At 44.0% G+C, this 119,245-nt stretch overlaps 3 protein-coding genes and 1 long non-coding RNA gene across 7 annotated transcripts; 3 read left to right on the forward strand and 1 right to left on the reverse strand.

Annotated features, from left to right (window-relative positions):
* The first annotated feature begins 4,567 nt into the window (after window positions 1-4,567).
* SERTM1 (serine rich and transmembrane domain containing 1) lies at window positions 4,568-19,759 on the forward strand. Of its 2 annotated transcripts, XM_081860879.1 has the most exons (3): window positions 4,568-4,696; window positions 17,042-17,173; window positions 17,577-19,759. In XM_081860879.1, exon 3 carries the CDS (start codon window positions 17,728-17,730, stop codon window positions 18,049-18,051), a length of 324 nt encoding a protein of 107 aa, XP_081717005.1. In that variant the 5' UTR covers window positions 4,568-4,696; window positions 17,042-17,173; window positions 17,577-17,727; the 3' UTR covers window positions 18,052-19,759. The 2 variants fall into 2 exon arrangements, with proteins under 2 accessions (XP_081717005.1, XP_081717004.1); XM_081860878.1 differs by lacking the exon at window positions 17,042-17,173 and having other exon boundaries at window positions 4,574-4,696.
* Window positions 19,760-33,988: 14,229 nt separating this feature from the next.
* RFXAP (regulatory factor X associated protein) lies at window positions 33,989-41,085 on the forward strand. Its single transcript, XM_081860865.1, has 3 exons — window positions 33,989-34,751; window positions 37,206-37,313; window positions 37,689-41,085. The coding sequence occupies exons 1-3, from the start codon at window positions 34,212-34,214 to the stop codon at window positions 37,797-37,799; spliced, it is 759 nt and encodes a 252-aa protein (XP_081716991.1). The 5' UTR covers window positions 33,989-34,211; the 3' UTR covers window positions 37,800-41,085.
* A 1,883-nt stretch (window positions 41,086-42,968) lies between these two features.
* LOC309341346 lies at window positions 42,969-53,484 on the forward strand. The gene is made up of 2 exons (XR_014156243.1): window positions 42,969-44,146; window positions 53,218-53,484. It is a non-coding gene; the product is annotated as an uncharacterized lncRNA (long non-coding RNA).
* A 3,277-nt stretch (window positions 53,485-56,761) lies between these two features.
* Window positions 56,762-90,596, reverse strand: SMAD9 (SMAD family member 9). 3 transcript variants are annotated; one of them, XM_081860521.1, is made up of 7 exons: window positions 90,470-90,596; window positions 70,666-71,265; window positions 64,010-64,264; window positions 63,093-63,230; window positions 60,946-61,167; window positions 59,669-59,925; window positions 56,762-57,463 (listed from the first exon to the last, which is right to left on the reverse strand). In XM_081860521.1, exons 2-7 carry the CDS (start codon window positions 71,075-71,077, stop codon window positions 57,320-57,322), a joined length of 1,428 nt encoding a protein of 475 aa, XP_081716647.1. In that variant the 5' UTR covers window positions 71,078-71,265; window positions 90,470-90,596; the 3' UTR covers window positions 56,762-57,319. The 3 variants fall into 3 exon arrangements, with proteins under 3 accessions (XP_081716647.1, XP_081716649.1, XP_081716648.1); XM_081860523.1 differs by having other exon boundaries at window positions 63,120-63,230; window positions 90,470-90,595; XM_081860522.1 differs by lacking the exon at window positions 90,470-90,596 and adding an exon at window positions 90,332-90,444.
* Between the last annotated feature and the right edge of the window lie 28,649 nt (window positions 90,597-119,245).

Consider the following 119,245-nt stretch of genomic DNA (forward strand, 5'->3'; position numbering starts at 1 on the left):
ATTTAAGCTGCACTTTAACTTTTCATGGTCGGAATTTGGGGGGGAGTGTGGTTTATATTCGGGCCAATACGGTAGAACTTGAAAGGTCACACACCATTTTGTAACATTTTGGTTGGTATGAAAAGGTATTTATTTGATATGAATATCGATTTTATATTTTCCCCAATATCTTGAAATTGTTTGTCTAGCTGCCATGCGTTCTTTATCTCTGGCATTCTCTTGCTCATCTGTAAAAATGTTCAATAAAGCTATAATTGATTATGAAACTACCATTTCTTTCATGATTCTACTCATGTCTTTGAACACATTATTATTCCAAAAGATAGAAACTTTAAAACAGCTAAATGTTAAACGTTTTGATGTTTAGGTAAATGTTAAATTATAATTGACTGATCCAGTATATATTACAGCATTTAATATTTGATACAGATATATATGTGATGAGTGACGAGTCTTGCCTTTTTTATTGACTCTATGAATTTGTGAGTACAATACAAATGACATTTAGGATGATGAATTGTCTGGTATTCTGGAGGGCCCTTGTTAAAAATGTTGTAACTCCAGAGGTTACTCTAGCAGAGAAATATCTTCAGGGAATTAATAGGAAGTATGGATGGACTGAATGAACTCTGAAATGTCTAGTCCCAAGAATTACTACAGCTTAACACAACATAATTGGAAGGTTGGATATAGTTATTATTAAGAAACCTGTGAGTTCCGAGTAAATGTCATTTAGAACAGCTTAACAGGTCTGGTTTCTGGGCAAAATTAGGAAGACTGAAAGTCAGCAACTTATCTTCCCTTTACCTACTACAGTGGTACCTCAGGTTACATACGCTTCAGGTTACATACGCTTCAGGTTACAGACTCCGCTAACCCAGAAATATTACTTCGGGTTAAGAACTTTGCTTCAGGATCAGAACAGAAATTGCGCGGTGGTGGCACAGCAGCAGCGGGAGGCCCCATTAGCTAAAGTGGTGCTTCAGGTTAAGAACAGTTTCAGGTTAAGTACGGACCTCCAGAATGAATTAAGTTCTTAACCTGAGGTACCACTGTATAGTAAATGAGTTAATAAATACCATTTACTATTTTTGTTTAAGATGTTGCAGTATGCATGCATGCAACATTCTCATTGTTAAAACCGTGTTTATGGAAGACAATCTTACTTGGCTACGCCAAAGAAGAAGAAGAAAGAAGAAGCATGCACATTGAATTTCAGTTTACAAAATGACAAGCTTCCTCCACTATATCCACAAAGCCAACAAAGCAATGTTGAAATGTCTTGCTATCCTTTTGTTGTGAAACTCTCAGGGGTCAGAATCTGTATTGTACAGTATGGGTGGAGAATGAAGTGGTGCTCAGATGTTGTTGGACTACAACTTCCACCATCTCTGGCCATTGGCTAGCAAGGCTAGGGCTGAAGGGAGCTGGAGTCAAGGCTAACCAAAGGCAACCAAAATGATCCAAGGGATGGAACAACTCCCCTATGAGGAACGGTTGAAACATTGGAAGCGGGGGATTGGATTAGAGAAAAGGCAAGTAAGAGGAGACATGTTAGAGGTGCATAACATTTATACATCCTATGGAGAAAGTGGATAGAGAGAGGTTTTTCTTCACTTCTCATAACGCTAGAACTCAGGAACATCCAATGAAGTTGTTTATTCAGGACAAACAAATGGAAGTAATTCTTCACACTGTGCAGATTTAAACTGTGGAACTCACTTCCACAGGAGACAGTGATGGTCATTAACTTGGATGGCTTTAAAAGAGGATTAGACAAATTCATGGAGGTTACTTCCACTGTCAGCGGCAGTATGCTTCTGAATACCTGTTGCAGAGTGCTGTTGTGTTCAGGTCCTTCCCACAGGCATCTGTTTGGCCACTAGAACAGGATGCTCAACTAGGCCTCATCCAGTAGGATATTCCTATGTTCTTCTGAGTCGAACAACATCTGGAGGGCTACAGGTTTCCCACCACTGCATTTGCTAAAATCAAGTCAGGTTTATACCTGTCTAATACCTCAAGCAAGTGACAGGAAGTTCTAGGAGCTACTGAATCCTGGGTCTGCTTCCTTGTGAAGAGAGAACACTGAAGGCATGGTGCTTTTGTAATATCTGTTTATCTACAAATGTACAATCTGAGCATGGAGGAAAAGCAAACATCCAGACAGACAATTCCAATTCCTCCAAAAGCAAACAGCATACCACTCCCAGGCAGAGAGAAAAACTCTGTCTCTTTCATAGGTCGCATTCCAGTTGCAAATTCTTTTTCTCCAGCCGCCAGCTAAGCAAATGGAGTGTGCTAAAGATAGGAGCCACCATATGTGAAAAGCTATTAGGCTAGCACCTTTAGCTAGTTCGAAAGACATGAAGTAGTTATCACTGTCCTTTATCAACCAATCAAGCAATGGTCTTCTCTTCACTTAACATGACACACCAAAAAATCTGCCATAGCATCCTTTGACATTGGTTTTTGTGGATTTTGTGTGGACAAAATATGAGAGATAATAATGCTAATCATCATCATCATCATCATCATCATCCAAACCTGAAATATACCAGTTTTGCCTGCAATTGATGGAAATAATAGATTTTCAAACGTTGTGGTGCAACTGATTACAGTGCATGCTCGGCTTGCAAACGTGATCCAAGCAGGATGCACATCCACAACCTGCAGCAGTGCATCTGCGCACACGCAGGTTGTGAACTCGGCACTTCTGTGCATGCACAAAGCGCAATTTAGCACTTTTGCGCATGTGCAACCACCAAAACCCGGAAGTAACCCGTTCCAGTACTTCCAGGTTTCGGCGGTCCGCAACCTGACAAAACACAACCTGAAGCATCTGTAACCTGAGGTATAACTGTACAGAACACCAGGCTGATCCTGGCTTTCGATTTCACAGCAAAATACTCCTTCTGCTGTGGCTGTACAAACCAATACGGGAGAGACATGTTTTGCTTGTTGTAGCTGAGATGAAGCCATCTGGTTGTGCTGCTGCTGTACTGAGCACCTCTCCAGTGGCGACTGGTGCCCATTGCGCAGTAAGGAGGACTAACAGTAGGTGGAGCCGGAGGCTATGACAGGCTGAGCCACTTTTGTCTTCCTCCTCCTCCTTGTTGCGTTCCACACACCATTAACCTTAAACACAAGAACCCAAATAATTATGGGAACTGCAGTTTAGTCAGGGTGCTGGAGACTGCTGCTCTGTGAGGGGGTAAACTACAATCCTCATGATTCTTTGGGGGAAATGCATGGTTTGCAGCACCCTGAGGAGGAGGAGGAAGTTGCCTCAGGTAGTTCTGGCCCCCGCTCCCTGATTGGTTGAAAGAAGAAGACAGGCAGGTAGGCAAGGGGCAGATTGATGGCAGGCTGAGGCTGGTGAAGCTGTACCTCTTTAGCCCTAATGGAGCAGCCTTCGCTTTCCCAGAAAACATCCCAAAGTTCTGTGGATCCTGCTGCATGAAATCTTTGTTGGATTGCAGAAGGGTACCTGTTCTCAATGGCAGCCTGTCCCATTTCGCTGCCTGAGGTGAAGCAGGAAGGAGCCACCCTGCGCCCCTGCCAAAGCCTGGCTTACCTGAGTTGTGTGGCGGCGACTTCCGGGTTCCAGCGAGATCCCTGCAAGTTCTCTTGGGGCTCTCACAAGAACCTGGAAGCGGGGGTAGATTTTGGTAATATGCTGCCTTGGTCAAGGCCAAAAATGGGATCTTCTCAGTTATGGACCTTCTCAATTTTGCATCCCTTCAGCTCAGCATCCTGTGCACGGGAACCTCTAAAGGTAAAGATAAAGGTCCATTAGGTCCAGTCATGACCGACTCTGGGGCTGTGCGCTCATCTCACTCTATAAGCCAAGGGAGCTGGCGTTTGTCCGCAGACAGCTTCCAGGTCATGTGGCCAGCATGACTAAGCTGCTTCTGGCAAACCAGAGGAGCACACGGAAACACCGTTTACCTTCCCGCTGGAGCGGTACCTATTTATCTACTTGCACTTTGACGTGCTTTCGAACTGCTAGGTTGGCAGGAGCAGGGACCGAGCAACGGGAGCTCGCCCCGTCGCGGGGATTCGAACCGCCAACCTTCTGATCAGCAAGTCTTAGGCTCTGTGGTTTAACCCACAGCGCCACCTGGGAACCTCTAGCACTGCCCTAAATCCTGCACTGCTGCCAAAGCTTCTCCCTTCAGTAGGGGCACCCATGGCAGCTGCCCTTGGATTCTGGCTGCCTGAGGCGGCTGCTCTAGTCTGCCTCATAGCCTGGACGGCCCTGCCTGTTCTCAGCAGGCCAGGTGAATTATGTATCTGCTAAACGGGAAAGTGGGGAGGGGTCTTTTTTTAAAAAAAGTGTCTGGAAGGAAATGGAAAGCAGAGCCTTCGCATCTCACATATCTATGCGGAGGGAGCCTCCACCCCACCCGCTCCAGAAAGATGCGAAGGGAAGCGACTGCGGCCAAAGGTGAAGGAATTCGATGGGGAGTCTTTATTCTAAATAGGGCGAGAGCCGGCTGCTGATTGGGCAGCGGGGGCGGGCCAGCGGCAGCCACGCCCCTCAGGCTCTTGCCGGCTGCTTCTTCGGCGGAGCGCAGTGCTGGCCGGGTGGCTTGTAGAGCGAGGCGGGCGGTGATTCGGTGTCGCTCCGGCTGCCCGGCGCTTCGCAGCCTCGTTCCTCCGGGGAAAGCCAGACGGGATCCCGCCCGCGCAGGTCAGTGAGCCGGCGTCCCCTCCGCGGTCTCCCTTTTTGGATTGCACGCGCGCCCTCCCTAACCCTCCTGGGCTCCAGATTTCCCCCACCTTCTGCTCAGAGAGGCTTTTGAATGGTGTCGTTTAAAGTCCTGCCATCGGAGCAGCCTTCCCGTCCCGGAGATCTCCCGGGACAGCCTGGCATTTCCGCAGCGTCCCTCCGCCGAACGCAAAAGGACGAGGCGATCCCCCCTGATCCGAAGCAGATTTGCCTGAGAGAGAAGCCTCGCTAGAACTTGCGTGTTTCCAAGGAAGTAGTAGTCCAGGATTGCAGCCGAGCAACCCGGTTCTGGGTCGGTTTGCTTGGAAAGCCTTCCACGTGGCTTACTCCCGAGTAAACATACAAAAGAACGCAGCGTTTAGGTACAGGAACCGGCCTTTTAGTTTGCTTCAAAAAAAGGGGACGTGGGGGAGGAGCGAAGGAATTAGATTAGTTTCTTTCTCGCTTTTTTTTTTTTAAGGGAGGGTTTTCTTGCCTGGTGGAACGGTTTGGATCTCTTTAAGTTTTGCAGGGCAACCCGAGGCATGCCTACTCAGAAGTAAGTGCCACTGAGTTCGGCAGGACTCGCTCTCAAGAAAGCGTGTCTAGGATTGCAGCCTCAGTGACTCCCTTAACTGCCTGCCCTCCAAAACACCCGCCATCCCCATTCATTATTGACCCAGGTTGCAGGAACATCACCTGTCGGTGGAGAACCAACCTGTGCTACAGAGGAGCAAAGCTCTTCAGTGTTACATACAATTTGCCCTCTGGCTGGTGTCTAGAGGGCAAAGAGTTTCCAGCAGGTATTTTTGTGCCCATTCTACATCTCCAGATTAGAAAATGCTCTTCTCTCCCCCTCACACCTGCACACTGTTGCAGACACACACAAAGCGGGTGATAGGAAGAGGGAAATATCTGATTTGCACAGCGTGAATAGCCTCCTGCAAAACGAATTATCTACCACACTGGAGAAAAAGATTGGGCAGTGCATCTAAATATATCTATTTCAAAATGCAATCTGGAGATTTAGAAGAGGTTCTCTTCCATTCAGATTAACCCAGGGATGGTTTTCCGAAGGTACAGTATTTCCATTGAGGGAGTGGGAGAAGAAGCAATGCTGTCTTTAAATAGTAAAGGGATCTGTTGCTGATCAGTTTACAGCAGAATTTAACAGATGCTTACTTGGAGGTAAGGCCCACTGTGATCTGTGTGACCTTATTCTCCAGTACTGTAAATGTTTCTAGAATTAAGGACCCTTAAGGGCTGCAGAACAGATGGATGTGCATAATCTAGTGACTTGCAGCCAGATGTGTGAATTGCCTCCATATTTGAAGAAGTGTGACCTGTGAAGGTTGTCTCGCTCACATGCATGTCACATGCGCTACAACTTGACACTGCAGTCATCAAGTCTTGGACATGGATGTGTGAACTCCTTCTCAGGCTGGCTTCATTGCTAATATTTTATGAGGTGACAGAGAAGGTTTCATATGGATGGAAGCAGAATAGAATATGGGGTTGGGGGAGATAATAACCATTGGCTTTTATTTGCAGTTGTCCTCTAATCATAATAAATGGCTGGATAAGACTTCTGAAGCAGAATATTTGACAGGCTTTAAAATAAGGGTTTTTTAAGGTGTTTGTTCACTTGGTCATCCTAAATAAATATGCCTGGTCAGCATTTGTGTAACTGAGGAAAGTGAGATGTGAAAACATCTTTGGCTACCTGAAGTGGTCGATTTTGTTTTATTTAAATTTTCCCAATTGCTCTTTTGAAAGCCAATGTCATGCTTTGCTTAATATGAAAAGTTTTTTGTGTTCTGCTGGCCATTACACTCAGTTTTGCTTTTTCTGAATGATTTAGAAAAAGTCAATTTAGAGATTGGCACCTATCCCTTATTTAAATAACATTATCAAGCAACATTTACAACTACAGTTTACTCAAAATTATTTATTAGGTTTTCCACACTCTGCCATTAACAATATCCCTCATTTATGCTCAAATTGCTATTGATATATATTAGTGTGTACATAGGGCCATGGGGTGTGGGGGACACTAATTAAATTTTGCAAGTTGTAATGAACTTTGAGAAAGTTTGACTTCAGTCCTAGAGAATGAAATCGTCTCTGCTATTCCCACCACACTGAAAAAACCCTATTTTCTTCTATTGTAGTAAATAGGATCCAAATTAGCCATTTCCTTAAAACCTGCTCAGTTAAAATCCTCCATTCTGGCAAACCTAAGCCAATAATTAATGCGCAGCCTGTGGATTTTACATCTGAAACAAGTTATTCTTGTTTCCAGCCTCAAAATGTAGGCTTGAGAAAGAGCTGGAACTGACAAAAGCAAACTTTTAAAAGTTGATCAAAATACTCTTTCCATTTCAGAAATATAGCCAGTACCTTAGTCCACTACTGAAGTTGCAAAATTGTTTTCAGTATTTTTTAAAAAAAAAGTCCTGCTGCAATTTCAAAACAGCCTTTGGTCTTCTTGACCACTGAGCACTGGAAATTGCAACTTCCCCTGAAAGAAAGAAAGAGAGATCTGCAGGTATTTTTTAAAAGTCTAGCATGTTTGAATGGAATTCCACCCAGAGGCCACGTTTTAGACAGCAGTATGAAGAGAGCACTGATTTAATTTTCTGATGTTCAGTTTTTAGCTAATCCCAAGAACAAAGAGAAGAGAATTTGTGAAGCAGATGTCACAGTGCTATTTGCATTTGTGATCATAAGGATTGTGTCCTAGTGATAAAGCAATAAAACTGCCAGCACATTTGCAAAGCTAAGCAGGCCCTGGTACGGGTTCAAATTTGGATGGGAGACCGCATGTTGAGATTCCAGCATTGCAGGGGGTTGGACCTTGATCCAATAGAAATGCCTGTAAAAAAATTAATTAAAAGAAGCACCAGGTGTCCCACACTCTGTCACATAGATGTGTGTTCATGGGCAACAGCCCTTCTCCCATTCCAGCTGCAGACCCCGCTACCCAAGAGATTTGGATAAACTGTACACTGTCGCCCTGGGGGCTCCACATTCTCACTGAGAAGTATCACCACTGGCCCCCACAAACAGTAGCAATGTAAAACAACAAAGGTGATGGTATCCTTGAATAGATCTGTGGGCCAGGTGCCTAGCAGATTTGCAGCAAGACACACCCCATCACTCTTCTGAGTTGTAGCGGAACCCAACAGTTCTGCTACAACTCAGCAATAGCCAGCCTAGTAGACCTGCCAGAGAACTGGGTAGAGAGATGGAATCAGTGACCTCTGCCCTTTCTTTGTTCTCATAGTGCCTGGTTTGACCATCAGTCAACATCCTCTCCATCTCATGCTCTATCAGCATCTCATGCTCCAGCTGCTCACTCTCGGCCGGGAACTGCTGGACAAGAGCCATTATGCTCTCATCCTTCAGCTTGTACTAAAGGCTCGATTGGTTACGTTTCCACTTCTGCAAGCTCTTGCTGAAATGTGGTTGTTGCATGTCACAGATGATGGGAGCTGCAGACCAACAACATCTGGAGGACCACAGGGTCCCCATTTCTGTTGTACCGTAAGCCGAATATGGTTTTTGTATACATCTAAAATAAAAAAAGTAGGGTTGTATCCAGCGAAGCCCATTCTGTTCTTGCAGGGACTTCTGCTTGTCCAATGGGACTGCCTTTCTTGATGCCCCCCAGAAACTGTTCCTAGAGTTCCCCTTACCCTTTGGAGCAGATTTCAGGTGGCGCAGGAATGTGTAGAGAAAATGAGAGGAAGTCCCATTGCACAGGTGAAATTCTTTGTGCTAATAGGACAGCCTTGTCACATTTGCACTGAATGGGTTGTATTCCGCATACAGCACTTCTTCAAACAATTTAGGTTATTGGGGGGGGGGCTGTGATTAGCTGCAGTTCTCTGCTGAGGGTATAAGGAGAGAAACATGGGCTGCCTCTGTATAATGCCCTGATCTAGTAGCTGCTCGTAGTGAAATTCTGGAAGCATGCTATATCCGACGCTCTTCAACTGGAATAAATTAACAGTTTTATGCCGAGTGATGCTGTTACTTTTTTCCTTTTGCTCCCTCACTTCCTCCCCGACTTTTATTTGCATTCCAGGGCCAGTGTGCTTTTTTCGCTGGAGGATTCTGTAGGCATTGTTGTCTCAGCTGTGATTGAGGACCGCTGCATGGCATGCAATTTTGGGAAGGAATAATCAAATGCTGTGCAGCATGTGAAAAGTGTTTGTTAAAGAAGCTCCTAGGGCAATGGGAGAGGATTGGAACAGAAGTGGAATCATTTATATTTGTCTCATTTGAAGACAATGCCGCACATTCAGCCTCTCCAGGGATTTTGTTTTCATAGACAGAAGTAGGATCGATGGAGAGCACGTGGAGAGGAGGGGATGGTTGTCCTCTGGCATCTGGGACGAAGATTGTGTGAGAGCTTCAAAGCTCACATGCATGTGTACAACTTTCCATTGTATGACAACTGGTTTCCGTGATTAAATTTTAATATGTCATCAACTTAGAATGATAAAAGACAGGGTGTGGCTGGCTTCCGTTATCTTGTTTTGGCACCAAATACCAGTGTGATAAATATAATTATCAATACATTCTGGTATTAATGGTGTACTGTATTCTGCAGTAGTTTTGTTGCATTCAATAGCTTTCTTTATTACATTCTGGCTGATTTCAAGGATGAGTGGTTCAGAGTTAGAATAAGAAAAAAGCAACATAATAAGAGATTCAAATCCAGCCCTGGAGAATTGTTTATCTACTCAATCAAAGTATGCTTAAAAGATGGGAAATAGAAACATCCAGAGATTCTGCCAGATTTTTGTCTTTGTCACGGAAAGAATCTTTCTGAAAGCAGATCTACTTCTTGCTTTATGTATCCAGAACGGGCCTTATCTGTGGTGGCTCCCCATTTGTGGAATGCTCTCCCCAAGGAGGTGCAGCTGGCTTCTTCATTGTACACCTTTAGGCACCCAGTGAAAACATTCCTCTTCAACCAGGCCTTTGGCTGATTAACATTCAAAACCCTTTTAAACGTGTTTGTGGGGGGGGGGGATGGTTGGTTGGTTTGTTCTTGTTTTTTATTATGTACCTTGTGGTTTTTATGCTGTATTTTTATGTTGTGAACCACCTCGGGATCTGCGGATGAAGGGCAGTATACAAATTTAATCAATAATAATAAATAAATCAACAAATAAATTATTTTGTGTGTGTGTGTGTGTCTAGAACAGTGTTTCCCAACCGGTGTTCCGCGGCACACTACTGTGCCGCGAGACGTTGCCTAGTATGCCGTGGGAGGGAGGCGGGCGAGTCGCACGGCGTCTCGGCGTCGGGCGGCAGCGAGCCCAGGAAGCGGCCCAGCCGGCCGGGGTCGCCCGCCTGCAGCAGCGCCTCGCACCCGCACGAGACCTGCTCCGCCGAGAAGCGGGTGAGCGCGGAGGATCGGTCGCGGCGGAGGCCAGCCCCGCGCTTGGAGAGGACGCAGCAGCCGTCGCCAAACCCGATCCTCCTCCTCCTGCTCCGCCGCCGTCCTCTGGCTCTCGGCCGGGAGGAGCCTGCGGCGACGGGGCGGGCGCCGAAGTTGGCAGAAGTTGGCGCGCCTCCTCGGCAGCGCCTTCGTCCTCCTCCTCCTGCCTCTGCTCTCCTCCGGCGGCGGGGGCGCGCCGCCCTCCCCGGCCGGGGGGCTCGGCGGGGCCCGCGGGGAAGGAGGCCATGTTCGCGGCGCGCGGGATCGCGGCCCCCCTCACCCGCCTCCGGCCCGCTCCCCTCCCCCTGCGCGCTGCCCTAGCCGTGCGGGTCTCCTCCCCCGCGCCGCCGTCCCCTTTCCACATCCTAGGAGCCGCGGTCCGCCTACCGCCCCCGGGCCGCGGCGCGGCTCCCAGCCCGGGCTGGCCTCCGCCTCCTGGGACGCGCGCCCACCCCCGCGGCGCCCCAAACTTCGGAGCAACTCTCCAGACGCTTCTCCCCCGCCTCGGTCTCCCTCCTTTCCACTTCTCTTCCCCCCTTCCTTCCCTCTTTCTTTCTCTTTCTCTCCCACCCGCCTTTCCTTCTATTAACTTTCCTTTCCCCTCCCTTCGTCCTTCCTACTTTTACTCCTGGGCTCCTCCCCCCTTTGCGCAGCCACAAATCAATCTCTCTCTCTTTTTTCCCCTCTCTCTCTTCTTTGCTCAGACGCAAAAAAGCGCCGCTTTTTGGAAATCCGGACTGCTGTCCCCGCTGAAACGATACTTTAAAAAAGGTAGAACCCACTGGCTCTTATTTCTGTTTAAAGCAGTAGATCCCGAACTCTTTTGGCCCACTGCCCCCTTGGTTCCACATCCCCCAGTGTCCCCTATGCTTACTCTATAGAAAGCATTACAGGGGTTAACGCGGCTCGCTAAGGAAGATATTAATAGAATTCTGCATTTGGGGGGAGACCCTAACAGTCATCTACCATTACCTTCTATGCTGTTACTATTTTTTTATTTTTTTTTACATAAGTAAAAAGTGACCTTTCCCCATCTGGCATGGTGGTGTGCCTCGAGATTTTTTTCATGACACAAGTGTGCCTTTGCCCAAAAAAGGTTGGGAAACACTGGTCTAGAAGACCATATTACTATTACAGTTAATGTTACTAATCACATTCTAAACCAATGTTTAGACACAAATACATTTAAAGCAATATTTGAAGTGGATACTTGTGGGGCCTGTCAAAACAAAATCATCATCAACTGTTTCTGAAACATGCAGATAGTGAGTGCCTGCTGTATGTATCTCAACAGAAATGTTATTCCACAGAACAAGGGAAGAAACACTAATAGCCCTGTTCTGAGATGCTGCAGGCTTCTGAGATCTTTGGAACTTGCAAGAGTAGCTCTCCCACAGAGCTCAGGCATCTACTGGGCATATATGGGATAAGGTGACCTCTAAAGTAACCTTGTCTCAAGCTGTACAGGACTTAAATGTTAGTAGCAACACCTTGAACTTCGTCCAGTAGCAAATTGGAAGCCGGTTCAAATCATGCAAGCAAAGTGTTACGTGCCGGCAATGGTTTTCCCCACAAGCAACCAATCTGCCTTGTTTGGTACTGGCCACAGCCTCCAGATCAACTCCGAGAGTAGCCCCACAGATAGCGCATTGCCGTGACACAGCTGTGAGGTGTGGTCTAGTTGTCCCAATCCAAGAATGGCTGTAGGTGACATACCTGGCGAAAGGCCAGGAGTGCCTTTGAGGACACCTGTTCCACCCATGATAGAGGAAACTGCTATGAGTCAAAGGTCTGCCTTGCTCTGCAGGTCATTCCATATAATATCACGGCAAAATAAAACGGGTTGTCTATCTGCCAATCATATCACCAAAACAGGGAGAGACCCAAAGTTGGGCCCCCAAGGAACTTGCACTTTCGCCGCAAGTAGCCAAGGGACAAGCAGAACCTTCACTTCTGTTCTATAATAAATCTAGCACAACTGGTTAATTTGTCAGATGTCTACTGAATCTCTTGATTTTCACTGCAGCGTCTTTCCCAAATTCCCAAACTCAGTCACTGAAGATATCATGCCTAGTTTTAATTAGCTGGCACTTGATGTAAACATTTTATTCATGCCTGAGAAAGTTGACTTTGTGGTTAGATTTGTGCCATTAGTTGCACCAGACCTCAAAAGTGAATCGTTTGGCAAGAGTGTGGCTGCTGTGGCTGTAGTTCAGACACCTTCCTGTTCAGCCAGGGCCATCTGGCACTCTTTGTGCGCATAGAGAGTGCACAGATTTCCAGCAACAGTAGACCGTCTGCTCCCGGTTATAGTACCCCAGCAATTTAAGAAAGAAACATTAAGCTAGTGCGTGAAGCCGGCCTACCCAGATTGTGAGCCTTGCATCCATGAATTGTGATTTTGCTGTGTATTGATGGGTTTTTTGGTTGCTCCAATTTGCTGCTCTTTTATTGGGTCTGTTCTGTGGTTATTGTATGGCTTGCTTTATCTGCAAAACATTCTTCTGATTTTTTGTTCTGCATGTTCTGCTCTTCAAACTTTGTAAGTTTATTGGAGAATACTTAGGCAGTGAGTGCCTGATAAATGGAATTAATATAATTAATTGCCTTCCGCCGCCACTGTGTGGCTGAGGGCCAAACAAGATAAGACACCATTCGTGCAATTAGCATGAATGATTGTATTGTGTGGCTGGCTGTTAAAAAACCATCAAAGTCTAGATCAGAAATGGGAGGGAGTAGTAGTCTTAAATCTTTTGCCTTCCGTAGGGGTCCTAATCTCTCTCTGCCCCCTATGCTTCTTTGTACTGGAAGACAAGTTCCACTAGCATAAATAGGATACTTTCTCTCAATGCAAATACATTCGTACCTTGGAATTTGAACGGAATCCGTTCCAGAAGTCCGTTCAACTTCCAAAATTTTCAGAAACCAAGCCTGCAGGAGCCACGGAAGTCGGGTCGGACATTTGGGTTCCAAGGAACGTTCGCAAACCAGAACACTCACTTGTGGCGTTCAGGAGCCAAAACGTTTCAACTCACAAGGCATTCATGATCCAAGCTACAACTGTAGCAGGTGTGGGGAGTGGTGTGGATCAGAGCAGAGGAAAAGAGTTAAAAGTGCACACCATCAGTGTCCTGATGTATACTAGACTCCCCATGCCTGCTCTTAATTTTTTTTTAAGCCATTAGCACAATTACTAATTGCAATGGTCCCTGCCTTATTTTGCCCCAGATTCTCAACTTAAACCACGTCTGGCAGGTTTGTGAGCACAGTTTCAAAAGACAGCTAAAGAGTTGTCCTGCTAAAAACTCACATTGGATTTGGTTCTTGGAACTAAGCCATCTGAGTTGTTGTATTAGCAGCTAGCAAGCACCAACTGAGCAGCTTTATAACCATCCTTATTGCCCTAGTCCTTCCTCAAGGGAGAGAAACTTTGAGCTGCCAGATGTCCACTGACCCTTCTGGTCTGGGCCTTGACCTGAAACCAATGCCACCTCTGTTACTGAGGATGATGTGGGAAGTCTTTAAAGCTGATTGATGGGACCACTTGGGATGAACTGGGGTCCCCAAATCTGCAGGGGTGATAATGGGGTCTTCCTCATCTGAGGTCTCAATTCTGGTGCACTGTAGCACATCTGTTGCATGAAAAAGTTGTCTGGAATGGTCCCAAATTGTTGTTGTTTTGTTAGCAACAAGAATTATGCCTTTATCTGAGTTGGACCATTGGTCCAATCAGCTCAGTGCTGTCTACCCTACCTGGGTGATATTGAGCTCAGGTTTACTCAGACTAGACACACTGAAATTAATGAAACATAACTTAGGGCCAGTAATTTCCATAGGTCAACTAAGTTTTGCTCAGAATAGAATACCATCTACTGGGTATTGAACCTAGGGCATTCTTCACAGAAAGCTCATGCTCCATCACTGAGTTACAGCCCTTCCACTAAAAGATTTTGTTTTAAAAATATCTGTCCCATCATTTATCATTGCTGATCTTAGGGCTGTTTACATCATAAAAAAGACTAGAGCAACTAAAAGTAATTAAAAATTCAAAGGATACTGCAAAAGATTGTGTAGGCTTGTTTCACATAAAAGCCTGGGGGAACATATACATTTTAAGTTGGCACCACAATGAATATACTGTTGATGCTGACTTTTATGTCCAAAGAGAAGGTATTCCACAGCTGGAGGGACACCACTAAGAAGGCCCGTTTGTGCATTCCTGCTAACCATACCATTTCTGGTAGCAGAACATTTAGAAGGACCCCTTCTGAAGATCTTAATACCCAACAAGTTGATGTCAGGATGGTGCTCCTTCAAGTCTGTGGGTCCCAAGTTCTTTGCTTCTCTGCCTTTGGTCTAATCTGTCAAGCCCCAGAACTGCAAATGAAGCCTCTGCAGCTGCATTTTCATGGAGGTTGGCAGAATAAAATAGACTAATAGAATCAAGATTTACACAGAGAAGAACCACAGGCAATAAAAATGTAAGGGAATTTATAACACTGTGCAACCAAGGTTATCTGAAAGAACACTCAATTTACTGCAGTATGTAGAGCTGAAATTGATGTGATCCTATCAGTAGCTTACATCAGAACTCTTCTGAGACTGACTCTTAAATGCCGTTCACCCTCTCCAGTTCTGCTAAGAATGGACTCATCTGCATTGTTTTGAAGCCATTTGCTCCACTCTTCTTTAATAAATAGACAGGTGTTCAGGGAATGATTTTAATGATTTACTATAAAGTGGATATATAATGAGCTGTGAAGGTTTTTACTCAAAAGACAAAAGAGGAGACAAATTAAAAAGGAGAAGGAAAGTAGGAATTGGATACCGTAGCAGGGCCATTCCCATGCTAAATGGCTCCCCAAGTGAGGAGCATCTTTGGTGAACATGCATGCACACACATCTTTCATCAGTTCAACTCTCATATTGTTTTTGTTATATCGCCATGCATGATTTATCCCGTTAATACAGTACACAATTAATTTGCTTCCAAGGATCTGATCACAGTCATCTTGCCATTTGTTGATTGGACACTGGTGTTGTACATATTTTTTTTAATCAATGCAAGCCACACAGATCATTGTACCAATTGTATGACTATTTATACTATTTGTTTCAGCAGTTGAGTGGATAATTACAAAACCAGTAACAGGCCTGGGGTCTAGCTTGCTTAGAGGCAAGATAACAATCACATGAACCAAAGGCAGGAGGCACTCTAATGTCCTGGCTGGAGCCAACAGCGCCAACCAGAGGCCTGTGGGAAACCAGCAAGCGGGCCCCAAGCATAAGAGAACTCCTCTGCCTTGTGGTTTTCACCAACTGGTATTCAAAAACATTATTGTCTCTGGTTCTGGAGACAGAACATAGCCATCATAAAGGTAAAGGTACCCCTGACCGTTAGGTCCAGTCGCAGACAATTCTGGGGTTGCGCACTCATCTCGCTCTATGGGCTGAGGGAGCTGACATTAGTCCACAGACAGCTTCTGGGTCATGTGGCCAGCATGACTAAGCCACTTCTGGCAAACCAGAACAGCAGATGGAAACGCCATTTACCTTCCCACTGGAGTGGTACCTATTTATCTACTAGCACTTGACGTGCTTTCGAACTGCTAGATTGGCAGGAGAAGGGACCGAACAACGGGAGCTCACCCCGTCACGGAGATTCGAACTGCTGACCTTCCTATTGGCAAGCCCTAGGCTCAGTGGTTTAGACCACAGCGCTACCCACATCCCTATAACCATCATAGCTAGTAGCTTTTAGTAGACTTCTCCATGAATTTGTCCAATTCTATTTTAAAGCCATCCATCCAAGTTGGTGGCCACCACTGCTTCTTGTGGGAGCAAGTTCCATAGTTCAACTATGCTCTGTGTGGGAAAAATGACTTTCTTTTATCCGTCCTGAATCTTTTCACATTCAGCTTTATGGGAGGTCAATGACTTCTAGAGTTACGGCTCGTCACATGGGGCAGTGGTCAGCAGTTTCTGACAGCACATAAGCTGGCTTTCACATCCAAACCAACTCACACTCCTTTGCTTTAATGAGATGCACATTCAAATATATAGTCCGACACACAGTCTAAGGCAATTCATTGTGTGCAATGTGCAGCTAGACCTGGATTTGGGCATTTACATTCATTAAAACCATACTATTAAGCTTAGGATAATATGTCTACCATACAAATGAGAAATTTGATGCCATTGCTTCCTTTTCTGCTAAACTAGGCATTTATAAGGCGAATAGACAAGTCGACAGAGAAATAAAATCACGGTCTACAAATTGGGTATAAATTATTTACCGTAGCTGAAGTTTTAAAGATGTCTGAAGCTATTTATAGTATTGTCAAGACCCTTACCTTTAGATTACTATTTCAATATAGCGGTTATTTTATGCACACTCTTGCAGAGATCTAGTGGCAAATTCTTTCGCTCTCTTAGAAATTGTCTGCTGAGGCATCTTTTAATCCGTCAGAAGAGAAATGTGCTTGGAGAGACTTGTTTGCATGTCTTGAAGATCATTCATCTCTTCTGGCTTTTCCCACAGACAGAAGAGCTGCTGGCATCTTGAAGAAGCTTCTTAATTAGGTCAGAGCAGTGGCAGCTAACCTGTGGCCCTCTGGCTCCTTCTGGGCTCCAGCACCCATGAGCCACAGCCAGCATGACCCATAGTCTGGAATGGCAGGAGTTCTAGTCCAAGAACAGCTGGAGGGCCAAAGGTTAGCCACCCCTGCGTTAGAGGAACCAACAAGAAATAAAGAGTGATAAATGAGAATATCAAAGTAGAGTATTATCGGTAGCAATGTTGGCACATATTTATGGAATCACCAGATTGTTTTAACCTCATTTCATTTTATCCCACCCTCCATGTTTTTCAGGGTCAGTTTCTGAGGCTCCAAAATTGGAGTGGATTCCAAACAGACTTCTGCTAGCGCAATGGGGCTTCGTCTCCTCCTCCACCCCCTTGCAGTTCCACATATGCCCCCGAAATATGCTTCAGAAAGACCCTGGTAAAAATCCCACTGTGCAATCAGAAGTTCTTTCCACTCACACATGGACAGTGTTGGATACAATGATATAGTTATGGAAGACCTAACTACACAAAAAAACCTAAACTTGTGCAAAACAGTTCTGAGTTCGGCAAAAGGCTAGTTGATGGGTTGGTTTCAAGAGATACCAAAGTCTGCAATGCCCAGATTTCTGTACTTGGGAGATTACTAGCAGCACTTAAGTAGAAAGTATCCATTTAAAATCTTACATGCCAAGCTTTCTGTTACCACTTGCCTCTAAGAAGAATCAAAACGTGAAGTTGAAGTTATTCACTTGCTCAACATTCTAGCATTGCATCAAATAAGAAATGAACTTTTAAGTACTGTAGTCTAATTTTTCCTCTCCCCCTTTTCTTTCTTACAGCAACAAAGGATAACACCATCCGGATTTATTCTGACCTAAGAAGTGAAGGATAACAGCCATCACTGGGTAGCTCAATATGCCAGCTTTCTTCTGGAAGGTTGCCTTTGAATGTTAGGTCTCCTCCATTTATTTTACAACACGCACAAATAAAATGTCGGAACTCCACCCTACCTCTGGATTAATATCAAATATGGAAAATGGGACTTTTCTGGAGCTGTATCCCACCTCTCTCTCGACATCCATGGATTCATCTTCCGGACACATGTCTAATGTCTATGTCTATGTTTCGATATTCCTCAGCCTCTTGGCATTTCTTCTTTTGCTATTAATCATTGCACTTCAGAGGCTGAAGAACATAATCTCTTCCAGTTCTTCCTACCCAGAATACACCAGTGATGCTGGGAGTTCCTTCACTAACCTAGAAGTCTGTAGTATTTCTTCCCAGCGGTCTGCTTTTTCAAATCTTTCCTCCTGAGAAGGAATGAAAGAGAATACATTGGGGGATGGAACAACTTTGTCTAACTCTTGGGGGGAAGTTATGCATGCAGTATTTTCTTTGGAGGACTAATAGTCATAAAAGAGGTGACTTTTAATTTTCACTTTGGTTTTTCTTTCCCTTTTTAGTCTGCATTTCCCCTCTTTATTAATGACATTTTTCATCTCTGAGCAGTGAAATTGATGATGGTCTCCTGCCTGATCATGGCCTCCTGCCTGTAATAGTGTTGTAGCATTTCCCCAGCCCATTTAAACTGGGTCTTCAAACTTAACAATGGGAAGATTCTGCTTCCTGGGCTTTGTCACCTATGGTTTCATTGACTCAAAGCTTCAGGACTTTAACTTCTTCAGAAACACCATGATATCATACAGGATATCATTAGATCTCTGAAAGTTATTTATCTCACCACTGAAAGAATCTGTTGTGCCGTAGTTCTAGAATTTAGAGCAACTTTAAGACAACAAAGCTTAATTTAATTTAACAATTTAATTCAAAATTTTGTCGCTGAGGTCTCTTGTATGTTTTCCTGTATACAGTCGCCGTGTTGTCTGATGTGCTTGTTTTATTTTAGCCAAATGATTATAATAAATATGTGGGCTCATTCCATTTCACACTAAAACTGCATTTGGTAGACTTGCAGATTTGCATGAGTTTGCTTTGAGTTGGAAGAATTGGGCTGTGTCCAAAGTAGATCTAAGTAAGAACTGTGCAAGTGGGAACCAGGCAGTGGCGATTTTCCACCCACAGGTTGCTTAAATGGAGTACGCCATGCCCCCTGGCCAACCAGATTGGTCAGCCTAGGGTGTGATGTGCCAGGGACTCCCTATGACGCAGGGGCTAGCCACACCCCCACACAAGGGGCAGGTTTGCATCCAGCCCGCAACTCCATTTCCCTGGGAAAGGGAATTGGCTTTATCAGCACAAGGATTTCCACTTGTGCTATGAGACTTGCCCACTTCACCTCACCCATGCACCCCCTAAATCTGTTCTGGGGGATCTCCCAAGCCTCCAGCGCAGATTTGGGTAGAGTGCAGGGCACAGACAGAGGGACCAACCTGTGCTTTGAAGGCCTCGGTGAGCTCAACACCTTTGAGGTCATTGGTTCCATTGTTCAACTGCTGTTATCATTAAAAAGTGTCTTCAAATGCCCAATCTAAATCTACCCTCTTTTAACTTAAGCCTGTTAGCTCCAACCTTGCTATGTGGCAGCCCTTCAGAGAAATAAAAAGTGCTATCATGTCTCCGTTCCTTTAAATGTTCCTCATTGGACTTGTTTTCCATATCTCTGACCATCTTCATTACCTTTCTCTGAACTTCTTTCCAGTTTGTCTGTGTGCTTCTCAAAGTGTGGTGCCCAAAAGTGGGCATTTCAGCTGAAGATGGCCTAGCACAGAATAAAGTGGAACTATTACTTACTGTGACAAACTATTCTAAGAGTTCCCTGGGAAGAGGAGTTGATTGTTAAGGCACTTTGGAAACAGGGAGAAGAACAGGGGTCTCCTAACAATTCTCAGAACCCTTAACAAACTACAGCTTCCTGAATCCTTTGGGGGAAGCCACAACTGTTTAAAGCACTATGGTGTGACTGTGGCTTCTAGTAACCTAAGATGTAATTCATCTGATAATGAAGACTCAGACTCATTTAAAATAGTTAGATATTTCCTTATCTAGTGCCTCCAAGCAGCCTTCCCCTTTCCCACAAACCTCCAGATTGGCACTGCTGCTGAAATCATTTAACCTAAGATACCAGGTTCGTCAAGGTCTCTCTTCTGTTGCTGAGGATAGCCTGAAGATTATGTTGCCCAAAAGTGGAACTGTTTAAATGAGATTGGCTTACTCCATTAGAACTCTGCTATTTGTCCTCTAAAGTTAGAGTGGGGAACTTGTGACCCATCTGACTCCCATCAGCTCCAGCCAACATGGCCAATGATCAACAATGGCGGGTATTGTAGTCCTGCAAAAATGTGTGAGGGGGTGGCAACTGTTCTTCACCTTGCCCTAGATCATGGTGGAATTGGCTGGTGTTAGAGACAAGGGAAACTGTTGTTCTGACAGCCTCAGCATCCCCACTAGCAGTAGGAAAGTCCAAATTTGGGTTTTGCGTTCTTTCACATCTTTCTTACACCCTGTAATAATAAGTAAACAACATGTTGATGAAATTTGCTATTTCTGTTGACTTGTTATGAACTGAAAATACTTTTCTAACCACAACAACAACAACAACAAAAGATTAAGGATTATTTCCGATTAAAAAGATGCTGGATAGAAATAAGATGCAAGAAAAGGCAACGGGCAGTGCCTGGAGATATGGATCAAACCCATCAAACTATCTCTTCCTTGCTGTGAGAGAGAATCATGCGTAGCAGCTGCAGTTAAAAGACTGAAAAATATGAGACAATAGGCAGAAAGCTACAATCATATTTGTGTGTGATGGTGGCTTCAGGAAACACCATCATTCCATATACATGTTAAATAGCACTAGGGAGAGGACAGTATCCAGTGGAACCCTGTAGCACAAATGCCAAGGGGCTGAGTAGCACTCATCTTGTGTTACTCTCTGAACATGGCCCTGTAGGTAAGAATGGAACCAGCCTAATACATTGCCTTCAGTACTCATCCCATGAAGCCAGTCTAGGATGATACCATGGTATCAAAAGCCACAGCAATCAAGCAGAAGTAGCAGGTTACACTTCTCCTGTGTCTCTCACAATGAAGGTCACCCATCAGGGTGAACAAGGCCGATTCAATTCCAAAACTGAATTCTAAATTCAGATTGTAGTTTATCCATGCCATCCAGGAATACCTCCCATTGCACATATTCTCAAAAGTGCCAATGATGGCAACATCACGGTGTCCTAAGAATTTGCACCAGCTCAGAGTATACCCTAGTCCAAAATCATTGCACCATTCACAAGACCGCTGCATATGAATAAACATTCATGTTTCCCTGCCACCATTTCAGCTGTGTGGGCTGAGACTGATACCCACCCAAGATAACTTCACAGAAGGGAGATACCAATGATGTGTAAGCTTTAGTGAGGGTTCAAGGATTTGGCTTTCTGTGTATATCCATGTGTCAGTAAACACTGCTGTTCACAGAACACTTAATTTTCAATGGTGACTGTAGGGCCTTGGAACCAGTAGGGTGAAAAGCAGAAAAGTCCACAGCAGATGGAGATGGAGCCAGGGACAGGAAGAGCCAACCTATGCCCCCATTCTCCTCTGTGGTGTATTCTACACCGTGGTGCAGTGGTTAAGAGCGGTAGTCTCGTAATCTGGTGAACCGGGTTCACGACTCCGCTCCTCCACACGCAGCTGCTGGGTGACCTTGGGCTAGTCACACTTCTCACTCACCTCACAGAGTGTTTGTTGTGGGGGAGGAAGGGAAAGGACAATGTTAGCTGCTTTGAGACTCCTTTGGGTAGTGATAAAGCGGAATATCAAATCCAAACTCTTCTTCTTCTTCCCATTGAGTTCTACAAGGACAACACAGAGGGCTCATCTACACTTAACCTCTGCTCCACATTTCTAGGGACAGGTCAGGGCTTTCCAGGCCAGTGACTGAGTGGTGTTTTCTGCTGAATTGGAGCAAATGGCAATCAGGTTTTCTGCAGAGTGCCATTTGCTCTGATTCACTGGTAAAATGCAGATTTTCCTGGGGAAAGTACTAGGACAGGAAGGGAGTGGGAAGCCTGGTACAGGAAAAATAAGCCTGCTCAGACACAGACCTGGAAAGTCCAGACTTGTGCCTGGAAAGCATAGAGCAAGGGTGAGTGTGGATAAGCCCTGAGACTAAAGAGTAGGAAGCCAACAGGCAGTGCCATCCCCACCTCCACACCCGGGACTTCTTGTATGTAAGTAAAAAGACAGGCTGGGAGGGGCTGGCCCTATTTGTCCCAGTGGATCAGCTGCCACTGCTTACTTTCCAATGCAACGAAAGTGAAATCCTAAGCGTAGCTGCAGATAGACATGAGCACGTCTCACACAGACTGGAATTTCACTGCTTGCAACCTTTTCAGCATTTCTCACTCAAGCACCAGATGGTTATATAACTAGGTCCCTAGATCCATGCCCCTTCCTGTTGGTTCTGGGACACTTGGCAAAGGTGACCCTCTTCCTGGCAGGTGTTTGCGGTGGCCTGACTGTCACCTTCTGACTGCACACTGCTGCTTGCTGCTTTGTCATCGTGCTCCCCATGTGCTGTTCTTGTGTTTAACAATTACGTTCTTGCTTGTTTCAAAATCCCGTAAGACTGGTTGTGCATGAAAGCACCCAAAGCATATGTATTCAGGGGAGGCCACGTGGTGAATATTCTACCAGGACCTCCAGACTTTGAGTAGAAGGTAAACAGAATGCGAACATTTTCATTTCTGTTACAAACACCATGATTTCCCACATGCATTGCTTCTCATTGATATTCAGCAGAACTGAGATATCACTCAGCTGTACAAAGCCAAACAAGGCTGCATCAAGAAACCAAATACTGAAACATGGCAGTGCTCCCTGCTGTGAAAAGCTGCTGAGAGGTTGGGGTTGCAGAACTGGCTGCAGCACCCTACTGACAGGGACTTGGCCTTCCAGAAAGTGGCTTCCTTGGGGAAGCATCAGAGGGCCCAACCCACTGTGCTGCCATTTCCAACCATCAAAGGAAATGAAAGCCGTGTGTGTGTGTGGCTGCAACTGTGGTACTTCATTTTGGGGAGCTGGGAAGTAAACTGCAGTTTGAACAGGACGAAGCATAAGCACAGCAGGTCTGGCTTACCACATTGGGAAGTAATTGAAATAATCCACAATCTGATTTAAAAAAAGGTAAAATCCTTTGGTCCAGAGTCTAAAGTTACCTAAATGCAAACATACCTCTGTTTGTGAAAGGAATGCAGGGGGGGGGGGCTGAGACTGAGTGCTACAGTCGAACCGATTCATAAAATTCAGTCCACAGTAATATCTGGCACGTTAATACTTAAGCAATCTACAGCCATGAGGCACTGCACCAGTTTCCCTGCCATCTGCTGAGAACAGAGCTAACAAAAAACATGTCAGTGGTTTCTGTAAAAATATCTACTTCTGTAATCTGATGGTAAAGTTCTGCATAATTCCAGTCTTGAGACTAAACTCCTGGAAGAACTGCTAAGCAATCACTTCAGATGCAATTTTTGCTTAGCTGAAGCTAAAGCCCATGAATTTTAATGGAGAGCATACAAAAAAAAGGATAACTATAAAGATGTGGGGACCCCTACCCCTCTGGCATTGTCATTTTCCTGTCCTAGAATGAAGTCATCTTGGTGTGAACAACTGCAAAGTGATCTGGAATAAGCTTTGTAGTTTAAGTGAATGCTTAGAGGTGATGGGCATTATCTTGCATAAACAGTATAGTAATGACATATATGCTCCTTTTATTAAACCTGTGTTTTTATCCAGTAGTGACGTAGGCACCACAATGAGTGCACTGAGGTTTTATTATTAGATCTAGACTTTGCCCTATTCTAGCAGTGCGATCAGCTAATGTTTAGATTATGGAATGAATAGTCTTGCAGGGAATATGCAATATGCATTACTTCACTTTCTCTGAAATGTGGTAAGTCAGTCCTGATGTATGCATGAGTGTTTTTAAAATGCCACACATCCCTGACTCACTCAGGTCCATGGTGTAGCAGCGTTTGTACTGCAGACTTCAGAAAGCACAGCCGTCTGTCTGTCTGTCTGTCTGTCTGTGGTGAGAGGAAGAATCAGGGATCAGAAAAGTGCTTGAGAAGGGGGAGCTGTGAAGGCGCAGCATGACCTGACTGACAGCCATCAGATCATGACTTCTCAGACAGAGCAGATTGTCCTGTAACTTCAAGAATCTCCAGAATGCAGCAGCTAGACTGGTGACTGGGAGCGGCCACCGAGACCACATAACACCGGTCTTGAAAGATCTACATTGGCTCCCAGTACGTTTCCAAGCACAATTCAAAGTGTTGGTGCTGACCTTTAAAGCCCTAAATGGCCTCAGTCCAGTATGTCTGAAGGAGCATCTCCACCCCCATCATTCTACCCAGACACTGAGGCCCAGTGCCGAGGGCCTTCTGGCGGTTCCCTCAGTGCGAGAAGCCAAGTTACAGGGAACCAGGCAGAGGGCCTTCTCGGTAGTGGCACCCACCCTGTGGAACGCCCTCCCACCAGATCTCAAAGAGAACAACAACTACCAGACTTTTAGAAGACATCTGAAGACAGCCCTGTTTAGGGAAGCTTTTAACATCTGATGCATTACTGTATTTTAATATTTTGTTGGAAGTCACCCAGAGTGGTAGTAATAGTTGTTGTTGTTGTTGTTGTTGTTGTTGTTGTTGTTGTTGTTGTTGTTGTTGTTGTTGTTGTTTGTTATTCAACTGCTCCAAGCTATCCTTTCTCTGACAGGAGAGTCAATTTCTAAGAAGAGTCTGCTGGATCATGCCAATGGCCCATCTAGTCCAGCAACTTGTTCTCCCAGTGCCCAAGCAGATACCTGTGGGAAACCAGCAAGCAGGATTCAAGCACAAGAGTACTCTCCCCTCTTGTGGTTTCCAGCAATTCCTGAATGACAAAGTGGTCATGTGTCCTACTTTACAGCAGACAATCCTCCATTTGGAGCATTGTCAGAGGGCAGTCCCCTACTCGAAGGGCTGTCTGGTCCAAGTCCAGCTTAAAGATAGAGAAACGTAACAGTGGTCTTTAAATTGGCCATTAACAGTGGCCCACCTGGACAGCAGACAGGTTCCCCACTGCAGGGAGATGAATTATAGTTCTGTTTGCCATTATTATGTCTAGATTTGCATATAAAATAGCATATAAAACAGCATGTGCAAATTTTATGGCATTTGTATGGCAAGTGTTATGCAGATCTCTGTCCTCTTTTTAAGTGATGCATTTCTTCTTTCTATGTGGCTGCCCTACTAAAGGACAAGGTAGGTGCCTGCCAGCATTTGCTAGAAGCCAGAGGCCACGTTCACAGCCGGATGGCTCTTTAATGTCGATCTCTAAGATGGTATGGCTTGGGTGTGTCACAGAAGGAGGATGGCAAAGCCATAAAAAGCTGTAGTTGGTTTTATCTGTTTATTAAAGTATTCCTTTACCGCCATATCAAGATGGGTGGTGTACAACAACAACAACACAAAGCAAAAGCCCATCATTAAAAGCAATATAAGCATTCCTCAGTGACTTCTGAAAGTCAGAAGTGAGACTGCCTTTGTGTCCTTGTTAAAGCTATTTTATTGGTGTGTGCTGACCAGCATCCCCAAAGTAGAAAACGTTGCTGCATTTATTTCCTCGCCCTTTCCAAATACACATACAATTTAACTTTTTATTCAAGTCATATATCTTTCCCCCTTTCCACCTTCATCTTTAAAGCTGACGGGGTTTTCTGCTGAGTAATTTAACAGATGAGCCTGCGGAGCTATAAACCTTTTCAGCCCGCCGCCCTCCATAATACTGAACTTCATGCATCCCATTCAGAAGGCCTACTTCATGAAGATGAAACTGTTCTGAACCCTCTAGTCTTCTTCCCATTAGGACTTCCGCTGTTCCATATTCTGCGGAGGCCTTTGATATGATAATGAGGTTGGGGTGAGGGATCTCCTGCCTTAAAAAAAAATGTGGTAAAATTCATATTTTAACTCTAAAGGCAGCTGGACATGTTCCAAAAAAAGTGTCTGTGGGAAATGAACATTTGTGACAGAAAAGTGGAAATTCGTGGAGTTTAGCTGATGAATTGCACAATGAGTTGATTTCAGCAATGTGCTCATTTCAGAATACGGTACAGTCTTGTCATGAACTACTGCCGGGATCTTCTTTCAGGAGAAAAGGTTCCTCCTTGCAGATGTAAAGTATTTATTTATTCCTACACACACAAACAAGGGATGCGGGTGGCGCTGTGGGTTAAACCACAGAGCCTATGACTTGCCGATCAGAAGGTTGGCGGTTCGAATCCCCGCGATGGGGTTAGCTTCCGTTGCTCAGTCCCTGCTCTTGCCAACCCAGGAGTTCGAAAGCACCTCAAAGTGCAAGTAGATAAATAGGTACCGCTCCAGCGGGAAGGTAAACGGCATTTCCGTGCGCTGCTCTGGTTCGCCAGAAGCGGCTTAGTCATGCTGGCCACATGACCCGGAAGCTGTATGCCGGCTCCCTCGGCCAATAAAGTGAGATGAGCGCCGCAACCCCAGAGTCGGCCACAACTGGACCTAATGGTCAGGGGTCCCTTTACCTTTACCTTACACATACACACACAAACACACACACATATATTTTATTCACTTATATTTTTCAATAACAGCATAAGTCTCAGGGCCTACATATTTGTTTGTTTGTTTGTTTGTTTGTTTGTTTCCCACCCAATATGGGCCTTGGGCCCATCTGCTACCTCTTCATCAGTAGCTGATTCTGCTTTCAGCTGTGACATTTGCTCAAAATCCCTGATCAGATGATGGCAGTGGAACAGAGCACATTTGCTAATGAAGTGTTTTATTCAGAGATGGCGTCCTGGAAAAACGAAATCCTCTGGGGATGGGTATTTCATTGGCTCAGATGTATTTTCCTACCCATGAAAGTGTGAGAGACCACGATCTGTGAGTGAGCTGAATTTGAAAGTGGATGGCTTTAATTTGCCATGGCTATTATGCAAAATCTCAGCAGGAACATATTCAAAAGCATGGAAGTTCCCCAAAGGGAAAAATGATCAGTGGTTATAATCGACCACCACACACCAGGAATCACTGCAATATTCAAAAGAGCAGCACCCTTCCATGATAGCTGCATTTTAGGATTTCTTGCTTCTAATAACTTAGCATCACAAAACACCATTTGTGCAACTTTTTCTGATCAGATCCCAGCCTTGCAAAGCAACACAGGGCTGGTTCGGGGAGGGCAGCATGAATGCCCCCCTCCAAATATGCCTGGGGCAATCACCCCAGCAGCGCCCCCTGCCCCGGCTACACCTCTGGAAATACCTTATTTTGGACAAGCTTTGATCCAAACTGAGAAAATTCTAGCAGTGTTTCAAGGCAGCAATGTCTACACAGCCTATTATCTTAAGCACTCCCCCCACCCCATTTCTACCTATAGATCTTGAAACAGGAAAAGTTCCATAGATTCAAATGGGCTTTTGCTTAGGTACTGATAGGGCTGCGAGAATCACAGTATCTGCTTCCGTGCAATTATTCCATCCACTCTCCCCCACCACTGCTAAAAGAAAAAAGAAAAAAAGGAAAGCATATTATTGCATTATTTTGTTGAAATACCAAATTTATATTTAGAGCCAGAATGAGCAGATGGAAGCAATTTTAACTAACAATTGTACATCTTTGATGTGTGCTACAACAAATCCCGCAAACGCTACCAATTAGTTTCTTCCTCTCTGCTTCCCTCCCACCCCACCCCACCCCACCCCACCCCACCCCACCCCCCGATCTAATTGTGTAATTTATGATGTTCTAAAGGGCAGGTGTCTTGGATGGGACTGAGCCATCCAATTCTCTAGCAATGCTGATCTGTAAAAGTGGGAAGTGGAACAATTGAGGCATTGCTAAGTTCACAGCTGATCATTAGTTCAAGTCTCTAAAGGGCAGCTTCCACACCAGACCCATCTATATAAGGAACTGAGCTGCTCATGTTAGATATTGAGAGGCTTATATTTTTAAAGTTCGAACTATAAGAGCAGGATAGGATTGTTTTTTGACAGCAGCTCAGTGGTAAAGCCTACGCTTTCCTTGTGGTATGACCCAAGTCCAGTCTTTGGCATCTCTAGTTCAATCAGGGATAGAGAGCCTGCGGTTTTCCAGATGTTGGACTCTCAACATCTGCAGGGCCACAGCTTCCCCATCCCTGAGTTAAGAGAAATAGGTGACTGGTGATGTGAAGGAACTTCTGCCTGGGATGCTAGAGAACTGCTGCCAATCAGGATAGACAATCGTTGAAGGTATTCTACTGGTGCAATGCAAGTTGCTGCCAAGCTCGGAGAGTCCTCCCCTCACTTCAGTAACTTCACAGATAAGAACGAGCAACTGATGGATTTATAGTCCTTTTTATCACAGCTTCATGTTGCGAGCGCAGATACACAGCTCTCCGCAAGGAGGGCAGTTGCCTACTCTAAACCCTCCTTCCAACTTCCTTCTGCAGCAAGACGGACGCCAAGGTTAAGTTCCTCCCTCCCTATGCCTCCTTTGTTCTCTGATATGTTCAGACCTCCGAGTCCGTGGTGAGGAGAGGGGGTCCCCCACACTCTCGATTGATGTCTTTCCTAGCTGTCCCCTCCCTTCTGGTTCCCTTGTCACTATCTCGTAGCTGGGTAACGCCTTTCTAAGCTGTTCAGCTTCTGTGTCTGTGTCTGGCTCTCTCTCTGCTTCTGAAAACACTGGAGGCAGCCGGAGGGAGGAATATTCCCCCTCCTCTTCTGAGAGAAGCTGATCTGCCCGCGACTGCATTCCCCAATCTTCATATCCAGACTATTCCCTGACAGTTGCTATATTAAGAACATAAGAAGAACCACCAATGGCCCATCTGGTCCAGCACCCTGTCCTCACAATGGCCAAACAGATGCCCATGGGAAGCCTGTAAACATAGCCTGAGCATAACAGCAGTGTCGCCATTGCGAGTCCCAGAAACTGGGATCCAGATGCCAACTGTGTCCAGCACTGGAGGCAGAACATGATGTTATATTTCTATCTAATAAAACTACCTGTAATTATTGAGACAGGGTCCTCTCTGTGGCAGTTCCCCACCTGTGGAATGCCCTCCATGATGCACTTTGCGTCTCGTCTCTCTCATTATTGCTTTTCAGGAGAAATTTCAAAACATTCCTGTTTACTCAGGTATTTGTTGGCTGAAAGATAACTGGCAACGTCAGAATTACCAACTGTGAGGCTATGTGATTGCTTTTAAAAGTTTTCAAATGTTCTAAATATTTTGAAATATTTAAACTCAGGGTCATGGTATTCAAGCCCCATGTTGGGCAAAAAGATTCCTGCATTGCAGGGGGTTGATGACCCTCGTAGACCTATTCCAACTCTACAATTCTATGATTTTGCTTTAACTTCATGGTGTGTTTGCTATCCTGAGCTCTGTTGGGATAGAAATTGTAAGTAATAATAACGTCCTCAAGATGCTTCACATGCTTTATTGCAGAAATCCTTACAACAGTGCTGTAAGATAAGCCATGTGAAGCGATCTTATACTGAGTTAGACCATAGGTCTGCACAGCTCATAATGGACTACTGCTTTTGGAAGCAGCTTTGTAGGGTGTCAGGGATGTGTTTCTCCCGGTAGTGCTGCACAATATTTTAATTATTGGTGATGCTCAACACTTAATAAACCAGGGATTTCTGTTTGCAAAGCAGGTATTCAACCACTGCACAATGGCAGAATGATTTAGGCACACTCATATTTCTCTTTTCCAAGAACTGTAACTGCACGGTACACAATGTGCTGCTGTTGTGATTGCAGGAAACAAAAGAAATATGTATTCCATCAAACTACTTCAAAGAAAAACTTCAGTGCATGACGTTGTGCCAGTCAAGTGTTATGCTAAGTTGCCTTCTGACATTTTAAAGGCCATTATTTGAAGGCCATTTCTTAATTTAATGAATCAGAAGGATATCTAGTTCTCTACAGTTCTTAGCTGGAAAAGACTCCTTAAAGAGCTTTAATTACCTGGCACAAAAGCTAAGACACAATCTGGGACCACTTGCTGGCTTTTATTGTTAGCTTCTGGTTTGGAAGAATCCTCCCTTCAGCAGTAACAGTTTCTTGTTTGGAATAAAATTCTTTCATGAGACAGCTAAGTGGTGGTTTCATTAGAAAGATCAAGCATGATGTCACTAACATTCATGAAGGCCTTTCAAATACTAAAATTATTCTGATTGTTGTTTTCCATACAGATCTGAATAAAACATGACACAACCAGGATAGATTATGATCACTGGGTGAAAATAAAAATCCAGAATGGCAAATGATACTGTTTTGATATGCAATCAGGGGGCATAGTTGTGTTTTACACATATTACAGTGATTTTTTTTAAGCAGGAAGAGCAAATGCAATTCAGCTGTCTGGGGTAACAGCACAGTGGGAGCACTTGGGAACCAAATGCCGTAGCAGAAATTAGATTCCTTCTGCAAGATACTGAGGTTTTAGATTTGATATGCTTAGCAGTCATGAAATAAGAGGCGAGGTGCTGGTGAACTGGTGAACTTCAGTAACTGGTTAAATATCAGAAAGCAGGACTAAACGGACTGTTCTCTCAATGGAGGGATGTGGAAGGTAGAATTCCCTGAGAATTGGCGCTGGAAAGCTGCTGGAAAATATTGTTAAAACAGAATAACTATAGAATTGTAGATTTGGAAGGGATCCTGAAGGTCATCCAGGTTAACCCTCTGTAATGCAAGAATCACAGCTAAAGAATCCCTGGCAGATGGGCATCCAGCTTCTGCTTTAAAACCACCAATGAAGGAGTCCACCGCCTTCTGAGATCATCTGTTCCATGGCTGAACAGGTGTCAGAAAGTTATTCCTGCATACAGAAGCAGGTAGAACAATTCTTCCTGAAGTGGGACCGTCATGACTTCTGCAAGAGTACTGTAAGTCCTGTCTCACTAACCTATTAGAATTGTTTGAGAGTATCAACAAGCATAGAAGTGATCTGATTGACACAGTGCATTTTCAAAAAGCTTTTGACAACATACCTCTCCAAAGATTCCTGAGTAAGCATAGCAGGCATGAAAGAAGAGGTGAGGTCCTTGTGTGGATCAGGAACGGGCTAAGTGACAGGAAGCAGAGAGTAGCAATAAGTGGACTGTTTTCCGGATGGAGAGATGTAGAAAGTGGAATCCCCCAACGATTAGTATTGGGACCTGTGCTTTTTAACTAGTTCATAAACTGTCTAGACTTAATAACAATGATGAAAGATTTTTTTAAAAAATATTGAAAGATGTTCCAGTTGCACCTTAAAGACCAACTAAATATAAGCTTTCTAGATATGAGCTTTCATGTGTATACACACTTCTTCAGATACTCTAGACTTAGTGAGCAGTGAAGGGTCCATGTTTGCTGATGATATGAAGTTGTTCAGGGTCTTTAAAACAAAAAAGGACCTCTCTGAACTGAGTGAATGGGCAGTAAAGTGGCAAATGCAACTCAACATAAGCAAGCATAAAGTGATGAACATTAGGGCAAAAGATTGCAATTTGACATATGCTACCCAAGGTGCTGGGTAGCCCTGCTCATCTGTCAAAATGGCCCATATTGGCTGGGGGGAGGGAGGGATACAACCCACTATTCAGATCAAATTTCCTACCCCAGCATAATCAGCTTCATGTGATAACTTCACATAATAAAGCAAAAAGTTGTATTTGACTCTGCGTATATCTTGCTTGTAAGCTAAACAAAGGTTTGTATTAGATTTATGGCTCTTATTTGCCTCTAGAAGCAGTAGAATTAAAAGCCTTTCGAAATCCTTTGTGAAATGTAATTTTAACAGCCCAATCCTATGCAAAGTTAGGCACCAATAAATGAGTTTATTAGGTGTGCCTTGACTCTGCAATGGATTGTGATGTAGAACTGTTCTAAATGCTCCTCACATTGTATATGATCACATCTTCACATATCTTTCAAAGCAGCATTTTAAAATCCCATATTGTCATCTTTGGTGGTTTTTTTTTTTTTAGCATTTTATAATAGTACAACAACTGTAAGGTAATTTGCATTTAGATGGTTTTTTTCTGTAAGGTTAGCATGCCATTAGATGCACACATTTCTTAGTCTTGCTTTACAATGACGTTTCTAAAGCTACATCTGATAGAACACCCACCCACTCACCCCCAATAAAAATATATATAATAAGATAAAAAGCACAAAAGTCCATTTACAGATAATTTTAAAATAATAAATTATGGCTAGGGAATTTGCCACTTATGAATCTGCTCTATACTCAGACAGGCAAATTGGCTCCTCTTGCTGGGTATTGTCAGTCTACATTGACTTGCAGTTTCTCTCCCTGATCTCAAGTAGGGATCTTTAACTAGAGATGCTAAGAGTGAACCTAAGTTATTCTATCCACAAAGCTCTACTATTGTGCTAAGACAGGCACCCCCAAACTCAGCCCTCCAGATGTTTTGGGACTACAATTCCCATCATCCCTGACCACTGGTCCTGTTAGCTAGGGATGATGGGAGTTGTAGTCCCAAAACATCTGGAGGGCCGAGTTTGGAGGTGCCTGTGCTAAGACCTCTCTCTACTTGACTAGCTCATATGATAAAATAAGTTTGTTTGTTTGTTTCTTAAAACTGTGGCCAGATTTCAGTAGAATAACTTTCAGTAGCAGGAAAGCTTTATCCCAGCTTTGGCAGTTACGTCAACTTCACCCCTATCTGGAGAGGGCTGACCTTGCCACAGTGGCCGATGCTCTCATCATGTGCAGACTACACCACTGCAACACAGTCTCTTTGGGGTTGCCTTGAAAGAAGATCTAGAAAGGTTAGCTGGTTCACAATACGGTTCACAATATAAATCCTAATGGATTTATATATTAGCTGCACTACTTACCAGTGCCTTTCTAGGCCCAACTGGTTTTGACCCTTAAAACTGGGGTGGAGAACCTCTCGCCCACTTTAAGATGCATAAGCCGTAAAGCAAATCATGAGCTCTCTAAATAAAATAATGCATCTAGCGTTTGCTGTTAGACAAGATGACACGTGATCGTTTCCAAGTAGTGTACTGACTGAGGTGTGATCCACTCAATTTTATATTCATTGTTTGATAAAGCTGTTATATAATAGAATTATGCAACTATATCTCTATACACTCACACACATATAGCATGCCTATTCTCTTCTGTGGTGTGATGCAACAAGATACATATTCTGCCCAGGAGTGAACCAACAGTTTAGGAAACATTATGACACAAACCTGCTGCTCTATATTGTTACAAAGATGAGCGCTGCACCCCATAGTTGCCTTTGACTGGATTAAACCATGCAGGGGTCCTTAACCCTTTACAAAGGTTGGACGACGCCCCCAATCTCTGCCAATGTGTCAACATTTCAGGAGGCTTCAGAACTTCTTATATTTTTTACAGACGTTTTGTGCATTCTCCACTGCAGTCAGCTTGGACAGACCCCTCTAGTCCCATTTTCACTTTTGCTTCTCCTGGTGGATAAACTTTGCATCTGTTTAAGAAACCGTATGTTCTGAGAGTCCTGGAAGACTGCTCCCTGCCTTGCAGGCCTTTCCTCACCAGGTTTGAAAGGGCAAGTCCCTGACGGACTCAAGCTACAAAAGCTAAAGCTGCTGAACAGGCTCTTGGGCTGGGGCGTTGTTTGGGTTGTGTTTTCTTTTTCTTTTTTTGTGTGTGCAGCTGTTGCTGTTGCTGCAATTAATGTTTAGTATCTTTATTCTGGATTTTACCATTTATGAGGAAATTGTTCAATTTGGTCATGTTTTGTTTATGACTTCTTTTGTTATATTTGCAGTTATGTCAAGTTATATATACAGTTATGTTTTTCTGTTGTAATCCGCCTTGAGAATGGTTCGAACTATGGAAAGGCGGCATACAAATAAAATGATTGATTAGAACTGTTACATTGTAACCGGGAAGTAAAACACACTAAAGTTGGTGGAACTTACTTCCGAGTAACCGATTTCCCCCGACCCGCTATTAGAAGCCAAGTCGCCTCCCACCCGCCCATCGCACAGGCTGCCAACGCGACGGCGCATGCGCGCGACGAATCCTCCCGCTAACTTCAATATCATAAAGGAGATGGCTTACCCTAGCGGCCTTTTTTGAACATGCGCGACGTCTGGCTTGCAACGCGCACGCGCAAGTGGGAAGGATGGCGGGGGGGGGAACCCCGCCGTCGCCGCCTCTGCGCTTGCGCGCTTAAGTCAGCTTCCGGGGAAAGGAGGCGGAGATCGCGTGCGCGCCGCCTTCCCCGCGCGTGCGTAGTAGCCGGCAACCTGTCAGCGCCCGGCCCGTGGCGCCCGTTTGCCGTTGCTGTGGCAGCCGAGGGGCCCTGCGGGAGGCCCTGGCTGCGAGGCCTGCCGGAGGGACGGAGCCTTCCGGGAACAGGAGCGGCAGCTCGGCCGCTTTCTCCTCGTCCTCGCCTTCCCCCTCCCCGCCGCAGCCGCTCACGCTGCTGGTGATGCAGCCCTGCGGCGGGGACGGGGAGGCGGTGGGCGCCTTGCTGCAGCCCCAGGTGGTGCGGCAGCCGCAGCAGCCGCCGTCGCGGGGGGCCTCGGAGGCGCCCTCGGGCCTCATGGTCTTCTACGAGCTGGGCCCGGCGGCGGCGGCGGCGGGGGGCGAGGCGGACGGCGACGGGGGCGGAGGCGACAGCGCCGGCAGCCCCGGCGGAGGCCTGGAGGATCTGGACGACGACGAGGAGGGCGGCGCCCAGTCGGGGGGAGGAGGAGGAGGCGGCGGCGGCTGCAAGAGCTGCACCTACAAAGGCTGCAGCGAGACCACCACGCAAGTGGCCAAGCAGCGGAAGCCCTGGATGTGCAAGAGGCACCGCAACAAGATGTACAAGGACAAGTACAAGCGCAAGAAGAGCGACCAGGCCTTGGGGGGCGCTGGAAGTGGCGGAGGCGGAGCAGGAGGAGGCGCCCCTTGCTCTGCCACAGCCGCCGCCGCCGCCGCGCAGGCTGGAGCTGGGATCTCTCCCGGAGGCAGCGCGAGAATTGAGGTGAGGAGAGGAGCACTGGAAACCGCTGCAAAGAGCTTATTTCTGGAGCTGGGATGCTGGGAATCAGAGAATCGTAGAGTAGGAAGGGACCCCCAAAGGTCCTCTAGTCCAACCCCCTTCAAGGCAGGACTTCCAGCTCAAGTATCCATCTGACCTCCGCTTAAAAGCCTCCAAGGAAGGAGAGCCCGCAGCCTCCCGAGGGAGACAGTTCCGCTCTCGAACAACTCTTCACTGTCAGAAAGTTTCCCCTGATGTTTAGTCAGAATCTCCTTTCCTGTAACTTGAAGCCATTGGTTTGAGTGCTCCAGAGCAAGGACAAAACAAGCTTGTTCCCTCTTCCTCGTCGCACCTACACGCAGGCTGTTTTCTGTCGTGAGGTGTGTAAAGCAGGAAAATGAGTTCTTTCCCTTTTTGCACAGCAGTGTAGCTGTAGTATCACCACTGGCCCTTGAACATGGGCAACCAACTCAGGGATGGGAACCTGTGGCCTTCTAGATGTGGCAGGACCGTGGCTAGCATGATCATTCCTGACCCCAGCTGGCTGGCTGCCTGTGATGGCAGGGGGAGGCCATGCTGAAATAACTTCAGAATGCCTTTTTTGTGGTTGCATTTTTAATATATATACCATCTCTGTGACAACATTGATGCACTGGTGCAATACCCCCCGATTAGCTTGCACATAGTTTTGTTTGTTTATTTGTTTAAACATTTATGCATCACTTAATACCACGTATCAGAGTAGCTTAAAAAAAACATACTACATATTTAAAACATAAATTAAAACATCAGAGTTCATCGCTCAGGTGTTGTTGTTGTTATTGTTGTCGTTATATATTTTGTCTTTTATACTACAATCCGTCCTGTGATCTTTGGATGTAGGGCAGTATAGAAGTTTAATTAACAACAACAACAATATTAATGGTGCAAAGACCTCCTGAACAACGACAACATTATTAATGGTGCAAAGTCCCCCTGAAATAAAACAGTTGCTAACTTGGACCCTGAAATTTAGCAGGGGCAGTGCCTCCCTGATTTATAATGGGAATGAGTTCCATTGTTTTGGGCCTATTATAACACTGAAAACATGACTCCTCATTGACAAGTGTCCTGATTTTTTAGTTTTTCAGAGTCCGACCTACACATTACAGCCTGCTTGGAACTGGTGTGAAACCAATCTGTCATGCCTTCCATGAAACAAAGTGAGGAATTTTTAAAGGCTGCTACAACATTTTTGTCACAGATCTCTGTTAGAGCTCTTTACCTTTGTCACAGAATTCATTATTTGGCAGCCAACATGATTAAAAACAAATTTTAGCTGATTTAAATGTATAATGCATGGGTCAGCAAACTTTCTCATCAGCTGGCCGGTCCACTATCTCTTAGACCTTGTGGAGGGCTGGACTATATTTTGAAAAATATAAATACCCTGCAAGCTGGTCGCACAGCTGCCTCCAGACCTGGAGGAGGAACGCACTCTGCACGCACTCAGGAGTGTGTCTTGGCGCCACCCACTCACTGGCGTTGTTGATGAGCAGCAGCCACTCCATCAGCCCATCCCCGTGGAGCTCCCAGGCGGCGTGCACCACGTGCTGTGGCCCATTGTCCAAGGCCACGCACGCAGAGCACTGGGCAGGCGGCATGCAGCTCGCCCTCCAGCTGCTCCAGAGCAGCTGCCGAGCGCGCCACCAGCAGCAGTGCCAGGCACAGGGCCAGGAGGCACGCCAAGTTCTTGCTGAAGCCCTGCAATGCACCCGTCATGATGCCCATGGCGTGGCCCAGACCCGCTGGCCACCCACCGGCCTCTCTGGGTTTACCTCAACACATGGACAGCGAGGCTTTGGATAGGCTGCAGGAACTTCCTGCAGCCACTCTGAAGCCACGCCAGCATCGCTGCCTGCCCAGAGCCGTCCGCAGCTTTGGACTGGCTGCAGGAGCTTCGCAGCCAATCTGAAGCTGCGCCAGCATCACTGCCCACCCAGAAGCCATGCCAGCGTCGCGGAAGTCAGTCCCCCTGCGGCGAGGCGTCCACAATGCACGGGGACTGACTGAGTGGGAAGCAGGGTCCGCGGGCCGGATTTACAAGCCTGGGGGGCCACGTCCAGCCCCCAGACTGTAGTTTGCCAACCCCTGGTATAATGTAAATCTGTCTTTAGTTACTCTTGCCAAGAAACATTATTAATCATCTGCTTTACAATAATTGTGTCAGTGTCATAATAATAGCTGAGAGTCGTATCCTATTGCCATTCAGTTGTTTCTATCAATAGGATAGGGAGGGAAGCAATTTTTAGCTATTCCTACTTCCCCAGTAGTCAGCACTCAATTGCACTGTGTTCATAATTTTTCAGGAAAAGTCATTGAGAAGTCTTGTATGGAACTTCCCATTAGTGCTTTCTAGTGAGAATAAGTACATTTCCCCCCCTCTGTTTTTTTGTTTGTTTGTTTGTTTGTGGTCAGGATTGCACTGAAAGTTCAGTTTCCATATCAAAGCAAAGAACAGGAAACATTGGTGATCGGCCAGCAAAACCTACACTTTTGGAACAAGTGTTGAACCACAAAAGACTGGTAAGTGCTTCTGGCCTTTGAAATAGAAAGTGTCCAGAGGATTCCTGCATCATGATGATGATATTAAAAAAGTCAGTTCATATGTTGAACATAAGTGATCATGTTTTCTCTTGGCACATCCTCTGTACCACTTTTTTAGGCCCTACATGCAGAACTTAAATCCAGCTCATGAGAATGCTGAATGCATCAAATGAAGAGCAGAGGGCCTTATCTTTTGGTGCCTGGTTAGGTGTGTTGCATGCTCACCACCTCTATTATGCTGGGAGGTGGGAGGTGTATTTTGGCTCTAAGAAATCCTTGCATACCTTGTACTCGGTGTGTGGAAGGGGAAGATTGCAGACATTGTCTAATTTGGTGTCTTTTGTCTCTTTTTAGTCACTTCTGAGAAGTCCAGAAGTTGTACATTTTCTCCAGAAACGACAGCAGCTACTAAGTCAACAAGCATTGGAGCAAAGGCAGCAACAGTTTCCAGGAGCACCAGTGTGAGGATAGGAATGTAGTTCAAATACCCTCAGCTCAGTTTCATGTTGGAATGGTGAATGAAGGAAAGAAGTTGACTAACAGAGGCCTACAAGCTGCTCTAGCTGTTTTATGCTGTGGTTTTACTTTCTATTGGACAAGTAAGAAAACCTATTTGGTTTTCCCCCCAGAATTTATTTATTTGTAATTGTTTTTGTTAGCTTTGATACATCTTCTCTCCGTCCACTGAATCCTTCTGTTAATATTTTGGAAGCCAAGTTTTAGTGTTCTGGGAGAGAGAAATTAATAGATCAAATAAAAACCAATTTAATTATTTTAATGTTTTACTATGTGAAAATTTTTAATATCTTGCATAAAGTTATTCTTCGATGACAGTCATTGAAAAAGCAATACTTACTTTCTATGGAAGTTTTAAATTGTAAACTTTGAGCCAATCTAGTAGCCTCTGTTGCTCAGGGATGTAGGAGAGGGGAATGCTGGGCTTACAGCTTTGTGAGGGAAGTTCAGCAAGATTTGGCCCACCATTCCAACACTGGTGTGACATTTGACACTCTGGCCAATCTAGTTGATCAGTTTCTATATTGCATTATAAAATAATGTATACTTGGTTGGTATTAATTTCATGAGCATTTTTGTAAACATGATTTAAGTATTAGTGTGAGTATTGCAGTATATTACTGACATGATTCATAAAGAGGCATCCATTTGAGCTTATTTATATTAATTTTATATTTTTAATGACTTGTTTACTAAAGAACACAAATTGTTCATACAAGGATACATTAAGGTATCAGTTTTGTATCTTTGTAATTTTCAGGCTATTTTTGAACGTGTTCAAGGATTTTTTGAAACTTTTTGAAAAATGTCATTTAAGTTAACTTTTGTACATCAGATTTTTAAAGCATTTTAAAACTGTACATATTGTATATAATTGGTGTCCTGTTCTTTCATAGCATTTTCCTGACTAGTTATTGATAAGCTGAAGTAAGTGTGTATGTTTTCTAGGCTACTGTTTTTAGAGAAAGAACTGTAAGTTGTGTTGAGAGATGCAAATTTAAAAGATACGTCGCTTGTCTGTTCTTTCATTTGCAAATTAAATGTTTTCACCTTGACTTGCAGTTTTCAGTTCTGCATGAAGGAAATTAACTGTTGTTTACAGTAACCTTCCTTGTCAGATTTATTTTATCATGGGGCACATAATTGAGTCTAGTGCAGTAAAATATGAATGAAATATTCCAGCATTTTGCTAAGAGTGCTAATCTTAGATCATCAAAAGTGGCATTATCTACCTTGCAATTGTATCGTACAAGATAAACAGCTCTTGTACTTCATATAACAGGCATAGGCAAACTCGGCCTTCCAGATGTTTTGGGACTACAACTCCCATCACCCCTAGCTAACAGGACCAGTGGTCAGCGATGATGGGAATTGTAGTCCCAAAACATCTGGAGGGCCGAGCTTGCCTATGCCTGATATAACCCATTGTACTGAGTGAGGATTTCTGTCCACATGCCCCTTGCAATCTCCTACAGTTAGTGCAAGGTGTCGTAATAGAAGCTACTTTGGAGCTAACAAAGCAAAGCTTTAGGAAAGACAACATTTATTAGGAGAATATCTGAGATCAGATGTGCACGTATAAAGGGTACTTGGTCTGGAAGCAATCAAATAGATAGAAATATATACCTCAGAGTTCAGTTGAAAATTGTAATATAGATGTGAGAGGATCATTATGCAATTATCATATTTGAAGTGGTGCTAGGTATACCAAGTTGACAATATTAAAATAAACCTTTCTTTTGACCATACAATTGAATACTTCTTACCTATAGTGTACAGTGATGTGCCCTGCCCTAGAGAAGTATATGCACTCCAAACATGCAATAGTTCATTTGTACAGACACACTTCTATTAACTGCAAAGATGGAAGCAAATGTCCTAAACATAAGAAATTGATGGGCAAACCCTTGTGTGCATGGAAGCTATGGGTACATTCAGTGCCTGCTAAAAACATTCTTGTTTAGACAAGCCCACCCAGATGCTTAGACAGTTGAGGTGATTGTGTTTTGTGTGTTAGCTTTTGTATGTTTTGTAGAAGGATTGTATTTTTTTCTTGATTTTCTTGTCTCAGTGCTAAAAATCATGCTGGAAGAGGCAATGGCTGTCAATGTAGCTAATCTATATGGATATAGAAGCAATGTAAATCTCACTACAAATTAGGTTTGTACAGATTTGTTTCCAATAATATGACTACTGCCAACCATCATTTTGGTAGTATGGAGAGCGAACTGGCCAGGTTTTTTTTTCCTGAATTGGTGCCATGTGCAGCTATTTTTCATTCATTTTTTTTAAGCCTGTTTAATGAATTCAGCCATAATGCAGTTCAAGTAGCTTTTGTTATATTCTTTTGAGAAGTCTGAGTTGTTGCAGCTTCATGTGTTGTACTTGCTTTTTGACATGTTCACCCTTAAGTGGCAGGTGCATATTTTTGGTTTGTATGTAGTAATGTTAATGGGAAACAAAAGAGCACATCACATTCAAGCTTGTAAAATGATTAGTAGGTATGAAAATGAATATGAATTCTAAAGGTATTTTGGTCATTTATGCTGGACACACAAGAATTGGGCTGTTTTTTATGTTTGTTGTTGGGTGCCACCTCATTGCCACTTCACTTGGAGCAGCTGTTTATCAGAATTTAAACAGATCATTTGAACTATCAAGAAACCTATTTACTCTTGTCATGTAAATTTGAAAATTAAGAGTTTGAATTTGTATACAAGTTTTGATGAGGCTCTTGAAGCACAGATATAGTAATGTCATTATAAAGGCTTCTTGCACCTCAGAATGAAATTTTAAAGCACTACAAACAAGATAAGGATTAAACCGATCTTTCACTAGGGCCTTTGAGTGGAAAAGTGTACTTTGTGTTTGGTATAAGGAAGAACTTACCTGTTACTATGCCTACATGAATGTCATAAATTGTGTTCTATACTGTCCTAGAGCAAAATTACTTTACATGTGGATTAAGCAAATTTGCAGATGGTGGTGTTCAGAGTTTGCAGCTCTGAAAGATGGAGAGGTCAGTTTGGCCTTAGCAACCCTCTGAACAACAGTGATAAGGTATAAGCAAATTGTCATTATAGTTCTTTGTATTTTCTCTTTAATGGCACCCTTCTGCTTCTGTAGGTACATTTTATTTTTGTTGTTCTGAGTTGCTCCTACTCTAATTCTGCTGTTGACCCATTTATTGGTATGTTACTGCTTTTCAAACGGAATAAACTTCTGTCTAAAAATTTGTCAACTCTAGACATGAAAATAAAGCTGCTGCACTTATTTATAGAGTAACTTTATTAACAGTAAAGACAAAATTTTATCACTGGTACAGCAGGGCAATTCTAGCCAACAAAATTAAGTTGTTCATGACAGCATGGCAAATTTATTCACTGGCCAGCCTTTAAACAAGAAGCTATAGGAAACAAACATCTGCTTTTTTACTCAACTAGTCTAACTGCCCACAGTGACAGTAGAACTTTTCAGTGCCTGTTTACAGATTTGAAAGTGGCTTTGAATTCTGGGGTTAAACAATGTTGGACTAACACTGCAATTGTGTAACACTCAACAGTAAGCCCTACTGAATTCCATAGGGTTTATCTCTAGGTAAGTGTAAAGGACTGTGTCTGGGTATAGCAGCTGCCATATCAGTTTCCCTGCCATTCTTCTGTGGGTAAGGCAGAAAGTAGGGACATTTTTTTCCTTCATCCTTTCCATTTTAGTCAAAGTGAGAGTGTACGTCCCTCCGTTTGTTTGTGAAACAAAGGAGCTTTGGGCGCATCTTTATGGCTGCCCCTAACATAACCTGTTTTACCCTACTCTATTGGCAGAACATTTTGTGCTGGTGGAATTTGCATTGGTATATTAAGGGACTTCTTCCAGCATTTCATTTTGCAGAGGTATCTCTGTTCCTGCTGGCGGAGCAGCACTTTCTCTGCTTCCCAAGGCCCCTAAGCCAGCTTTCAGAGAGGTTGGGATTACTTCCTTAAAACTCCTGAGGCAAAGTTACTAGGAGCACTATAGTCAACACTGTAGAACTGTCTGCTGCAACCTGTCTGCAAGAACTAGAACATTTCTTGTAGCAGCTTTTGATCTGGCTGTTATAGTGATGGGAGGACGCTGCAGAAAGAAACCAATCAGAGAGAACAATTTATATTGCATTGTTTTCCAGCTGCTATTTCACATTCAACTTGGCTATGACTATTGAGTGTCAAAAATGAAACCTTTGCAAAGTCACATGCATAGGTAGGTGAGTTTACGTCTGGGGTGTTAGTATGTTTTAATTTACCCCAAAAGTGAATTGTGGTTTCTTCCTCCTTCTCTAGATTAAATATCAGATGTAGTAGTATGTACTCAGACTCATAATTACCATGTATACTTGAGTACATCTACTTTTACCTTCCAAAATAGTTACAAATGCATAGGTCATATCCTGAATGAAGATAATCTCTCTGGCAATATCGATCAGTATATATCTGTTTACTAATCAAAGGATACTGCGGCAGGAATGAAATTCTGCTACAAGGAAGATGGATTTGTTACATATAGCTGTCATATGTAACTGATTAATTTATTTACACCTTATTTGTGATTGTTTTACTCTCAGTCAAGAGACAAAATCGGGGAAACAGTGAAATGTTCTGCACGTTAAAAGTATTCACAAATAACAGTCTAGATTCAAGTTATAGTAAGGGAAGCACCACCAAATCCACAAGACAGATTAGGTAATATCCAGCATTTTGTTTTTAAACCAATACTCCACAGGGTAATGTCTGAAGGAGAAATAATGGTCTCTTTATATTTGGGTCGCTATTAACATTACAAACCACAGCTGCAGCTGTACCTCATTGGGCCCATTAAACAGTGGCTGCTGCTGTTAGTGCTCTCACCCTATGCACTTGCTATATTTTAGGGTCACTAATAGGCAGAGAATGCCTGACTGGTCAGGAAGCTCACCTAGCCCTATTTCCAGAAGAGCGATGCAAGAATGTCCTTTCCCCTCCTTTAATGCTATGGGCATAAGCTACAGAAGTGTCTCTGTTTTATTGTGAGCCTGATACCATGCTTAGTGTCGAGAACCTAAGTTCTCCCCCCCCAAAAAAAAGGTTTGGGGGACCTTAGTATTTCCCCCCCTTAGTATTTTGGACAACTTAAGTCAAAGTCTTCAAGGATGAGAGAGATATTTGTTCTTTGGCTTGTGTTTGTACAGTGCCTCTTCAGGGCACTGAATTGACCAATTTAGTGCATCCAGGATTCTGGGTCACCTACTGGAGGCACCAGCCTTTTCTGGCTCCTCACCCATATGTATAGCATATGGAAAATGTGATCTGCATAACCCAGAGATGCATTTTAAATAAATGGACACATTCTATTCATGTAAAAACACGCTGATTCCTGGACCGTCCACGGGCCGGATTTAGAAGGCGATTGGGCTGGATCCGGCCCCCGGGCCTTAGTTTGCCTACCCATGGTGAAAAAGTATTGATTACTTAGAAAGATGCTTTCTGTGTTCAGATGCGTGGCTGTTTACACACTCAGCCACCCTAAGGAATCTCCCAGAAAAGTCAGGCACACACAGCATTTAATAAATTACAAAACAATAATTATACAAATACACATTATGAGCAACGTTTCTCAATTTCCTACATTCTCAAAGCAATTTTGCTTGCCATGTTAGATGTATGGGTTTAGTACTGAATAATTCAATATAGGATTTTAATGCCCATCGACCCAAACACTACTGTTATGCATATTTCACAATGTTTCAAATGAAGTCAATGAAAATTGTCAAATTGCATAAAATTACATATTCTTGAAAATTAGTGTTGCACAAGAAAAAAATAAAACCTCTATTCGGTAAGTTAGGAACATTTATGTAGTAACGTTTTCTACATGTCCACTTGGAAGCAAGTGCCATGTAGTTAACTGGGATTGCCTTCCAGATGTGTATAAAACTGCAGCCTTAATAAGCTTTTCTGATATTAATTACAACCTTGAATAAATCAGGAAGCTTTATTAGACTGAGCTTACTATGCTTAGTAAGTTCCATTCTTAAGACTGCAGCTTTATTTGTATATATCTGAGTAAGCACCACTAAATTTAGTGGGATTTAGTTCTGAGTATCCAAATATGGAATTTGACTGTAAAATTCACATAAACCAAAGGAAACAATCTATATAGTGTGATATTGCAGTCCAGTATGCATCTTTTAATGTCTACATTTGTGACTTTGGGAGGAAGACTTAAGAAGCATCTCAAGGTTTTCACTATGAGCTTGTTCCCACAAATGACTTGGACAAAATGAAGTACTATTTCCACAGATAGTTTTTTTTATTATTATTATTAAGGGTTTTCTTGTTTTACAGTGTAAGTGTAATGCCTCGTGTATTTTTTTCCCCCGTGTAACATTTTTACAAATCCATTTCATTTGTTGAGGCATTAGGGGGAGAAGAAAAAAGAAAAGAAAAAAAAAAGAAGAAAGGAGGGTGGAAGGAGGGGAGATGGATGGGGGTGGGGTGGGGTAGCGGTGTTTCTATTATGCTTAATGTATGTAGTTTGGTGTCAGCGTGCTTGTGTTGTTCACTTGTGTTCCTTTGGTGGTGAGAGAGGTTGGGGTTGGCCTAGGATGTGATTGTTTGTTTGTGATTGGCTGTGGTGATCTTTGTTTTCGTGTGTGAGTGAGGTGGGTGGGTGTTTTGGATCAAGTTAGCCATATTGATTTGTATGCTGTTGGTGGATTATTGTCATTGTCCTGTTGGGCTGTGTATGTGATAAAGGGGAGCCATACCGGGGTGAAGGTGTCTTCTTCTGTTTGTCCCCGTGTCAGTTTCAGTTTGTTAGTTAATTTTTCTAGTAGGGCTGTTTCCCATACTATTTGGTACCATTGGTCCATGCTTACTCCTGACAGGTCTCTCCAGTGTCTGGTTATGGTGTTTCTGGCTGCTGAAAGTAGGTGGGTTATGAGTTCTTTGTGGAGTAAATGGGCATTGTTGTCTTGGAAGATGTTTAGTAGGGCCAATTCTGGGGTGAAGTCTAATACTTGCTTTGTTATTTTACATATTTCTTGTATGGCTGTTGTCCAGAATAGTTGGATTTTGGGACACTCCCACCACATGTGGAGGTATGTGCCTATGGAGGTGCACCCTCTCCAGCATTTTGGTGAGGTTCCTGGGTGTATTAGCGCTAGTTTCCTTGGTGTTAGGTACCACCTGTAGGTGAGTTTCAGTGTGAGTTCTTTTCTTTTCGTTGATATGGATTTAAAGGGGGGTTTAGACCACATTCTGGTCCATTGAGTGGGGTTAATCTCATAGCCTATGTCATTCTCCCATTGTTTTTTGATTGCGTCTAGGGGATTTGCGGGATTTTGGAGTAGTATTTTGTATATTGCGGATACCGTCCCTTTACCATTTCCCTTTGTTGTTAGGAGGAGGTTTTCAAAGGTTGTCAGGGGCCTAGTTGCTGCTGATTTTACTGTTGGGTTGTTTAAGAGGGCATGTAGTTGGTGTTGTGTTAACCAGGGCATTTGGGTGTCTTCTAGTTTGTCTTGTATTTCTTGTGTTGACAAGGGTTTGTTATTTTTATAAAAGTCTATTAGGCGATATAAGCCTTTGGTTCGCCAGGCTTTTATCTGGAGGTTTTGTGCTGCATGGTGGAATAATGGGTGGTACGCCAGGGGGATTAGTGGGGATGGGGTTGGGGATAGTTTGCCTATTTGTGTTTTCCATGCTTTGAGCATGGTCTGTGTGTACCTGTTAAGTGTTGTGGGAATTTTCTTTAGTTTGTTTGGGAGGAGTGGGTATGTTGTGGTGCAGGTATTTTCAATTGTGTCCCTCTCTAGGTGTACCCATTGTTTTGTCTCATCTTCTAGTATGTATGGAATTACATGACATATTTGAGTGTATCTGAAGAAGTGTGCATGCACACGAAAGCTCATACCAAGAACTGACTTAGTTGGTCTTTAAGGTGCTACTGGAAGGAATTTGTTTTGTTTTGACTATGACATATTTGGTTGGCAATGTAATATGCTTCTATGTTGGGGATTCCCCATCCTCCTTCTGAGGTGGGGAGGTGCAGGTATTTGGGGCTTATTCTTGGTTTTTTATGTGAGAAGATGAAAGAGTGTAGTTTTCTCTGCCAACTGCGGAGTTGGGTTGAGGGGATCCAGATTGGGAGGGTTTGGAATAGGTAGGTTAGTTTTGGGAGTGTGATCATTTTGATCATGGCTATTTTGTCTGAGAGAGTGAAATTCGTGTTATTCCATCTCTTTAGGTCTTTGTTAATTTGCCGCCACAGGGGCTTGTAGTTGTGGAGGTACAATTTGTTGAGGTTTCTGGTTATTTGTACCCCTAGGTATCTGAACTTGGTGTGGCAGAGTTTTATTTTGGTGACCTTCGTGAGCTCTTTTTGGGTGTGAGGAGGGGTGTTGAAGCACATAGCTTCTGACTTTGTAAAATTTACCTGTAGGCCTGACACCGTTGCAAATTTGTTGAGTTCTCTGATTAGGGAGGTTGCTGTGCTTATGGGGTCTGGTGTTGTCACCATTAGGTCATCTGCAAAGAGCCCTAATTTATAGGTTCTGCCTTTTATTTCCACTCCCTTGATGTCTGTGGCTGCTCGGATGCGGATTGCTAAGGGTTCCAGAGCCAGGATAAATAAGAAGGGAGACAGTGGGCATCCTTGTTTCGTGCCTCTTTGGATAGCTATAGTATTAGAATCCATATTGTTAATTCTGCATTTTGCTGAGGCTTGGGAGTATATTTGTTTGAGGATTTGTAGGAAGTTGGGGCCAAATTTCATGTTAGTTAGTACTGCTAATATGTATTTCCACTCTAAGCAATCAAAGGCTTTGAGGATGTCTAGGGACATAATTGTCAATGGGAATTTCGTTGCCTTGCTGTGTTCGATCAGGTTCAGTAGTTTCCTGATGGGGTCTGTTATATTGCGGCCAGGGACAAAGCCAGTCTGGTCTGGGGCTATTAACTTGTGTAGGAAGATTTTTAGGCGGTTGGCCAAGATTGATGTGAATATCTTGTAGTCTTGGTTTATTAATGAGATTGGGCAGTATGATTCTACTTTGAGGCTGTCTTTTAGTGGTTTTGGGATGGAGACTATTTTGGAGTGGGTCCAGGTTTTGGGGATGGGGCCCCCTTTTATGATGTCGTTGAATAGGCGGTTCATGTAGGGCATCAAGGGTTCTTTGAATTTCCTATAGAATTCTGCTGTGAAGCCGTCTGGGCCTGGGGCTTTGTGTGGTTTCAGGTTTTTGAGGACCACATCTATTTCCTCTGGGGTGATAGGGCTGTCCATGAATTCCTGTTCCTCATCAGTTAGGGTAGGCATGGTCAGACCTGCTAGAAATGTTCTGATTTCCTTCTCTGGCGGGTTATGGGAGGTGTATAGGTTGGAGTAGAATTCTGCAAATTCTGAGGTTATTTCTTCAGGGGAGGATGTTATGCTGCCGTGTTTTTTGGTGATGCAGTGTATTCTTGTTTTGAGTGCTTTTTTCCTACATCTATTTGCTAGTAATCTGGAGTTTTTCCCTCCATATTCATAGAAACGTTGTTTAGAATATAGAATGCTGATCATTGTTTTGTTAATTTCTAGGGAGTCTAGTTCTCTCCTTTTTTGTTCTATAAGTTTGAGGAGTTTTTTAGATCCTGTTTGTTTGTAGCGTGTTGAGAGGGCTGTGATGTCTTGTTCTATTTTGCTAATTTTTGAGGAGGTTTGTTTTTTAAGGAATGTTTTCTCTTTTATGCAAGCTCCTCTGGTGACCGCTTTCATTGTGTCCCATAGGAGGGGGGTTGTTATATTGTCTACATCGTTTTCCTTGAAGTAGTTTTGGAGGGTTTTTGTGAGACTCTCTCTAATTTGTTTGTTTGTAGTTAGGATGGGACTGAAGGACCATGATGGGGTGGTTTGTGTTCCTTCTCCTATTTTAACGATGACTTCTACTGGGGCGTGATCTGTGATTTTAATGTTACCGATGTTTGTTGATTCCACTGAGGGGATCAGACCCTGTGTGAGTAGAATGCTGTCCAGTCTGGACACTGTATCATGACGTCCCGATTGGAATGTATGGCTGATGTCTCCCGGGTTTTGCTCACTCCAAATGTCGTAGAGACCCGTTTTTTAGCATTTTTAGTAACTTGTAAGAGTTCCTAGTTGTTGGGGGTTTCCTTCGGAGGAAGGTTGCCCATGGGGTTGTAGGGTGGATATCTTTCAGGGATATAGCTTTCATATTTAGATTGAGGTCCCCTCCTAGGATTGCTTCCCCTTCAGAGAAGGAGAGGAATTTGTTTAGTGTCTTCTGGAAGAATTCTAATTGTTTCGCGTTTGGGGCATATATGGAGCCAATTGTCAGTTTGATTTTACCATCTAGTGTCCCTTTAGCGAAAATGAATCTGCCTTTTTTGTCCCTGAGGACTGTTGTGGCAGTGAAGTTCAGGTCTCTACTGAGTATTATGGCTACACCGCGAGCTTTCCCTGAGCCTCGTGCGACCCACTGCTGACTGAAGCGGGGGTCGCTCAGGAGTTTGCTGCCTTTGGGTGGGTTGTGTATTTCTTGTAGGAAGGTGATGTGTGGTTTCATGGTGTTTATGTATGAGGTGATGCGTTTTCTTTTGATGGGGTTTCCCAGCCCCCTCACGTTTAATGTAATTGCTTTTAGGTTAGCCATCTTGCTTATCTGTTATGTGGGGCGATTCCCTGCCAACCCGTTCGGGTTGTCTTGTGTCTCTCTCTTCGTGTTGTTTAAAGAACCAGTGGGGTTGCGCTGACCTAGGGTGTGGTGGGTGGGGGGCTAATGGGATTAGAGTAAGATTTGGGTTAAAGAGTAGGGGGTAAGTTGTAGAGAGTTTCCTATATGTAGTCATATAGGTGTTTGTTTGGGGTATTTTGGGCCATCTGGCATTTAGCCGGTTGGTCCTAGGTCTCAGCTGGTGTGGAAGGCCGTGTTCAAGGACAGGCCATCCCCCCTGTTGTTTGCGAGAGGGGGAGATCAGTGAGACAGTGTGAAGTGACTTTGTAACGTCGCTGTCAAGTATAAGGTTCATGAGCAATGTTGCCAATGTTATGAGCAACATTGTTGGTGTGTTGGGGTGTGGGTGTGGGTGCTGGTACGCTCTGGTGCCACCATAGTGCTTGTTGGGTATCAGATTTTAGCCTGATTGTGGGTTGTGTTATTGAGGTTGGAGGAGTTGTTTTTCCTTAGTATGGAGTATGGGAATGTTGAAGGTGTGGGTGGTGGGGAATGTGGTTGAGGTCGTCTGGGCTGGTGTTGGGGTGGGGATTTCTGTGGGGGTGTGGGGCTGGGGGGATGTTGATGGTGTTAACTAAATCTATGTTTTTTGGGGGGGAGAGGGGGAAGGGGGGGGGAATCACCAGTCCTTCAGTTTGTGGCTTCATTCAGCTGCGGTTGTTGTTGTTGTAGGGTTGTCCATCTGCGATGAATTGGTTTGGTTAATCTTGGTCTGGTTTCTTGTGTCGTATGGCCGGCGGGGTGGTTCTGAGCATGATGCTTGTCTGTATTGGTTTGCGTTGTTGTGCCGCTTCTGTTGTTTCCTTTTCTTCTTCTCTACCGTCGTCCAGTTGTTTGCTGTTGTTTCCTCGTGGTTGGGGCTGTCACTTGGTGGGTTTGTCGGTTGCCATTCCGGTGGGAGGTCGAGTTCAAGGTTCTTTAGTAGTTGTAGGGCCTCAGATATGTTGGTGGCCGTGTGTTGTGTTGTATTAGTTGTTAAAATTAGGCGGAAGGGGAAGCCCCATCGGTATTTGATCCCGGCTTGTTGGAGACGCTGGGTGAATGGGCGCAGGCTTTTCCTCCGGTTTAGAGTATCCTGGAATAGGTCCTGTAGGGCCAGAATGGGGGTTTCTCCATATCGAAGGTTGGTTGAGTTTCTGAGGTTGTTCCATACCTCTTCCTTCTTTTTGTAGCGCGTGAAGCATACAATGATGTCTCTTGGGGGGGCGCTGGGTTTTGGCATGGGTTTTAGGGCTCTGTGAGCCCTCTCCAAGTCATCTGCCTCAAGTTTCAGGCCTGGGATTGTGTTTTTCAGCCAGCGTATAATTAGGTCTGCTGGGCTTTTCTCCTCTGTTTTTTCAGGAAAGTTGCGGAAGCGGATGTTACAGCGTCTATTGCGATCTTCAAGGTCGGCTTGCTTAATTTTCATCTCTCTGTGTTCTGCTTCCATTTGGTTTACCAGTTCGTCCAGTTTCTTGTTCACACGTGCGTTCTCCTCCCGGTATTGCTCTATTATTCTTTCTTGCATTTGGTTCTTGTTCTCTAGAGCTTCCACTTTGGAGGTTAGATTGTTGATTAGTGCCTGCATGGGAGCCATTGTGGCCTTCAGTGTTTCTTCTAATCGTGCTTCTAATCTTGCTTCCATTTCCCTCAGATCTCGTTTCGTTACTGGGTGGTCGTCATCTTGAAGGGGAGTTATGGTATTGGCATTGTTTGCCATCTCCCTGGTTGGTGTCATCTCAGTCTCCCTAATGGTTTTGGTTTGAGGTTGGCTTGGCATCCTCTTGGAGTAGGGCGTGTGGTGGTTAGGAGTTGTGGCAGTGGTGATTCCTGGGTATTGTTGGGTTGCTGGGCTGATCAGGCGTTGCCGGTGGCTTTTACAGAGCGTTTGGATTAGGTGGTCATTTGTGTCACTTCTAGCCTGTGTTTTAAGAACTTGTCTAGGGTTTCTGTGGTTGCCTCAGCGTTGCCGCCAAAGGGGGGGGGCAGGTAAGTAGAGATGGGTAGACTAACGGACAGACAGTTCATATAAGGGGGAGGGGTTAGCAGGTAGAGATGCAAGAGATTAGAGGGGTGGGGCCAGGGAAAATATGTGTTTAGGAGGGGGTTGTATATACCCAAAAAGGGTATTGGGGTCCGGTTAAGGTGGAGGTTGGGGTTGGGGGTGCGCTCAGAAACAGAGACAGACAAATAGGCTATATGTAAAGGGTGGAGGGAGAAAAAGGAAGAAGAAGAAAGAAAGAAGAAGGGGGGAGACGGGGGGGAGAGGGGAGATTGGAGTAAAAGAGAAGAGAGAGAGACAAAAAGAGAGTTGAAAGAGGAGAGATAGTACAGTAATATCGGCGGTATTAGATTGCCGCAGTAGTTTTAGCTATAGTATGAGGGGGGTAAAGTAGGATATGGTGATATGAATGTGTGTATGTGTTTCCTTTAGGGGAAGGGGGGGGATGGAGAGAGGGAGGAGGAAGAGAAAAGGAGAGGGGGAGGGGGAAGGGTGGGAAAAGGAGGGAGAAGAAAAGAGAGGGGGAGAGAAGGGAGGGGGAGGGAGGGTGAGCTGTGGCAATGGTATGGGAGGAAAGTCTTATTTTAAAAGAGGGGGTGGGGGGAAAGGGCTCCCCCCTCAAAAACAAGCTGACGAACAGGCTAAAAAGGGGGAGTTGATTTTAAAAGATAAAGGGGATAGAGAACAAAATTGGGGATGGAGAAAGGTGGGATAAAAGGAAAAAATAAAATAAAGGGGGTGAAGGGAGAGAGAGGAGAGAAAAAAGGGAGAGAAAAATAAACGGGGGGGGGGAGTATCAATAGCAATAGCAGTGATATGGAGGAAATTTTTGTTTAAAAAGAGAGTGGTGGTCGTGGATGGGGGTGAAAGATCCCCCCCTCAAGAACAAGCTAACAAATAGAATAGAAATAGAAATAGAATAGAGAGGGGGGGATTGTGTGTTTTTTTTTTAATATATATAAAAAAAGAAACCTATTTCCCCCTAATTATTATTATTATTTTCTGTTTGAAAAAAGTAAGGGTGGCTGCTGCAGCAGTGGCCCCTCTTTTAAAAAGAAAAATGATCAAAAGTAGGTATATGGGGGGGCGGGGAAATAAAAAAAAGGACTTTTTTTAAAACAAAAAAAAAGGGAGAGGGGGAGGAAGGGGTTAAAAAAGGATATATATATATATATATATATATATATATATATATATATATGTGCAGGTTTTGGTGTCCTCGGGTGTCTTCCCGTGTAAAAGTTGGGGTGTCTAGGCGACGTTTCGACGAGGTCTCACTCGTCATCTTCAGGCTGGTGCTTTCGGCTTCTTGTTACTGGAACAGAGCAGGATCTCAGTGTTTGAGTTCCTATAAATACTGTAGAGGGGGTGTGGTGTATAGCCTCCAATGTTCTGGGCAGAGAGGAAGTTCCCAGGCTAGTGTGCCTTTTCTTCTTTTGTTCCTTAATTACTTGAGAGATATCTTGAGTGATTTCTTGAGTGATATCCTGAGTACCACTTAGGTGGGTCATTAGGTGTGGATTAGTTGCTAAAGTCTTTGTGTCTTGACCTCTTGAACTTTGTGAAGAGTTTTCATGAGAAGATGGCTGTACTGTACTTAGTTGTGCTCTGGCTTGGCTTCGTGTATAGGGGCGAGCTGTGGTTTTGTGGCTTGTGTCAGCCAGATCTGTGTAGGGATTGCAGGGGGGTGCAGCATCCGGAGGTGCCACCATGGATTGGCTACTGGATGGTGTCTGTAATTCATCTGTGGAGAGGGTCTGGGTTTGGGTCTGGTGTGGTTGATTGGTGTTAATTAAGGAACAAAAGAAGAAAAGGCACACTAGCCTGGGAACTTCCTCTCTGCCCAGAACATTGGAGGCTATACACCACACCCCCTCTACAGTATTTATAGGAACTCAAACACTGAGATCCTGCTCTGTTCCAGTAACAAGAAGCCGAAAGCACCAGCCTGAAGATGACGAGTGAGACCTCGTCGAAACGTCGCCTAGACACCCCAACTTTTACACGGGAAGACACCCGAGGACACCAAAACCTGCATATATATATATATATATATATATATATATATATATATATATATATATATAGTGGGGGGAAGAGGGTAGTTTCTTCCTTTCTGCGATCTCCTTTGTCATGCGATCTCCTTTGTCATGCGGTTTTCCTCTGTTTTCCGGAGGGGTAGGCTCCCGTCGGCTCAGCCACGTGTTTTTTCGGAGCCTGTTTTTTCGGAGCCGTGCTCACCTACCTCTCCTCTTCTTTCCTGTCGGCAGAGATGGGGGGCAGCAGCGGTGAAGTTGGGGCTCTTTTTTCTTTCTTTCCTTTTCTCCTTCTTTCCCCCTTTTCTCTTCTTTTTCTCCCTCTCTGCGTTGGCTGCACTGTCCTCCTGGTTTTGGAGCTCCTCTTAGCTGTTGGGGGGGTGGTCGGGTGCCTTTCCGGGTGCCTTTCCGGCTCAATCTCAGTCCTGGGGGGGTGTTTTGGCTCCTTTGATAGACCCCTGGGCACCCCCAATTCCTCTCTGCTGGCAGTGCTGGCGGCAGCAGTCCTGGGAGTCCGGGAGTCGGCCAGACAGAGCCTTTTACTCTGGCTGGCTTCAGGAGCTCTTTTCTGCTGTTGCAGCCGCCATGCTGCCTCGCCGGAAGTCCTCATTTCCACAGATAGTTAACTTACAGCATTTGCTGCCACACCACGAGGAGATGGACTGTAGAAATGGCTTTTTAAAATGCTTTGGATAGGGTGATCAACAACTATTAGCCACGGGGCACTCAGCATAGGACTCTGAGCCAAAAGGCCAGAGCTCCATTCATCAAAATTAGCAGAAAGTGCAATACAAGGCTGGTTGACCACATTTTGAAGAGACCCTCTGGTAAGACCACTTTAAGTAAGTAACATGCATTGCTAGCTTTTTTTTTTTTTTTAAAAAAAAAGCCCACTCAAGGAGACCATTCCCCAGAGTCCCAAACTGCCAACTGTACTGTTGAAGCAGTATGGTTAAAGGCATTATGTCTCTGAACACCGACAAACGACAGAGGAAGACTGCCTTCATGTCCTTTGAGGATATCCTGGAAATATCTGCCAGATCACAGTTGGAAACAAGATACTGGACTAGAGTAGACTTTTGGCTCGATGCAACAGAACTCCTGGCAGTTAGTTGAAGAACCTGTCTTTAGTCATGGTAAATGAAAGATCTGCCCATGAAAACTGACATATGTTCATTGTTCCATACAACGTTTCAGATACAATTACCTCTTGGTTAAAAACTATGGTCTGGTAATCTCTGTCCAGGAATCCTTCATTATAGGCAGTGGGATGAGATGCTTCTGATCACAGCAGGTCATTATGTGGGAGTGTTCCCCAAAGGCTGTCGCTCAGCCCTTCACTTCTACAATGTACAGTGCCAGGTTTCAAACCTGGATGAAGGGCACATATTCTGACCCAATGATCCTCTTGCTGTGAATCCCAGCTGTGTGTGGCTAGCTGTGGTTACTGGTGGCGGCAGGTAAGCACTCTTTTCAAATGCAAAAAAGAAAAAAAAAGCCCTCTGCTTTATTACTCATAAAACAATGTTTATGCTTCACCACCACATGATCCAGCCAACATTATCCTGCGATATCATTAACATTTTACCTGCATCATTTATGCATGACAAGTTTAATTTTTTACTCCAGTAAAGCTAGTTCACTGAGCCATGCAGGCAACTTAAAACCTGAGAATAAAAGGCCTATTAGGCCGCCTTATATTCACTAGGAATATTTAATGAACACCAGTAAAATACTAGCAGCACTTCATTCACTACCTTCCTGTGAGAATTATTTTGCACGTAATTTCTTAATAGGAAAATGGCAGGCCTGAACACTAGGATACATTAAAAAATAATAATGACAGAGCACTCATAGCTCCACAATGATAAAAGATTTTCCACAAGAGGCTTCAATGTGCTTGGATTTGTTGACACATATAACTGCCTCAAAACATGTCTTTTCCTTAAACTGGCCATCGATAGATAGCTTTTCTAGTAAACGGCTTTTAAATCTTTCCGGCAGCACATCTCAACAGATGGCATATTTATGAGAACATTGAAAGGCTATAAATTTTATACTGGTTGATAACTTGGTACAAACAGTACTATTTAAAGGGGCCATTTCTATATGAAGAGCCGGAACTGAATACTGAAGGAAATGGTCTGGTCCCCGTTCTCTCCCCCCCCCCCCCCGGTGGCAGTAATTAGTTTATTTCTTTGTGCTGGGTTCAGTTACTTCTGCTCTTTGTGGCTGAACAGAGCCTATGACTTAGAAGCTAAGGATGATTTAATAGTCATTAACTGTCCATTATTAGAAACATTGAAAATTAAGGATGCTGGCAGTTCAGTGATATTTCAGAGTCTGTGCTCCTAATTACCACTGCTGTCATGTGCTACACAGCTTCTGGAAGGTGCAAAAAGAACACTCACTTGATTCTTAGCGCAGCAAGTGTAAGAAGATACCAAAAAAAAAACAAAAACAAGCCTGCACTAATTAGACTGTGAAACAAGTAACCTAGATACTGTTTGGTGAGAGAAAGAATCTTCCATGTTTGCATCAAATACAGGAAACTATGACGTTTCTGTTGTTTAAAGCAATATGCATCCTGCCATTTTCGAAACAACTTTATATAGGCACACTTTTTTTGAGGTAGAGACTAGCAATCCTAGGTATAACTAATCCTGTCTGAAGATGCTACTTCAATAAGGTGCACTCATATGACACCATTAAATGTTGTCCATACCTATTTTTCTACTTGTGTAGATTTTGATATCCTGTTTCGTTTCTCCTATTCACTCAAAATCCCAATAAGCAGCAGAATGCATATTTGTAGCAAGAGCAATAATCTGTCCATTTCAGAAAGATGGAGCTAACTGGCAATGAAATGCAAAAAAATAATAATAGACTGTGACAACTGAATATAGAGTAGGGGATAACCATACTTCAGAGTTGCCGGAGCTACTTTTTTTCTAAAACCCCATGATCTACTAGTCAGAGCCAGGTGCAAAAGACACAAGAGTTCCTGTCTGAACACATTTTGAGCCCAGGAATTTGTTTTAGGTACTAGAAATGAACTGAGCTCGCACTCCTTTCCCATAAAAGTCTACTCCTTGTTAGCTTTCTCCATGTCCCTTGTTGATCTACTGCCTATCGCCCCAAGATCTATTAGCAGATCCTAATCTACTTTCTTCCCACCCCTCAATTACAGCCTTTTAAATCTGTTCTTTTGCATTTCACTCTTATGTTAATTCTCCCTTTCACACACACAAAAATGCAGAATTGGACATTTTACGTGAAAAAAGTTAACTAGAGAATTCAAGGAAGGAGCTACATATTACAGTAAGCAAAAAGCAGTTGCCAAAAACATTTAGGGCAGCCTTTCTCAACCTGTAGGTCCCCAGATGTTGTTAAACTACAACTCCCATCACCCCTAGCTAGCAAGGCCAGAGCTCAGGGATGATGGGAGTTGTAGTCCAGCAACATCTGGGGACCCACAGGTTGAGAGCCACTGATTTAGGGCATTAAAGAAAATGCACAAACCCATTAACACCCAGTACTGAGTACTCATGTCCTGCTATCATGATGGTGCAGGTCCCACACCACACACATAAACAAAGAAGGTGTGAAGGAGGAGTTGCACAATTTCTTGATGCCACAACACAGGAACTTTGTCCTAGACAACACTGCAGGGGGAAGAACTAAAAACACTGGCTGTATTCAGCAGCGGCTGCATGTGTCTTGGATGATGTGGAGCAGCATGGGAAAATGCCCTGGGCCGAGCGTATTAGGACAATTGTTCTAGGGACATTACTGGTCACACTACTGTCTTCTTAACTAAACAGACATAATACATCACATGAAAAAAACAAACAAACAAACCCCGGCATGGAGGTGAGAATTAAATGTGTGAGCACCAGCCATCTGTTTAGTATAACACATAGTTCCAGCACTGGCCATCCTCCTTTTGAAAAGCAAATTTTAAAACGTGAGGCCTGAAATGATGTGGGCACAGCATGGTTGAAAACTCGGGTTTGTGTGCTGCGTTTGTGTGAAGAATCGGCACAACTTCTATGAGATCGGTGGGTGGGGTTTCCTTGCCAAGCATAGTTTTGCTCCCTTCCCATGACTGACAAAAGGTGCAATAAATGACCCCAAATAATGACAATTTAATGGAGGGCAGGCCTGCAAATGCTATTTATTTGTGATAAATAAATGGAACCTCTGCGATCAGATTCTGTGTTGAGTACTGCCTGCCTGGGGCAAAACAGAGGGTATTCAAAGCTGTCCACTCCTGAGCTTCCAGAGGCTATTGCAGAAAGCTGACTAATGGACCTTCATCTATTCTAGCAAGGTTTTTACAAGCCAACTTTTCTTGATTTGCAAAATGCATATGGGCCTGTAGAATTTAACTTTGCTTAGTGCATAATTTTATTAAATTATTTATTTATTTATTTATTAAGAATACAAATAACACTGGTCTTATTCCATTAACCACAAACTGGCCTGCTAAACCCAAACATCAATGCCTTTGTCAGCAAGCAGCAACACAACGGATCATACAACCATCTTATGAACTGAAAAAACACTGAACATAGCATGACAAAAATCCACCAACAATATACTATATACATAAACCTTCATATATTTACAGCTACATACAGAAATTTAGGTTGGCTGCAAGGTGAGAAAGTTCTGCATCCCATAGGTGGTTGGTAGAGGATTCTTAAGAAACGGAGGAGATTGGGTTATGAGGTGAACCCATTTGCGTCAGCACCTTATCTAGCCATTGCAATGGTCCATGCAGGTGGATCTCGATCCAGCACGGAGTACTCGTGACATCCTGGCGATGATACTCCGCTCCCCAGCCCTACAAAACAGAGGAACAAATGCCAAAGGATTTTTAAAAAAACACCAAACACTCACATTGTATTTGCCATCTTATTCTTCTTTCCATCAAGGCAGATCAAACTGTAGCAATAGAAGTTTGAGATGGCCAATGGCTGAACAATAAAGCATAAAATTAATTGCAGCAAGATAAATCCGTCCATTCAAGGAAACTGATCACAGACAAATCTGCAGTAAAGCAAAAAGCTCCATTGTGTTGTCTCAATTTTGAACAGATTTTTCACTCTCTTAGGTCATTATCTAGGATGCTAAAGGTCTGTAGCTCAAATGCACTTGCTTTGAGGATGGTTTCTGAACTTACAGAGGCACAATTCACACCTGAATGACTCGCAAATGAACATACGAACTGCATTCACTGAGCAGCTCTGTGCTTGGAGACGGTAAGATTGTGAGTTGCTGTTTCACACAGACGAACCATCACTCAGTGACAAATCATCACCCATCACAAAAGCAGACATTTTCTTTCATAAGGCATATATTATCAGAGGCAGAGAGCTAAGATTTGTGACCCACTTAAGTGAATATTTTTTTTACCTTGTTTTGGTGTAAGGCTCAAACCTTGAACATATTTATAGTTTTAAATGTGTACATTAATGCCAGGTAATCACTCCTATGTAAGTCACCCAAAATCTTTGTTTTAATGCTCTTCTATTTGTTACTAAGTTGCAACATGTCAATCACAAGCCGTAATAGGATACAGAGGTGGTGGAAGGAAGAAATCAGACTTTGTAGAGAGAGAAAGAGGCCATCTGTTATGCTGCATAATGCTCACGTCTAACTTTATATGAATGAAACCGTGTCTGACACAACCTGGCACCCATCAAATTCTTGGTTCATTAAGTGGTTCTTTAACCCCCTCTGCTGGTAGTTTAAAAACACTGACAAGTATATTAAAGGTGACTAAGCTCAACATTAAAAAAACTAAGATCATGGCTACTGGTCCCATCACCTCCTGGCTAATAGAAGGGGAAGAAATGGAGGCAGTGAGAGATTTTACTTTCTTGGGTTCCAGGATCACTGCAGATGGTGACAGCAGTCACAAAATTAAAAGACACCTGCTTCTTGGGAGAAAAGCAATGACAAACCTAGACAGCATCTTAAAAAGCAGAGACATCACCTTGCTGACAAAGGTCCGTATAGTTAAAGCTATGGTTTTCCCAGTAGCGATGTATGGAAGTGAAAGCTGGACCATAAAGAAGGCTGGTCGCCAAAAAAACTGATGCTTTTGAATTATGGTGCTGGAGGAGACTCTTGAGAGTCCCATAGACTGCAAGAAGATCAAACACATCCATTCTTAAGGAAATCAGCCCTGAGTGCTCACTGGAAGGACAGATCGTGAAGCTGAGGCTCCAATACTTTGGCCACCTCATGAGAAGAGAAGACTCTCTGGAAAAGACCCTGATGTTGGGAAAGATGGAGGGCACAAGAAGAAGGGGACGACAGAGGACGAAATGGTTGGACAGTGTTCTTGAAGCTATGAACATGAGTTTCACCAAGCTACGGGAGGCAGCGGAAGATAGGAGTGCCTGGTGTGCTCTGGTCCATGGGGTCATGAAGAGTCGGATATGACTAAACGACTAAACAACAACAACAAAAATGCCCAAGTCACAAAACGCACTGGTTTTGCTTCACTGGGCTCCACGGGCTACCCTTTATATACAAACCTGGTGTGCCACCAGCTTATATGATTAAGATACTAGAAGCCTTTCAAAGGATTCTAGGTAAATATCAGGAGTATCCGATTAGTACAGGCTGTTCACCCAAATAAGCAGACTGAATAACTAGATGTCCTTGTGTATAATTAGACCAGAAGATTGCCACAGAAGAGTGTGCAGATGTGGCTATTACGTGGGTGAACAAAAGCCACCCACGTTTCCTTGCCTGCCAATAACTATGGCCAGGAATAGGAGGGGCCACCTTGACAAATTACGGAGGCATGTGGCAATTTCCCCAGTCGCTCTGACTTGAATCCTACATGACGGTTGGGTAGAAAGGAACTAACATGCAGCGCCTCACGCAAGCAACACCTGCTCCCCCATGTCTGAGAATTGCAGAACTTGCTTTGCTGGCTGCTGTTCAGAAAAAGCTCCGCTAACAATTAATCGTGCCACATTGGCAGCTCACAACCGTAAGGTTGGGGGTAGAGAAGACAGGAAGGAGTCCTTACTTTGACGAAGCTCATTCGGATGGTGCACATCTTGGTCAGCTCATACACCACCTCGAAGCCGTGGTTCACGGACTGGGCCAGCAACTGGGCAAAGAGCTGGTTGTTGAAAATCTTCAGGCTGCAGCCGCTGGGGATCTTGCAGACGGTGGCAGGGTGGAAGCCGTGCTGGTAGTTGCAGTTGCGGCTCTGTACAAAGATGCTGCTGTCGCTCACACACTCTGCGTACACCTCTCCCCCCACGTAATACAGGTGGACACCTGAAAAGGGGGGTGGGGGAGAGGGGGGAAAACAGACAAGGTTTCAACATAGATAAAAGCAAATTTATTTATTCATTCACTGCCATTCATTCACTGCCACAGTGGTGCCTCGCAAGACGAAAAGAATCCGTTCTGCGAGTCTCTTTGTCTAGCGCTTTTTTTCGTCTTGTGAAGCAAGTCCATTAGCGGCTTAGCGGATTAGCGCTATTAGCGGCTTAGCGGATCAGCTGATAAGTGGCTTAGCAGATCAGCTGATAAGCGGCTTAGTGGCTTAGAAAAAGGGGGGGAAGGAAAAAAACCCCGCAGAAACTCGCAAGATATTTTCGTCTTGCGAAGCGAGCCCATAGGAAATTTGTTTTGCGAAGCACCTCCAAAACGGAAAACCCTTTCGTCTAGCGGGTTTTCCGTCTTGCGAGGCGTTCGTCTTGCAGGGCACCACTGTACCGCCTTTCTGCCAAGGCACCTAAGGCAGTTTACAATTTTGTAAGTACTGAGACAAAAGATGGAACACTATTACTATTATTATTATTTTCGTATACCCCACCCATCTGACTGGGTACATGTAAAATTGGAGGTGGGGGGGCATAGTCTGCCTGCAGTAGACCCTGATGTAGTCTCCTTCACCAATTAAATTTGCCAATTCAAAATAGTATACTATTTGCTTAACAGTGCATTATGTGATATACAGAATACAAAAAAGACACTTTTCTTTGAGAGAGAGAGAGACATTATAGTCTTAAAATATAGTACATTCTAAAAATCTGTGCATGGAGAAGGAGTTTGGCAGACATTCCTCACCTAAGTTTTGAAGGAGCCTACTTGCCGCAGGCTTCTCACTCTTTGGAAAGCAAAAAAGTGCTCCTGAGTGGCCTGCTCTTCAATACCTCCTTGTGTAGGACCCGTATCCAAGTGCACAACCCAACCTTTGGGTGCCTTGGAACGCAACCCCAGAGTAAATGGGGAGCTGCCTGCGGTCCTAAACATTATTTGCTATCACTGCAATAAGGGGCTTGCTCTCACCCTTTCCTATGTGCCTCCTGGTGTTTTCTATAGTGGAATTCCTGTTCACGTTAGACAGCAGCCCAAGGCAGAACCTGTTCTTATTGTTCGACGGATCTGTAAAGCCATCTATCAGTATGCTTCGCGAAGAGGCCTGGAAAGTCTCTCCGACTCGGTTGTTGAGTTCATAGTACGCTACCGAACACCAGTGCTGCGGCTCCTCATAGCAAACGGGCCGGAAGTCTGGAAGGAAAGTCAAGAATGAAGAAAAGAGGCAGGCCATCTCTTCCCTCACAACAATATGTCTAGTCACATATGCTGTCAGGAGTTGCCTCCATGGCAAGTTCCTTTTCTTCCTAATCTTCCAGCTACATCATTCCAAAATACTGTTAAGTGTATATTCAGACAGCTGGAAGGTACTGGTTCTGGCTGCAGTAAATGACAAAAGGGATACTGATCAAGGGGGTGGAGCAACTGACCTATGAGGAAAGTTTTTGATAGTGTTTGGGCACCTTGAGGTGAGCTTTTATGCCCCCACCATGTCATCTGATTCTACCCTGATTAACTTGGCATGATGTGTATTCAGCAAATTTGTCCTGAAGTGGATCTGATCCTTCTGTGCTCATAAAATGCAATATATTGCTTTTATTTTCTGATTGGTGACAGCCCCACCATTAAGTACGGTGCACTTCTGACACTGCTAAAGAGTGCCTGACAATTCATCAAATCCACCAGCCTCAAGTTGAAGGCTGCAAGTCACTATCACTCCTACCACATGGCAAAAACAAGGAGTAACTCATGTCCTGAAGCAGGTGGAATAATTCTGTTCTGATTTGAATTATAGCAACTTAGGAAAGGGGTCGAAGGGTTCACAAAGCACCCTGAAAATATCCACTTGCTGAGCTGTGGAATGGAAAGGGCAAACACGACTTGAGCAGCCTTTGGAAAAGGAACAGAGGCTAGAACAGAAAGCATTAGAGTGGCTTTGTACATTACAAGGTAAGATTTATGGCAGACGTAAGCAGGCACCAGCGCATTTGCTTTCCATTACACATTGTAAGTGTGATGTTCCAAGGAGAACTGGACCATTAGCACGTCCTCTTTTCAGATGTGACAATATGGTGATAAATGAAAAAGTGAGGTGTACTTTGGCACCTCCTGTCTCCTATGTGTTGAGGAAGGATGACTGCAACTTTACTCACCACTGAAACTCGAGACAGTAACAGGTGCCTTCGAACTTCAATATATCAAAAATTGTAAGCAGTACCGATAGTCTTATCTCAAAAACTATGTTATAGAGATGGTAAGTTCAGAAAAGGACAAATGCATTAATTAACCATCACTTTATCAAAAAATAAAAAGTGGACTTAGCTTACAAAACCGCATCTGTAATCAGGAACACGGAAAGCAAAGTGTTTTAGCTTACAGGGCAGGAGGTGGCACACACATTGATTTGGAAAGCAGCGGGTAGTGGAGTTATTCTTTGCTCTCTCAAAATGTAAGCTCTCACAGCTTTTGCAATAAAACTGATAGGCAGTAGGTTTAAGTCAAAGAAAAGTTATCCTGGAAAATTCACTGCCAAAGGATGCTGCACGGCTTTACTTCCTTACCTGCTGAAGTGGGATTTTGGATTATGTTTGCCTCATGCTGATGCATGGCAAACAGATTTAGAAAATATGGGGTGTCTCAACAGCAGCAAGCCTATAGGGGCTGTTTGGATAGGCCATCAGGCCTATCAGATACTAACCAATGGAATAGTGGGCTAATCTGCCTTAGTCTGTGGAGATTTTTTTTTTTTTTTTAAATGCTTTAAAGGAGTGCCTCATGCAGCCCTGGAGTTGGTGGGATCATTGGTTGTCACATACATAGAAAGCACTGAATATGGACTAGAATGTTTCTGCTTCCTTGGGCTTTCATTTATCAGTCGATTGGTTGTTATCTAGAGGTAGCCTTCAAACAACTAGCTAGTGTACCAATATTCCAGCCACATCAATTAGAACTGTTCCAATAATACTGTATTATAGTGGTTCAGCACTGGAAGCAATTTTGTTAAGCATCACTTTTAATCCTGGTTAAGGATTTGATTTCCCCCCCTGCTGTCAGAGGCCTATAAATCAGGCATAGCTCAAGTCATTTCCCCCTAGAAAACGATACAAGTATTTACATACTTTCAGGTTCTCCATCGGCAGATTTACCTCCATTGGGCAATGACAGGACTAACTGGTTCTCTGCGGTTGCATGTATAGAGCGTCCATGGTGGTTTCCTGGAGTTTCTCTCACGTTGTAAGGCGGAGGTGGTGTTTCGACTAGAGAGGGGGGATAGAAAAGGAGAAAGCTACTGGGCCTGCCATTTCATTAACTGGCTAGTTTACGTTCACTGGAGAAGGACCAAAACCTTCTGACGTAAACTGAATCCATGTCTCATCCAAATTAAAATGGATTTTCAAGGGTTTTTGTTTCAGATGAAGGATCAGACACGGCCCAAGATTCTCTTGCAAACACTTTGACAGTGCACATCACAGGAAATGAGGAAAGCAATACAACTGCCAGCGCCAAAATTGTATGGACTGCATGCTTTCGTATGAACCAAATACCACACGAAAGTTGATTTTCCAAGTCCCCAAAAAGGTAAACAGTAAAGGACCCCTGGACAGTTAAGTCCAGTCAAAGGGGACTGTGGCGTTGCAGCACTCATCTAACTTTCAGGCTGAGGGAGCCAGTGTTTATCCACAGACAGCTTTCTGGGTCATGTAGCCAACATGACTAAACCGCTTCTGGTGCAACGGAAACCAGAGCACACAGAAACGCCGTTTACCTTCCCGCCGCAGTGGTACCTATTTATCTACTTGCACTGGCGTGCTTTCGAACTGCTAGGTTGGCAGGAGCTGGGACACAGCAACGGGAGCTCACTCCATTGCGGGGGATTCAAACCGCCGACCTTCAGATTGGCAAGCCCAAGAGGCTCAGTGGTTTAGACCATAGTGCCACCCGCATCCCTCTTGTCCCCAAAAGAGAAGTCACTGTAGACCCATTCATCAGCACTGGAAACGTGTTCAGGGAGACTGCCGCTTATTTATTTTTTTACCTGTAAGTTGATAAGGACTTCCTGGTGTAGAGGAACTTCCGGGGGAGTCAGGGTAGCTCATGCTGCTGGGGGACTGAGAGAACATGTGGGGGGTCGCTGGGAGAGGGGGGCATGGAGGATGCTGGAAAGAATCAGGGTAGGTCGCATTATGAGGCATCAGTGGCTCACTGTGAAGAGATGCATTCCGGAATTTGGCAAGGAGGCTGAGGTGAGGGTTGAACTCACTATGTCTTGGAACCAGAACAGGAGGCAACACTAGAACAAGAGGGAAAACATGTGCAGCATTAAAAGCAGTTTGGGGCAAAGTTTGAACTGGTGTCAGGCAGTTTCCACGTTTGCTTCTCTTGCCCAATTAGTCTGGAAGCAGCTCTCCAGAATCTCCTGAACCTTTCACTTAAGAGACGATTGAATCTGAGATCTCCTGCAGCAAAGCACGCACCACACCACTGAACTGTGACCTCTCCCTAGTTATATGCAATGCCTCTCCCAAGATCTGGCATGTCAGTCACGTTACCAAACTTTCATGCAAGAACGTATGCAATTCCTGAAAGGGGGGGGGGTTAAAAACATGCAAATTCAAATTAAATAACCTGTGAGTGCATATTAGGAATTTCACAAGTAGAGACCTGTGAAAATTCCTAATCCTTAAGGCTGCAAAGGTCTGAAAACTGGTGGGCAAAAGACACTGAAATCTCAGAAACCACAGGTGGTGGGGGAAGAATGAAAGAAAGAAAGAAAGAAAGAAAGAAAGAAAGAAAGAAAGAAAGAAAGCAAGAAAGCACTACGCAGAATTTTCAGTGCTGCAAGTAGCAAGGCTTCAATGCAGTATCTGAATCAACTTGGCATACGTATTTTAAAGACAAAATTTATAGGGTACAAAATCTCAAATAACAAAACATATTTATTCTAAGTATCCAATTAATACAATTATTCAGAAAATGTAAATTACTGTTTCCCAAGTTCTAAGAACTGATAAAATTAAAATCATGAATGCGATACAATTAATATTCTAAACTTCAGGTCAATAAATAAAGAAAATGTGCAAAAACATGCTACGTATAAAATGGGAAATGAGGCTGGCTGGGAAATAACTGGCTTCCACACTAGCAAAACAACAACCACAAGAGAAAACTCTACCGGATCTATCCCATCAGAAACAAAGACCACTGTATGACAATAATAATATAAGGGTGGCGATTAGGGAAATCACACATATATTTGGAGAATTTTACCATTATACATGAAAAAGCCACCTTCCCACCACCGCAAATGGAGGGGGTCTTTAAAATAAAAACCCACCCATTCCACATTTACCAAAAGTTGACAGAAATTTGAAAGGTCAGGTATTACAGAAGTCAGAGAAACTATTATATCTTCATAGGGCAATAAATCTCAAGGGCCAGATGGAATTACCCCCGGAATATGATAATGCTTTCTTTCCGACATCTTGTTAACTCCATTAACAGATGTAATAAAAAATACATGAGAACAGAAGATTTGTTGACTCATGGGTCTAGAGAAACGCTGGCAGGAGATCCATGACTGATCTCTCCCAACATTTCCCCCCACCCAATCAAACACACCCACGGGGAAGAGGGAGTGCTACTTTGACTAAGAAAGGGCTATGGGACTTGGAAGAAGTGTTTTCAAGTCTCCCTCCCCGAATTATTTTCCCCAATCTAATTCACAACCTGCCCCTGAAGTTGCAGTTGGCCAGGAAGGAGAACAATACTAGGCAAGCCAGGAAAGGATCCAAGGAATGAATCATCATATCAACCAATATCATTATTAAATTTATGATTACCAGGTGATGGCAACAGTATTAGCAAGGAGGTTTGAAATAATTATAGGACACAATATTCATTTCCCCCCTGCTCTTCAGCAACACCCAGGTTGCTAGACTAAACAGCAACACCCAACTTACATATATCACTGGTAAGGCAGTCCCTGCCCTCAGGATTACAATCTAAAATACACAACATGAAAGGGAATGGGGTTGGGAGGAAAGAGGAACACTGTAGTGTCCTTCCATGGGGGAATGTGGCAGTCACATGGCTCCTTGGCATGATGCTATGTGTAATGGTTCTAGGGGTTGCTCATGCGTAAGCCGGCTGTATCTCCCCGGCTGGGTGCAAACACCTGGCTGGGTTGCCAAAGTGAACCTTTTCTGTCCAGACAGCCACTCACCCGTGGCTGACTCAATCGCTGGCAGAATCTTAAACTTCTTCCAGAAGTTGGCAGAATCTTAAACTTCTTCCAGAAGTTTAAGATTCTGGCAGAATCTTAAACTTCCAGAAGTTTAAACTTCAGAATCTTAAACTTCAGAATCTTAAACTTCAGAATCTTAAACTTCTTCCAGCAAAGAAGCTCTCTGACACCTAGTCTCCTCCTACTCTCTCTGCGCGAAAGCCAGAATCTTAAACTTCTTAAACTTCTTCCAGCAAAGAAGCTCTCTGACACCTAGTCTCCTCCTACTCTCTCTGCGCGAAAGCCTTCTGTGCAAGGAGGGCGTGGGCAGCGGAGGACCCCTACTCTCCCCGCTGGTCCCGGGCAAGGAGTCATGGGACCGCCTCGCCACTTCCCCCATCTGCCCCCCTCCTCCACTGGTGCTACGCTGATTCTCTTCCCCAGAAGATGGGCTGCTCCTCCCGATCCCTGGACGCTCTCTGGAATCCCTCTGGCTTTTGCTCTCTCCCTCCGGCACTGATGGCAGTTCCCTGACACTATGCTATGATGAAATGTCATTTTGGGGCATTTAGTGGAGATGGTTTTTTTTTGGGGGGGGGATGGACACCCAGAAGAGTTCTGTTGCTGCTGCCACAGATTGCAGCAAAAGAGAATTTTTTAAAAATTATTTATTTAAAAGAGAGAAATCACAACCACTTGCGTAAGGTCCCAGGTTCAAATTTCCAGTTAAGAACTGGTAAGTGTCCCCTGTCTCAGACCCCAGTGTGCCTCTGCCAATCAGGGTAGGCAATGCTAAGTCAAATGGACCAATGGTCTGACTCAGTTAAGGGCTTCCTGTGCACATACCCCACTTGAATCTTATTGAATAATCTTAAGCTCAAGATACATAAATGCAAAAATGAAAGGGGTTTTTCGTGGCTATATCTGCACTACACTGCAAGCAAGCCAATGGAAGAGATTGGCTGAAGGACAAAAACACATCTTCTTGCCATAAGAACAGATGTAATTATTGTTATTTTGGCGGAAAGTCCATTGGACCAATGCCACAGTCATACAATATAATTTACTCAAGAGTGGACAATTTTATTGCTGAGTTAAACAGATGTCAAACAGATAAACAACTATACAACTTTCCAAACACAACTGAAGGCAGGCCTGTATTGGGATGCCTTTTAATGTTTGATGTTAATACGTTAACATCCTAGGTGGGTCAGAATTATGCAGTGAAACAAAAGCCTCCATTTCCCTCCCCACTATCCTGTGCAACCTATAGGACACATGAGATTACACAAAATTAGGGGTTTTTTTATCATGTTTTTTAAAAGATATTAGTTGAAGATATCAATTTTGAAAAGTATTTCCAGACAGGAACTTAGGTTAAATTCCAAAAAGCTGATACATGAGGTGCATAAATAACTTTGGTAGAGACTAATCAGGAACTGCAAGCAATCAGGAAAGCAGGTTGAGCATTTTAGAGGCCAATTCCCAAGACTGTAGCTGAAGATCCATATACAAATACACATCGTTCATTGATTCATAACACTCAAACACACATCATTTCCAGATTTGGGCATAGCCTCTGCCCATAGTCTCAGAGACCAGGTACAATCCATGCTTTCTCTCTTATGCTCCTCCAGTGCTCTCTTAGAAGAAAGGGCAAGAACTAGCAAAACAAGGAAGACCAAAAGCATAGGCTGTTGACTGCTTGGCAGAGGAGCCTAATTCCTGAAGCATTCAGGTTAGGCTGAACCCTGAACCAGTCTTGTGTACTGGTTTCAGAAGGTGAGGCCGGCCAACATGGTAAAGCCCAATTATCCTAGCAATGTGAGAGAAAGAAGGTGAGCTCATTTGGGGCCTAATCCTCTCCAAATCATCAACAGGATTTTCCAATCCTTTCAGAGTGCAGGTGTGACAATATTGCAGGACAAAAAACAACCACCACCTTAGGCTCTGTTAATGAAATGTCTCTTGTTTGTTTTCCTGTGCTTCCTCCTACAACATCCTGTCGTGAATTCCCATGAGCTTCCACAGTACCAGCGAGGCAAAAAGCAGCTGGGAGGACATAGATTAGGAAAATGGTGTCAGGGTCAACCAGCAAAGGGTTAACGAGTCCATGCCCTAGGGGTGCTTTTCAATGGATACCTACATATTGGGTGACTGATGAATTATTCCTTGCATAGCATCTAGTATGGCTTTAAGAAAGAAGCTTTTTAAAAAAAAACACCTTCTGAAGTTTCAGCACCCTGGACAAGTACAAATATGAGCAAGAACCACAAGAGAGAAACCTTTGGAGAAAGAAATGCAATTAACTGCACCTACATTCCAGGAATCCGCTACCACAATGGCTTCTTTTCACACCTGATTTGTGACTTTAGGGCAGCACTTGAAGGAGGAGACAAGAGTTTGCAAAACCACAGCAGCAAAGTGAGTTGAGTTCCACTGTGCCAAGCTGCACTTGAGGCAAAGCAATCATTTGTCTGCTTCATTAAGTGCAGAACAGAAGCACAATCCAAATTTGCCATGGCACATCTGACCAATTTAGGGTAGCTCTGTAACTACACAGAACATTATGAGCTGAGTTGCAAATTATTTCATTACATGACCACAGCACTGTTCTAACAGCGCAAGTTTAACTTGCTGTGTGATTTACACTGAGAGTGCAGAGGAGAATGGTTGAATCTTACCTCCCCAGTGGAATGTTCCCAATCCAATCCCCAATTCTTGACTTTTTTTTTAATACAACATATGGCAGATATGATCACAGATCTCCAGAATCTCGTCTAGTCTCCCCTTTATTTTGGAAAATGTGTCATGTATTTCTCTTCTCCTATTATTACATTTTTACAGGATGTTTTAGAATTGACATGAATTTGTTCAATTTCAGTTGTTTTATGATTCTGTATATTTGCAAGGTTGCAAGAGACTGTTGTTAGCTACCCTGGGCTCCAATCAGGAGGAAGGGCAGGGTATTTAAAACAAAGAAACAAATCACTAAATAAAAACAAAATTTTGCCTTCTCATCAGTGACTCTGAACTTGCCTCACACACTTAAAAAGAATAAATCCCATAAATAAAAACAAACGCTGTATCACAACAAATCACAGCGGCCAAAAAACTCATACTGACACAGCTTATTTCACCTGATGGCTTTTAAGAAACCATGATGTTTGATTGCTAACACTGTCACAAAGTAGCCTTTAAGATTACTTCCAACCCATGTTTAGTCAGATTCATCACAAGATTTAACAAGGCTGTTTCTATCCTGAAGCAGCAGAACTTGGTTCCTGGTTAGAATCCGAGACCTGGGAGAAGAGCTGGTGGAAGAGGACTGGAATAAATTTAAAGACTATTTACAGAAACAGTGTAAAATTTATGAACGTTAAAATGATGTTGGATTAAAAATAAGTGGTATTAGTGACAAAGTTAGAAAGAGTATGCAAAAATGAACTTATGGATGAAAATATTGGAGTTGTGATATGTTAAGGTACAAAGTTAAAGATGATAAATGGAAAGAGGGTAAGGATTTGCTGATTTGATTATGTAAATGGGAATACAAAAAGGGGAGGTGTGAGGAGGTCAAGAAAATAAGGATACGAGCTTCAAAGTTAGAAAAAGAATAATGGATTTTTTTCTTTCTTTTTTCTATTTTTATCTATTTTCTGTGTTTTGTGTATTTTTCTGTTTTGTGTTTTTTCTTTTTTGTTGTATTTTGTTAAAAATTTTAATAAATATTTATTAAAAAAAAAAAGAACTTGGTTCCTGGTTAAAAACAGCAACGTAGATTTCTCAGTAGAAAACTGATTCAGTTTTCTTTCTTCATCAAGGAGTCTATATTTTCCTCTTATTCTTATGGTTTCATAATGAGATTTCTTACAAAATATGAAACCCAATGCAGTGGTAGCCTTTGCATCAAAATTTATTTTTAGATTGGAGAGGGTGCAATGCTCTGGGATCTACTATCCAAAATGTTTTCTCTGAAATTTCTCTGAATATCATAATTTGATCTTAGATCCCAAATTAGCACTTTTGTCACCTGAGAACAACTTTAATCCTCTGGTTCCCTCTCCAACCCTAATCTCTTTTCTCTTAGCTGCTGCCATAAGATAGCTGCCAAATGGGAAACAGGGGGAAATGTTACTTTGTCATTGCAGTATGCACGCATATAGGGAAAAGCAATTTCGGAACGCATGACCCAACGCAGGAGAGTTGTTAATGGACAGGTGAAGAGACAAATTTTTAGGCAAGCGGTCTTTGTTCACTGGTCACATCCATAAGTCAGCCCAGTTGTTAAAACACATGTATCTCTCTGGAGATTAATCAATGAACTTTATCATGTATGTACCTTACTGTTACTTTTTGTAACCGACAATCCAATAATAGGCACTCCATGTGTTGTTTTTGTTTTTATGTTTATGGTATTACTGTTGAAACATAGGTACTTTTTTAATTTATTGGGATGACTTGCTTACCTGGGGTCTCCACACGCCGATAATGGTAAGGATTAATGCACACTTCTTTCTGCTTTGAGCCAAACGGGAACTCGCAACATTCCAATGCTTTCAGTTCATGGTGAGACTGCAAGTCAGGCCAGCGCCACACTCTGCAGTAGATGACATGGGGCAGCCCTTTGCGATGAGACACTTGCAACCGCCCATCCAAAGACCGCGGGATTGTCACACACTTGCTGGGCTGCCCGGGGCAGCTGAGCGCCCTCTCCAGTTCCTCCATGGCTCCCTTCTTCTTCTTTAGCTTCTTCACCAAGGAGTCAACAGCCTTTTCCGCCCACTTCTCCTCTTCATCTCCTTGCTTCCAGCCCAGCAGTCTCTTCACAGCCGGGCTGGTGAAGGAGAACAAAGAACTGATTGAGGTGCTGGAGTGCATATGAATCGGAGATAATACGTATGATTGCAAAGTGAGACCCCAGATATGTAGCTCTTTCTTTAAAAAAAAAATGAGGCCCAAATTTCGGCACTGGGAGGACAGCTGCTTTCAAAATCAGGCTCGTCCACACATATCCTAGGTGTTCTTAGAGATATTTCATCGCAAGTGTCTTCCAATATCAAACAATTCTGCAATAAAAGAACAGTGTTCTGTCAGACATATTACAGATCCTTTTTTATCTCTCTTTTTAAAAACTCACCTTGAAACAGAACCAATTTTGTCTGTTTGTTTTTCTGCTTTTTGTTCACTAGAGTAAAATAAATAAAGACAGCATCTTTCTATATATCACAACCAGAATCTTCAGCAATAGCAAAATTCAACAGTCACAGGATTGCAGCCACTTTAAAATAAACTTTACTCGCTATGTAAATTACTATAAACTGGGTATAGTTAATGTCTTTTCTCATAAAAACAAAAAAAGGGAAAGCCAAGAAAGAATCTTGAAACACTATAGTTCTGCCTGTGAAGTTTCTAACCTAGTAGTACCACATCTTTAGATATCTAAAAGCCCACTGGATTGAATCCAACAAATCCATTTCATTTGCACAAGGACTTCCACTTCTGCAATGGAACTTCTCCCTCTCCTCTCCAGATCTACTCCTGAGTATTACGATGCAATACATGCAACAGAGAATAAACATGTAAAAAATTGGCACTGTTCTTATTATGGTGGAATGGTAATTCCAAGGTTATATTAGTGTTAATCTGGGTCCTGCTGGACCTACATGTGCATCACACCCAGCAGTTATAATATTGTTATGGGTTAGCAGGGGGCAAGGATCCCCTAAAATTCCTGGGTGCCAGGTTCTCCCCATAATTTCTGAATTTAGTAAATGTGTTGGTTTGACCAATGGATTTAGCAAGGCCTAACAGATAAGTCAAGCCAGCTTCCTCAGGAGATTGGCTGAGAGGGGCCATCAAGGAAGAAAAACACATGATCATAGTCATTGCCCTGACAAAAGGTGGGGCATTCGGTCTCAGACAAGAAGGGGGGTGGAGTCCCTCCCCCAACTGTGTGTTAACTAGCACAGATTTCTGATGACTTGTTGACACAACTGTTAAAAAAGAGCTAGAGGGAATCTATACTATTTCTCTTAGGAACTGGTAAAGCTGAAGGAGCATTTCAGTCTTAAAAATTTCACTTTGTGTTCTTGGCGCTGTTTCTAATTTCAATGCGAGCCATTCTTAGTAGCTGGCCTTTGGAGGAAGATCCTATGGAGGCACTAGTACTTTTATCAGCCTTGCCAATTTACAACGGGCAAGAAGATGCCTGCGGGCTGGGAGAAAAAGACTCAGATGATGACATGACCACTTGATCGAGAAGAAGAATAAAAAATCTGTACTGCTCCGTATGAATAGTAGACGTACACTGGTGACATGCCCTTGACAGGGAGCAATGCAGGCAGACTTAGATAATTTTAGACTCTGGACTAAATGGCATTATTGTGGCCTCCCTCTTTAGATGGTAATTCAAAATGTGGTAGGGCAGCCTTGATGCATTTAGGGGGCCTTCTGCTCATTCTGCTGAGCAGGCCCTGGACTGCAGATCCAAAGTCCTGCCCCGATGGCACCAGTCATCAATACACCAGTTTAAATAAGTGGGCCAAAGCCATTTCCGAAGACCTAAAGCCCAAAAGCTTTACAAAGGTCAGCTGGCAGTTACTTCAAAGCCACATGGCTACTGTGGAGAAAGCTTCTTCCTCACGCCCACCAGTTTCACTGATCTCGCAGGTGGATAAATGAGAAGGTATTCCACTGTTGATTTTAATCTGCACGCAAGAGGGTTACAGGTGCAGTAGGTTCTTTGAGTAACTTGGACCCCAAGCTGTTTAAAGGCTTTAAAATGTTAGAGCCACCACTTCAAATCGGTAGAGCATGAGACTCTTAATCTCAGGGTTGTGAGTCTGAACCCCATGTTGGGCAAATGATTCCATGAAATTGGGAATGGAAGCAGAGTGGGAACCAATGTGGCTGGTACAACAATGGTGTCACAAGATACAACCACCTAACTGCCCCATGAGGACTTAGGGGGCTGCATTTCAAACCAGCTGAAGCATTGCAGCCGTCAAAGCTTGGTGTGACAAGTACACAGATTATTGTGCCATCTCTGAAAGCAAGACTCCAAATTCCTGGAGCTGCGATCTGTCTGCATTTCTGTGTTTGCCTGTATAAATCTACTCCTCTCACTGTAGGAACATGAACATGTCTTCATTCCACCGAAATATTCCTTCACACACAATTATTTATTTATCTGTTTGAGAAAACGCATATCCTTCCATTCTGCAGTTGAAAAAGATTTAAGAAAAAATTACAGCGCTCAGGGAAGATTATATCATTTGAAAGCAAAACAATGTTTCATAAAAAACAAATTAAGCAGCATCAAAAGGCCAACTGGAACCAATTAAAAACCAAGTTGAGCTTCAGGCTATTAAAAACCTAACCAAGCAAATTAAAAGCTTGTCTTGATTCCTTTCTTTCAAAACAGTTTTGACCAGGAGGCAGAACATAGGCTATGCCAGCTAGGGCAACATCTGGAGGGCCAAAGGTTCTCCACACCTGCCTTCAGGAGTGGGAAGGATGGTTTGGGAGGAGGCAGTTCTTTAGTGGATATTTAAGTCACACATCTTAACACTTCAGACAGGACAATTTGGTGATAGGAAGTCCACCCGTCAGCCTCACTTCTTTATCTCACTCACACTCAAAAAATGTTGTGATGGAAGAAGGAGGCGCTGTGCTATTAACTGGGCAGAGCTAAAGAGTAAACCAATGGTGCAAAAAAGAGAGTAACAAATCTGTCTGTCTAACTGTATGAACTTGAGGGACTGGGGAGACTTAGGCTGCAATACTAGACACAGGTACCTGGGAGTATTCCACTCACCTCAGTGAAACCCAAGTCCAACCAAAACACATGCCTGCCATTTTACTGTTAGACTTCTTATCTGTTTCCTGATTAAGTTAATGTAACTTTATAGCCAGGCAATCACCAGATCTTAAAACTAACATTCCGGAGTGCTGTCTTGTGGTTCCCCCACCTCTGCTTCCCATTTTAAGCAAGGCTTTAAATAAACATTGTTATCTCTTTCGGTCAGATTAAATAAATTACCTGTGACATCAGCATGACTCTGCAATGCTGTTACTGCTGGTGGGAGATAAGACCAGGACATAGGCATTTATACAAAAATAATTATATTTTAGAAATAGACAGGCTTGCTGTTTGATGCAAATGAAAGGGAGTGATTTTTACTAATTACCTAAAACAAAAAACCGGCAGTGGTCACTTTTAAAATCCCAGGCCCATCTAAGCATGAACAGAATTAAGAGTCTCTCAGAAATGACAGTAGTGATATCAATAGACATTTTTCAAAGCCATGCCACTGGCAGTGAGAGAGTCAGTGAGGTTTATTGTTGTTTTGATATGAGAATCCCATGTATAAATCTCTTCTTGGCTATGACATTCCCTAGAAAGGTTCAGGGAAGTCTCTCAGGGCCTATCTTTACCTCACAGGGTTACTGCAAGGATAAAATGAGATTCCTCATATAGGATCACTGTTGGGATCAAACTGTGATGATAAATAATAAAAATGGAAACAGCTTGTGGTACAGCCACAGTCTCGGGAAGATTCTAGCATCAGGTTTTCTAAAGCGCATAATACAAAACGTTGCTCAGCAGCCTAGCCTAAGCATTCCTCTGGATTTGGTGCTCCGTTTTAAAAGGCCTAGCCCTCCTTTCTGCTTGGCTGATGCAAAGACATATACGCATCAAACATAATGCATAATTTCAGGGCTGGAATTACACTGAAGGCCACCAAGGGCAGTCACCAACACTGATCCTCCACACCTTGGGGGGGGGCGGGACTTAGCCAAGTGGCCCTTATCATAGTTTAGGATATGGTGCGCCACAGTGAGTCAGCAAGAAGGAGCAAGATACACCATCTGCATGATAGCACCACTGGGAAATAAATGACAGCAACAAGATATTAGATAGTTTGAGCAGTACTCGATACTGACGTGCTTTCAGAGATTATTTTCTCACACAGATGATGTAAGTCCCTGGAAGAACAAACAGTTTTGCCTTGCCGTTCCTTTGAACTTAACTGAGGTGACACGACCCTGCAATCTGCAGGAACTCGTATGGTGCATACGAGTTGTACAATGCAAAACAAATCTTGAGGTTCATAGTTGTGAAGTCATGTCCTTGAAGGTAGTGGTTCTCAAACATTTTTTCCTCTGGACTGCCTTGGTGCATTGGGACAACGTTGCACAACTTTCAGGAAGCAGGCCATACAGACTGAGAAAACTATGTTGGATTCCAGTGCGGTGCATCTGTCCAGTGACATAAATGCTGCACCAAAAAGGCACTGAATAGAATAGTATTGTTAGAGGCTCCAGGAGCTTATCCAGGGTTCAGTTTCCTTGGAATGAGAGACAGTGCAGACTGTGGTGTCTATATGGTTTATTTACACATATGTACAACCTGAGCCTACGATAGAGGGGCTCACAGCATTTACATCCCAAAAGTTCTTGCTTCTCCCATACAGTGGTACCTCGAGTTACAAAGGCCTCAGATTACAAACACTTCAGGTTACAAACTCCGCTAACTTGGAAGAGTTACCTCGAGTTGAGAACTTTGCCCCAGGATGAGAACGGAAGTCGTGTGCCGGCAGCACAGCGGCAGCAAGAGGCCCCATTAGCGAAAGCATGCCTCTAGTTAAGAACAGTTTCAGGTTAAAAACGGACCTCCGGAACGAATTAAGTTCGTCACTAGAGGTACCACTGTATTCACAGCCTTGGAATAAAGGAGAAATCAAGGATGGGTCTGCCTCTCTGGTTGCTGCCTGCTTCTTGCCCAACTCACAAACACTCTGGCTTTTGTTTTCCTCACTACCAGTCAGGTGAGGGAGGGGTCCACCTATTTGCTATTTGCTCTCTGGCACAGTGCTACTTATTTTGTCATACTAAGATGGTCCTTAGGACTATTAACTCACACACAGAAGCATGGAATCCTCCATTTGATTTTTAACCATGCTGGATCCAAGACTCACGAATTAGAAGGGACTCAGGCAACACACTGACTACCCCTCACTAAACTCACAGCGGTATAGAATAATGGGCTGGGACTAGTATCTTTGTAGTTCTTGAGCTGAACAAAATTGCAGTCCATTAGATTCTAGCAGTAGAACTGAAACAGTGGGCTTTTTTCTTATTATCTACCCATATATATCTGTCTAGACAGGCCTCTCTCGAGTCTGTGGATTGATTTGGCACTTTCGGTGACATTGAGACCAGTGACATCATCCAGCAGCCTTTTTCTATCTTGGTATTAAAAGTCTCACTTGTTGTACTGCCATACAGATAGAATGGAAAAAATAAAATGTTACTAGCCCTGTAAATTACCCATTCGCTCACCCATAAAGAAGAGAACACCCTGTGCCTTTTTTAAAAAAATAAAAATCAAAGTTTCAAAATCTACACTCTCTCTCTCTCTCTCTCTCTCTCTCTCTCTCTCCAACAAGTACACCACTTATACACTTGTGTATTTATTTAAAGCATTTTCACTCCACTCTTCAGCCAAAAAACAACTAAACAGCTCCTGGAGGAGCTTACACATATCAGTAATAAGTCACCTCCTGTTCTCAGGCTTACAACCTGAAATACATGACACAAAAGGAAAAGGGATGGGAAGGGAGAATGGGGGGGGGGGGCGAGCATTGGCAATGCATTCATCATCCTTGTACACTTTGCTACCCAGCATAATACCTAATGACTCCCTATCCACCCTGCATGGTTCCATCACACATTTTCTTTGTTGTAAATGCTGACATTGTGCAACCACCTTTCTCAGGGGCACAACAAAACTCCACAGGTAAACCACTGGTTTCACAACACAAAGAGTTTGCAATTATAATTACAAGCAGACAAACTGGACAGTAGTGCCTATCCCAAAACAGTCTCTAAACCCAAACAGAAAGCACCCCTACAGCCCTGCACGACTGCTTCTATGAGACAGCACCAAAAACTTACACCTACTTTTTCTCCCTCTTGCCAAATTCTGACTAATCTTTTAGATCTCGTGGCACAAACATTCTCAGGCAGAGAACAAGCCCCACACCTTCATCTAAAAACATTGGTGTGCCCTCAGTTCCTCATTCTTGGGGTAGCTGATAATCATCTTAGTGATCCATCAATAGTAACTGCAAAAGATCAAGCCACAGCAAGGCTAGTGAGTGTTTACTCACACAAAACAGTATTCCTATAATATTTTGGTTTTTACATCTGCAGAGGTATTTTCAGAACATAGCATTGTGGTGCCCACAAATATTTTTGTTAACAGCTATTTGAGCATGTTTTAGTTGGCATCCTTCTCACAGTCTGTGATTGTCACGCTGTTTTTCTCCCAACAACAATTCTTGTCTGCTTGAACTGCTAGAAAACAAGTGATTTGACACAGTCCAGAGCATGCGGAGATTCTCCTTTGGGCCAAGCAAAACTGGCAGTCTTTCTGGCAACTTCTACCTCTTGAAACAGCTCTCCTTACATACATCTATTTATAAATTTGTAAAATAATAGGAGAAATGGTTGTTTCAGGTTGCACAGCTCGAGAAAGAGGCAATTTAAGCCAGGAATGGGGAGCCTGTGACTCTCACTTACTGTTGGGACTCCATGTCCCATCATCCCTGACCGCTGGTCCCACTGGCTGGGGCTGAAGGGAGCTGGAGTCTACCCACACTGTAAGCTCTAAAGAAAGTGAAGGGACAGGAAGATAAGAGTGCTGAGTAGGCAGGTGTCAGAGGGTCAAGAGAAGAGGATGAGCTGGACAGACTACACCTGAAGTCACATAGAGACCAGCAACAGAAGTTCTGAAGACAGTCCCTGGAGCAAGGTTTCTAAACTGGAGAGGCTACTCCATTAGAACACATGAAGCACTGCCCCACCAACCTCATTCCTCCCTCTGCTAACCCCCAGCCTGCTTCCTTTCTTTCTAACCCTGTCTATCTGCTCCCTCCTCCTTAACCTCAGTGCAGCTCTTGTAGAACTCTTGTACCTACGGCACCGCCTCTCCTGGTATGTCCCACGGAGGACCTTACGGTCTTCAAACAAAAACACCTTGGAGGTCCCGGACCACAGAGAGGTTAGTCTGGCCTCAACCAGAGCCAGGGCTTTTTTGGCTGCGGCTCCAATCTGGGGAACGCTCTGTCACAAGAGACTAGGGCCCTGCAGGACTTGACATCTTTCCGCAGGGCCTGCAGGACAGAGCTGTTCCACCAAGCCTTGGGCCAGGGCACAGCCTGACCCCCTCCTTTGGTAATTCTTCACAAAACTCTAGCCCAATGGTTGCCATCAATTTGATTTGAACTGATTTTATAATGAATTGATTTTAGAATGCTGTATTTTACTGTTGTTAGCTGCTCTGAGCACGGCTTCGGCTGGGGATATAAATAAATAAATAAATAAATAAATAATCATCGTCATCTCAGCAGGAAGGGGGACAGAACAAGAATTATTTGGCTTTGCTTACAATTGGCTCTGGCGCCACCTTCTGTTGGCCTCCATGCCTTCCACACAACCAGTCCACTAATCCTAATAACAGAGGAGCAGAAAGAATCCTAAGTGATGTCCAAATCTCAAAATTCCTGTTAAGTCTATGAAGTTGGCTAAGGCCTTAGGTGCAATCTTCCAGTCTTATATGTAGAAACATAAGTGACTTCAATAGAATCTAGAAGCAGCTGCAGGGAAGACTAGACCAAGCAAGTTTTGTGGGGGGGTTTTAAGTTGAAAAGGATTGTGCCGCATATCATTAAGTAAAGTTGGTGTATATATGCAATGTGAGGCCACAGTAAGATGGAACTACTCCGTGCCTTTCTGGACCTTGGCAGCTATTGGGTCTTCTGCAACACAGAGAGAAATTATCCAGTGCAAATGGAACTACTGAAAAATGCTGCCTTCTGCCCACAATATACGACACAGAGAAATAGGAATTATTTATTTCTAGCCAGTACTGCATTGCATCAGACCAGCCGTAATGTGTCACCTTAATATCACACAAGATGAGGATGATCACAGCAAAAGACATCACTCCGCATGTTTTTGTAAGCAATATCTGTCCACCGGGCAGCAACAGGGTCACTGTGCCATTGAAATGGCAGCATTTTTGAGGGAGAGGCCGTGTATGTTTCAGGTAGCTCTCATGTTCACTGGCAAGGCCCACCTGTGCAGCTTAAAATGATGCATAGCATGTCGTTTCCAGTTAAGGACCATGAGGCTTTCAGCTGGGAGACGACAGACACTATGAAATCCAGCAGGAAAATAATGTCCTGTGCATAATTTATAGCTAAACAAAAGTGTTGCAGATCTTCGCGTCTGAAAAGAAGCTGTACGCAACAGTTATTTCCTTCCCTTTTCCCAAGATAAGGTTCTGCCTGCTCAGATGTTTAGTTCTGGGCTACTAATGTACTTTGCAATAAGTGCAAGTGGTCAAAATTGCAAATGACAAATTTCAAAAGCAGCTACAGACCAGATTCAAACAAAGTTCTTTACAAAGAGGCATTAAAAAATGAATATTGGTGATGTCTTGACAACTGAATATTTAAAAGAAGAGGGGGAAATATATGACAGGCAATAAAGTGACTTTAGTAAAAATTGCTAAGGTTTCTCTGTCAAGCCTAGCAGCACAAATGTATTTGGAACAATCCACAGATAAGTTTTGGGTTTTTTTAAGTGCTATGATGTGATTTTGTGCAAGTCCTGAGCATTTCAACATGCCATTCTCAATGTAATGGTATGCTATAATTCCAAACAAACTCAAGCTTACCCACCAGAACTGAGCAGCATGCAACCGCAGGCACATTTTTACTTCTTCACAGTAAACCACAGTTTGAAACTATGGCTTACTGTGAGGTATGAACCAATGAGAGATGGGGCTCAAAGTCTCCTGTGACACCTACATAATGCATCCGTTTCTAAATACAATGTTGTTGTCTGTAGGTCTCCTCCATCAAAGTAGTATAGAATACATACTCAGAATGAGCTGGAGGGAAAGCTAAAAATAACAGGAATGCAAAGAACCACCTTGATAGCTCAATGCAAAATACCATACGGAATCTAGTATTTGCCTACATTAACATCAACAATTGTTTTCATATCAAAATGAGAGGACAATGAGTTTTTGGCATGAGAGAACAAACCCATAACCCTTCAATAAAATTTTCACCAACCAGATGACCACCAATGTTTTGGACTAGAACGCCTATTAACACCTTCCTGCCCTCCTTTTCTTGAACATCTGGCCTGTGATATGTTCTAAGTCAGCCTTTCTCAAACTTGGGTCCCCAGCTGTTTATTGGACTACAATTCCCATCAGCCCTGACCACTGGTCCTGGTAGCTAGGGATGATGGGAGTTGTAGTCCAACAACATTTGGAGATCCAAGTTTGAGAAAGGCTGTCCTAAATAGTTAAGACACCTGTCTACTCTTTTTCCTTTTCATTGCAGTCCTCACTCTATAGCTGCTGTTGCTTTTTTACTTAACTCTAACCCTAATCAATGCACAAACCAAGTGAAAGGTCTGAAACACAAATGCTATTTCTGTTGCTCAATATAACTATTTATTCCAACACATTGTTGCTTATTATCATGTAGCTGGATGGTATCTAAAAAGGAGGGGGGGAAGAAGCTCCCCAACTTACACTAAAACAATTAATTCTATTTCATATAGCAATAGCCTCCAGAAGATCAAAAGAGACTATGAGGCTCTGGGCAGGAAATTGAAGCAATTAAATGCACAAATTGTCATCTCATCTGTCCTCCCAGTTGAATGACGTGGCCCAGGGAGAGAGGGAAAAATAGTGGAAGTGAACAGTTGGCTTCGCAAATGGTGTAAACAGCAACGGTTTGGATTCTTAGATCACGGACTGCAGTTTCTTGAAGATGGACTTCAGGCAAGCGATGGGCTGCACCTCACAACGGTTGGGAGGAATGTTTTTGCCAAAAATCTCAGAAACCTCATCAGGAGGGCTTTAAACTGACTAATGTGGGGGAGGGAGACAGTGCTCCTGAAGGTAGGAGTCTATCAATTGATGAAGATGATCATCCAAATGTCATAGACCAAATGGAGCAAACAGCACGCAGACCTAGTGGTGGGAGGAAAAAATCCTTAAATAAGAGACACGGGGGAATGATTAATGGACTTCAATGTCTGTACACTAATGCGCAAAGCAAGATGAGCTTGAGCTCTTGGTACAGCAAACTAAATATGACATAATAGGCATCACTGAAACCTGGTGGGCTAAGTCCCACGACTGGAATGTAATAATGGAGGGATACAATCTATTTCAGAGAAACAGACCAGACAAGAAAGGAGGAGGAGTGGCGTTATATGTCAGGGATGTGTATACCTGTGAAGAGATCCAAGATTTAGAACCTCAAAGCCAAAGTGAGAGCATTTGGGTCAAAATTAAGGGAGAGAAGAATAACAGGGACCTCATTGTGGGAGTTTACTATAGATCCCCAAGCCAAACGGAGGACATAGATGATGCCTTCCTGGAACAGATGGCCAAGCATGCAAAAGGAAGGGAGATAGTAGTAATGGGGGACTTCAATTACCCGGATATTTGCTGGATGTCAAACTCGGCCAAGAGCATAAGGTCAAACAGATTCCTCACTGGCCTTGCAGACAACTTCGTTGTCCAGAAAGTGGGAGAAGCAACAAGAGGAACAGCCATTTTATATCTGGTCCTAACCAATGTGGATGACCTGGTTAGTGGGGTAGAAGTGGAAGGATCATTAGGCGCGAGTGATCATGCTCTTCTGAAGTTTACTATACAGCAGAAAGGAGCAGCCAAGCATACTAGGACTCAATTTCTTGACTTTAAGAAAGCCGACTTCATAAAACTTAGGGAAGTGCTGGGTGAGATCCCATGGACAGTAATACTAAAAGGAAAGGGAGTTCATGATGGCTGGGAGTTTGTTAAGAGGGAGATAGTAAAAGCACAACTTCAGGCAATACCAATGAGACGGAAACATGGAAGGTGCCTAAAGAAGCCAGGGTGGCTATCTAAAGAACTTTTAACTGAGTTAACATTAAAAAAGGATGTGTACAAAAAATGGAAAAGGGGGGAAACCACCAAAGAGGAATTCAAACAAATAGCCAGCACGTGTAGACACAAAGTCAGAAAAGCTAAAGCACAGAATGAACTCAGGCTTGCTAGAGAGGTTAAAAGCAACAAAAAAGGCTTTTATGGGTATGTTCGTAGCAAAAGGAAGAACAAAGAAACAGTGGGGTCACTCAGAGGAGAAGATGGTGAAATACAAACAGGGGACACAGAAAGGGCTGAGCTCCTTAATGCCTTCTTTGCCTCAGTCTTCTCCGATAAATAAAACAATGCCCGACCTGAAGAATTTGGAGCAAATGATTCAGCAGAGGAAACACAGCCCAGAATAACTAAGGAGATAGTACAAGAATACTTGGCTAGTTTAGATGTATTCAAGTCTCCAGGGCCAGATGAACTGCATCCAAGAGTATCAAAAGAACTGGCAGATGTGATCTCAGAACCACTGGCAGTCATCTTTGAGAATTCCTGGAGAACAGGCAAAGTCCCGGCAGACTGGAGGAGGGCAAATGTTGTCCCTATTTTCAAAAAGGGGAAAAGAGAGGACCCAAATAATTACCGCCCAGTCAGTCTGACATCAATACCAGGGAAGATTCTGGAGCAGATCATTAAGCAAACAGTCTGTGAGCACCTAGAAAGGAATACTGTGATCACCAATAGTCAGCGTGGATTTCTGAAAAATAAGTCATGTCAGACTAACCTGATCTCGTTTTTTGACAGAATTACAAGCCTGGTAGATGAAGGGAACGCAGTGGATGTAGCCTACCTTGATTTCAACAAGGCATTTGACAAGGTGCCCCATGATATTCTTGTAAAATGCGGACTTGACTATGCTACCACTCAGTGGATTTGTAACTGGCTGACTGACCGAACCCAAAGGGTGCTCATCAATGGTTCCTCTTCATCCTGGAGAAGAGTGACTAGTGGGGTGCCACAGGGTTCTTGTCTTGGGCCCGGTCTTATTCAACATCTTTATCAACGACTTGGATGATGGACTCAAGGGCATCCTGATCAAATTTGCAGATGACACCAAACTGGGAGGGGTGGCTAACACCCCAGAGGACAGGATCACACTTCAAAACGACCTTGACAGATTAGAGAACTGGGCCAAAACAAACAAGATGAATTTTAATAGGGAGAAATGTAAAGTATTGCACTTGGGCAAAAAAAATGAGAGGCACAAATACAAGATGGGTGACACCTGGCTTGAGAGCAGTACATGTGAAAAGGATCTAGGAGTCTTGGTTGACCACAAACTTGACATGAGCCAACAGTGTGACGCGGCAGCTAAAAAAGCCAATGCAATTCTGGGCTGCATCAGTAGGAGTATTGCATCTAGATCAAGGGAAGTAATAGTGCCACTGTATTCTGCTCTGGTCAGAGTCAGACCTCACCTGGAGTACTGTGTCCAGTTCTGGGCACCACAGTTCAAGAAGGACACAGACAAACTGGAACGTGTCCAGAGGAGGGCAACCAAAATGGTCAAAGGCCTGGAAACGATGCCTTATGAAGAACGGCTAAGGGAGCTGGGCATGTTTAGCCTGGAGAAGAGGAGGTTAAGGGGGGATATGATAGCTATGTTCAAATATATAAAAGGATGTCACATAGAGGAGGGAGAAAGGTTGTTTTCTGCTGCTCCAGAGAAGCGGACACGGAGCAAAGTTCCAAACTACAAGAAAAAAGATTCCACCTAAACATTAGGAAGAACTTCCTGACAGTAAGAGCTGTTCGACAGTGGAATTTGCTGCCAAGGAGTGTGGTGGAGTCTCCTTCTTTGGAGGTCTTTAAGCAGAGGCTTGACAACCATATGTCAGGAGTGCTCTGATGGTGTTTCCTGCTTGGCAGGGGGTTGGACTCGATGGCCCTTGTGGTCTCTTCCAACTCTACGATTCTATGATTCTATGATTCATCTTCCTGTCATTCTATCTCAAATGTAATTAATATAAGCAACATCTTCTTGCGGGGCATAGGTTCCCTCTGCATTATTTAACTGGGATTCAAAAACCCTGGAACCATGCACTAATATAAGTACACGGTTGCAAATATGAATAACGTACAATGTTACTCCTATATCTCAGTATTAGGGCTTCCTGTTTTCTGAATGGAGAACCGGGTTATCCTTATGTAAGGGCCATCAGAATAAATGACAAAGAGTGACATGGAAAGATGTTTCCAAATCAGGATTGGTATACACAACAAACTTCCCCTCCCTGCTGGACAGGTGCCTGTGCTGTCACATCCACCTGCGTTGGCAATCTGCTTGGGTGCGGAGGCTGAATTAAAGCTCCCCATCAAGAGAGGTGGAAAAACAGGTGATTGATGCTGCCAGAGTTTAGTGGGCAATGAGGAGGAGAAAGGAAACCTTCACCTCTGTTTTTAACTAACAGCTGTTTATAATTATGCCTGAACCCAGACAAAATGTTGCTAGTCTTTAGGGTGCTTTATTAAAAGAGGCTATCCTCAAGCCATGGTTTATGAAGTTGGCTTGTTTCCCTAAACCAGTTAGCCAACAACACAGCACTCCCCAAAAGCTTGTGAACTACAACTCCTGTAATCCCCGACTATTATTGCCCATGCTGGCTGTGAATTGTAGTCCGCAACATCTGAAGGGCACCAGGTTGACAACCTCTGCCCTACACCATAGTCATTTTGAGACATTGTACAGTGGTACCTTGGTTTAAGAGCAGCTTAGTTTATGAACAACTTGGATTAAGAACGCTGCAAACCCAGAAGTAGGTTTTTTTGGTTTGTGAACTTTGCCTTGGAAGCAGAACATGTTTCGCTTCCTGTTGAGTGTGTTCCATTTGTAAATTGAGTCCCCCGCTGCTGTGGGAAAGCATGTCTTGGTTTAAGAACATTTTGGTTTAACAACGGACTTCCGGAACGGATTAAGTTCGTAAACCAAGGTACCACTGTATGTATAAGTGACAAATAAATAATAGCAATGCATAAGATTAAGCACAGCTTCAGGTTTACAGGCAGCAACAAGCTGTCAATGACTGAAATGGAAGCAAAGCTTCTGATCACTGCAACCACTCCAGAAGCTGGGAGGAGAGGCCAGAATCCCAGGGTGCATGCATGCAACACTGAACCATACTTTAGAGTTGTGCCTGAATCAGACTATATTCAGATGCCACAATCCTCTTCCTCCAAAGCATGATTTGATCAGGCCGGAGCAACAAACCTAAGCACACCCTCCTCCTTTCATCTCTTCTATCACACATCCACTTCTCATGGAGCTCACAGTGACTGGATACTAACCCCAGATAGCAATCAAGGTGCAAATGAAGGACTGATAGCAGTGTCTAGCTCCCTTCCAGCCAAGGGCCAAGATGTATTTGAGGAGGAGATGGTCTGCCTGAACTGATTTAGCAAAGGGGGCTTTCCAAGAGATAGCAAGGAATCATTAATTTTAGGAACAAAAGGAAAGAGGTTGGGCTACCTTCGAGATACAGATAAGGAAAGAAACATCTCAGCCCCCTCTCCACTAGCAAACAAGAAGGAAACTGTACTTTATTTTGTTATTAAATTGTCCTTCCTGAGCCTTGGCAAACTTGTTTCAGTCATGCATTATATTTGGACATAAAAGCAGTGTGTGGTTAATAGTTAAGGCACTGGGAGACACTGAATCTCTGGGGACAGTGGCATTTTTATATCTCTCCAAGGGTTCAGGCTTCTAAAATGAAAGTGAAGACTTCTGCAAGGAGCACAGCCAAGTCCTGGCAGCCAGAGGGGCATAAGTCATGACTGTGTGTTGGACTAGAGTTGTGGAGCCCCAGGTTCAAGTCTCTATACAGCCATGAAGCTCATTGGGCAATCATGGACCTAACTTACCAGGACAAAATGATGATAAGATACATGCTGCTTTGAGCACCTAGAATGGCAGGTTTTTTTCAATGTAATAAATAAGTTTGGTACAAACTGAGAATTATTTCAGACACAACTAAAAAGGGGCAGTGGAAGAGTGGGAGCCTGAACAACTGCACTTCACCTTCGCTTCATTTCTTTATCTTGTATCTCTTTCCTAGTAAAGTAAGGACATATTCCTGCTGCAGGGAAATGCACAATGTATTTTGAATTAGGTAGGCAAACGTGAAACAGGAACTGCAAGTCTACCTTCCCTCTCCTCTGCTTATCATCATGTTTACTCCCAACTCAGATTTCGCTTAACACCTAACTCCCAGGTGTGCCCAAGTGGAGTTCCTTCACCCAAGGAACACACCTCCACTTTTGGGGAGGTGCGAGAAAGACCAGGACCAGAGCAGATGCATGTAATAAGAAATCATCCTGCCAGCGATACAGAGCTTGGAAAAGCTCCATTCAGTTGAGTCATCAGCAGAGTATGTGCATCCTTCTCCTGCCTTCCCTGAAGCTGAAACATCACATAATAAGAGAACTAACCACAGTGTGGTCCTCACCACACAACTTAGTCATGAACCGCAAGTTCGCAGTATGTTTCCACAGCTTTTCTCAGCATTACATTGTCCCAGCTCAAGGCAAAGGTCTGTAAATATTGCATCTTTAAAGCTCACATCCCCATTTTGCCTTAAAAAAGGGAGAAGATTACCAGTGTTACCAATGAACAATCTATGGCCCACACTGCAGAACTGTCAGTACGGACCAACGTAGTCTGTGTCCCAAAATAAAATATGATTAGATTCCCTGTTAATTGTTCAGTAATTCAAGAGGCTGGGATAATTTGCAGGCCGCTTTGAACCCCATGTAGCAATACAAGGAAGTCCATTAGAGGAGTGACCAGTGTGGTGACGTCCAGATTTTGCTGGACTCAGAGGCTGGTTGAGACTGATGGGAGTAGTCCAACGACATCGGAAGGATATGAAATTGGGAACAATCCACTGGGAATCTACAGTGAACTGTTTTCCACATGGGCTCCATTAAAATTAATGTGAGCTGTTCAAGAGCACGGATTAGTACCCAACAATGACAAAAAGTATATCTGAACCTTATCTCTAGTATTTGAAATTAAGTGTATTTTCCGCAGCCAATTAACCCAATGTTCTCTCGTATAACTTATGGAACAGAACAATGCTATATCCGCATTCTCAGAATTAGTCCCATTGTTTTCAGTGGGGCTCATTCTCAGGGAGCCGTGTGCAGGATTGCAGTGTAAGAAGACACAACATACTAAGACATTCAGTTGAAGGCATGTTCATTTTAAAGGTCAAACACAAATCAGCCCAACAGCAGCAGCTTTGGCAGCAGCTGAGGCAATTATCAAATCAGAAAGAAGAGCTCTGCGTGGGTGGACTATAAAGATAATCTGAATGGTGACCATTGTTCTACCCATTGCTCTGGGATATACTGCTCTTAAAATAATCTTACTGCAGTACCTTTAGATTGCATTGCAGAAGACAATAGCTGCTTATCCCCAAAGACTGCCTTTTAAAAGCATGTATTTACAGGCTTCACTGTGACATCTCTCTCTCTTATCTACAGTGTCCTTCCTGGACAGTCACAAACCTGATTACATTCCAAGAAACCTGCATATCATTTCCAGACTATGAGAAAATCCATTCCCTGAGGGCATGCTACCCCACCTTAGAATATGATTTTGCCCTTTAGAATATGAGCATTTGATTATGCATGTATTACTTCTCTATTCGTAGAAAGGGGGAAGTTATTAACTATGAAATGGAATGTTTAGCGCTGGGAACAAGCTACAAATTCGTCACTTCCACACGTATCAGTAACAGGAATAAAGTTGGATATTTTTTAAAAAGCACCACGGCACCTGCAATTTACCTTCTCTCCAACTTCAGGACAATACCAATTTTGGGTTTCATCCATCAATGGCTGCCAGTGACTTATTCTTTGTAAGGCTTTGGCTTGGACATGACCATTTAATTTTAATAACTTATGTTTTACACTTTGGCCCAAAATTCCCTTTAAAGGTTAAAGGGACCTCTGACCATTAGGTCCAGTCGCGGACGACTCTGGGGTTGCGGGGCTCATCTCGCTTTATTGGCCGAGGGAGCCGGCGTACAGCTTCCAGGTCATGTGGCCAGCATGACTAAGCCGTTTCTGGTGAACCAGAGCAGAGCACGGAAACGCCGCTTACCTTCCTGTCAGAGCAGTACCTATTTATCTACTTGCACTTTGATGTGCTTTTGAACTGCTAGGTTGGCAGGAGCAGGGACCAAGCGACGGGAGCTCACCCCGTCGCGGGGATTCGAACCGCCAACCTTCTGATTGGTAAGTCCTAGGCTCTGTGGTTTAACCCACAGCACCACCCGCATCCCTTTAGATGGCGACAAATTCTAGGTGGGTAACCTTGTCAGGCTGCGATGTAAGAACATTAAGAAGAGCCTGCTGGATCAAGCCCATCTAGTCCAGCATCCTGTTCTCACAGTGGCCAACCAGATGCCTGTCCGCAAACAGCATTTGAGCACAAGACCACTCTCTCCTACCGTGGTTTCCAGCATTACTGCCTCCCAGCTGTGTAGGCAGAGCACAGCCATCATGGCTAGACATCTTCCCTAGTGCTCTCTTTGTCCAATTCTCTTTTAAAGCCATCTAGGTTGGTGGCTGTCAGTCCCCTTTGGAAGTGAGTTCCATAGTTTTAACTATGCACTGTGGGACACACCTACCAGGGAGTAAGTCCCAGTGAAGCTTACTTCTGAGTAGACATGCATAAGATCATACTGCAAATCTTAACCTCAAACTGGGGCCAAGCAGGTTGGAGGTATTATGCTTATGGCACAATAAATCTATTCCATTTTTAAAGAGCCACTTTTGTTTTGATGATGATGATGATGTGGGTAGTCTTTAAAGTGCTCCTTTATTTCTGATGATGAGACTGTGCGGATACATTTTCTTAAACAAAATGTATCCATAACATAAGAAATTAAAATATTATTTTTATTATTAAAAACACGCAAGAAGTTAAAAAATGAACCGGATTCACTTTTGATTCGCTAAGGAGAGAAAGGAATCAAAATACAGTACAAGAGACTGAGGAAGGCTTGATAGCGTTTAACCAGCCGTGAAAACGTTTCGCCTGGCGACCCTCCTTCCCATCACAATGCCGGCGTCAGTTTGTCTCCTGTCTCTAGTCTCTCCTCCCAAACCGCCTTTTCGCTGCCTTCTGCAAGGACCTCACGTTGTAAACTTAAAAAAGTAGCGAAGTGGGGAGGGAGGGAGCGAGCGGGAGGGGAAGATAAAACGGAATTATTCCGGCGGAGAGAGAGAGAGAGAGAGATTCGTCCTTAGCACATTCCCTTTACTGGCACAAAGAGTGTGAGCTTCTACAACGATGCCAACAAGGAGCAGTGGCAGCAGGTTAATAATAGACGAGGGCGATGTCACCGCGCGGTCAGTTTACACTACACTGTTTTGTTGGTGATTCCAGTTCCAGAGCGAAGCGATCGCGACGGCTTCGCGCGCCCTTCTGTTGATAACGGGGGTTACCCCGGGGGACGCCCGGCAGACCGGCTCCCGCTGCGCTCACCGCGACTTACTCTCGAGTAGGTGCGCGCAGGGTTGCAGCCCGCCACGGGAGAGAGCAGGCTAACCATGCGTGCCAATCCTAGGCATGTCTACTCAGAAGTAAGGGCCACCGAGGTCACGGGGATTACTCCCAATAAAGCGGGCACGGATGGCAGCCTAAGAATCTCTCTATGTATTTTATGCATTCATTATAGGTACAAGATAGACGGGTCTCATCCAGCATGGTCAAATGAGAGGTACTGTATGTGTGTTCTCGCGCGCGCGCATACACACATACACGCATCATCGCAAGTCCCCTCGAGGGGCTAGTTCAGGGCTTAGCACCTTCTGCTGAGCCGAGGTTAGGCAGGATGCAGCTCCCGCCTCCAATGAAATGAAGTGCAATGCAAAAAAGAAACATGAAAAGCTTGCAAGCAGCAGCTCATCCGAGGGAGGCTGCAGACAGCAAAAAGTCGGGAGAGCAGAGTTCAGACGAAGAGCCAAAAAAAGAAAGAGAAGGAAATAATTAAAAAAAAAAGAAAACCCCGGGCGGGGGTGGGGAGAAAGTCTGCGGGTGGAGATGCCAACTCCAGCCAGTTTTGTGTTTCTGGCAGGGCAGGGAAAGGAAAGCCTAAGTTTCTTACCTGCCCGTGGGGCGAACGCCTCTCCTTTTCTCCCTAGCCCGCCGTCTCCCTGCTGGCGGCTGCTGGTGCCCTAACTTCTCTGGAGCGAGTTGCTCTCGCTTAAAAGAAAAAAAAAAAACACACCTCAAGAGTACTCACCATGCAAAGGGACGCGGCGGCAGTAACCCGGCGGCGGCAGGGGCCAGCGCGAAAGCAGCAGCAGCAGAGAGCCGAGCGAGCGAGCGAGCAGGCAGCCTCCGCCGGCGTCAGTCAGGCGGGAGCCTCGCAGCTTGTATTAGTGCGCCGACCTGGAACCCGGCCAGGAATCCCTTCTCTCTCTCTCTTTCTCTCTCTCTGGCTGGCTGCTGGCGGAGTCTGGCTGGCCCGCGAAGGCGGGAGAAGGGACGGGGGGGAGGGGAGGGGTGGCAGCGCGAGGAGGGAGGAGGCAGGTCCTCCTGGCTGCTTGGTTGACCCTGAGGAGCAAAGCGAGTGCTTTCACTTTTGTTTGGGTGGCCCCTGCCTCTCCCCAGGCGGCCCCCTCCCGCCACCGCCTGTGCCATGCAGTCACTAACCCTAAAGTCCTTCCCGGCTCTACCATTAGGCAGAGAGTGGGGCTGCCATCTCAGGCAACTGGGATTGGGCAACTGAAAGGACTGGAAGTTATGAAATATTTATTATAGAGTTGGAAGAGACCCCATGAGGTATCTAGTCCAACCCTCTGCAATGCAGGAATCTCATCTACACAGGTAGCTATCCAAGCTGTGCTTAGAAACCTCCAAGGAAGAAGAGTCCGCAACCTCCGAGGGAGACCATCCCGCTGTTGAACAGCTCTTACTGTCAGAACGTTTTTCCTGGTGTTTAGTCGGAATCTCCTTTCTTGTCAAGCAATCATTTGGGTCCTACTCTCCAGGGCAAGCTCACTCCATCTTTCATATGACAGCCTTTGAGATATTTGAAGATGGCTATTATAGCTCCTCTCAGTCTCCTCTTTTCTAGGCTAAACATACCCTGGTCCTCCTCATAAGGCTTGGCTTCCAGACCCTTGATCATCTTGGTTGCCCTCTTATGCCCATGTTCCAGCTTGTCAACATCCTTCTTAAATTGTGGTGCCTATAACTGGACGCAGTATTCCAAGTGTGGTCTGTGTAAGGCAGAATTATGTGGTTGTTGTTGTTTAGTCGTGTCTGAGTCTTCGTGACCTCATGGACCAGAGCACACCAGGCACTCCTGTCTTCCACTGCCTCCCGCAGCTTGGTCAAACTCATGTTCGTAGCTTCAAGAATACTGTCCAACCTTTTCGTCCTCTGTCATCCCCTTCTCCTTGTGCCCTCAATCTTTCCCAACATCAGGGTCTTTTCCAGGAAGTCTTCTCGTCTCATGAGGTGACCAGAGTATTGGAGCCTCAGCTTCAGGATCTGTCCTTCCAGTGAGCACTCAGGGCTGATTTCCTTAAGAATGGATAGGTTTGATCTTCTTGCAGTCCATGGGCAGAAAAGAGTGGTACTATTACTTCCCTTGATCTGGACACTATAGTATCTGGACATCTATCTATCTATCTATCTATCTATCATCTATATCTATCATCTGTCTATCTGTCTATCATCTATCTATCTATCTATCTATCTATCTATCATCTATCTATCTACCTACCTACCTACCTATGCACACATACAAGTGTTTATATGTATTTAAAACTATTTTAATATTTAATATTTTACTGCCAGGAATGGGAAGAGACACTTTTGGGATTGCCTGCCTCAAGCACCCAAATAATTTGAGTGGCCTTAGGGTACAAGGCACCCTGACTTAACGAGAGGGGCATGATTTGGTACTATCATGCCACCACCTCCACCGTTGTCAGAAATCATGTCTACTCCTGCCCCTCCAGGGGAGCCTGTTACCTTGCCTGTCCCATCTTCCTCTGAGAGGGCAGTAATGCCTCCTCCATCACTCAGGTCACAGAGATGCCAGTGCAGGCATGAACAGACACAACTGGTTCAGCCTTCCTGGAGAAGTGTTAGGTTGCTTGCCCAGACTAAGGATCAGAACAGGAGACTTTCTCAGACCACTGGATCCCTTCCCGGGTTCATCTGTGTTGGCAACTCCTCTTTCCTTGCACAGCCAACCCCAGCCCTCAGGGCCCATGACATATAAATTAAAAGGGGTAACAGTAGCCACAATCACTTCTGGTTTTCGCCCTGCTCACTTATGGCTCTGTACCCACCCATTGCTAGTATGTGGTCCCTGATGAATTAACTTGTGGGAATGTGGCCTACACAACCACTCTTAATTTAATCCAAAGAAGTGGCCATCTTGCTGCCTGTTGCACATTCATGACATTTGCCAGATTATAGACAGTTTTATTTGCTCTCTGGTCAACAATATATGCAGGTCATTTTCTCAGCATTATTGTTAGAGGAAAGTAGATGTGGATAGGTGGACAGCTTGATAGAGTTTTCTCTTTTTTTCCAGACGTATTATTCAGATCACTACATGGATCATAGCTGTCAACTTTTCCCCTTTTTTGCAAGGAATCCTATTCGGAATAAGGGAGTTTCCCTTAAAAAAAGGAAACGTTGACAGCTATGACATGGATTCTGGGCATATTGTGGAGGAAGAAGATACAATAGAGTCTAACTAGGTCACCAAGTCTAGGTCCTGTCAAATACCAGATTGTACCCTAGAGTATATTGTTCAATGCGGGAACATCAATGTGGCATCTATGGCCATGCATTTACCTGGAGATGCCTTCCCTGATGTCTGCAGTGTGTTCTCCCAGTTCCGCCTTTCCACTTCTGAAAGTAGGCATAAAATAAGCATTCTGTTGTAGCCAATATAATATTTTGCGGTGTGTGCTTGGTTTGCACTTTGCTTGTGGTGACCACAACAGTTTCTCCCCTTTGCAAATATGTTCACCAATGCCAAAAGATTGGCAACCTCTGGTTAAATGAATAATCTCTGCTTTTCAAATGTTGCAAGCCATGTCATTTGCCCTGGAAGGCTAATCCACATCATAACACATCTCACAGGAAACCCTTCGCAGCAATGAGGTGTCTGTTTATTAAAAGCAATATTATGCAAGAGTACTGGTACATTTGCTCATTTCTGCCAAGAGTCATAAGAGACCAACTTTGACTCCTCCCCTGACTTCTAAATCTTCCATCACACACCCAACGCCTTGTGACTCAGAAGTCCACCCTACTTTGGGAAAATAAAACCAATGGGCAGACTTTACCGGGCACTCTTCCTCCTCGAACACCATGAAAATAAATGAAATGAAAGCTGTACAATACTATATTTGTACATCTTGTATTTAAAGTCCCTGAGCTAGGTTGAAGAAGAAGAAGAAGAGTTTGGATTTGATATCCCGCCTTTCACTCCCTTTAAGGAGTCTCAAAGCGGCTAACATTCTCCTTTCCCTTTCTCCCCCACAACAAACACTCTGTGAGGTGAGTGGGGCTGAAAGACTTCAAAGAAGTGTGACTGGCCCAAGGTCACCCAGCAGCTACATGTGGAGGAGCGGAGACGCGAACCTGGTTCCCCCGATTACGAGACTACTGCTCTTAACCACTACACCACACTGAATCCAATGAAACTAGGTAACATTAAAGCACTGGGTTTCACTCACAGCATGCAGCTGTTCTCTCAAATGTACACACCTCAGCTTAACTGTAGCTTACATTTTCAAACTAGATGAAAGATGGTTTGAGGGGAAATGCACCAAACAGCAGTATTGCTAAAGAAACTACAAAATTGGTATCTATTGTGGAACCTGAGTACATGGCAAGAGGTACACGGTTTTAGCCTAGCTGGCAATTGAAAATGTCTAGGCTCCACGCTCCCTTCTATGGTTCTTCAATTTAAAACCATACTTGTACCAGACAGCTCTTCAAAAGAGGACTAAGATCTGAGAGTCCTTCAAACAGGGAGCTGCCCTCTATAAAATAGGAAACGTCGTCCCCAATATAACAATTCAAACATTTTTATAATAAAATCATAAAAGAATTGGGGCTTCAGTATTTAATTGGTGTTGATGTGCTTATGTTGACCCAACTTAGACAGGCAATGGATTTTACAGTTTTGAACTGGCTGAAGCTTCCAGACCATTTTATTGTCTGGCTGGAGGTTCCATTTTTTAAAGTAAAAAAATATATATTAAAAAATCAAATGTTTTCCATCCTCTTCCTTGCCACAAGACTTAAAGCACCATATGGTAGCTGAGAGAAGCCCCATGTAAGTATGCACTAATGTAATAACTGAAAATTTGATTAAAATAACTCCTGTAATGACATCTTATCAGAATGCAGAATGAAGACAAACTTGGTTATTCCAGAGACAGATTTATAGCACTGGAAATGCAGATAGAGCTGATGGACTTTTCACCCTTCAACTCCAATGAAGCTCTCTTGAGTGGAGGGAGGGATCCATAGATCCCCGTCGCTGTTGAAACAAGGAACTTGGAACACAAAAGTCTGGGATCAGACAGACAAGTATTGTTAGATTGGCCTCTGAAAATACTGGCAGGAAAATGTCTGGAAATGATTTTTATTCTTAAATATTTAGAATACTTAAACATTAAATAAACACCTTGGTTAGCAAGTGTCTGCATGAGATGACATGTTGTATGAAAGAAATTAAAAGAAGCAAAGGAATAATAAACCAGGGAAGTGACAGCTATGTGAATTGTATATAGAAAAACCCACAACAGTGAAGGGAGAACAAACCCAATGCCAGATTTTCTCAACAATAGGCAAGAAATTAACAGGACTCAACTGTTTATATTTTCCATAAACATTAAACAAATTAGCCTTCCTAGCCTTTCTGAAAATGGGATTAGGTGAGACCAGGATGCAGAATGCCAGCTGATGCCAACTCTTCCCAATTAATGAAGGGAACGCAGTGGATGTAGCCTACCTTGATTTCAGCAAGGCATTTGACAAGGTGCCCCATGATATTCTTGTAAAGAAGCTGGTAAAATGCGGACTTGACTATGCTACCACTCAGTGGATTTGTAACTGGCTGTCTGACCGAACCCAAAGGGTGCTCATCAATGGTTCCTCTTCATCCTGGAGAAGAGTGACTAGTGGGGTGCCACAGGGTTCTGTCTTGGGCCCCGTCTTATTCAACATCTTTATCAACGACTTGGATGATGGACTCAAGGGCATCCTGATCAAATTTGCAATGACACCAAACTGGGAGGGGTGGCTAACACCCCAGAGGACAGGATCACACTTCAAAACGACCTTGACAGATTAGAGAACTGGGCCAAAACAAACAAGATGAATATTAATAGGGAGAAATGTAAAGTATTGCACTTGGGCAAAAAAAAAGAGAGGCACAAATACAAGATGGGTGACACCTGGCTTGAGAGCAGTACATGTGAAAAGGATCTAGGAGTCTTGGTTGACCACAAACTTGACATGAGCCAACAGTGTGACGCGGCAGCTAAAAAAGCCAATGCAATTCTGGGCTGCATCAATAGGAGTATTGCATCTAGATTAAGGGAAGTAATAGTGCCACTGTATTCTGCTCTGGTCAGACCTCACCTGGAGTACTGTGTCCAGTTCTGGGCACCACAGTTCAAGAAGGACACTGACAAACTGGAACGTGTCCAGAGGAGGGCAACCAAAATGGTCAAAGGCCTGGAAACGATGCCTTATGAGGAACGGCTAAGGGAGCTGGGCATGTTTAGCCTGGAGAAGAGGAGGTTAAGGGGTGATATGATAGCCATGTTCAAATATATAAAAGGATGTCACATAGAGGAGGGAGAAAGGTTTTCTGCTGCTCCAGAGAAGCAGACACGGAGCAATGGCTCCAAACTACAAGAAAGAAGATTCCACGTAAACATTAGGAAGAACTTCCTGACAGTAAGAGCTGTTCGACAGTGGAATTGGCTGCCAAGGAGTGTGGTGGAGTCTCCTTCTTTGGAGGTCTTTAAGCAGAGGCTTGACAACCATATGTCAGGAGTGCTCTGATGGTGTTTCCTGCTTGGCAGGGGGTTGGACTCGATGGCCCTTGTGGTCTCTTCCAACTCTATGATTCTATGATTCTATGAAATCACCCCTACTAGAGATTATAAGGGTAGCCTTAGAATTTTATTTAAAAATTCCCTTTTACCTTGGGGCAGCGAGTTCCTAAGCAGGGAAAAAGGGTGGGCAGCCACATCACCTTCCCTCAGGTGGTACAGGACCCAGGGTGGCTGGGAGGTTGTTGCCAGAGGCTGTCCCTCCCATTCTGTAGGACTGCATCAGTCTTCTCCAACCTGGTGGCCTTCAATTGTTTTGGACTACAACTTTCATCAGCTGCTGTCAACATGGCCAATGGTCAGGTATGATGGTGTTGTAGTTGGAGACACCCTGAGGACACATTTATTGTCTTTGATTTAAGTTTCATGAACCTCCAACCTACACTTGGAACTGTGCACAAAAGATAGGGTTTCCACACAGCCGCTTCCAACTTTTGTCCAGTAACTTTCTGTTAAACTACTGCACAAGGCAATCTTCCTCCCTCCCTCCCTCCCTCCCTCTTCGTTCATTCATTCATTCATTCATTCATTCATTCTTAACTATATTTATATAAAGCCACCAAATCACATTGTTCTCTGGGTGCTCACAAACATAAATGATGAGAAACTGCAATTAAAAGAACAAAGCAACATGCAGTCCATGTTTCCAGAAGAGAGAAGGATAAAACCAAAATCACAACACGTGATAAGTGGTTTAAAATATGGATGAGAAACATGTGGTTCTCCAGATGTTGTTGGACTCCAACTCCCATCAACCTCATCCAGCATGGCCAGTGCTCAGAGAGTTGTAGTCCAGCAATGTCTGGAAAACTTCAGCTTAGTCCTCTGCTTTACAACACACACTTACACATTCACGTGGCCTGAAATGGTCATAAACAAGGCGATAGGCAAGCTTCTGTGATAAAGGCATCCTTGCAAGTGTCACCACTGAGGAGGCCAGCTGATGATTAAATAGGAGGGAGACCAACATGTATTCTGCTCTGAGATCTTTGGAGGGATGTTGAGATAAAAATGCCTTAAATGAGTAGCTGAAGTAGTTGGAAGTACAGTTGACCAAGTGCAAAGCCTTAGAGACAACACTGGGCACCTTAGAGTGTGGAAAGCGGCAGAGTAGTCAATTCCTAATGAACCTCACTTTTGACAACTTTGTGAGAATCTGTTGGCCAAAGCATTAACAGAAGCCGGGAAAATGTCTAACTGGTTTCAAGACTTTTGAAATTGTGGTGTTTTAATTTAAGTGTTAAGCGGGACTTGTTCCTGCCATTTCCAGAAGAGACTCAAATAAATGGAGATTTTTTAATTTTATTTTTTAAAGAGCGGTCCTTCTTTTTGGCTTGCAGAAATGGTAAACTGAGAGAATGCCAGGGTTTGGCACTTAGTGATTTAGCTGACATGCTTAACTGTGCTTGAGATGTCTCCATGCTTGCCAAGGCCCAGTGGAAATGACTCAGCAAACATTTCCTTGATTAACGTCCCTTGACAAAGGTGTTCACATTTGTAACCCTCTCCCACAGGATTTAAATAATTTTGTAGGAATATTGAAATATTATTATCATTTGTTCTTGCTTTATATCTGTGCTATCTTTTTCTTATTATTTTATGTATGATTGTAACATAGTATGCGTTGACAACGAGATATAATAGAAAAGCAAATAAAAACTATTATTTAAAAAACCCTCTCCCATAGAGAGAGGGAGAGCATTTTCACTTGACGTGGTAAGTCAAAGTATGGCTTCCTGGAACTGAGCAAACATGCAGGCCCCCAGAGAGGAGCCCTCAGCTGCTTTGTTCTCCTCAATCCTTTTCATTTCTGTGCCAAGGTTTGGCTTAGCATGCCATCCAAACTGGAGCTTGAGATTAAGATCTCGCTCAACACGAACTATAGCCAAGGTTCCTGCCTGGATGACATGTTAGGACAACTCCTGACTTTGCTCAACATGGCCAAGAGCAAAAAGGGTCAGGGGATGGAAAGACCTCTGCCAGTATGGCTTATTGTGTTGTGAGAACCAGCCTCACTCTTCTGTGCCATATATTCAGTGGTGTAGCGTGGGTTGCCAGAACCCAGGCAAGACAAGTATCCTGCCGATAGGCTGGAATGAAGGAGCAATAGCTCAGTGAGCTACCTGAGTGGCAGCTGTGGCACCCCATGAGCGTCCAGCATATTGGAGAGTAGGACAGGAGATTGGTCGGGAATGGTTTAAGAGAGTTTGTGTACTGGTCCAGTAAACGCTTCCGCTGCGCAACCAGCAACAGTTCTCTTTGCAGAGCATTAATTAAGTCCAGTGCAGAGATTCTTGTTGCAGTACAAGCTTCAGAGTCTCAGCAGCAAAGAAGTAACGACACAGGGAAGCCTGTCTTTCCAAAGACAGGTTTATTGCAGGAAGATAACAAAAACACCTCCGGAGCTTTCAGACATTTTTGCTTCACGCCCCACAGGCAGAGAAAACAAACACTCTTTATATACTGAGCAACTTAACAACTTAACGAGCTTGACTACTTAAAGTCACATGACATTGCTAACTTGCCAGCGTCTTAGGTTTCACACCCTAACACCCCCTCTCGCTGGCAATACAAAAACAAAATTACTTCAGACCCATTTCTTCACAAAAGTTTTCATGCCGCTGAAACCCAAGCGGTTTTGTAAAACCATCAGCTTGATTTTCATGACTGGGACAGTAATTTAATTTAACAATTCCCGCTTTTACCGTTTGACAAACATTTTGAAAGCGGATATCCAAATGTTTTGTACGACCTTTAAACTGCCCATTTTGTGCTAACTTAAGACACGGTTGATTATCACCCCATACAGTGATTGGAGTGATGGCCTTTTCATACATCTCTTGTGCCAAGCATTTGTAAAATTCCAGATCTCTACATAACTCAGATAAGGCACAGAACTCAGCTTCTGTTGACGACAAAGCAATCAGGTTCTGTTTCTTGGATCTCCACCCAATCAGAGAGTTACCAAATTTTATTACACAGCCAGACACTGATTTTCTATCCTTTAAATTTGCCCAATCACTATCTGCCCAACAAGTAATCTGTGCTTGTCCTTCAGAAGATAATTCAAGGCAAAAATCTTTGGTGTATTGTAAATATCTTAACACTCTTTGAATTCCTTTCCATGCATTTACACTAGGTTTTGAAGCTTCTCTGCTGAGTAAGTTAACAGCGTAAGCAATGTCTGGTCTACTCCATTGCGAAAGATGAAGTAAGCTTCCCAGTGCTGACTGAAAGATTTCAGCGCGCTTGAATTCAGCACTATCCTTGAACTCATTGTCTTTTACAAAACCCATTTCCATTGGTGTTCTAACACCTGCACACTCCGTCATGCCAAACTTTTTCAACATTTGCAATATCTTGCCTTTTTGATTCAGTAGAAAACTGCCATTTTTGGTCCTATCTATCTGAACACCAAGATAGACCTTTACATCACCAAGATTCTTAACTTTGAAGTGTTTATTTAACTCTTTGGCTAGTTTTTTTACTTGTTCTTGTGTCTTTGAAGTATAAATCAGGTCATCTACATAAACAAGCAAAGATTCTTGAGCATCTCCTGAACCTCTGAAATATAAGCAATTGTCAGCCTTGCTCCTGCTAAAACCAATGCCTACCAAAACGTCATTCAAACACTCATTCCAATTATGAGCAGATTGCTTGAGTCCATAAATAGATTTATGTAGTTTCCATACCTGATTTGATTTACTAACTTTCAATCCTGGCGGTAGCTTCATATAGAGCTCTTCAGCCAAGTCTGAATGAAGATAAGCTGTAGAGACATCAAATTGATTCACTTTGAACCCTTTCTGAGCAGCAACTGCTAATAGTGCCCGAAGGGTTTCACTCCTTGAAGTGGGTGCATAGACTTCGGAATAATGTAACCCCTCTCTTTGCGTAAAACCTCGAGCTACAAGCCTTGCTTTGTATTCTGGTTTCCCCATCGCTGTTGTCTCTATCCTGTACACCCACCTACAACTTACTGCCTTGGTACCTTCTGGCAGTTTGGTGATGGAAAACACACCCAGTTCTTTCATAGAATTCAACTCTTTTTGCATGGCCTCACGCCACCTACTGGCCTCCTCCTGGGGTAATTGCTCAACCTCCTCAAAACTTTCAGGTTCGCAATTTGCCAAACCAGCCCAAACACTAATAGCTTGGTACCTTTCAGGAGGTATACCTTTGTTGGCACGCTTGGAACGCTTTAACAGTTCCTGCGATGTTCCTTCAGTTTCCCCCTCTGACCCAGAATCACTAGTCGTCACCTGTTTGTCACTAGTAGTTGAAGAACTTTCTGATTCTGACTTTACACGTCTCTCTTGCTGTACGGGTGAACTGTCACTAGTAGTTGAAGAACTTTCTGATTCTGACTTTACACGTCTCTCTTGCTGTACAGGTGAACTTTTAGAGCTAGAAGATTCTGACTTTACAGACTTGGGTGAACTAGACGATTTCTCACCCTCGTCCTCAGACTCAAATTCCTTAGCCTGTTCTGGAACTAATACCTGCCCTGGGGCCTGAGTTCCATTGTTACTGTTCACCACATCAAATAGTATGTCAGGATTTCCATGAATTTTGTTCCAACCATCCTGTTCACAAAATTCCGCACTTCTGCTGATTGTGATTTTTGTTTGATTGCCTTCTACATTCACAAATCTCCAACCTTTTGTGTTTGCTTGATAACCACAGAAAAACATTTCTTTAGATCTAGGATCGCCTTTCCTACGTTGTGCCCTAGGCACCAGCACATAAGCACGACATCCAAAAACTCTTAGATGATCAATTTTTGGTTTTTTCCCAAATAGCATGAAGTATGGAGTGTTGTCTACTGTGCTATTGTACACTCTGTTAAAAGTATAATTCGCATACAGTGCAGCTTCAGCCCAAAACTGCTGTGGAAGTCCAGAATCAAACAGCAAAGCAGCAATGGCTTCCTGTAATGTTCGAAATTTTCTTTTGGCAACTGCATTCTCCTGTGGTGAATAGGGGTTGGTAAGTCTATGAACTATACCTTTCCTTTTTAACCACGTCTCCAGCGTGTGGTTCACATATTCCCCACCACGATCTGATTGTATTTTACGCACCCTGGTGTCAAATTTACATTCGACTTCTTCAATCCAATCCATCAGGATGGAAGCTGCTTGTGATTTTTCTTTCAGAAAGAAAACCCAACTAGCCCTTGAAAAATCATCCACCAAAATTTGCATAAATCTCGCACCTCCAAGCGATTTGACTGGCATAGGGCCACACACGTCTGTGTGCACAAGTTCAAAGGGTTTCTTGCTTACTCTATCAGATCTAGGATAGTTACATGTCTTAACCTTAGCATGTTTACAAGCACAACAATCCAGAAAATTTGGACAGGGTTTAATGTTACACTCCTCAGCTAAATCTGGCATCTTGCTTACATACTTAAAGCATATATGAGCTAATCTTCTGTGTAGTAGATGTGCACAACCTGTATGAGGAGCCTTATTTACACACTTAGCTTGCGCTTCACCTGTTGAACATCTACCTATGCTAACTGCTCTTCATCCAAAACAAAAAGCCCATCCTCACAGGGAAGTTTAACTAGCTCCTTCCCCTGTTTTGAAATGGTGCACACATCATTTTCAAACTCAACCTTAAAACCACTTTTTACCAGGCATGACACACTCAAAAGTCCATTCTTCATTCCTGGAAGAACGAAAACAGGAAGGTTAGTTTGCAAACAATTAACATAAATTGTGCCTTTAAGGTTCATTTCTCGTTTACTATTGTCTGCTATAGTCACAGTTTTTGCAACTGGCAATGTCTTGCAGTTCATCAAGCTGCCACTAGATGTCGCTGGAACTAAACTGTGACTGGCTCCACTGTCAATTATCCACTTCAAGGTTTGTTGGCTCCTTTTAGGACTCTGTTGTGCTGCCATTGCAGATAGTCCCTTATCAGCACCTGCTCCCCCTCTGGATCGTTGATTCTTGTAGTTCTCACTTCGTCTTCCCCTGTAGCTCCGGAAACTGACCTTGGACTGTTGAAATTCCTGTTGCTTTTCTGGACACTTTGCTATCAAATGAAACCTGCTGCCACATCGAAAACATAACTTGCTGGCCATAGCAGACACTTGTGAGGCTTCCTTACAGCTCTGCCTGCTAGTTCCCCCATGCTCTATGGTGGCTCTATGGTGAATTCGCCTAAGAGCTTCCCAAATTTCAAATGCAGACCTTAAATTTTCCACATGAGGTAATTGGGAATCGTCTATCGATACCATCAACATGCATCTAGCTTTAGTGTCCATTTTATCATGTTCCCTGTTCTGAGCATGTGCAGCAGCCTGTTGCTCTGCTGTGGCATCTGCTGCAACAGCCACAAACGGCTTTCGCCTCTGGACATAGCCCACACTTCTTTGGCTTCCAACCAGACTTGAGCCCTCTTAGACCACTGCACGTAATTAGCAGAGTTCAACTTTGTAAAGGGAACCTGGAAATTTTCCACTGCCATTCTTGGGGTCGGCTGCTACTCCCTCTGTGTGCCCTTGCTTCTCTTTCCCCTTGGGATTTGTCTTACTCACTTTTCAGACGCCTCTCAGTTCCTTCTCTGAAGCCTTTAAGAGCTGGATTTATGACCAAGCTGGTCTTCTCTCATCCGAAAGCTGCTTTCACTTTCTCTGCACACAATACAGCTGTAGAAACGTAGAAGGAGCCATAACCTAAGAGAGTTTGTGTACTGGTCCAGTAAACGCTTCCGCTGCGCAACCAGCAACAGTTCTCTTTGCAGAGCATTAATTAAGTCCAGTGCAGAGATTCTTGTTGCAGTACAAGCTTCAGAGTCTCAGCAGCAAAGAAGTAACAACACAGGGAAGCCTGTCTTTCCAAAGACAGGTTTATTGCAGGAAGATAACAAAAACACCTCCGGAGCTTTCAGACATTTTTGCTTCACGCCCCACAGGCAGAGAAAACAAACACTCTTTATATACTGAGCAACTTAACAACTTAACGAGCTTGACTACTTAAAGTCACATGACATTGCTAACTTGCCAGCGTCTTAGGTTTCACACCCTAACATGGTTATCTTTCTAAAGCCTATGCAGAGTGTGCCTTAGGAGCTGTCCGTCATCCAAAACCGCCCATGCAAACACTGGGAGATTTTCTGTGTGAGGGGGAGGGCGTGCTCTTATTTATTTATTATTACTACTTTTCTTTTTCCTTTTGAAGTTTCCCACCCCTAAGAATTTTGCACCTAGGGCAACTGCCCCTGTGGCCCTTTCCATGCTATGTCACTGCCTACATTAAGTGAATGTGTGCCAGCATTTGGAGCAGAAATCGAATTTATATGGCAGCCCGCCTAGGTTCTACTGCTTATGTTAGGAATGGATTTGGAGGCACAGCTACGAGTTACCTTTGTGTGTTCCTTAGTAGAAGTAAAAGTTGAATGGTCTCCCTGCCCCCCTGCCAATAGTAAAAATATAATAATAAATCAAACTAGAGAAACTGTTTGAGTAACCTCCTTTTGTTACGTGTTGCAAATTGCTGTCTGAGCCTCACCGTGCCCCATAATAGTACGCAGAAACCATGTTTCAGATGTAGTACTTTCAAGCCTATATACAGGCAGAGAGCCGGAGGACAAACTTCTGGTTTGTTTGTTGTACTGGGATGGGGGCAGTGATGCTGATAAGCGAACAGTTTCTGATTAGCGGTACTTTATATTTCAATAGGGTCTTTCATCCCAGAATTATGAAGTATTTACGTCAAACAAGCTAGATTCTATGGCTAGGGAAATTTAAACAGGCAAACTATGAGGAACAAGCATTATATCTGCCGTGGAATTTCTCTCTCTAAAATTCCCTTGCATTGTTCACATCAATTAAGTTGTTAGCAGTGCTAACAACCTCAATGCCTCTGACAATTTGTAGTAGATCAAAGTACTGATGGCTGTGCTAGTCCTACAGAGATAGCAATGCAAAAATCAGCTAAATGATCTATTTTATTGGACCAGTCAGTAACCTAATGCTGATGCACAAACTTCTCTGTGTCAAAAGAACTATTAAACAACTAAAATGCATTCATTTCAGTTTCTGTGTGTGTTTAAGCTGTATATTAGGTATGGACAGAAAGCAGGCATGACAGAAGGCAGGCATTTCTTCAGCGCCAGTGGTGGGAGCAAGCCTGGGTATGTAATATGTTGAATGGTCCTTAGCTCAAAAGTAAAAAATAAAAACAGCTTGCAAAATATTGACTCAGTAGGTCCCAATTTGTTTCTGTCAGCAACAATATGAGATATGCTTTGACGTGGCCGAGAAACAACACGGGGCAGGGCATTTGCACCATAAACACACATTTTAAATGGTATTCCATTTTGTTGTGTACAGTGGTACCTCGGGTTAAGTACTTAATTCGTTCCGGAGGTCCGTTCTTAACCTGAAACTGTTCTTAACTTGAAGACCACTTTAGCTAATGGGGCCTCCTGCTGCCCCCATGCCGCCGGAGCACGATTTCTGTTCTCATCTTGAAGCAAAGTTCTTAACCCGAGGTAATATTTCTGGGTTAGCGGAGTCTGTAACCTCAAGCGTATGTAACCTCAAGCGTATGTAACCCAAGGTACCACTGTATTGTGTTTTGATTTGTTGTGACCAGCTTCCAAGTTCATGTATGATGATGGGGCTGTGATATAAACCTTGTTTATTTATAAGTTCAGCTTTGGTTGCTGAGTTTGCTTAATGTTACAGGATAAAACATTGATAGGTTTACACATTAATAAGCTTTTGACTAGGGTGCGGGGGCCATGCTGTTGTGTATTCATGGGTGGGAAATGGGTGGAATGGTCATAGTTTCATAGAGAGCCAAGTGTGGTATAGTGGTTAGAGTGTTGGACTAGGACCTGAGAGACCAGGGTTCAAATCCCCACTTGGGCATGAGGTGAAGGAACATCAGGTCCCCAAACAGCACACTAGGTCTCAATCTTCAGCAGTGGAATAATTGGTTCTAGTGAGATAACATTTCACCCTCTTCTGTTGCAACAGCAAGCATGTAGCACCCATGCTTGCGAAGAGACAAAAATTGGAGAAAGGAACGTTCTCTTGCCCTCTGCTTTACAGGTAATCATAAAAGTGCTTCATCTCGTCTTGATGATTTGTACAAACTGCACTGGGTTTCCATGCTGTGATATTTGTAATGTTTATTGCTGAGACTTCAGCTGGGTAAGTGCCGAACGACTCTGGTCAACCAATCAAGCAATGAATATTGCTTTACCACCATGGCTCCACAGCCACTAGAGCGGCTTTTAGGATGATAGTGGTCTGCTTGATTGAAAGCCACAAATGTATTTCTGGAAAAGAAATAGGGCCCATTTGTTTCTGTTTCAAAGATACAGAGAGACTTACATGCACTTCAAAAACCTAAATCGTTCACTCCTAGTTTTTTGTCTGTTTGATATGCATTAATATACTATGAAAGTAGCTGCTAAGTATATACTGATGCAGTCCAAAATATTATTCAGAAGTGTGACCATAAACACATTCAAAGCTTAGGCTTTTCCAGGACAATGGATGGATAACAGCTATTGAGAAATGCTGTTGTTTGATGCATTATCCCTTCACCAGTTTACGTCCAATTAAAAAAATTAAGCTGTGGTTCCATGGAGATGCAAACATTTGAGACATCCCTTGCATGTGTGTGGACACTCACAGGTGACACCTTCATTGTTTGGGGGGCAGAGTTTGCAGACGTGGGACAACAAATCAGGTAATGAGCATTGAGTGAAGTACCTCCTCACCTTCTCTCTGGTGTGTACAAGTGCATATGCGACTTGCTCAAATACAGTGCAGGGAAAAAGACCTTGCTGCGTCTCAAGCTGCTAATATGTGGCACAGCCTCAGTCTCCAAGTGTATTGAACCACAGAATTGTAGAGCTGGAATTCTTCCTGAGGGTCATCTAGTCAAACCTCCTGTAATGCAGGAATCTCAACTAAATCATACATGACAGATGGCCATCCACCTTCTGCTTTAGAACCCCAAAGGAAGGAGAGTCTACCACCTCTTGTGGAAGTCTGTTCCACTGTCAAACAGCTCTTATTATCAGAAAGTGTATAGAAGGACCAACAACAACAACAACAACAACAACAACAAAACACACACACACACACCCAACAACAACACTTTAGGTTAGGAGAAAAGTAGAAAAGGGGGAGGAAGATATGAGGATGTTCCTGAATGGTGGAAATCAAAGCTGGAGGAGAGAATTTTCCCCCTTTCCACCCTGACTTCAGTTGCTCTGGAAGAGATAACAGGGATGTCTGCTGTACCCTCTCACCTTCCTGTGGAGCAGGAAGCCTCAGTGGAAGCTTTGATCAGTTGATAGAGGAGGCAGAACAGGAGCTGGCAGTGACTGGATGGGAGCCTGAACAGGAGGGGCACAGTCTTGTTGCCTAGAACCAGGCACTGCTTTTGGAGATGAGATCACACCCACCCACCCTGACAGAGCATGTGTTTGCAACCTCAGCATTCCTCCAAGGCCTTGTCTTTAAAAGCTTGGCAAGCAGGGCAGGGCAGCATGTTGGGACACCTGCGCCGCTTCTGTCCAGTTCTGAACTTCTTGCCTTGCTCCTGAACTGTGACCCCTGAGCCTTGTGTCTGCTGCTGAGCCAGCATCATTACTTGCTGAAATAAATGTATTTTTCTTACCTGCACGCAAGAGCCTCTGTCTGCACATATTGGGTGGGAGCTAAGACATGGCATGAGATTGGCTGTCTATTTTCACCTGTCCTCCAACCTAGAGGATTATAGGCTATGGCCTGTGAATCTCCCTGCAGTTTACTCTCCTGGTGAATTATTTTGGTGTGCTCTAGTACCCGATTCACAGGAGTCCTGATTCAACAACACCTGATAAGGACTGAGAGAACTTTCCATGCAAGAATGGGCAGGAGGCTACACTGAAACTTGTGAGTCTGGTACACATCTCATAAGCTGTTTCTTCCTCAGCAAAGATATTTGAGCTCTGGTGGTATTTTTGGGGAAGGGGGGTAGCAGCATGTAGGCAAAGGGGTCCAGTTACCAATACAAGCTTGTAGACTGACTCTCTGGACATCTACTGAAGTATAAAGAGCACCCTGAACTTCACTTTCCTTCTGGTTGATAGTGACCTCTGTGGTACGCATTTTCAAGGCAGCCTTGAGTATGTAAAGAATCTCCACATCAGGTGGCGTACTGGAACAGGAAATAAAAAATGCAATGATATTTATTCTCAGAAGAAAGGCCGGTGCTGTTTTCATGAAATCACTAGCAGAGTGTAATTTAAGGAGCTTGGTGTGCAGATATGAAGTTTACATTAACACTCTGAAGGTCAAATAAGCATGCAAGGTCAAATAATTATATACCTAATTGATTAAAAGAGTACAGATTACATTACTTCACTTCAAAATGTCTACATTCAGAGACAGGTTGCAGTCATTGGACTTGTATTTAGGTTTTTTGTTTGGACAAAGGTTGCTTAATCATTTTAGCCTCTGTTTGTTGTGCTGCTAGTACTATGAGTTTATTATAAAAGGTTTGCAAATGCTAATTTACAGTTAGTAAGTAATGCATGTTCCATCATGAAGCTGACAAACCAATCCAAACTATTGCCCTAAGACATCCCATAACTAAAATACCCCCAAGGGAGCTTGGGCCATGGTTGAACTGCCTCTTATAAATTTGTTTCCTATGGTTCTCCAACAATCAAAATCTCTAATAAAATATGTTTTAAGGCAGTATAGTGAGTCAAGAGCAATTGCTCAGGGTACATTGGAATTTCCAGTATTTATTGGTCCTAAGCTTGTAGGGTTCCTTTGTATATATTACTTTTCTATGAAACCTTTCTATGAGTGTCACTAAAATATGCAAGTTTCAAAAAAATTAGGTTTGTACAAGTATTCAGGGACATGATGAAAAGCCACTGCTAAAAATAATTGCAATATCTCTTTCATTCTCAAGCACAATGACATGGTCTTTATAAAAACTATTTATGAAAGAAAAAAAAATCCCTATGCACATGCAACATCTTCATTTAAAGATCCATTCCTGGGATGCCAGCAAGATTTCACTCTCATAACTCATCACCTTAAAATTAAAGCATGTGAAATATTTCAATTATTTCATAGACGGGTAAACCGAGCCATGGAGAGGCCCGTGAACTGTTTAAGATTACAGAGTCATTAATGTTGCCAAGAATAACAGCCAAAGGTTACAGATTCCTGTCTGTCCTCCTTGTTGGTACACTAATTATTCCTGTTGTTTTTGTTTATAAAAGGCATTTAGTTTAATGAACTCTTAAACAGGAAATATGAGATTGTCATTACAAACCACTGGACTATTAAACACCAAAGTTCATGATACCCATCATTTTCAGATAGGAGAGAAATTGGACTTGACAAATAAGCCACGAAAACTGGAGCTCAAGTGGAGAATAACTTTGGAGACAAAAATAAAAGTGAAATTAAATCTTATTTCAAAACAAGAAGAATGGATGCCCCTTCTATGGAGACTTCTTACCTTCCTTAATGAGACTTTATGAAGTCCCCATTTTAGGATGTTAACAGACCAGAGGGCTCATATTTACTACCTCCATGGTTGAAGAAGAATTTGAAGCCGGGTTCTCCTGCTCAACAATCCAGCATTAGCTCCAACACAATCTTTGACTAGGGTCATATGACTAGGGTCATATTTCCAAAAGTGAAAATCCAGACACAAAAGTTGTTGAGCCAAAAAATCAACACTTCTGATGTTTGAAGGACGAATCCCGGCTATGTCTGGGAAATTCCAGACAAATGGCAGCCCAACTATGACCATCTGTATAGCTCTGAGTACCATGTTTTGTTTTTTAAAAAAAGAAATGAAGAAGTTGAAAAACCAGAGAGAGGCGGGCTTCCGGGTTGGCGCCATCGCTGAATGGCGGACTCCCTCCGAGCTCCGGAGGGAGCCTGCTCGGCAGGGGCTGGGTCCTACCGCGCCGGCGACGCGGGGACCCTCAAAAACCATGGGCGCTGAAACCCATGGACATGGTGACTCGGCTGGCACCTTTTGCGCCCCCCCGACCCGCGAAGGAGCCTTTTTAAAGGCTGCGGAACGGGTGACGGGGGGGGGTGCTTTGAGTCCTCCGCTTCCCCTGCCGAGCGAAGCCGCATGCCATTCGACGGAGAGCGCTGACTTCTTCTATTTAAAATTTGGACTTAAAAGAATAACCCGTGAGTAATTGGAACCTGGACTAAAAAGGGGGATAATTTTTTTAAAAAATTCGGAGCGAGCGGGGGAGGCGCAAAAAGGAAGTCAGCCCCCCCCCCCCCCGTCGTAGAGGAGTTAAAGTAAAGGATTTGACAACTAAGATCGAGCGCAACCCTATTTTGACAAAGTTACTAACTTCGCGATGGAAAATTATAAGACTGAGCTGGAGGAGAAAAGTGGAATTGAATTAAAAAGCAACCCCCCCCCCCCCGGAATCCTGGGAGCGATTTGTGAGAGCGCCGAGAGAAGAGAAAGAGAGGTTTTGACAGCTGTCAAAGAGCTGTCAAAGCGGAAGAACAAAAATGAGAACTTTGTTACGAGGACTTTGCCGGTTACATTTGTTATAAATTGGATACAAATTGCTTAAAACAAGGAATAACAAGTTATTTTGACTGGTGGGCGTGATCTGGAAGGGAACTGAGTTATTGCAATCCACCTAGAGGAGCTGAGGGATATTACAAGTATTGTTGGCTTGGAATTTGAATAGAACTTTTTATCTCCTGGGAAACTGCAGGAATGGAACACTATTTTGTCTACAGAGGTCTACACACTAAAGGAGACAATAGATTTATCTATTGAAGAATGGAAGGGATTTGGCATAATGTTTTGTTCCTGAATAACAGAGCCTCTGCAGAGGAATTAGAAGCTTTTGGAATTAGAACATTTGTGCAGGAGAGCAGGGAAAAAAAAAAAGGAGGAGAGGGATTAACAAGAACAACAAGAACAACAAGAATTGGATAAAGTTGGAAGTGGGAACATTTGGGACATCCAGATTTGAAAAGTCTAAGAAATAAAATTGGAGTTTTTACTCCTAAATATAAAAATCTGGATGGAAGAAATGGGCCTTTTTGAGATAGACTCCTTCCAAGATTGGACATTCGAAATTAAAGATGACTGGTAAAGGACTATGGCCTAGATAGATGTGGGAGCTCCAGGAAGACATCAGACGTTGATGAACATTGGGAATGCAACCGGGAAAGGGGGGAGGGAAATTTGGAATCCAAAGGGCGTAAAATTATATTTGATTATCTTAATTATATTTTACAATTTTATTTTAATTAATTATATTTGATTATTTTAATCTGTATTGTATATTAAAGGAGGGAACGCGCGGAAGGGAACAGGTCGATTTTAGGGGATGGGAAAATATTTTTAAAACTGGGCTAATGATAATAAGTTCAAAATCTGGGATAAGAATTTGCTGAATTTATTTGTAAAAATTGGAATACCAGAGGGGGAGGGGAGGGGAAGTCCTGGAAAGATGTTACTGAAAATAAGATTTTAAATTGGGATGTTTTGTTCTTTTTATTTCTTTTGTAATTGGAAATTTCTAATAAATATTATTAAAAAAAAAAAAAAAACCCTACCTGCTATGTTGACACACAGCAGACCAAAAAAATGAAAAGGGAAAAAAATGGGGACCAAAGGTGGACAAACTGCCCCAGAAAGAGCACAATGTATATTTTACCAGAGGTACTACCCCTCCTCTGACACCTCAAACTCTCCATTGAAACACTAATCACTTCCCGGACGCATCCACTCAATCTCTTTTGGTTAATTCTAATAAGCAAAGTTGAGCAAGGCAAGGGTCAAGGGGGTGGCTGGTTGGCCGCACTCGTTTATGAGTTATGAGGTTACAAAAATGTACAGTGGTACCTCGGGTTACATATGCTTCAGGTTACATATGCTTCAGGTTACAGACTCCGCTAACCCTCGGGTTAAGAACTTTGCTTCAGGATGAGAACAGAAATCGTGCTCCGGCAGCGTGGGGGCAGCCCCATTAGCTAAAGCGGTGCTTCAGGTTAAGAACAGTTTCAGGTTAAGAACGGACCTCCGGAACGAATTAAGTACTTAACCTGAGGTACCACTGTATAGGCAAATTGGCACTTAGCATGAATTAATAACCTGTGACATTTAAAAAAAAAAAAGAGATTAAAATTTATTTTTAAGGCACTTGGGGACTGAGCGGACCATCCTTCCTGTTATAGTACTAAAGTTTAATAACTGTAATTGTGTAAGTAGCAATAAAAAAGGGGCTGGAGGTTGTACTCCCCCCCCCCCCCACCATGCACAATTTCATGACTTATTTTTAAATAATGTTTTGGACTACAATCCACAGGGAAATATTATTCTTAACAATAATGTTACAGCACTTTCTGATCTATGAAGTAGTTATTTACATGCTGTTTAATGGTGCATTTATCTTTAGCAGTTTCTCATAATGTATGTTTGACATGGATATATGTCAGAGATGCATGCAGAACATTTGACTAACGGTTTAGTTATATCCGAGCCAATTACTATCTCGTTTAGTTTAACTGCCTGAGTAGTCCTCAGGGCTTTATATACATTGGTATTCAGGATCAATTATATCTCTGGCAGGTTTACCACAAATTAGTTTCGTGCTGCAAACAGAAGCAAATCCACAGATTAGTTTTTAAATTAAGACAACATCTGAAGGGCTACAGGTTCCTTACTTTTTATGTGAAATACCTGGTGGGATCTCTAGATTTATGTGACATTGTGAAATGTAGCAGAAACATGAGTCATATAAATCAATTGGCAGAGGTGTAGCTGTGTAGAATCTTGCAGAGTTGACACCTCCCCAAAATACACCTGGTTTACCCACACATTCATCTTTTCAGAGCTATATTTGGGGGAGGGGGTCATTTTGTTGCTGCTATAAATAATTGGCAATCAGAAATGCTTGTCAATCTACTAATCATCCAGAGGATATTCTGCTTGCCCTGTTTTAGAGTTTTCAGGTAAGATTTGTATAAATCAGTTAGTTAGCACCACCTAGTGTTTCATTGTGTTTTTAAATATATACGTACGTATCATGCATGTTCTCCTGCCAACCTAGCAATTCGAAAGCACGTCAAAGTGCAAGTAGATAAATAGGTACCGCTCCGGCGGGAAGGTAAACGGCGTTTCTGTGCGCTGCTCTGGTTCGCCAGAAGCGGCTTAGTCATGCTTGCCACGTGACCTGGAAGCTGTACGCTGGCTCCCTTGGCCAATAAAGTGAGATGAGCGCCACAACCCCAGAGTCTTCCACGACTGGACCTAACGGTCAGGGGTCCCTTTACTTTATCATGCATGTTGCTTTGGGTAAAATTAGATCTAAGCTGGTGGTTATGAGTCTTGGATCTGAATCTTTACATCACCTGCCTCTAGAGTCCCCTGCTACATCACTAGGACTCTGATCTTTATCCTTTAGCACCACCCTTATTTTATGTATGCCACTACATCAAAAACACTACAAGTGCATTGTGTATGTTTTAAAAGGCTGTTGCTTGGTAAAAATAAATAAATAACTAAATAAAAATGGTGTGACTTACACCATAGCTGTAAAGTAGGGTATAGGAATAAGTTTTCCAAGTGCCAAAAGTTAAAAGAAAATCTCTAAACTAAAATCTCTTCTACCATGCACATTCCTTGTTGTTGTGGGCAAATATGTACATATGAGGCTTAAATCAATTTGCACTGAAAGGTCGGCAGTGCAGTTAGTTAAAACTTGCTTTCACACTTCTACTGTAGGTATTGTATTAACAAATGTTATATGTGGGATAAATAGAGTAAGCGAGACAACTGGTGTATCTTGGAAAGCTGTTTTTATGGTACCTGTCTTTAGAAATGTTTTAAATAAATAATTACATAAACCCGATACAGCCTTGGTAAGAAAATCATACCAAATTACCTAGGGAACCCATCAGTGCATAGGACAACTGGTTGCAATATTTATTTATTTAATTTAAATGTATATGCCGCTTTTCCATGCAAATATGATCAAAGCAGCTCTCGACACAACATAGATGCAAGTCGATACATAATGACTATAGCCATCAAATACTGAAAAACTTCAAAGAATAGTATGGTAATCCAAATAACTCAGTTTGAGTATACAGTATGAACATAATATTTTAAGGTTGTTGTAAAACAAGCTATAAAGGATTGAAACGTCAGTTAATTATAAATAACCATTCCAACCCAATCACATACCAACAATAATAAAACCATTGCGGCCTGTGTTTTGTTAGCCCTAAAATGGAAAACAGGTGAGGTCCCAACCAAAGAATAGCAATTCAAGTTGACAGAATACGCTTGCAGACTTAACATATAGAATAAGAGAACAAGAACATACATTCAGAGAAGATTGGAAAACGTTTATTGAATATATGGAAAATAACTGTGTACAGCTGAAAACGCTGGCAGCATTAAGATAAATTCAACAGTGTAAATAAGTTTTGATGGATGTAATAATGGAATTTTGTTGTTGTTGTTTAGTTGATTAGTCATGTCCAACTCTTCCTGACCCCATGGACCAGAGCACGCCAGGCACTATATGCCTGTTATCTTTGTCCATGGAGTTTTCTTGGCAGGGATACTGGAGTGGCTTGCCGGTTCCTGCTCCAATAATGGAATAATGAATGGTATAGTTTCTGTAAAATATGCAGGGATTTATGATACATAAAATGAACCATGGAAAGAGGAGGGAAGTCACTGATATTTTAACAATTTTTAAATGAGTACTTTTGAAATATACTCAGAGTCGCAAAGTGATTTCATGCTCTTTATTCAGCTCATAGTGGTGAGGAGGAATGAATGAATGTCCCCTCAAAGTATCTGCTTTATATACATTATTTACACAATGGGCTGCACATGATTGGCTAATTCCAGGATTCTACTGTAGGCCAATCAGGTTGTGGATTCACTTCTATCTGGAGCATGATTGGGTGGTTCCTGCTAACCAATCATACTGCTGCATTGTTCTAGGACCAATCAGACTGCTGCATTCTGAATCCTATTGTTCTAGGACCAATCAGACTGCTGCCTTTTGGAGCCTATTGTTCTAGGACCAATCAGACTGCTGCAGTTTGGATCCTATTCAACTCAGTACATAACACCCCTCCCCTCTAAGTTCCAGTCCTGCCCGGAAGGTCGCATTCATAGTCCTCAAGGTACGCCGGTGGCCTACGTGTGCGTTGCGGCCTGGGGTGTTCCCTGGTCCGGGGTTCAGGTTCTGGCTCGTGTTCCAAGGATGGGGCTGTTTGGTCTGGCGCAACCGGCTCGCTCAGTCGTGGTTCTGGTTCCGGTGTCCTTTCGGCCTCGCGGGTCCTCTCTGTATTTACTGATTCTGCCTCTCCTGCTTGCCCCTGCTGCTCTATGGGCCTCACTGCCCCACTGTTCCCTTGGGACTCCTCTGACCTGTCCTCCTCCTCCTGGTTTTCTCCCGGGAATCGTCGCCGTATCTGGTCGCAGTGGCGGCGCCAGCATTGCCCCCCATCTGTTAGCACCTCGTACGACACGGGGCCCGTGACCCTGGTGACTGTGGCAGGTACCCATGCAGGGCCTGCCCCAAAATTCTTTGCGTACACTGGGTCCTGGGCCTCGAAGGTCCGGGGGTTCCTGCCTTCCCCCACCACTACCTCATCCTGAGCTCTATCGGGGTGATGGCGATCCAATCTGATTGCAAGGCGCCGACCCATTAGTAGTTCAGCGGGGCTCCGGCCAGTCGTTGAGCTGGGGGTGCTGTGCTGTGCTAGAAGGAATGTGGCAAGGCGGTACTCCCAATCCCCTTGCGTCATGCGGCGAAGGGTGTCCTTGGTGGTCCGCACCATGCGTTCTGCTTGGCCATTGGTGGCAGGGTGGAATGGCGCCGAACGGATGTGGCGGATGGCGTTCTGCACTGTGAAGGTTTGAAATTCTCCTGATGTAAATGCAGTCCCGTTGTCTGAGACGAGAGTGTCAGGGAGCCCGTGGGTTGCAAACAGCCTGCGTAGTACCCGGATGGCTGCGGACGTAGAAGTGGACGGTACCAGTGCGACTTCCAGCCATTTGGTGTAGGAGTCCACCACTATGAAGAATGTTTTCCCCTGAAAGGGGCCAGCGAAGTCCACATGCAGGCGTGACCATGGTGCTCGGGCGGACTCCCAGGACTGGACTGGGGCCCTTGGGGGATCTGGGCGGGATTCCTGGCAGGCCTGGCAGTGTTTGACCCAGGCCTCTATCTCTCCGTCGATCCCCGGCCACCACACATAACTCCTGGCAAGGGCCTTCATTCTTACTACCCCTGGGTGTGTCTCGTGTAGGGCTGTGAGGACCCTTTTGCGGAGGGGCTGGGGAACAACGACCCTGCTTCCCCATAACAGGCACCCCTTGTGGGCTGACAGTTCATGTTTGCGGGTTGTGTAGCCGGCGAATTCTGGCCCGGGGCTGCGGCTGGGCCATCCCCTCCACACCCAGTCCAGGACCCGGGAGATGACCCTATCTTTCTTGGAATGGTGTGCAACTTCTTGTGCCTGAATGGGGCGGTCAGGAAGCAGCTCCAGGCTCATAACCTCTTGTGCAGGTGCTGGGTCGGGGCCTGTTTCCGGTAGTGGTAGCCTGCTGAGGGCGTCTGCATGGCCCATCGCCTTTCCAGGGCGGTGAATCAGTGCATACTGGTAGCTGGCAAGGAAAATTGACCACCTGAGGACGCGAGGAGACAGCACTTGGGGGGTCTGCTTTTCGGGGGCAAACAAGCCAAGCAACGGCTTGTGGTCAGTCACCACGGTGAAGGGCCGCCCGTACAAGAAATCATGGAATTTTTTTACTCCCTTCACGATTGCCAGACCCTCCTTGTCGATTTGCGAGTAGTTCCGCTCGGTTTCGTTGAGTGTCTGGGAAAAGTATGCTACCGGTACCTCTCTTCCATCCGGGAGTTGGTGTCCCAGGACAGCGCCGATGCCATAGGGCGAGGCGTCGCATGCTAGCACCACCGGCAGCCTCTCGTCGAAGTGTGCCAAGACCGAGTTTGAGACAAGCAAGTCCTTGACTGCCTGGAATGCGGCCTCCTGGCGCTGGCCCCACACCCAAGGGGCCCGCTTGTCCAGGAGTCTGTGTAGGGGCTCCGCTACCGCCGCCTTGTGGGGAAGGAAGGAATGGTAAAAGTTCAATAATCCCAAGAAGGCCTGAAGTTCGGTCTTGTTCTTGGGCGCTGGGGCATCACAAATGGCCCGTACCTTGTCCCCAGTCGGGTGAACCCCTTCTGCATCCACCATAAATCCCAGAAAGTCCACTTGAGGCACTCCTAGTAGACATTTTTCCCGCTTCACCTTGAGACCCGCCATCTGGAAACGGTACAGAACAGTGCGGAGGCGGTCCTCAAACTCCTCTGGTGTGGGCCCGGCAATCAACACATCATCAAAGAAGGGGGTGACACCAGGAATCCCTTTAAGGAGAGAGTCCATTAGATTCTGGAATATGCCTGGTGCCACGCTGACCCCGAATTGCAGCCGCTTTACCCTGAACGCTCCTCTGTGCGTCACAATCGTCTGTGCCTCTGCTGTGGCCTCATCTACTGGCAGCTGTTGATATGCTTGGGCCAAGTCCAGCTTGCCAAAAATTTTCGACCCAGCCAGGGTGGCAAGGACATGGCTGACCACTGGCACTGGGTATGCATGGGCCATGAGGGCCTTGTTTATGGTACATTTGTAGTCTGCGCAGATGCGGACCGAACCATTAGGCTTGACGGGTGTGACGATTGGGGTTTCCCAGGGGGCATTAGGCACCGGCTCCAGCACTCCTTGCTCCACGAGTCGGTCCAATTCCTCATCTATACGGGGTTTCAGGGCGAATGGGACCCGGCGGGCCTTGAGCCTGACTGGTCGTACTGCGGGGTCAAGCTGTAGAGCAATGGGGGGGCCCGTATACTGTCCCAATTTCCCATCGAAAACCCCCGGAAACTCCTTGCATATGGCGTCCACGTCCACTTGTAAGCTCATGTGGTTCACCCCGGTGATGGCTAGTCCCAGTGGTCCAAACCATGCCAACCCCAGTAAGCTAATGTAGGGGCCCTTGACCACAAGCAAGTCCAGTTGCCGCGCCCGCCCTCGGTATTGCACCCTGAAGGTCCCCACCCCCATTGTGGGGACCTTACGTTTCTGGAAGTCCCGGAGGGTGAATGGGGCCGGCCTGAGTTTGGGACCCCCAGTAGGACACAGTTTCCTTAAGGTCCTTGCCGAGATTATGGATAGAGTTGAACCCGTGTCAAGCTCCATGCGGCATGGGGCCCCCTCTATCTGTACCTCTACATAAATTTTCTCTACGTTGGGGTGGGGCAACTGGTATACCTGGAAGTCTGTGAGCTCCGTCGAGTTGCCTTGGTGCGTTGGGCCCCGGGACCTGGGGCTCTTGGATTGGTCATCTGATGCCTGGCTTCGGGTGGGCCGAGCCCGACACACCCGGGCGATGTGTCCCAATTTTCTGCACTGCCTGCACTCTGCGTTGCGGAAACGGCAGGTCCTCCTCTCGTGACTTTCTCCACAGCTTGCGCAGTTCCCTCCTTCTCGTCGAGGCAGCTGTGGTATGTGGGCTGCTTGAGTGCGCTGCTGTACTCGGTGCACCTCCTCCCTGTCGGATCCCGAGTCGTTGGTGAGGTCTTCGTGGTGGACCCTCGGTTGGGACGGCTGGCTCAGCCGTGCCTCTTGCGTCGACCTCTCAGCAGCTTCCGTTGCCAGGGCCTCCTCCAGAGCGACCTGGAACGTTAGGTTCTTCTTAGCGTAGAGGCGTCGTTGCAGCTTCTCATCCTTCAGGCCACCGACGAGGCGGTCACGAAGCATGTTCTCCAGCTCTGAGAAGTTGCAGAACCGGGCAGCTTGGCGGAGAGAGGTCACAAACCCAGTTATGGTTTCCCCAGGGGCTTGCCGCTTTGCGTAGAAGGCATTTCGACGAGCCACCACTGAGGGCTGTGGCGAAAGGTGCCCCTTCAGCTGTTCCATTATTGTTTTGTATGGAACAGTAGCGACGTCTTCAGGCGCAAGGAGAGCCCGGGCGATTTCAAATGTCTCTCCGCAGACGCTGAAGAATATTGCCCTCTTCTTGGCGTCTTCTTCATCGGTGACCCCTTTGGCTTCTAGGAGGAAGGTGAAACGGGAGGCGTACGCTTCCCAGTCTCCAGATGCTGGGTTGAATGGCGAGAAGCTGCTGTCAGTTGCCATTCTGAGTTCCTTGTGTCCCGGAGCTGAAGCCTGGATACACGGTGCGAGGCAGCGGTGCGGCAGGTGGCGGTGCTGCGGTGCTGTGTGTGGCAGTCAGCTCAGCGGGATCCCACCTTCGTCGCCAGTGAAATATACTCAGAGTCGCAAAGTGATTTCATGCTCTTTATTCAGCTCATAGTGGTGAGGAGGAATGAATGAATGTCCCCTCAAAGTATCTGCTTTATATACATTATTTACACAATGGGCTGCACATGATTGGCTAATTCCAGGATTCTACTGTAGGCCAATCAGGTTGTGGATTCACTTCTATCTGGAGCATGATTGGGTGGTTCCTGCTAACCAATCATACTGCTGCATTGTTCTAGGACCAATCAGACTGCTGCATTCTGAATCCTATTGTTCTAGGACCAATCAGACTGCTGCCTTTTGGAGCCTATTGTTCTAGGACCAATCAGACTGCTGCAGTTTGGATCCTATTCAACTCAGTACATAACAACTTTAAATGGTAAAACAAAATTTAATTATCTATCTATCATAAAAGCAGCTGCCAATGCAAGTTACTGAATACAGGGAAAACATGTCACCACTATTATTTCAATATGGCTTCATTTGGTGTTATGTCATAGGCTGAAGAAGTCCTATATCAATCAAGGACATCTGTTGGAGGAGAACTGACAAGGTCACGGTTGTATGTGGTTGGGAA

This window comes from Podarcis erhardii (genome assembly GCF_964252035.2).
Source record: "Podarcis erhardii genome assembly, chromosome: 4".
Classification (NCBI taxonomy): domain Eukaryota; kingdom Metazoa; phylum Chordata; class Lepidosauria; order Squamata; family Lacertidae; genus Podarcis; species Podarcis erhardii.

Excerpts from the sequence above, each read along its gene's own strand:
- RFXAP (XM_081860865.1), top strand. The coding sequence starts at position 34,212 with ATGCAGCCCTGCGGCGGGGACGGGGAGGCGGTGGGCGCCTTGCTGCAG. Across the intron at positions 34,752-37,205 it reads GAGGCAGCGCGAGAATTGAG|GATTGCACTGAAAGTTCAGT; the intron begins GTGAGGAGAGGA and ends GTTTGTGGTCAG. Across the intron at positions 37,314-37,688 it reads TGTTGAACCACAAAAGACTG|TCACTTCTGAGAAGTCCAGA; the intron begins GTAAGTGCTTCT and ends GTCTCTTTTTAG.
- SERTM1 (XM_081860879.1), top strand. The coding sequence starts at position 17,728 with ATGTCGGAACTCCACCCTACCTCTGGATTAATATCAAATATGGAAAAT.
- SMAD9 (XM_081860521.1), bottom strand. The coding sequence starts at position 71,077 with ATGCACTCCAGCACCTCAATCAGTTCTTTGTTCTCCTTCACCAGCCCG. Across the intron at positions 64,265-70,665 it reads TCGGCGTGTGGAGACCCCAG|TGTTGCCTCCTGTTCTGGTT; the intron begins GTAAGCAAGTCA and ends CTCTTGTTCTAG. Across the intron at positions 59,926-60,945 it reads CAGGAGGCACATAGGAAAGG|GTGTCCACCTGTATTACGTG; the intron begins GTGAGAGCAAGC and ends CCCCCTTTTCAG.